This window comes from Mustela lutreola, chromosome 6, assembly GCF_030435805.1.
Source record: "Mustela lutreola isolate mMusLut2 chromosome 6, mMusLut2.pri, whole genome shotgun sequence".
Lineage (NCBI taxonomy): Eukaryota > Metazoa > Chordata > Mammalia > Carnivora > Mustelidae > Mustela > Mustela lutreola.
In genome coordinates this window covers 48,668,243-48,812,421 of record NC_081295.1, presented here as the reverse complement: position 1 = coordinate 48,812,421, position 144,179 = coordinate 48,668,243, and the positions used below count along the sequence as shown (strand labels likewise).

The following is a 144,179-nucleotide window of genomic DNA, read 5'->3' as shown; positions in this document are numbered from 1 at the left end:
TAGCCTGGGTGGCTTAGGGAGTTAAAGCCTCTGCCTTCAGCTCAGGTCATGATCCCAGGGTCCTGGGATTGAGCCCCGCATCAGGCTCTCTGCTCAGCGGGGAGCCTGCTTCCTTCTCTCTCTGCCTGTTTCTCTGCCTACTTGTGATCTCTGTCTGTCAAATGAATAAATAAAATATTAAAAAAAAATCTGTGTAGAACTTTTGATTACCCTAAAATTTTAACTACTAATAGCCTACTGTTGATGGGAGACTTACCAATAACATAAGCACTCAATTAACCTATATTTTGTATGTTATATGTATTATATGCTATATTCTTACAATAAAGTAAGCTAGAGAAAAGAAAATGTTGTTAAGGAAATCACAAGGAAAAGTACATTTATAGTACTGCATAAAGTCTGCATATAAGTTGATCTAAGCAGTCCAAACCTGTGTTGTTCAAGGGTCAACTGTAATACTAAAGGAAGTTCTTTATGCCAGAAAAAAAAAAAAGTTCCCAGATAGAAGTCAGATATCTATAATAAGGAATAACATATACAGGAAAAATAAATATATGGTAAGTAAAGATTACCTAAAATATTTCTTTAAAAGACAATTGATTATCTAAAGCAAATATAATTACAAAGAATCATAAGATTTATAATTTATTTAGATGTAAAATGTATGAGAATAATATCACAAAGGATGGAATAAGGCGAATGGAATCATACTGTTGTTACCGTAGGTTGTTACATTATTTATGAAGTGATATAATATTAATTCAAGGTGTTCTGTGATAAATTAAGGATGCATATTGTAATCACTGCAGAAACAACCTAAAGAATAATGTAAAGTCACATAGCTAAAAAAATTTAGAAAATACAAAGTGTAATACAAAACAAAAATATTGGAAACATTTCTCTCAAAGGATGTCAGGAAGGGATAAGGAAAAATATATGATAAGGCAAATGAGAAGCAAATAGAAAGATGATAGGTTTAAACCCAGTTATCTTAGTAATTACATTAAATATAAATGGACTAAATGATCCAGTTAAGTGGCAAAGAAAGTCAGATTATGGAGATAGTTTATAAAAACAAGTTCCAAATACATGTGATTTACTAGAGACATATCTTAAATATAAGGACACAGCTAAATTGAAAATAAAGGGATAGAAGAAAATATGATGTTAACATAAATCATAGAAAACTGTTGTGACTGTATTACTACCAAACTATATATATTTCAAAGTAAACAGATGAAGGCTAAGAGAGATCATAGATGAAACTGAATGTTTTATAGTCATGAAACCATCAATTCATCATGAAGACATCACAGTTGTATTTTGAATGTGCACTAATAGTGAACCTTCAAAATTTCACAAACGTCCTTACTGTTCCTTCTTTCATAGGCTCCTTCTAGTAGTTCTGTGATCTTAGAGTGCTGATTTAACCATCACTGTCACCTGGGCTCATGCCTCTGTGGTGTACAATACTATTATCCAGACAGGAAAAGGCTTATTTGATAGATACCTGTTTATCTTTTTGTTTATTCCCTCATGAAGGCATCTATTGCACTGATACAGAGTCTACCAGGAATTAGAAACCTGGTTTCAAGCTGTGGTACTGCTGGTAACATCAGACCAGTCACTCAAATCACTTTGAGCCTCAGTTTCCTCATGGGGAATGGGGATGGAAATACTTGCTTTGCCTAATGTGTAGACTTATTAGGAAGCTTAAATGAGAAAACACATGTAGTGCTGGATGCATAAGAGACACTGTTGTGAACACAATAGTGGGCTTGCTTTTTAGCACCTGCCTAATCCTGGCTGATGTGCAGCTGCTGGCCCCCAGGTGCCTTTTCCTTATTTAACAGTTTAGTCTATTTTTATTCTGAGTCTTTTACAGACAGAACTGAAGGAGACTGGTAAACCTCTATGAGGAAGCTCAGAAGGTTCTGCCCTTAATTTTGTACCTCTTTGATTTACCCAAGAGGGTAATTTGAAGATTCTAAACAGGATAATTAAACCAGGAGGCAAGTCCTATTCTGAGCTCTGGTTAAAGACTTTACAAAGAGACAATCAAAAATGTTTAATGTAAAGATTAAAAATTTTGACTAAATTAAAAAAAAATTTTAACCTGAAAGTGGTTTTCCATTTAGTTTTGTTTTTGGAGTGAAACTGATTTCTGTATGTAAAAGGAATAGAACTGTTTTTGTGTGGATTGTCTTTTATGGAAGTATATTTTTTAGTGATAAAATTTTTCTGGAATGAGATGAGGTTACCAGAATAGGTTTCCTTGGCATGTGAGAAAATTATAGGACTATGTGAAATTACAGTTTTAAGATTTGGGAAGTTTGAAATTAATTACTTTATCTGCATTATACATTAAGGGATTGCTAATTAAGGTAGACCTCTTGAAATAATTAACCAAATATAAATGTTATTTGAAAGTTATTTAGTTATCTAAAACTCACACAAACAATATCTCTAAATCATGTCAAATTTTAAAAATAAATCTCTTATAAGAGTAATAGTACTTGAAAAGATCTCTTAGTCTTCAAGAATAGCACGAGTTGTAATACAATTGTTACAATAAGCATGAGAAAATTGTGGGGCACCTATGTGGCTCATTTGGTTAAGCATCTGCCTTGGGCTCAGGTTGTATCCCAGGACCCTGGGATTGAGCCCCACATCCGGCTCTCTTCTCATCAAGGAGCTTACTTCTTCCTCACTCACCTGCTTGTGCTCTCCCTTGCTCTCTCTCTCTCTCTCTCTCAAATAAAAAAGTAAAATCTTTTAAAAAAGAAAACCATGAGAAAATTGTATCAATCTCCTAGATATTTATTGTATCCCAAACATTAATATTGTGTTTCATGATATTTTGTACATGAACACATATGCTACAAAGACAAGAGGTTTCTTCAGTATTTGAAGCAAAAAAAAATTGCTTCCCACATACCTATATGAATCGCTGTATGCTTTATGTTCTGTTAAAAACAAACATGACTATGAAGAGGACTTCATTGTTTAAATCTTGATTATGACTCTGCAGTAGCTCATTTGTTTGTATATTCTTTAATGCAGTGTAGGCCAATTTGACGCTTACAAGATAACAGAATAATTTCCTGTTATGAATGCATTTCTTAATAGTAACCTGAAAGAAATATAGGAAACTTTGTAAGAAGGTAATAAAGAAAAATGGTAAAGACATTGAAGAAAATGCTCTTGGCTCCAGGAGGCAGAGAGAGTGACAAGGTCAGCTTATAGTGATAAAGAAGGATCAGAGTTCTATAGGTATGATTTCAGGAAAGTACATCTAACTTGGACCCTTAGTTTCCTCATCTGTAAAGTGGGGATAATAATACCTGCCTGATAGTATTATTATGATGATGATACCAGATTATGTTTGTAAATAATTTAATGCAGTGCTAGGACAGGTACATAGCAAACATACACTAGATTCAATTACTAAAGTGAAAATTAGCTTTCTACTGAAATGGGGTTTAAGAAGTTCTGTCATTTCCATCTTGATTTACTTAATCTCTCTATCTAAATAATTCAGTCTAGATCAGCAGATTATCTTTGGGAAACCTTTATTGAGAAAGTCATTTCTCTGTCACATCATCCATTAACATAATGTTGCAGCTCTGGCTTATTCAGTGAAGCTTTGTTACATAAAAATGGAGCTATTGATATTATTGACTATTAATGAATGCTTATTCCATATTATAACTTACTGTTTCCACAAAATATAATCTATTTTAATAACTGAGATGAACCACGATTTTATAAAACAAGAAATGAGTTTCTATATTCAATTTCTTAAACTAACCGGGCACTCAGCATATAGCTTTAATTAAGTTATTTGCCTAGAGGCCAATCAATAATTAATTCCCCCATTCAAAGGCTATGACTTGGATGTTTCTCTTAAAGCATGCCAATTAAAAATAGAAAAGCCAAACTATAAAACAGGTATATGTTTATTGACAAGTTAGAAGGTGTTGCCAGCCTTTCTTAACAAGCTCTTTGAAAATATTGCTTTATTTGAAAAGAAACCTTAATTCCCCTTGATCATGGCACTTAAGTCTTAGCATTATATTCCTGCTCGGTAATACATACTCAACTCATGGTGATTAATTCCCTCATAGCTTGTGGTGATTAGGGAGAATCATAATAGACCATAAACTTGGTATGAGCTGACCAAGATAGAAAGAATAACTTTGAATTATTCTTATTAATTTAACCCATATGTTTTAGAAAACTAGTGATAAGCTGGTTGCCCTGAAGTATCTACTACTATAAGATGATAAGTTTTAACACACTTTACTAACAACTTTGAAATGGAGTTTTGAGAGAAAGGAAACTATGAATTTATCTAAAATATAAGGCTAACGATTATAATTCCACTTGCTCACTGTGTTCTAGCACCACGGGCTTCCTGGCTGATCTTACACAAGCCTGAAGCTTTGCATTTGCTGTGGCCTCTGCCTGGCATGCTCTTCCCTTGGATATTTGCTTCACTTCTTCACTTTGCTCAATGTCATTTTCTCAGAGTTGCTTAATCTGATCCCTCCCATGTAAAATTACACACTACAGTGTTCTTAATTTTCTTTTATCTGCTCTGTTTCTCTCTACCATGCTAAACTAGTCATCTTCCAATGTACTATATATCTTAACATTTGTTCATTGTAGACTCCATCAAATGTAGACTCCAGGAAGCCAGCGAGTTTTATTTGCTCTACTCGTGCTGTATTGCCAGTACCTAAAATATTGTCAAATAGCTAGTGAAAACTGGATAAATATTTGTTGAATGAATAGATGCATCAATAAATGTAGAAGTAAATATAGAGGATTCAACATACTAGGTTAAGCACCTAGAAACTCCTATCACTTTCTAGCTTGTGTTCTATATAATTTTTAAGTCCTCACATAACTCTGGTCTTTTGTTTATGAAATTTTCCCACTCTCTGAAGTCTACAACATGTAATTTAGCTTTTAATTGTAGTCTGCCTTATTCCTAAGTAATTTCATATATGTGTTTTTACCCTCTTTGAGGTCATAATATTTTTATTTATTTATTTATTTATTTATTTATTTTTTAAAGATTTTGTTTATTTATTTATTTGACAGACAGAGATCACAAGTAGGCAGAGAGGCGGGCAGAGAGAGAGGAGGAAGCAAGCTCTCTGCCAAGCAGAGAGCCCGATGTGGGGCTCGATCCCAGGACTCCGGGATCATGACCTGAGCCGAAGGCAGAGGCTTTAACCCACTGAGCCACCCAGGCGCCCCGAGGTCATAATATTTTTAGATGAGGATGTTGTACATTCCCTTTTGTGTTATGCTTTATAACCTCTGGTCTCTTTATCTAATAGAACTGCCATTTCCATGGTATCTCTTTCTACCTAATATTTCACACTCACTTATAATCTAACAAACAAAAAGTCAACAACTAAGTCATAAAAATGAAATAGACAATTCTTGATGCCCAAATTTTGAAAGTCTGATAAAATGAAAATGTATCATCATTTCTGGAAAGAGATCAAAGCACCTATTTTTTAATTTTATGAAACCAACCAGCAGAGGGAGCAAGAGAGATATTTAAGTGTGTTCTGTTTCTTCCTGCAGACCTTCTACTATGGTTGCTGTCTAGACCTTGGCTGTATTTTTAATATATATTCCCCCTAATCCCCAGGAAGAAATTCTGCTGGATAATTACCACATACCTGTGAAGTCAGTTCTAAGAGATTCTACTTGCACAATTTCTTTCTTCAATCTCGAGTCCCATGAAAACCTCAAAAGCTACCATGTAACAAACCAGGAATAAAATTTTAGGCCTTCAAAACTCTATCTAGGTAGAGCAGGAATTAGGGCAAAGACATTTTGAATGAATAAAATAATGAGATTTCTAGCTATTATGATAAATGGCATTAATGAATTTCTTCTGTGTTCTGGCTTATCTAAAATATTTTGAGAGCTTTTCACCATACTCTAATGGAGATTTTACTACATTCATAGTAAAATTGTATTTTTTATATGATTAGGAAATAACAAAGAGGAGGTTCCTTTAAAAAGAATTCTTTATATTCTTTTATATGTATATGTGTGTGAATAGTGCATATATACTATATATGATATATTTCTACATTCCCATAAAAATATCTCTTAAAACATTATAGATCAAAAGAGTTTCTCATTATCTTGGATATTTTGGTTTAGATAATTCTGTTAAGCATAATCATGAAGATGGCCAAAGACTTGTGTGTGGTTTACAGTGTCCACTGCAAAAGCTTTAAGAATGTCATACTTGCATTATTTGAATGAGTTCAATATGAGGACTCTTTGGATGTATAAGACCTTATTACCCAAACTGTGCCTTGGGTTTAATGAAGATATATATATCTTAATTAAATATATATATATTATATTTACATATGTATATAAATATTTTATATATATAAAATATATATTTTTAAAAATTTATTTTAGAGAGAGCACACACGAGCTGGGGGGAAGGGGTAGCGGAGAGGGAGAAGTAGAGAAACTGGGCAGGGGGCCTGAAGTGTGAAGTGTAGCTGGATCCACAACCCTGAGGTCATGACCTGAGCCAAAATCAAGAGCCGGACACTGAAGCAACTGAGCCACGCAGGTGCCCTTTTGATGAAGTTATGTTAAAGTACAGCCACAAGAAGGAAGAAGCAAAAAAGAAGAAAAACCTGTGATAATGCAAAGCTAATATGAATTTAATATGAATCATTTTATTCATCTCCTGAAGAATATCAAAAGGGAAAAGAAGTATTATAGGGCATTTCATTTCCTTTTAATTATTTTTATTAACATATAATGTATTATTTGCTCCAAGAGTACAGGTCTGTGAATCATCAGGCTTACACATGTCACAGCATTTTGTTTTTAAGGGAATGTCATTATAACTAATATCATTCATGTAGTTTCTTTTGTGTTGAGGTTGTATAAACTCTTACAGCAGCAAAATGTATCACAAACTTTGGGAATTTCCAGATATCATGGCATGGTGGACATCTTTATCACTCCTGTAATTCTTGACTTTAGGTAGGATTACATCTGACTGAGTTATTTGAGTTGATCTCCAAACACAAGTCATATGAAGCTTCCTCCCCTCCCCCCTTTTTAAAGTTTTTATTTATTCGAGAGAGAGAGAACATGAGAGGGTGAAGAGCAGAGTAGAAGCAGACTCCCCTCTGAGTAAGGAGCTCGATGCGGGACTCCATCCCAGGACTCCAGCATCATGACCTGAGCGGAAGACAGAGGCTTAACTGACTGGGCCACCCAGGTGCCCTCATGGGGATCTCTTTTACCGGGAATGCATCAATATGGGCTACATTTGCACCAAAACCATGAGGAAGGTGGTGCGGGTCATCACGGAGAAGTACTACATGTTGCCTGAGCAATGACTTCCACACCAACAACACTGTGTGTGGGGACATTGCCGTAATTCCCAGCAAGAAGCTCTGCAGCAAGATAGCAGGCTGGCTCACGCATCTGATGGGCGGGAATCAGGGAGGTCTGGTGAGAGGTATCTGCATCAAACTGCAGGAGGAGAGAGGAAGAAAAGATAATTATGTCCCTGAAGTCTCAGTCCTGGAGCCGGAGATCATCACGGTGGATCCTGATGCCAAAGAACCATGGAAGCCCTTCTTTGGCATTCTGCGAAAACTGTAGGTCTCTCAGCCTGCAACTGGGATGAATTTCAAAACACCACGTGGAGTTGTTTGAATCATTCGGCTGTACTGTAATATCTTCCATAAACCCTGGAAAAAAAATTCATATAGAGATACCTCTGACTAAGGGTAATGAGATCATTTTTAGGAGGAGTAGATTGGATATGTGTATGTGTGTATGTCTGTGTGTATCTGTTTGACTGCTCAACAACAGAAATAACCTTCACATTTGTCTCCTCAAGGGAGGGACAAACATTCTAACAATTGTGAAAGTCTTTTTTTCCCCTTGTTGTCTATTTCTGTCCTGTAGTGAATTAGTTTTTATTACCATGTGGTCATTCCTTGTGCTGGAGGCATAAACTGGGAGGGCCACTGGACCTCTGAGGGGGACACCTTGTCTGTCTCCTGGCTGGGTAGTTGGGTTGTGCAACTCATGGAAAGAACAGCATTACAGCTTGAGAAGAACACACCACTGAGTGTTTTGTAAGAACATCTAGGAGAGAAACAAACTTAGTGTTGGCATTCATTTCATTAAAGACACTAATTAAAGCAAAGGTTGAACACAAAGAAAAACAGCATCTTTTACTTTATTTTTTTAATTATTTATTTATTTATTTTTAAAAAGATTTTATTTATTTATTTTAAAGAGAGATCACCAGTAGGCAGAGAGGCAGGCAGAGAGAGGGGGAAGCAGGCTCCTTACTGAACAGAGATCCCAATGCAGGGCTCATCCCAGGACCCTGAGATCATGACCCGAGCTGAAGGCAGAGGTTTAACCCAGTGAGCCATCCAGGCACCCCTCATCTTTTACTCTAAAAGAATTTAAACCCCCAGATTTCTGTGTCTAATGCTTCTTGGTAATGCAGCTTAATGAAGCTCATTGTGTGATTTTTTTCTTTTTTTGGTCCAGTGGGTATGGATGACATTTGAGCTTGTTGAATTGACTCAAAGATTGGGAAAATGTGCAGGAGAGGAGGTGGTCTGGTATGGTTCATTACCATACCAGGGAACTGGCTTGGACTTGCAGTCCAGAGATATCAGTTCTCAACCCAGTTTTATCATTCAGTAATTGCTTGTCCTTGGCTAATTCAACAAATTTGTTTTTTTTTTTTTTTTTTTTTAATCTGGTAAATGTCTTACCTCTTCTTATAGGATAAGGCAATCACATGGAGGAGCCTAGCATGCTATAAACATATGAGCTACCTTTATAAAAATTATTTGTTGTTATGAAAAAATAGTCAAGTGGATGATTGTTATGGCTATGATCAAGGTGCATTTTTATTACACTCTAGAATATATAGCTTGGAAACGATAACACCCTACTAGGACTAAGCCAAAGTACTCTATCTTTGGGAGTAAGGTGAAAAAAATGCGGTATTCATTAGGACATTTGTGGTGATTAGGGAGATGACCTTAATAGGTTATCAAATTCACAGCCTCTCACAATGGACCAAACTTAAGCCAATTCAATTAAATGAGATTTTCCATTGTTTACAAAGACTGCTAGAGCCAGCCAGGGCTCTTCCAATAAAGGAGTTTCAATATTATGCAATTGTTTCTTATGTAATTCTTAATTCTCAGGCTTCACCAGCATGGGGATAAAAATAGAATGTTATGATGTTGCAAGTTGGTATTTCTCTAACCCAACTCCTATTTTACTGTGGGAGACCTCTAGACCACCCTTACATATCTACTAAATAGTTACAACATTCATTATATCAGTCAGCAAATTGATTCTTTTAAATACCAAGTGGTATTCTATGTTCTACTTTTTATTCTCTTTTACCCTGACTCTAGACAGTCTGTCTACTGCCTTCTGGTATGAAAAATAACAGCTTTGCTGCCGGTGCCACCCTATGGATATGATTCTAGAAGTAACAGTGTGTGGTGCCCAGGCTGCCAATGCCTATTGCTGAGTGAGTTGTTGAATCTGTCATGGGATCAGCCATCAAGATCTCCTATTGTTGGGGGTAAGACTCGCCCCAGTTCTGCAGCTGGCCTGTGTACTCAGTATCTGTCCTGGGTGTTCTTGCTTTTATACGCTTTTTAGAAGATACTTCCATGTTCTGGCACTTAGCCGTGGGTCTGTGCATTCTGAGACGCGGTGAATGAGTGACTGACATTGTGCTTTCCTCATAGTTATATCTTCCCTTCGATTCTGGCACAGCATCCTTGGAGCAAACATGTGTGCCTCATTCCTTTTTTCCTGTACATTTTATCCAGGAGGGCTTTGGTCTCCTATGTAATACTCCCTAGAAAGTTCACCTTAGGGTCTGGTGTGTAACTCATAAGCTCACTATTCTAGAATGCCTGAATAAAATCTCTTTATCATATGGACTTTCAGCCTTTTCCTTCAATTTAGTACTGAGAGAGGACTCTCTCTCTCTCTCTTTTAAGATTTTATTTATTTATTTGACAGAGATCACAAGTAGGCAGAGAGGCAGGCAGAGAGAGAGAGGGGGGAAGCAGGCTCCCTGCTGAGTGGAAAGCCCAATTCCGGGCTCGATTCCAGGACCGTGAGATCATGACCTGAGCTGAAGGCAGAGGCTTAACCCACTGAGCCACCCAGGCGCCCCAGGACTTTCATTTTTACAGCAGTACTTTATGCTCTTATGGATCATGCTCTCATACTCATACCCTCAACCATCCTTTCTGCAAAAAAAAATTAATCTCCATTTCTTTTAAAAGCAAGGGTGTAGTTTTGTCGACTCTTATTCATCTTTGTGGTTGTAGGCTTGAAGTCTTCAACTTATTCACAAAGTAGGACACCTTATTCTAAAATGTAACTTCTTTCTTCCACAAGGTTTCTTTGTTTCTCAAACCTCAGTGACTAGATGAAGCATTATTTATGGGGTCCTAACATAACCCCCGTTCTCAGTATGCCTAGTGTTATTGGAATCACACGAAGCGTACATGCCTTTTAAATGATGCATAAGAATGAAGTGTTATAGCAGGCTCCTGGTTTACCCTGGCTTGTAATTTCCCGAGAGATGCCAGAATTGGCCAAGGAACTTCTTTTTAAAAAGATGGAAAAAATTCCATGGAAGACAAACATAGATCACTTTAAAAATCATTTTTCTCCTATTCCTATTCGGCTCTTCAGTTCCTAAATATCAAAGTCCTCTTTCTAAAGGTACACATAGTGTATTTGTATTGGAATACGATGGCAGGGATTTGAGAATCTTCTAGATATTTGATAAATGTCAGTTTGAAACAAATGACTTTATTCCTAGCTTAATAAGATCCCAAGTAGACATCAACTTTGGATGTGTCTCTTAAAGATCATATGTTAATTCATTAGTGAATATCGGAAAGCAGATTGACATGTTTTATCAATGCATTTTTCTCTTATTTAACTTAATGAGTCTTATAGGGTATGTCTTTCACATGATATTATGAAATGTTTTGGGAAAGGGGGGTTCCACGGTTAGTGATTTTGGGAAAAGATTCATACCATATTAGAGCTCCTGTAGGAAAAAAAAAAATCTACTTAACTCATTTAACCCATCAAGTTCCAAACTATTTGACCACAATAACCACTTCTCTTCTCTCTTTTTAAAAATAGGGATATTTAACATCTTATAGAATACACTTGGGTAATTATTTCTCTGTTTTAACCTTTCCAACTAACTTTTTTGACTGCATAAGTCATTTATTTCAATTCTCCTTTCCTGAATACTTCCTAAATATTTCAGGTATTTTCTTGGTTTGACTGAGTCAGCTAGGAGTTTAGATATATCCTGTATACCTAGCCTCATTTGACTCACATTTTTACATGTATTTTTTTTTTCACATGCTCCTTTGGCCAAATAAGTGAAATAGGTTTTTGTCACAGGATAAGACAATTGCAGAAAGGATCTAAACTTGTGTTCCTTAGGGTGAACCCTCGGGAGTTTCTTAGAACTAGAGTGGTGCTGAGGCTGGCTGTCTTTTGCCTGGGAAAATACAAATGTGCAGGACCTTGAATGAATGGACAGGCAGCTCAGAGCAGCAATGAATTCAACAGCTGCAAGAGACTACAGACATCATCCAGTGTTAGGCCCTCATCTTGTGCCAGTAATCAGAGGCCCAGATTACCAAAACGACTGGCTTCAGGTTAGGTCCCAGCTGTAGCTGAGCTGGATTTAGGTTTGGCTCTCTGATTCTCAGTCTCTAATTTTTTTTGCTAACGTTGGAGCCTGTTAGACCTCTGGTAGAACAGTTGGATCCGGTCTCAAATTCACCTCTGCTATTTTCACTCCGTAACTATTGTTCTTGGTTTTCCAAAGCCCATCTGTAGAGATGACAATGTATACCATGTGATGAAAAGTTCTTTCAAATATTAAACTCCACCAAAATACTTTCAGACAAAAAAGTGTGTGTGTGTTGTGTGTGTGTGTGCAGGGTGGTGGTGGTGGTGGTGATGGTGGCGACAGCCCTGGGGTAGGCAGGGAAGGGGAATGCACATTCTGATTGACTTAACTAGGCTAGAAATATTCTTGTTCTGGTTTCCAGGGACAAAGTAAAATTAAGCAAAACTGTCATCCTATTCAAATAATAGTTGAATATTTGTTCTCTCTCAATTTCTGTTCTGGAGAGCTCTTCAATAGGCTGTGAAATGGGTTGGTGGTGAAAGATGAGCTGGTAGCAATTATTTCGCCATATCCTTACTGACTTGGATAACACTCACTTTTCTTTGCTATGTACAACCTAACTGAAAATGCAGATCCAATGACTAATGTCTTGGGTGTGTCAGAATGGCAGTCCTGCGGTGTTTGCAACTCAGCTGTCTGTTTAGCATTTCCCTCTGTTTTTAGATTAATGTTATTTTTCTTATAACCCATCAAACTAAGACTTTTCGCAGGGGAATACAGATTCTATTGCAATTACCTGGAGGAATCTCCACTCAAGTACTCGTTGGGAGTCCTTTGGGTTGGAGAGAGGTTATGACAGGGAACTAAGCACTGCAGAATTATGTCCAGCTGTGTACAAATATTTATGGGGATAGTCACAGTGACTGAAACAATTGATGCAAAGGGATACTTACCAAACAAATATGCCATTGTTTGGATACAGCAGAATATTCCATGACTCCCCCCTCCATTCCTCTCTATTATAGCTATATTTATTGAATCTCAAGGAATCAGGATGATTTCTGAAGTTAGAAAGTAGTTACCAAGAACTAGATATGCATAATTACCACTATTTTTAAGAACAAGGACCTTTTTTTTTTTTTTTTTTTTTTTTTTAAACAAGGTCTGCTATTAAAATAAAAAAGAGATAATGATTGATATTCTGGCCCATTTACCAAAACATGACATGATATTTGACAATTAAAAAATGAAAAAAAAAACCCAAAGTTGCAAGTTATATTTTAGAAATATCTGTGTAAAGAAATTATAATTTGGGGTGCCTGGGTGGCTCAGTGGGTTAAGCCTCTGCCTTCGGCTCAGGTCATGATCTCGGGATCCTAGGATGGAGCCCTGTGTAGGGCTCTCTGCTCGGCAGGGAGCCTACTTCCTCCTCTCTGCCTGCCCCTCTGCCTACTTGTGATCTCTGTCTGTCAACTAAATAAAATCTTTAAAAAAAATTATAATTTATTAATCACTGTAGCTTTGACATGAATGAGAAAAATAGTGATAAAGTATATGGAGGGAATAGTACTTATTTTATTTATAGCAGTAGTTTGGAGTTCATATAGCTTTATGTATCTCCAGTTCCCAGGGATTCAGAGTCCAGAGGCTAGGAAAACTGGATTTTAGAATACGGACAATCTTTCATGTAACCTTCATGTAATTTTGCTGGCTTTATCACCTCTCGCTCTTCCAGAAGTCTGTGGAATATCCTTTAGGGGAAAGCTGCTTTAGACTTTTCCTTTCTAAGTTCCCCCTTCCCTGCATTTTACTACCTCACCACTCCGCAGCTTCCCACCATGTGCCAGGAAACCATCGATTCGGTCCCCTCAATGTCTTAACAAATCTGTTTTTGAGACCAGATGAATTACAACACCTCCCTTGCTAGTTCTCTTTCCTCCATTTTGGATTTATTTAATCTGTTCTTAAAATTGCTACCAGAGTAATATGTCTATAATAATAAAATGAATTGAATGGTTACTATATGCCTGGCATTTAACATCCATCAGACCATTTAATTCTCATAGTAATGTCATTATGTCATTTTGTTAGATAAGGAAATTATGGCCAAGAGAAACCTAGTTCCCTAAGGGTCACACAACAAGAAGAGGCAGAGCCAGGAGTTGAATCCTCAAGGATCTGCAACTTATATTGCTTTTCTAACTATTACACTGCACTATTTCTTTAAGCCAATCAGATCGTGTTGTGAGTTGTGTTAGTTCTGATCTTGCTATCATTCATGAAATCATCAATTTGGGAAGGCAATAGTTTTCTTAGCATACTCTTGTTCTGCAGACTAGAATGGTAAGAAAAAACTATGTGATGGAATTTTTTTAATGGCTGTTTTAGGGTATTGACTGTTAATTAAGCCCATCCCTAAATGAAAGGTGTCTCAGTGGTGCTGAGAGACAATGAATGGATTCATTTGTAGGTTAGAGGTGTATGAGTGGTAGAGAGGTTTGGGTCTTTAATTAGCTGTGGTTGCTTAAGTCAGTTGATTAAAGCACCATATGAATGAAGTCACGCTTATGGATTGAGTTCCTGTGTGGGCTAGTTTATTTAGTCATCCTTGCACCATTAACCTCAGCCTACCTCCTTGCTAATGCGTACCATTAGCTGAAAAGGACAGTGTGAATGGAAAAGTGCAAATTTCTCCTCATACTTGGAAAAAGTTACCCAACATGCATGTTGTATTGACATTGGCAGAGAAGCAGGGCACATTATTAAATCTTCAATTGTTTTCAGTTCTCCTGAAAAATTCATTGTGACAAAAAGCCATAAATCATATATAAATTTGAATCTCCTTTATAAAAATAACTTTAACTGCATTTTAATAAGTTGAAGATTGAGCTATAACAATTTAGGCTAAAATAAAAAAGAAACTAATAGATATCGTCAGTTTTGCAAAGAAAAATACATGTATTTACCTAGATAGGAATGATTGGTAGCTACTTGAGCATTTTCACTTGAGCTGCTTCCGTGTCTTTCTTAAATTCTTTTCATTAGAGGTGAATGATGGTGGTCTATGTTACTAGGTTCACGTTCATTTACTTGAAATAAGGTTGTCATAATTGGAGAAAAATAAAGGAAACTCAGGTTAATATTTTTCAGACCCCATTTCTTCTTCTTCAGCCAAAGTAACAGCCCATATAAACAGACCACCCCACCTTTGAGGTGTGATAACTTAAATTCTATTTAAGTACTTCTTTCCATACTGTTACTTTTCTATTGTCATTCTGCTCAAATATCATGAAAGAATTATTCTCTTCTTTGTAATGTTCTCTGTAATAGGGGAATGAGCATACTTATTTAATACATTTTTATTGAATTTCTGTAAAATGAATGAATATTTATTGGATGCTAGTACATGGAGATATAATTGTAAGCAAAAAGAAGACATGGGGGGGCGCCTGGGTGGCTCAGTGGGTTAAGCCGCTGCCTTCTGCTCAGGTCACGATCTCAGGGTCCTGGGATCGAGTCCCGCATCGGGCTCTCTGCTCAGCAGGGAGCCTGCTTCCTCCTCTCTCTCTCTCTGCCTGTCTCTCTGCCTACTTGTGATCTCTCTCTGTCAAATAAATAAATAAAATCTTAAAAAAAAAAAAGAAGACATGGTCCTTCCCTCATAGAGGCTTGGAATATAATGGAAATGATAGATATTGACCAAATCGCAATTCATTCAATATTTATCGAGTATGTCTATGTGCCAGGCAAATTTGCCAGCACTGAGGATACAGAGATAAAAAGGACCTACAAACCCCCCTTGCCTCAGTGAGCTTATCTTTTTATAAAAGAATCTACAAACAAATAAAGTAGGTAAAAAAATAAAAGGTATTGTGTAATAATAAGTGCTACCAGGAAAGTCAAAGCAGGAGGGTGATATGGAGAGGGTAGTGTTGGTAAAGAAAGAACAGAAGGACATAAGGGCAAGAGTCATGTTCTAGGGAAAGAGAGAAGGACAAGGGTGAAGTTCTGGGGCAGGAGATTGCCTGGTATGTTCTTGGAACATCAAGAAGGCCAGAGAGGTTGAGGAAGAGCGAGCAAGGCAGCAACTAGCATCAGATGAAGGCATAGATATAAGAGGAGCCATGGCAGGTAGGGCCTCAGTAGAACACGTAGGGAGGGAGACAGGGAGCCACTATATGGTTTTCTGACCTGGTTTAGGTTTTAATAAGATCATTCTGGCTGCTGAGTTGAAGATAGATGGCTGAGGGGCAAGAGGAAGAGGGATTCTGATCCAGACAAGATGGATGGTGAATTGGACCCAGGAGGATAATGGTAGAGTGGTGAGAATTGGTTGGGTTCTCTCTATATTTTGTTATTCCCAATAACTAGTACAGTATCACTGATTATATTTTGGGGGCAAAAATGTTGAGTTCATATATCATGCCAAAATATTTTCTAGCATATTTTTTAATAATGTTTGAATGTTAGAAAAAATTATCAGTTATCAACAGATAATTCACATTATATTATCCTTTCACTGAAAACCACCCAAAGGTTTCTCATGAGAAATAAGAGTGGTTTGGGTGGTTTTCAGTGAAAGGATTTATACTAAATGCATTTATACTAAATGCAAACCTTACAATGACTTAGAAGGCCAACTTGACCCAATATGGTAGCTTCTAGCCACATGTTTAATGCTGGTCAATTTGATGAATCTATATCTATATCTATATCTATCTTTCTATATATATAAAATCTACAGGATTTAAATCTTAGTGAGGAAATAAGAATGTAAAAATGTTACTGATAATTTTCCAAGAGTGACTGTAGACTAAAAGGATAATGTCTTGGAATTGTAGTAGAAATATCATACTAATATTAATTTTACCGGCTTCTTGTTACTTTTTAAAAAATGTGATGACTAGGACATTCAAAATTATAACTGCAGATGAATTTTTTGGCTCACATTACATTTCTGTTGAACAGTAGTGTTTTACATTTTCTTTTTATGACTTTATATTAAACTATTTTCCTTATTTACTATGTTCCAGGTAACTGGGTTTCTTTGAGATCCTCGAATTTGCCAGGCTCATTCCTGCCTTGGGGTCTTTGTATATTTTGTTCCCCTTCCCTGAAATGTTATTCCCTTAAAATTTCCCTTGGTTTTCTTTATTATTCATATCTCAGCTCAAATGTCCCTTCTTAGACAAGCATGGAGCTGTTCATGATCCCAATATTGGTGCTGTCACCAATGGCTACTTACTGCAGCCACTTCTGGATCCTGTTCCCAAGGGAAACTCACATTATGGCATAGGACTTTCAGTTCGTTCAGCACCAGGTATCACAAATAATGCGGACTGTGTCATGACTGTGAGTCACTTGCAACAGAATGAAGTCCCAAGTTTGAGGGGCTGATTTGTTAACTGAGGAGCTGAGAAAAGGACTATCTTTAACCTTTGGTTTCTTTAGTCACTTTGGGATTCCCTCAGACACCAGCATACTGGGCAATCCAGAATGATAAATGTCTATAGTAGCATATTTTTCCTGGCATCAATATTTAAAGAATTTTAAAAAGTTTAAATTATTGTCTTTTCCTTATAGTTTATGCCATTTTTTGAAAATAAAATATTTTTGAATCTGTGAATCTATGAATTGAATTTAAATTTTTTGTGTCTAAGTAATATTTGCTGTGATATTTGCCTAGCTATTTTCTCAAAAGTAAATACTTTTAAAAATAAACATTTAAAACTTTATATGAAAAGATTGCTTTCAGTGTTTTGAGACAAAATTCTTTTTAGGTTATGCCATGATCACTTTCTCCCCCAAATTAGGTAGAGATTTAAGCTCACATCGATTTTTCTAAAATGAACCACTACCAATACATGGTTGTTTAATAATTATATAAGTGACTCAAACCAGCTTTTATTTAAAATAAGAGTAGGTGGCTTATTAAATTTTGGTGTGGCATCTGGATGTTTGAGTATAATAAAGGGTTGTCATAGCTCACAGTATATTATAATATATATTACATATGTAATAATATAATAATAATATCTGATTTTTAAAGAAAACATTTTTTACCATAGCTGACATACATTTCACTCCTTATACCATCAAAAATGGTAGTGAACAAAGAAAATATAATTGACTGTTCAGTCGTTTTATCAGAACATCTTATGTATTGGTTCATTGTAAGAATGTGATTGATATTTAATGTGAAAATATATTTTTAAATCCCAAGTTTTTTTTTTTTAATATTTTATTTATTTGAGAGAAAGAGAGAGTATGAGCTGGGTGAGGAGAAGAGGGAGAAGCAGACTCCCCACTGAGCAGGGAGCCTGATGCAGAGCTCGATTCCGAGACTTTAGGATCATGACTTGAGCTGAAGGCAGACACTTAATTGACTGAGCCACCCAGGCATCTCTAGTCCCAAGTTCTGTTTGTCTATTTGTATTGTAACTATAGTACCACATAGTCATCAAATGGATTTTTAAATGTTTTTATTTACTTTTCTACTATAAATAAAATATATATTTAGTGTAGAAGTTTAGAAAATATAGGAAAACAATGAGACAAATTAAAAAAATCAGTTACGATCCTGTCTTCCATAAATAACCACTGTTGACATTTTGATGAATTGCTTTTCAGTTATTTTTCCTGTGTCTACATCTCTGTATGTGTGTATGGGCATGCATGTATCTGTGTGTTTTGTTGTGTACATTACTTAACCTGCTTTTTCCCACAGGATAGGTGTAATGATATAGTTGGGAAGAAAGAAAGGGGCTTTGGACCAAGTATTCAAATGTTACTTTATAAATGCTGACCTTTTAAGTTTTAGAAGCAAATTTTCATTTGGCCTTGTCAGGTGTAAGGATATAAAAGTGAAATTCATCACAGAGCCTTCCTGGCAAGACCCATCCCTGCGTCATTCAGAGGCTGTGCTCCTCAGTTACAGATTTTCTGTTTCCTGGAAGTCCTCAGATCCTTCTCTGTGATACCGAAATTTCTACTTCTTGCAATACTACACCTCACATTGCCAACACAATCTGTTGTAACGAACTTGTATTTTTGTGTGTGTGTGTTCTGCAGGATTTTTAATCTCACTTTCTGTTCCCCCTCCCTTGAATTAAATATATTTGATTTTGGCTTCAAGTTAATTTTCCATCACTTTATCCCAATGATTTCTGAATATTCAGTGATGAAAGCACTGGATTGTTCATTTCATTCTTGATCACACCATAGAAAGATAAATCATTTAACTCTTCTCTGCTTCAGGTTTTTCATGATTAAAATGAGGATTTGTGTTGTATGTTCCATAAGGTTTTTTCCAGAGCTAACATGGAATGTCTGTGCATCTATATAAGCAGTATGAAATAGTGGAAAGAGCATGGGCTATGCATCAAAGAAAGCTCGGTGCAAATGTTGGAGCTCTGTGACTTTGGCTTTGCTTCTTACTGTTTCCAAACTTGTATTTTCTTTTTAATTTGTTTTTTCTTTTGCTCCTTTGATTGAATGCATTGAACTGCTCTGTCTTAGAGTTTGCTGATCCTTTCTTTCCTTCATCTAGTCTGCTGTTGAATCCTTCTATTGAATTTTTTTAAATGCAGTTATTGTATTCTTCAGCTCTGTGTATTCTTATTTGGTATTTTCTTATATTTTTTGTCTCTGTTGAAATTCCTTTTTTCAATTTTTTATTTAAAAAAATTTTTTTAAAAGATTTTATTTATTTATTTGAGAGAGTGAGATAGTGAGAGAGAGCGCAATCGGTGGTAAGAGGGAAAGGCAGGGAGAAGCAGACTCCCCACTGAGCAGGGAGCCCGATGCGGGACTCAATCCCAGGACCCTGGGATCATGACCTGAGCCAAAGCCAGAAATTTAACTAGCTGAGCCACCCAGGTGCTCTCTGTTGAAATTCTTGCTTTGATCATGCATTGTTCTCCTGATCTTTGTGTGCATCTTTATGGTCATTATTTTGAACACTTTTTAAGGTAAATTGCTTATCTTCATTTCATTAAGGTCTGTTTCTGGGTTTTATGTTGTTCTCTTCTTTGGAACTGTTCCTCTGTTTATTTTCTTTGACTCCCTGTGTTGGTTTCTGTGCATTAGATAAAACAGCCACCCTTTGAAACTTGATGGAGTGGTCTTGTGTAGGAGATGAAATTTATCATTTAGCTTGACCTGAGTTCTTGGTTGTTTCTTAAACCTTTGTGATTTCCAAGCTTCCTCTCTTGTTCTTAGTGGCTCTCAGTAGTTGAGAGTGCTCTAAGACCTGTCAGTATCCCAAAGGGGAGGATCTCAGTCATTACCTCTATGTAGGATGATTAGAAGCCAGACCTTTAGGCCACAGAGCTTTAAAAGTATCCAAATAGACCTCTTTTAGGAAAGACTGGGTGCTGGATGCTTCTGCCTGCTCCCTCTGTGCTGAGTCCTAGGGAATAGTCATGATAAGTCTTTTGAAGCCTATAAGAATTGTTTCATTTTTTGTGGGTCTTGTGGATACAAGCCCCATTGGCTTTCAGAGCTATGTATTTTGGGTACCTGTCCCTGAGGTGGAAGTCTCAAAAGTTGGGGTGCTAGATGTACCATTCACTCCTCAGGGAGAAGCTGGGCATTGTAAATTCCCCCCCCCCCCCCCAATTAGTTGTTGCTGTGCTGGGGGAGAGGTTTATGGCAAGAGTGAGCTTCAGTATTTCTCTACCCATTTTGATGTGGGTTTTTTCCTTGTTTACTCAGTATCTAAGAAGTCACTCAGCTTACTTCTGGATTTCTTTCAGAAGGAATTGTTCCATGTATAGGTGTAGAGTCATTGTTCCTGCTGGAGGAAATGAGTTTGGGAAGCCTAGGCCGCCATCGTGGACCAGAACTCCCCAAGGTTGTATTTTCTTATATGTAAAAAAGGGGTATAGAAATTATTGTGTTGGCTGTATATAAGAGAACTGTGACTATAGTGGCTTGAACAAGAAAGGCTTTTGCTTTTCTCATTTATTGATAAATCTGAAAATAGGTAGCTCAAAGCTATTGTGTCTGTTCATTCATCTTATCATTATCTTCTTCTGCTCATCTGCTCCCCTATTCTTAGTGTATGGTTTTCTCTATGAGTACACCAGCAAGTATAGTATCCCTATTCTAGACAAGAAGAAAGGAAGGGAGGAGTTCAAAGAGACATGACAGATGAAGTTTCATGAGGAAAACGATCTAATCAATTTCCACTTCCACATTATTTGTTAGAGCTGTGACACAAAGTTATGCCCAAATCTGGGGAATCTAGGATCCTGTATTTTTTCTGAATGTGTTGATATGCTGAATACAATTTAAATTTTGCCAATGAGGAAGAAGATGAGAATAAATAATTGGTAGACAACATCAGTGTTTGCAACAGGAAAAACTTCACTTTCTTTAGTTTTTGGGAGGCCATCCAAGATGATACATATGAACATATAGGATATATATGCTTAAGTAGTGACTACTTCCTATTACTCTTTTATTCTGAAGTGACTATTTGCAACAATCATGAGAAAGGAGCTTTTTAAATTTAATTATTGGTGCACTTTAAAATATATATGTCTAAAGAGTATAAGAAGTATCTGTTTCCCAGCTGTTTTGTGTAAGTTCTGTTTTACTTTCTTGTGTGGTTTAAATTTCTGATATCTCATTTTCATTGGACCTATTTGATATTAAAAAACAAAAAGAAGAAAGTAAATTTCAAAAATCTGTGTTTAACTCATACATATGAAAAATATAAATAAACAGTAAAACCAGATTAACTTGGGGAACTGTTTAATACTTTAGGAATCTTAATATGGGAGAAAACCCTGTCAGAAAAAGTGACCTCTTATGGAGTGTGGTTCAAAAGGAAATTAGCCAACAAATTTTCTTTTAAGAGACTCTTTGCCCCAAATGATTCCTCTTGCCACATGCCTGAAATGCCCATGGTCAGAATCATTATGAGACTATATTCCACAAGTGTCTTTCTAAAATGTGTAATCTGGAAGGAAATTTTGACTGAATCATTAGCAATCTATATACATTTTTAAAATCCTATCCGCCCTTATAGTGAACAGGCAGCTTTGAAAGTTGGTAGAGAAAGAGTCCATTTTGGGGATTGTGGAAAGGAAGATTTGAAGCATAGGTGGGAGTCTGCAGCACAAAGAGATTAAGAGGAATCAAAAGAGGGCAGGTTAGGGTTAGAAAGGTACAAGAAGATATAGGTCTGTCTCTTCTTTTGATGCATCAATGTGCAATACTAATGCTGAAGCACTTCACTGTCAGCATCTGGGGTTAACAGAGGAGAATGGACGCTTGACTTCCATCCAACTCCAGGACTCCCTGATCATTGACAGGAGCTCTGCAGACCTCCATGCGCTAGCCACAGTGGCATTTCAGATGTGACTAGTAATACCTCAGAACTCCTTAGAGCCTGAAACCATGCCCTCCCTCTGCCTTTGCCTTCTCATTAAACACTGCAGAGATGGGAAGGTCCCCTGGTTCCAGGAATGTCTTTTTGATAGTCAGAATGGTACCCTTTAGACTACCTGAATGTTCACATTTCAGCCATTTCTCCAGGTTGGTTGAAGTAGAAATGAGGAGCTTCTTTTAACGAGACTGTGAAAAGTTTCACTCACAGTCCACTGTGCTGCCTTAGCATTAATTTGCAGGGTCAGGAGAACAGGAGTGGTATTGTGTGGTCATGTAATTCATCAGCCTGAATTACACTTTTCTTCTATAAATCAGCTGGCTTGAAAGGTGTGGATTCGATATCTCATCTATTTGTTTTTCTCAGACTTTAAAAATTTGGGGGGCGCCTGGGTGGCTCAGTGGGTTAAAGCCTCTGCCTTCAGCTCAGGTCATGATCCCAGGGTCCTGGGATTGAGTCTCACATCAGGCTCCCTGCTCAGCAGGGAACCTGCTTCCTTTCCTCTCTCTCTGTCTGCCTCTCTGCCTACTTGTGATCTCTGTCAAATAAATAAATAAAATCTTTAAAAAAAATTCTCCCTCGTATTTATTTGGTAAACACCTATTTAGTAAATACTTCTGTGTTATTTATAAAATGCCTTTGTAGCCATTTTATATATTGTCAGATTTAGTCCTTATTATAACCTAGTGAGTTAAGTATTATTATAATCACCACTTGACAGGGGAGCAAACTGGCACAGAGAGGAGGAGTGATGGGCCCAGAGAGATCATATAGATGGGAGTGAGAGAGTGGACACTCAGATCAGTCAGTCTGGCTTTGGGGCCCAAGCTTTAACCTGCGGCTCTGGGCCTGGAGGGATATGCAGCCGGATAGATTCCAGGCTTTTCTTCTTAGTTGTCTTTTGTCTTAAAATTCTATGCATTCTGGAGTTTTGGCATAGAATATTTTGGTAGTACTTCATTCACAAGTCATCTTGTTTTTTAATGCAAATAAACCCATGACTGTGACATTGAATGGACTATGATTGAATTGATTGGGTGGGAGATTTTATTCATTTAAGTAGCAATATTTTCACTTCACTTTCCAAAGGTGAATAAAGACATGGAATTTCTGCATAAACCCTGAATTATATCATCTCCTCTTATAACTTCCATAAAATTAATCATCTCCAAAAGCATTAAACATTTGGATGCAGAAACCATCTAAGAAAACCAGCACTGGCAGGCAGTGAGCTACTGCATATCGTTAGTGTGTTAGTGGTTTTGTATCACAATGCAAGAGCCTTACTGTGCAAAATGTTTTTTAAACCTTCTTAATACCAGAGGAGGCCTCAGTTTTTATATTCAGTGAATTGACCATATCTGGGAACTTTCAAATATTATTCCCAGGGCAACTAGAGGGACTCATTCTAAGAATGAGTCAGGAATGAGATTTTAAACAAATGGAAACTCAAAAAAATGACATAAATATATAAATATGTGGCCTGCAGCCAAACAGAACCAGACTTTGACTTTTTGGAGAGGAGCCTCTATTTGTGTTTAGAGGGCTGCTGGTGTTGGAGCTGGCACTTACTAGCTCACAAGAGCACTGAATGTTTATATCCCTCCACCCCCCACCCTCTTTATTCAGTGACTCATGTTGTAGCTTGAAATTGGCCGTGGTGAGAGTATTTACACCATGGAAATTAGGAAACAGTGGAAATCAGGGCCTTTTCTTTTTCCCCAGAGACAGTTGCCAAACATTTACAAACATACCACTAGGTGCTTGGATACGTAACAAATGCATGGTATTTAAAAACGTTCCTCTAATAATTTTAAAAGAAACAAGTAGAGACATTAGGGATGAATATAACCCCTTTGGCTTAGCTTTACTCGTTTTTTTCTCATACTATTGTTTTGTGACCGAAAGCCTTTCCTAGGAGGAAGATAATTGGTCCCGAGAACAACGAAATTCACCAGTGGACCTTGACAGCAGACCTCACAAAACACAATCTCTGTCAGCCTTGGAAAGCTTTGTCAGGAACAGAGCCCTCTTTGGGTTTTCATTTCCATTTTTCTCCAGACATTTACAAAGAAAAATTACTTCCTACGGAGTATCCATTAGCCTCCAGCACTGATGCTAATGAGCAAACTGCCAGTGAGCTGGAGAGCAAATGGGGTTGCGTCACCAGACACACTTAGCCAGCACTTCCTGCTCGACCTCCTGCGTCACTGCAGAGACACTTGTTCCTTACCAGCGGGGGTGGGGGGAAGTCGCGGTCTCACAGCCGTGCGTTGCTGGGAGAGCTGCTGAGCAGAAGGAGCTCCCCGAAAGGGACACACTGATTTGTACTGAAATCATCCGTGCTCGTGCCTCCCCGGAGCTGGGTTTCACATCTAGGTTGAAATGTTCTTAAATGAAGAATATTAAGTGAAGAACACAGACCCTTTTAAAATGAGTTGTTTTACCAAGAACAGAAAGCTAAATAGGACTGAGAGCAAGCCTGTTCTTTCTGTACAAACAGGAAGACAGGGCGCAAAGACGCAGGTGACACTGAGAGCCGCACGCAAGGTCGCGGTCAATGCGGCCCTTTAAGAGCCTTGCTGAGTGGTGGGATTTTGTATGTTAGTGTACTTTTGTTTTGTGCCTTCCTCATCGCTCGTGCCGCAGATGGAAGAAAGGAAGAAGTTTGTGACTCTAGGGCTTTCGTAGGAGTGGTTTGCAGCATCGAACAGTCAACAAACAGCAGATGGAAGGAAAAGATTTCTGATTATCCTCTGGGCGGGCAGTGACACACTTTGTGTCCATGGGATGCTGATGGGAACAAATAGTCATTTCAAGTTGGTGTTACTGAGCAAACGATGTTGGTGCCTTGGTGAGGGGCGAAGCATTCACTAAGGGCCATTTTTATTTTTAAGAATGATTTTTGTCATCCAGGAGGAAGGGAGCATAAAGATGCAAAACTCTGTTTCACTGGGACCTCTTGCAATGCTTGAGTCTAATTTATTTGTTTATATTTTGTTGGTTCCGGAAATTACTTAAGCTACCCCGAAAGAATACGTCATACAAACAAGTGAGCAAACTGATCAAAAGAGAAAACAAAGGTGAAAAAGTAGCAGACAACTGGGTGAGGTTAGTTCATAGTTTGCTTGACTGAGGCGTCCTTTGCTAGAGGTGGGCCAGAGATTTGGATTTAAGTTTGTAGGAAATCAAGGTAGAGAAAACAATATGATGAATTATCGATCACATGTCTATATGGTGAAGCTGAACCAGGTGCTGAGGAAAAGCACTGCTGTTCTACACTGGATAGTAAGAAAAATCTGACTGGAAAGGTCGGCGAACATTTTCAAGTTGGAAGGGACACTGAGTAATAAGTACTCAGTTCTGATAGACATTACCTTGAATTAATTTATTTTTTAAAAGATTTATTTATTTGAGAGAGAGAGAGAGAGAGAGAGAGAGGACGAGTGGGATGGAGCAGAGGGATAGAATCTTCAAGCAGACTCCTTGCTGAGTGAAGAACCCAATGTGGGGCTATGACCCATGTGATCACGACCTGAGCCGAAACCAAGAGTCAGATGCTCAACTGAATGAGCCACCCAGGTGCCCACCTTTAATTAATTTCTTGAAGGACACCACACTTAAAAGGTAATAATTATCATTTTAGTACTAAAGTACCTAAAAATTCTACTTAACAATGCCTACCACAAAAAACAGCCCAAACAATCCCAACTACCCCCAACCCCCAAATGTGAGGAAATCTAAATGGAAACATTTTAAATGGTTAGCAAAATTAATAGAAAGGATACTTCTACTTTTATGCTTGTAAAATGAGCTATCAGTCTAAACTGAGTATGGTAAAAATGACTCAATGCTGCAAAGATGGGTAGGTCTTCCCAATGGGTCCTCCATTATTACAGGCCCTCCCCGGCATTTGTAACTGTGGACACTCAGAAGAATCGAAGCAAGGTGACCCTGAACTGTACATGTCCTCCCAGAACAATTTCCTTACCCAACTTCACATTGTAAACTGAAAGAGGCTGTCTGTTTGTGAGGCAGTCATCTTTATCTCCACCAGTCCTTTTTCTTTTTCTTTTTTGTGTAAGGACCACTACAGACTAAAGCTCATCTGGGACCCAGCTGTGCATAGAAATATGGATATTTAAACATTGGTTTATTATTTTCTTATTTTATAACACATTCAACTTTTATTTTACCCCTTTCACCGTAATTTAAAATGACCTGAAAGATGGATTTCACCATACCTTCAGGCCCAGAAAAATATGACCCAGTGGTTCTTTATGTTGACTGATGGTGTGGGCTAGGAGAGGAGAAGGGAGGTATTGATCATGAATGGGTAGGGGTTAAGAATACCTTGGCAAAGAGTGGGATATCTTTTCCTTTACACAGGAGAGGTGGAAAAACTTGTGTGGACTTCGAACAAATAGATGGTGCAACCAGAAGGAAAAAAAAAATCAAGAGATTTTTGGCTAGATGGTTTCAACATACTCATAAAATTGAGAGCCACTCTGTTGTTTTCAAACATTGTGAGGTCAAGAGTACCTGGGGAGCTTGTTGAAAGTGCTGATTTCTGAACCCTGGGAGTCAGAGATTCTGAATCAGAAAATTAAGGAGACGAGGATAGCGGAGGGTAGCAGGGAGAGGCCTGCAGAAATATAGTTTTGAGAGCTACCTCAGTTGATACAATGCAGGTGATCAAACACTCTCCTTTATTTTCTATCCATTTATCTTTTATTCCATGCCATTGTTCTCATCCTTACACCTGTGTGTGACCACAGCAGGTTTTGCTTTTGATTCAAAACTCCATACATTCAAAACCAGCCTATACCATCTGCTCTTTTAAGCCCAATCTGTCTTCCTCCATCGATCTACTCACATCTGTCTGTATCTCTTTTACTCCCCCAAAAGAATACCTATATAAGACATTTTACTATGGGTTTTTTCCTTTTTGCTAACAAATTTGAAGTTCTTTCTACAATAGCATATATAAGATTCTACTCTGTAGACATATTCTCAATATCATCCAGTAGAACCATGTTCATAGTATGGCTTCTTATCATAGGAAAAAAATAATCTCAGTTTATATCACTAAAGCAGTGGTTAAATATTTCATGCATCCAGTTATATAATCATATGTAGCTACTGAAAAGAATGGTCCTAATAGGTATATGGTCTCTTTCATCTCCTCTGTAAAATTTTCATTTAATCAATAACCATGTGATAAATGGAGTGTCGTTTTGGAGAAGATGCAAAGAAGAAAATTAAGGTTCAGTTGATGTATATATTATTGGTTTTCAGAAAATAGATGTACTGCTTTAATTAATAAAATGTCTTTCCCTGGAAATGTTGTATAAACATCAACAGATATTTTAAAAACATTGACTTGGGAGGTCAATTCATGAAGCTGTAAATTATAAGCAATTTACAGTAATATATAAATACAAAGCAACTAAAAGAAATTAGTTGATATGAGTGGTTGATAGAGGGATAAAGAAAGAAGGTAAAAATTAGGTCTTAGAGGTATTACAACTAAAGCACAGAAGATGTTGCCACAAATAATAGCCCTATATTTTAAGCTGAGCCTAAGTTTCACAGTATTTTTTAAGCTTTTAGGAAAATTTCTATATTTAAGATATTTCCAGACTCTAAAGGGAAAAATATATTTTGATTAATCAATGGTTTTTTAACTTTTATGTAAATTTATTTCTGTAAAATAACAACTTATTTCTGTAAAATAACATATTTAAGCATAGCTATTTTTTCCTTTTTTTCTGAAAATCTTTGTTAAGAAAAGATGTAAGAGATGTTTACTTCTGGATGGCACATATTAATTTATGACAGGCTGATGCCCCACCGCAGGTGAATGGAAAAGGCCAGAGAAATTATAACATCATTTTGTGAAGGCATCACAGAGCTGTGAAAACAAGGACTAGATGATCCAAAATGACTGAGGTGAAAGAACTTTCTGAGGTGAGCTGATGGTGTCCAGTGGTTCTCTCCTAGGACTTGCTGGGGGTAAAGAGAAACTGGCACAACTTTCAGTGCTTGTGCAGGGCTGGTGTGACAAACTGGAAACAAGAGAGGTCGAGGAAGCACAGAGGACTTTTCTCACTGGACATGGGCTAAGGGCTAGTACTGTGAGAAGCTAGGCTGAAACTATTACAAGGAAGAGTGAAATCTTTGCAGTCTCACAAAGCTTCTTGGGAAACAGGACTTACTGCAGGTGGCATTCAGAATTAGGACATTGTTAATCTGCTTTTCGAGACACTTACTAGATTTTGAAAGTAGGTGGGGGTTGGCAGGCAGAGTTAAGCTGTGAAATACTGAAGGGGTGATCTGGATCTTCCCAGAATCTCATGACTGAGGAGGACACGCATTCAAAATCCTGGAAGGGTCCCATCTTAGGAATTGAGAGGGCTAGATACAGACAGAGATTTACTACGACTAAAACTAAGCCCTGGCGTAGCTCAGTCTCTGATTTGGATTGAGCTCATCAGTTCTTTATCCTGTCTGCCTAAAGGAATAGGGGAATTCTGTTTGACGGTAGATAATATTATCTGGAACCCATAGAGTTCTTTGATTTACACTATATCCACTATGTAATAAATAATTACTAGAGCTGTGATAAAGCAAGAATATGTGACGGACAATAAAGAAACAGGCCACATGATAAAAAAAAAAAAGACTCATGAATTATCCAAATATTGAATTTAGAGGGGAATGAACTATTAGGAGTTGTACACTTGGAGTTGACTCAGGAATGTAGAGAGCTAGAGAGAGTTTAGCCTCTACCCTTATAATAATAAAAAAACCAACAAATCAGAAGTTTAAAACTTTTTGGAGCCCAGCAGGGAGCTTGAATAGACACTTAATAAAAGAAGATATCCAAATGACCAGAAAATATAATGAAGGGGATTGTATTTGTTATGCCCCTAAACACGCTGTGCAATAGCTCTGTTATATACTTAGTAACATAGCAATAAGTGTTTATTGATTTTATGTCTGATATCAGTTACCACTTTGCATATCTTACTTGGGCTCAGTCATGCATCTGAGGGTTTCTGGCTGTCAACTTAGGCTACCAGGGCACTAAACTCTATAGCTGAGTAGCCTGGACCTGTTTTTATAGCAGTGGCAGAGGCATGAATGCAAAATGGAAACACAAGAAACTTAGGAATTAGCTCTCTGTAACAACTTTATTCTATAGACTGTTGATTATTGGGTGCATAGTCAAGCTCAGATTTAAGGGATGGATGGGTAAATAGACTCTGGCCTCTCATGAAAACGGCAAAGTCAAGGTCCTTAGTGTAAGGACAATCATTGTGACCAAAGAGATCCAATTAATTCTTATTTAAAATATTCCGTGTTTAAAGAATCCAAAATATTTAGCATCTGTATTCTGAACAGTGCCTGACATTTAGGCATTCAACAAATCTTGTTTGGTGAGTCTCACTTAACAAATATTTATTGAATGAGCCTTGTTTGCCAAGCACTGTATTAGATTGCGGGGATAAAGAGTTAAGCTAACAAACTCCTTTTTGTAGCTTCAGATAAATGGTTGAGTATGATGGGTCTTTATAGAGAACCCTAGAAATTCTAAGAAAATTTTATTTGTGAATAATTTGTGTTGTGATAGAGCATCCAAAAGCATAATTGGCCTTTTCCCTAGATCACATAATGACTCTAGTATTACTGAAAATGTAGATCCTCCGCGAGAGTCTTCTGTCCTACTGTTTACTCATTTCCACAGAGTGGTTAGTTAGGTGGAACAAACTTTGTCATGCTAAAAGCATAGACATCAAATTACTTGAACTGAAATTGCTTTTCTTTTGAATATAAATATAACTTTTTAATTGAGTGTCTACAACTTAGAGGGATTATAAAATACTTTTTTCTCTAATCACTGGTTCCAACTATGTTCCAATAAATTATTTGCTTCTAATCCTTTAATAAAAAAGGGAAGATTTTCTAATTCTTTTAATGCGTACTATAATAAGTATAGTCACCATCTGTCACCCTACAAAATTATTACAATATTATTGACTATATTCCCTATGTTGTACTTTTCATCCCTGTGACTTACTTATTCTATAACTGCAACTTTGTACCTCTTAAACCTCTTCACCTGTCTCACCTAATTTTTTCACTTATATTTTCACCTATTAATTTTTAAAATTACTTTTGAATCTTAGGAATCTGCTCATTATGATGTAAACACCAATTTCAAATACCATCAAAGATTTTTCTCCTCTTTGCTATTGGCTACATGTATGCCTAGAGGCAATCTATTGGAACATTCCACAGAAACAAATTATTTTTTTACACTCCACTCCAAATTTAGTTCAGATACCCTGACCTATGATGCCACACATGCACCAGGAAGCTACTAAAGGTTACTCATGTGAAGGGTCTTTATAGAGAGAGCATGGAAGCTTCCTAGCACATCCAAATAGAATTTGGGAAGTCGAAGAGTAGGGAAAAGGGTTTGAGAGTAGGGGAAGGAGGCTGGTTTGGGTTTTTCTTGTGGTGAGGGAGTAGAGCTTGGATGAGGGTTCCCTTGAGGATAGGGGCTTAATTGGTTTGAACTTCTTCCTGGAACAAAAGAAGTAAGAACCCAGAGCTATCCTATCAGCTCACCAATGGTGGGGCAGAAGGGTGAAGGAGTGGTGGGGATTGAAACTGTCAGTCGTCAAATATCAGAAGTGGGATCAGACCCTTTATTACACAGTTTAAGTCAGGCCCTCTTCTCTCTTTTTGTTTCTGGTTCTCCCTTTGGGAAGAAGAACAAATAAAAAGATATTAAATAGAATAATAGAGTCTTTAAAATAATCTGAGTTCACTCTGATGACACTCTGATGACACAGACACAGTTATTTAGAAACTACAACACAACTCAGTAGCAAAAAACCAAACAATATGATTTGAAAAATGGGCAGAGAACATACAAAGACTTTTCTCCAAAAAAGACATATAGATGGCTAGCAGGTACATGAAAAGGTCCTCAACATCACTGATAATCAGGGAAATGCAAAAATCACCGTGAGACATCACCTCATACCTGTTAGACTGGCTAGTATTAAAAAGACAAGAAAAAAGTGATGTCACTGAAGATGTGGAGAAAAGAGAGCCATTATGCACTGTTGATGGGAATATAAATTGGTTCAGCCACTATGGAAAATAGTATGGAAGTTACAAAAAAAATTTAAAAATGGAATTACCATATGATCCAGGAATCCCCCTTGTGGGTATGCATATCATGGGAATTAAAACAGGTTATTAAAGAGATACCTGCACTCCCATGTTCATTTCAGCACTATTTTACAGTAGCCAAGATATGGAAACATACTCGATACATGAAAGAAGTGGTGGCAGCTGAGGAGAAAACTTCTTTCAGATGAGAAAACAGGAAGCCAAAATATTATCCCAGCTACGCCACTTCCTAGCTCAGCCACTCTTCATCTCTGGCTCTTTCCTTAGTCCATAAAATGATCAGCTTGTATCTTCCATTTTGGTAGAGAAATTTCCATGAAACTTTTTCCTATGGAGTTTCTCTTAACATTTGGTTGGGGTTATCACATCAATCATTCAAACCAAGTGACTTGCATTTCAGGCTGCTATGTATGTTTGTGTTGAGTATGTTGACTAGTGTATGAACAATCCAGTCAGACATACGGGTAGATGGCTTATCTGTGATAGCATGTACGAAATGTCTGAGATATAGGACATTATTGGTATATCCAGGTTTCTATGGGAGGAGTTATGCAAATTACCTGTAGTGCAATAGTCTTAAAGTTCTTCCATCATAGTCAACAAATTTACCTACCTACATCCAATTAATTGTCTCCTTAGGAAATGGGCCTTCTATTGATTCTCTCACTGAGCCTGGTAGCCACTGACCAACCTCTGAGAAGCCTCAACATTTTGAACGCAAAAGAAGCACAGGTAGCTAGATGTCAACATTATTGATAGACCAGAAGTACCTATGTCAAGATGCATTTCATCCTTGAAATTGGAATTGCAATTTTAATACTTATAGAAGCCAACATTTTCAAGCAAGCCATCTTTCTTTTAAATAAGACAGTAATAGTTTTCACACCAGAGGTTTATGCTAACAAATAGCGCTAGGATCTCACTTATCAATGTTTATGGGCTTGATGTGTGTTCAGTATTTTATGACTGCTTTGCTGGTTTGTCCTGACTTTACAGAATTCTTATACTGCACAATAGTGTTAAAATAAGCTAATGTTTATTGAATACTTACTACCATTACATGCCAGATACAGAGCTTGGTGCTTGAAGGGCGCTATCACACTTGGTTTTCTCAAGAGCTCATTAAGGGTCATGCTCTGCTCTCTCACATTAAAATGTGAAGAGGCCAAGACAGGGAGCAGAGGAGAAGGCGGTAACCCAAGGGTGCACAACTGGTTACTGATTTGAACTAAAGAGTTTCAAATCTGTCTGATCCCAGAACTCATTTTCTTAACTGAGGTACTTTACTGCTTTTCCCAACACTGCCTTATACTAATAACAGAGGTGATATTAAGTTGGGAGAAAAGAAAAATTTATATCATTCTGTAGATTTCATTCCTGCTTTCTACTGGGCTAGCCATGGCCATTGGCAGAAATTTTCAAATCTCTTTCCAGGTTTTACTTTTTCCTAACCATAAATACAGAGTAAAGAGAAATGAAAAATAATTCTTTAAAGCTGGCTAAACATTTCAAAATAGGAAAATGGGTTTACTATTGGTTTGGAGTTGTGGAAAAGAAAAAAGTTTAATGCAAGGCATTTTTTTTGTTTTAATATCATGAAGGAATGATGGGGCCGAATGTGCTATGATCTTTTATGAAGATGAAACTAGGCCAGACTGGGCACTGACTGGACTGTTTTCCCAGCATAGAGGATTCCCTTCATCCCACTGTGGGACACTTGGTAGCCAAAAGCTGAAAGTGAAAAGGCAGTGGGATTGCAATCATGAAAAACTACAATCAGACAAACTTTGTTTCTAAAATTTTATAGCAATAATACCTAAGTAGTAATAGACTGAGCTGCAGTGAAACTTGTCATGAAATTCATACTTTAAAGAGAACAAACACAAATTTCATCTTGTTCCTGTCCTATTCATTACCTTACCTTTTTTTTTGTATTTTTTTTGTTGTTGTTGTTTTTTGTTTTTGTTTTTTCCTTTTGGCGGGTAGTATTCTTGGTGAACACAGTTTCTGGGCCATTAGAATAGATTAAGGCTAGATTTTAGCTTCATTAAATTTAGACTCCTCTAATTTTTTTTTTTTTTAGTTTCAGGTTTTTAGTTAATTAGTTTCAGGTATAGAATTTAGTGATCATAGTTACATATACATATATGTACTGACATAGAACATCCAGTGCTCATCACAAGGACTTTCCTCAATACCCATCACCCATTTAACTCATCTTTCAACCCAAATCCTCTCCAGCACCCCTCAGTTTATTCTCTGTAGTTAAGAGTCTGCTTCTTGGTTTGCCTCTCTCATTTTTCCCACCATGTTCATTTGTTTTCTTTCTTAAATTCCACATATGAGTGAAATCATATGGTTTTTGTCTTCCTCTGACCTATTTCACTTAGCACAATACTCTCTAGCTCCATCTGTATCACTGTAAATGTTAAGATTTCATTTTATGGCTGAGTAATATTCCATTGTATATATACACCACATCTTATTTATTCATTTGTCAATTATAGACATTCGGGGCCTTTCTATACTTTTACCGATAATGCTGCTATAAGCATCAAGGTGCATGTATCCCTTGGGGTCAGTATTTTTGTATCGTTTGTGTAAATACTAATAGTGCAATAGCTGGATCATAAGGTAGTTCTATTTTTAATTTTTTGACGAACCTCCATACTGTCTTCCACAGTGACCGCACCAGTTTGCATTCCCACAAACAGTGCAAGAATGTTTCCCTTTCTCCACAGCCTCACCGACATCTTTTGTTTCCTGTGTTGCTGATTTTAGCCATTCTGACTGGCCTGAGTGATACCTCACTGTACTTTTCATTTGCATTTCCCTGATGATGAGTGATGTTGAACATCTTTTCATGTGTCTGTTAGCCATCCTGATGTCTTCTTTGAAAAATGTCTATTCACGTCTTCTGCCCATTTTCTAACTGGGTTCTTTGTTTTTTTGCATGTAAACATGACTGGAAAGAAAGGGCTATTTAGAAGTCTCCTTTTTTTCCCAAGTGGGAAGAGTAGTGTATTCTTCCCCTCTTACCCCTAACCGTGGCAAGTAGCAGATAGTACAGGAAGGATAGGCAAAACAGTTGCACTCAATATTAGATATGTGTGAATCTTGAATTCCATGATAAATTGAATTCGCTTTTGTCTGCTTTTGTACTTTTGTAAGTTAATTAAGCAACATTAGGAAAACTGAGCTGTAAGTCTGGCTCAGGGGAGTGTGCTGAGATATTCATGGAGAAACAGATTCTGAGTTATGTTTCAGTTTTCACTTTGTCTTGTAGAAATGTGAGAAGTTACTGATTTTCAGCCCTTGAAGGAACCTGAGCTGCCTCCATTGTCTGAGATATCGGAAGGACTGGATTTAAATATAATCTTAGAGAGAAGGGCCTAAGGCCCTAAGGATGAAAGAAATATTAGTGGAGTGCAGGCATGCATTAATTTTACTTTCCATTTTTTCATCCCATCAACCATTTAACAAGCATTCGGTAGTGCCTCCTATACACCAAGTTGTGTTTTCTCTGCTGAGGAAAAAGTCACAAACAAGAAAGTTTTGCCATCATGGAGCTTCTATTCTAGGAGACAGTAGTGAAATCTTTCACGGTATTTACTCTAGTACTTTCTGGAGGTTCAGCAGATCAGTGGAATTGAACTGGATTGGGCCTAGAGGTACCTACCTGCATGGTGTCTCTACTTTGCTTTTATCTTCTTAGGGGATTTCTCTGATTCCCTCACACACTACAATGTAGTAGAAATATTTTGAGGGAGGTGTACTTTGACAAGTATTCACCATTTGAATTTTATCACTGTGAAGCCTACCCATTTTGAAATATAAAACAACATGCAAAGTGAACATCAGTATAAAAGATTTAAAACCATGCCCCATGTTCTACAGCCTTGCTCTGCCAGGTGTGGTCCATGAACCAGTAGCATCAGCTCCACATGAGAACCTGTTAGAAATGTGTAGTTTCAGGTCTGATCCCAGACTTACTGAACTGGGCTCTGCATTTTATCAAGTTCCCCACAATAAGAACTATTCTTTGGAAGCATCTGGGTAGCTCAGTCTGTTAAGTCTGTTTCTCCCTCTCTCTCTGCTCCCCCCAACCCTGCTTGTGCTCTCTCTCTAATAAATGAATAAATAAATGTCTTTTAAAAAAGCTGTTCTGGGGGTGTCTGGGTGGCTCAGTGGGTTAAGCCTTTCCCTTCAGCTCAGGTCGTGATCTCAGGGTCCTAGGATCAAGCCCCTCTCTCTCTCTGCCTGCCTCTCTGCCTACTTGTGATCTCTCTCTCTCTCTCTCAAATAAATAAATAAGATCTTTAAAAAAAAGCTGCTCTTTTGTCCTGATAGTAGTTGTACATGGAAAGAATTATCACACATTCAGAAGCACCTTTTTGGTTCAGTTTAGGTTTAAGAATAAACCAACTTCTGAATTGGTTCTGAATTCAGAAAAGCAACTGGGTTTTTACATTTTTTCTCTGCCTGCTGCCAAAATTTTGACTAAATTTTTTTTTACTTTTCAACTTACTGTTTAATGTCATATAAACATGACCAGTACATAGCAAGGCAGTAATATTTCTTCAGATGAAAATGTCATGTTGTTCAAAGGCTTTTTGTTTTTGGTTTTCACTCTGTTTAGATAGTTAAGACATACTCTTAAACAAAATATATAAAACAAAAGTGTGTGTGTGTGTATGTGTGTGTGTGTGTTGGTTTAAGAGAGAAAGCACTCTCTCTCGATAAAGCAATAAAACCAAATGGTATTAGATCCATGTCTGATCCTAAAAAGGACATGATACCTTCTCTGGGGTCCAGGTGAGTATTTCCAGAGTTGGTTCTGGTTTAGGAACTATCCAATTCTTGTCTATGTGCTCTGGGGGTTTAGACAACCCTCAAGAAGGCATGAATTTAAGATTTTCAAGGCTTTATACCCCCGAAATATTGCTCTAGCTCTTTAGTGTCTGTGTGAGTTGAAGAAATGAAACTTCAGTAACAAGCCACATTTTGTTAAGCAAGATAGCATCAAATCCACTAGCTTCTATTTTATTCTTATATGACTTAATTGCTTTCCATCTGCAATGCTTTCTGCATATATCCCATAATTCTCATGCTTCAAAGTTCCATTGTCGTCTCACCCCTTTTAGAAATCATTTCAATTTGCTATCTCATTCTGATCTCTTACTTTTCTAAGTCCTTTTGCACATGGGGCGTGACTCACATGGACATTTTATTGTCTATCGTTTTTCCTCAATTGTTTTATATATCTACCTTCTCCTCCAAACTGTTAAAGTCATTAAGGTAGATTTAAGGTCTTAACAATATTGTATTCCTAGTGCTCCCTACAGGGTCAGAACACATTAACTGCTTAGAAACAAGTTGTTGATTAAATCAATTTACCCTATTGCTTACAGAATGAAACCCAGGAGAGTTAGATTTTTCTTGGGTACGTAGAAGGCATATTAAAACTCTGTAGGGCATTATGGAAAATAGAAGTAAAAGATGATGATGGAAAAGAGTTGAGAGTATTTGCCATCAAGCTTCATAGGCCACAGATTTGCCTAAAGCTAACTCTTAGTGCCAACTTCCCTTACCCAATTTGCCGAGGTGAAGGTTTGCGAAGGTTGGGTAAATGAAGTAAATGGAGATCAAACCAGCATCTGGAACCATTATCTTGGCTTACGTTTCTGGCAGGAGCATGCTCCCTGCTGTAGAGGTAATCACAGCACAATTATTAGAGACCACGGCAGAGCCCTAGTTTTTAGATTAAAGGCTTGATCTCCGTTTGGCCTGCATATCTCCAAAGGATCTCTAAATTAGTTCACTTCATCTGCTTTTGGATTATGAAGAAGTAAGTCGTTGACAACCAGAGATATCACCACTTTCTAGAACCTTGTTTAAATCCCTGGAATCCTGCTGTGTGGATTCACCACGTTCAGATGTGGTACTGGCATTGCACAATGTTGTTTCATCTGTAGGGGGTCTCTGGGCATAGTGTGACCTGGAACACCAAGGGAAATCTGCTGAAATCCTGGTTTGTGAACTCAAGGAGTTCTACTTTTTCATGTCTTTTCTCATGTACTTGTATACATATGTTGGGTTCTGGCCCATTAGTATTCACTGGCACTAGGAAGATTTTTTTTTTTTTTTTTTTTTTTTTTGGTTGTTGTTGTTGTTGCTAGTTATCATAAAGGAGGGATAATTTTTTCCACTTCCCTAATGTCTCAAACTCACCCAGAAAAGCATATAGGCTTTAATTACTTCATTTATTTCCTTTATTAGAGGCCAGAAAAATGGCAAATGTATGTTCTGAAGAATGGTATTTATAGTTCACTGCATATCATGCTTCATTTGCTATATCCATGCTGACGCACATGTGTTGACAGTTACTCTTGCCCTCTTGCTGTGTCATGTGTAAAAGGGCACAGATGTCTTCTAGCATTTTTAATTACATTCTAACAAAACATGGATTTTTCCATTATAGTTCACATACAAGATGTCACACTAAAATAACAGAAGTTGAGTGATTACTCTGTTTTAAAGATCTTTAATCAGTTTTGAAATCCATGGTGGCTTAAAATGCTCCACAAATAGACAAGTATCTTTCAGTTAGAGAGTATTTGCTCAGGCAAGAGACTCTTCCTTTATTGATTCTGTAACTGCCTGAAGCATTTTGATTGCCAGTACTATTAACTGCATCACTTTGCTTGTCATAATCTTGCATTGCCTTCTCTTCCAGACCTCTGTCTTTTCACTTTCCACTTTTGCATCTTAACATGAGTCATCTTGGTCAGTAGAAAAAAACATATTTACTCTTTCCTCAGGTTAAACTAATCATTTGAAATGAATGCCTCCCAATATAGAGGGTAGGCCAATATGCCATATTTTGTCTGTTAATGGCATTTATTTATTTTCAAACTCAGATATGAAGACTGGGCACTTTCTGAAAGTCTTCTGTGGGGTCAGGTATTATACTAGGGGCTTTACATACAGACCTGGCTTAAACTTCAATCCTAAGTAGGTGGTCTTATCGTCATTCTACAGATGAAAACAAAATAGGGTTTCAGAGAGAGAGAGAGAGAGAGAGAAAGAGAAGAGGGCCAATGCTTATGTCAATCACGTAATAAGAGCTGAAACTGGGCTTTAAACCTAAATATGTATAACACCTTCTTGCCTCCCTAGAGAGAAACCAAAAAGTAGAAGTCACCTTCCAATGTGACTATGACCCACTAATGTCTTTGGGAAATGTTTGGGCATCCTCGGTCCTTCTTCCATGGCCTTTGGACTCAGGATACCTGTGTGTGTGAAGGAGAGGCTGAAATAGCTCTGCCCTTTCTGAAGTAGAATTTTGACTTATGACCCAATTTAGAGAAGACCAACTGTTCACTTAGACTATCGTGGTACATGAATATCCACCATTCGACTGTCACCTGGCTTGAGCAAGTTTTTAATGGACCAAGGTGCTAGGAAAATAAGTTTTGTTGGAACTAGAACTCTAATAATAATCCGAGGATCTAATAATAATCTGAGGAGACCACAGCTAAAAGGGTCAATGTGAGGGGTGCCTGGGTGGCTTATTGGGTTAAAGTGCCTTCAGCTCAGGTCATGGTCCCAGGGTCCTGGGATGAGCCCCGTGTCGGGCTCTCTGATCAGCAGGGAGTCTGCTTCCTCCTCTCTCTCTGCCTGCCTCTCTGCCTACTTGTGATCTCTCTCTGTCAAATAAATAAATAAAATCTTTAAAAAAAAATAAAAGAGTCACTGTGCTCATGATGTCAGTAGACATCTGGAAGGAAAACGTAGGGTGTGGGAGTGGTGATGGTAGTGGTTAAGGCCCTGCTAGAAGTAAGGGGGCCACTAAAGAAGAACTTCATCTGCCATTTTGTGGAACTTATTTATTTTCACTTGCAGAGTATAAAACACTTAATATTTGAGGAAAAAAGTGTTAGCATGGTGGCCAAAGGCACTCAGAAGAGCAGAGACCTTTTAATCTGTAAGACTTATGTGTGAATTAGCCATTAATAACTGCCATTAATGATTTATAAGATCTCTAGAAAGATCTTCAATTCCTTTGAAATTGGGACACCCCATCTGTTAGGGTTGCAGATGTCTATTAATTTTATGAGCATCTGTATAATATGTGTTCAATAAATGTTTGTTCCATTTTCTTAACAGCATAGTAATATTATAAGTCCTTGCTTTGTTCTCTAGAGTAAAATTTTTTACATTGCTTTTGAGTCACCAAGTTTTTATAAAATGTCAATTTCCAAAATTATTTTCTTCCTTTTTTTTTTTTTAGGATTTTATTTATTTATTTGACAGAGAGATCACAAGTAGGCAGAAAGGCAGGCAGAGAGAGAGGGGGAAGCAGGCTTCCTGCTGAACAGAAAACCTGATGTGGTGCTAGATCCCAGGATCCTGAGATCATGACCTGAGCTGAAGGTGGAGACTTAACCCACTGAGTCACCCAGTCACCCCTCTTCCCTTGATTTTTTTTTTTATTTTTAAAAAATTTTTTAAATTAATTTATTTATTCCCTTGATTTTTATATGAAGTTTTCCTGATGTCTTGGTGAGCAAGTTCAAGGGTGATATCTAAGTTCTTTAAGAAAATTTAGCTGTTTTTCTGCTATATGCATTCTTCTCAGGAACTAGGAGTCTTCAGAACAAATTTAGCAGACTTTGCTATAGATACTACAGGCATAGGAAAACAGCTCTCTAATCCATTCAAAAAGTTTGAACAGAATTTTCAAAATCATTCAAAAGTTTGAATAGAATTTTTCAAAATCAAAAAGTTTGGACAGAATTTTTAAAATCAACATTAGTTATGGACATTAGCATATAGTAAAACATTATTACCATATTTAGGAGCTATTGAATTGGCATATTTTATTTTAGTTTTTTTTAAAGTAGGTATATCTTAAATAGAGATTCACCATTTGAAATTGAAACTGATTCTATGTCAATAAAAATCTCCCTGAGTGGGTCATCTTCTTCCATCAAGGAAAGCTACTATGACATAGTAAAAGCAGCAGAGGGCTTTGGAATTAAAAAAACAAAACAAAACAAAACAAAAAACCAAAAAACAAACCTGGGCTTGAATGGCTCGCTAGGAAATAGTTGAGTGCCTTTAGTTTAGATACCTACCATACCCTTCTATAAGCCTCAGTTCATCATCTATAAAATTGTGATGATTAAAATCTCAACTGTGAGGCTAAAACAAAAGAATAAAGTCTTAAATAAAAAGTTCAGTATTAACATTTGTTATCATTATAACCATTCCCAAAACTGAAGTGTCATGAATCTTGATGAATCAAGGAAATGGTGACATCAAGGTAGGCTGAAAGGGAAAAGTGAGACTTAATCCAAAATGGATTAAAAAAAAATAAAAGTCAATTCCATCATTGTAGGTTATCTAGCTTCATTCCTAGAAAGAAGTGTGAGAACTTGTGTGAGAACTAGTGTGAGAACTTGACTGGGTAATAAAGTTGATTAGCACTGATTGACACGGATGGTGACAAGAACCAAGAACAAAGAACCAAGAACAAGAACAAGAACAAGAACCAAGCCTTGGGGTTGGGCTGATGATGAGGGAGATAGATGAAGACCTCATCTCTCCCTTCTTACATGCTTTTAACAAAAGCATCATCTAGAACAGCTAAGAGCCTTTCAGGCTGCTTACGTGTTGACAAGTAGTGCAAACTAGCCCCTACTAATTACTAGGTCATGCTTGCAAGGTGAGTTCTTCCAAGTCCTTACCCTGGCTTATCTACTGATATTCAGAAACTGGTTAGTATGATTGAGTGTTTACTACCTCTTCCAAATGCAAAGTAGATCACAGTTTTTGCAGAGACTTGCTAAATAAAAGCACAGATAAAAGCACAGCTTGCAGATAAAAGCACAGCTCCAATAACGGATATCACTTTTACATACAACTCATAAAGATCATTGGAAGTCTTGGTTTCCTTTGCCTGTCCACAGAGAATGTGTCCTGGGAGGGTGAGTTTATAACTATAATGACACAAGAACGTGGTGGAAGGGCTGGCATTGAGAGGTTCAACAGACTTCATCTCATTGTCAGTGAAAATTGCTGTACAAGGACAGCTATGAGGAAGAAATTTGTCAAAGGTTTTGAAAGGGCAATCACAAATTGCCGATGAAAGTAGATGAAGCTATGAAAGAGATTTATGAAGACTGATTTAAAATTGAATAGTGTTATGAGACACTTTTGGAATTCCACAGTGTGGCTGGTGCCAGGAGAGAAGGGATGAGAAAGGGTAGAATACTGAATCCTGTTTGCCAGCAGACACATTAGGCCCTGCAGCTCAGATCTCAGCTGTAAAATTCGCTGCACTCTGTGTGTAGTGGTTGTGGGAAATGCCTGTGGTTTTCCCAGCCTGCCTCTCTCAGCAGGCTTTGAGTGCAAGTCATCTCAAAGGCTGTAAGAAACCAAAAGGAAGCAGTAAAAGCTAATAATTGAAACAAAAATAGAAATAGCAATGAACTGTTAATTGAAAAAAGTTTCTAGCATGTTGTGAATCATCTTACCATGATAATCCTTCAGGGAAATGGTATGATTTTTTTTTTTTTAATGTAAACATGATTTGTTTATCTCGTCCTCTGAGATAGAATACAAAGTTATCATTAAGTACAAATTTGGCAGGAATCCATCAATGAATATTTATCCTTTTATAAGTCATGAGAAATGCTTTAATGAGATTTAAGAATGAAGTTGCAGGAGGAATTGTAACTGGGATATCAGTCTCACAATGAGACATGACATTGTCCAACTTTTCAGGAATGTGGTATCTAAGCTACGACCTTTCTTTGATTTCCTTCCTTAATCCATCTATAAGAATTAGATTCTGAACATCTCATTTTATGCTTCACGAGGCATGTTGTGCAGAATGTTAAATGATCAAAACTAGAAACAGAACAACCTTTAAAACTCATGTTTTCATGGCAACATTTAAAATCTAGGGAAACCGAGTATAACAATGGAAAGGGATTTCATTGTTGCAGTTTCTTGTTGGTTATAAAAAACAAAAGCACTAAAAAAGCTACAGGAAGGGAAATAATGTTGATGACTTCCAGTCATTTTTCTGTTAGAAATTAGGAAACCAAACTGTACATGCCACAGGCTAATATTGTTGCCTCCCATCCACTGTAGCTCATGCCCATTGAGATTTGGTTCTGAGCCTTCCCTCTGTACTTTTTATTTATTTATTTGTTTGTTTGTTTGTTTGTTTATATCTCTCCGTACTTCTAAGCCTCCACAGATCTTTCCTCAGTTGTCCTCACTGCTGCCACATGTGCTATGCATCTTCATGGAATAGAATAGCTCTTGGTGCCACTGTTGCTCTTTTTACTGCAAAGGAGATCGCGTCTCTGCTCTCCTCACTGTTGAACCTACCACTTCATAGTACCTCAGAGTGGAGGTGATATCTGGGACAGACCATTAAAAACTCCTTTCTATTTTTATTCAACTTTTCTATCTTTTGTATTTCCAAGCACAATATGCTCATCTGGATTAATTAAGCCTCATAAATAATGTAATGAGGAAGCAAATTCTAACCTCATAATGACTATTTTTAAATTTGTAGCTAAATTTTCTAAATTAAATTCATGCCTCAAGTCGATTGTAGTCATTTTAATATAACTGGAGACAATGGTTACCAGAAATTCAGAATTTAAGGAATATTTAAAATTAATTTCTGGGGGACCTGGGTGGCTTAGTCAGTGGAGCTTGATCTCAGGGTCATGAGTTCAAGCCCCATGTTGGGCATGGAGCTTACTTAAAAAAAAAAATTTGGGAAAATAAAATAGAATTAATGTCTGACCTCAAAAAGCTCTCTTTTGTATTAAAATAAATTTTTAAAAACTATAACTTTTTACTCTTATATTTCTATGACAGCTAAAATTATATCTTCCCCCCAAATTGTCTAAATGATCTACTATTTTGGTGGCTCTTTGATGACAAATACAGTGCTTTAAAATAATGCATACACAAGGAAAAATTCAAAGTGCAAAATGATACTACACAACAAATAGTAAATCTTTATCTCAGACCACCAGTGCCATAGTCTTCCTCCCCAGATGAATCCAATATTACCAGTTTTTATGTATATATATGTAAATATATATATATATTTACATATCTGTGATAGACAGAATAATGCCCCTCCCAAAGATAATCACATCTAATCCCCAAACCCAATGAATATATTACCTTATGTGGGAAAAGAGACTTTGTGGATGTGATTAATTTAAGGATTATGAGGTGGAATATTATTCTGGATTATCCGGGTCTGCCCAGTATGATCACAAGGGTCCTTATTTTATAAGAGGGAGATAAGGAGCGTCAGAGTCAGAGAAACATTTGAAGAAGATATGCTGCTAGCTTTAAAGATGGTGGAAGGGGCCATGAGCCAAGGAATGCAAAGTGGCTTCTGGAAGCAAAAAGAGTAAGGAAATGAGTTCCCCCTTAGCATATACAAAGGGAATGTACCCCATCAAGCGTCTTTATTTTATTTTTATTTTAATTTGTTAAAAGATTTTATTAATTTATTTGACAGAGACACAGAGAGGGAACACAAGCAGGGGAAGTGGGAGAGGAAGAAGCAGGCTTCTTGCTGAGCAGGGAGTCCAGATGCAGGGCTCCATTCCAGGACCCTGGGATCATGATCTGAGGTGAAGGCAGATGCTTAACTGACCGAGCCACCCAGGCGCCCCCAACATTTTGATTTTAGACTAGCAAAACCCATTCTGGTTTTCTGAACTTCAGAGTAAATTTGTGTTGCTTTAAGTCATTACGTTTGGGGGAATTTATTATAGCAATATTAGAAAACTAGTAAATCTATTTATCTATTGATATAGATATATATTAGCATTTCTACTTTTTCCACAATAAGAACATATAATACTTATGTACCTTCCATTCATTTATAGTCATATGAACTCAATTGATACACTTTTTCTTTTAAGAGCTGTGTACTATTTTGATACTATAAGGTTGTAATACATTTTTAAAAACCAGTTCTCTGGGGTTGCCTTGTGTGGCTTAGTGGGTTAAGCCTCTGCCTTTGGCTCAGGTCATGATCTCAGGGTTCTGGGATTGAGCCCCGCATTGGGTTCCACCCAGCAGGGAGCCTGCTTCCCCCTCTCTCTCTGCCTGCCTCTCTGCCTACTTGTGGTCTCTATCTTTGTCAAATAAATGGACGAAACCTTAAAACAACAACAACAACAAAAAAACCAGTTCTCCGTTCTATTGTTGGCTACTTAGCTTGTTTACATTTTTTTCTTCAACAAATAGTGCTGCATATACTATCTGCATAATATGTTTAAAAATTACCATATGGCATTGTAAATTGAGACAGAGTAGTATAACATACCCACATGTACCTATTATCTCACTTCAACATTTATTAACCATTGCTAATCTTGTTTCCTCTGTAAGCCACTCTAACCTTAACCACTATCTCTGGAGTACTTTGAAGAAACTTTCAGGCAGCATATTATTTCATTGGTAAATATTTTAGAATATGTCTTTAGAGCATAAGGAATCTTGTTTATAAGATTTTGTATACTTTTGAGCATATCCGTAGGATGTATTTGAGGAATAAAAATGAACTCTGAAAAGAACCCTATTTTCAATTTCATAAATTATTTCCACATGGGATCTGCTAAATAATGCTCTACTGTCACCTCCTGCACTGTACCCTGACAGACTAAACTTGTTTTGATAGATTTATCACACAATTAACATTTGAGTACACAGAAAGTAAGTTTCAAAGTTTCAAAGTAATTTTATGATATATTCACCTTGGTATTTAAATCCATATAAATTTTAGGACAACATGAACTGTTTATTAAGTTCATTATTAATTTAAGTTTTGTGAGTGGCAGGCGAGGCAGGAGGTGGTCACTGCATATCTTCTAAATATTTTTTCTTATAAACAGAACTTGGTTTCTTCAAAGATGGTTTCCAGTACTAGCAGGCTCAAAATCATTTAAAATTCAAAAGTAGAAAAGCTTCAGTGTGTTTGATACTTGTCAGAATGTCTTTTCCCCAGATCAGTATTGTGATTTTTAAAGTCTTATTTACCTAAATAGCAAAGGTTGTTAAAGAGCATTCTTCTTAGGGTAAGTATTTTACTATCCATCTGCTGAAATGGGACTTGAAAGAGCAAGTCTGTAAATGATATTAGAGCCTCACTGTATACCTCCCTTTCTCCACATCATTCTTCTCTGTGTCCAGAATTCATGGATTTCAGAAATTGTCTTTATTTTGCATACTGTATAACCACATGTGATTGCTTTCAGATCTGAAACATTCTAGCATAGTTCACCGGTGGGTTCTCCAGAGTCTCATAACATTTTTAAAAATGAGAAAGAATTTAAGAATACATAATTTTATTAATAATGCCTTTAGCCAGAGGATTTCACTATATTTTTGGCTTGGATTCAAGCAGAGGTACTAAAACCATTCAGTGTTCTATAGGGACTGAGTTATTATTTTTGCTTTTGTATTGACCCCACCCACTCGTGAATTTCTGTGACATTTTCTGGAAATGTATCCATGCCACGCACCTAGAAAAATGCCTCTGGAATATGTACAGACATATGTTCACATTTTATTTCTCTCAAAATATGGATCACACTATATTTATTTAACTCATAAGTATACATACATAGATGCCTTTCTGGCATGGCATAAACATTGTTTTGAGTCATCTACATGAACCCAGCCAAAAGTTTGAAGTTTTACTTGTTCTTTAAATCATGCATATGCTCACTGGATATTTTTTCTTATTTCCACATATGTGTGCATTTGGGAAGAGTAGTGTGGTTAAAAATTGCTTTCTTCTCTGAGTGTGTGTAGACAAAGGCCACAATGACTTATATCAGAAACACTCCTAGTTATTGCTCTCTTTGGTTGCCAGAGTCTTCCGGCTTTCTCCATTATCCTGTTCCACAGGTGGGATCTTTTGTGAAATGCATCTGTGAAAGAGCTGATCAGTTTCCAGAAACTTACACCATCCACCAAGCTTTGTGGTTATGTAGTTTTAAAAAATTTAATTGTACTTATTTTAATTGCTTGGTTAACTCCATTTCTCAGGAAGGGTGAAGGTAAACTTTAGCCAGAGTGATTTCTGCCATGTGTTGAGTAGTGTTAGAGGGAAGTCCTACATGACATTGAGACTTCTAGGGCACTTAAAAACCCCCTTTTTTCAAGAATGAATATTTTTGTAAACCAAATACAACTTCTGTTAATCCTAAAATAAAATCGTTAGAAATCAGTATGCTTTAGATGTTAAGAGACAACAACATTTGAATGTGTCTCAGAATTAATTTAAGGTGATTAAATGAAGTTACAAGTGTCGTATCACATTTACATTTATTGAGAGTAAGTTATTTTCCTATGTAACACATAGGAAATTTGTATGATTAATTACTCAGAATCCCCATGCCCTTTAGAGATCTGTATACATAAGATTATAATGTCTTCACTTTGGGTCAAATTCTACATATAAATACATTTCTCAAAATGAATGATTTACTTATTGGTATATTGATTCAACTAATATGTATTGAGTGACTGCTAGAGACAGACAGCTTCCCTAGAAAATGTAGATATATTATTTCTAACCATTTGTCATTAAAGTTGAGGAATTAAAGCTAAGATAGTTAAAGTGCAAAGTCAGGGGCTCATAGCTAGGCAACAGTAAAGCTGTGTACAACCAGAGGTTTCCTGACTCTGTCCAGTGTTTTATTCACTATTCCATAGAAGCTTCTAATAATTCTGCAGAGTGAAATGAGTGCTATACTAGAATTACAGGTCAAGCACTTTAGAAATATGGGGAATTAATCATGTCTAGGGAGTGGGAAAGGCCAGATAGATATTAGGCTAAAAATGTTTGACCCAGTCACTCATATATTTTGCTAAAGAGTTTGCGTTTTGTTCATTAGGCCATGGGGAACCATTAACAGATTTTTAAAGAAGCATAAGCATGATTCAAGTGTGTGTTAAGAGAATAACTTTAGCAGCAATGAGAATTAAAGACTAGAGCAGTGTTTATTATCCCAGCTTTTTTGATTGCTTGTGAACCCACTATGTATTCATTGTTAATTAATTATGTGATTCAAGTATTCAAGTACTAAAATTATTTATCTTATAAAACTATACAAAATAGAAATGACATAAGATTCCATTCTTAATCCCTTTAAATTTTATTATTAACAGTAAAATAGTTTTGTTTCCTAATATAAAATCAAGATAGTGATAAAATGTTACTACTACATGTAACTTATGTATTTTTTATTGAGAACAATGCGATTGAATATATTTCTTAAAAACACCCCACCAACCCCAGAGTCTATACTTTGTGACAGAGCAATCTAAAGTGCTGGTTGAAGTTCAGTTTGTTTTGATGCTTTAATTCTATTGCTGCCATAGTGGATACAGTATTTATTCAATTTTCATGGTTTTACTCTACTCAACTTTCATAATATTTGTTCACTTTTAAAATCTGTCCTCCAATTATTGAGAGTTTTGTACTAAAATTTGGCTGGGAAATTTATGTTCTCCCTGATATCAGACAGATGTTACAGACTAATTGGAAGTTGTAGGATTTTCAGTTTTTAGTAAATCAACTCTATACCCACTGAAACTGTTTGTAAAAATCCTACATAAGTGCGAAATGTATTCCTGAGCTTTTAAATGTGTGGGTAAGAATTTTTATAGTCGCCAGTATTACCATTGGGAGAAAATTATATAACCACATTAGATTTGATTAGTTCATCATGTTTCTACCTCAGAATGTGGCTGCCTAAATACATCAGTGGAGCAATTTTCTTCTTCTCTGGGCTTGGGTTTGGATTTTTAGTGCTATTTTCAATTTACTGTTTTATTTCATTTTATTTCTTTTTGATGCAGAAATCTTTCTATCACTAATCAATCAAGTTTGATTAAAACTGAATGTCAGCAAAATCTAACTTTAACAGCTTTTTGAGGCAGTATGCTGAAAGGACCATCACTGCAGAATGCCCTCTTCCTTTGGGATAATTGCCATAGAGGAGGAAACAGCTGGCATACTGTAGCCGCACATGCCAGCATGGACTTACCTATTAGGAATTAGAGCTAATCTTTATTCACAACTTGTTCCCTCCACCCCCAAGGCCCTGTTCTGCATTAACCAACCTTCATAGCTTTCCTCTAGGAGAAAAGTACTAGTATTGTAAGCAGAAACAGTGAAAAAGAAAAGGAAAAATGAGAAATAGTTTTCCTTTTTACTTTAAGATTTTATCTATTTACTTGAGATTGAGAGAGAGAGAAGTGAACACAAGCAGGGAGGGGGAGCTGCAGAGGGGGCTGGACAAGCAGACTCCCCACTGAGCAGGGAGCCTGATGTGAAGCTCCTTCCCAGGACACTGAGATCATGACCTGAGTCAAAGGCAGAGGCTTAATTGATTCAATTGCCCAGGCGCCCCAAGAAATAGTTTTTTTGACATAAGAAAAGTCATTTTAGGTCACTGGCTGTCTTGTGATCTCTGTCTGACTGGCATTACATGCCCAAGGCACATTCTTGAATTACCTTTGCAGGCTTTAAATCCCTTTGAGCATTCAAATACCTGGCCAGTTGTGGCCAGAAAATTGGTGATCTGACCCTTGTGGTCCTCGTGACTTTGATGGAATAAGACCTAGATTGTGTCACCTTAAGATGACTTTTGCTCCAGTTCTATGCTGAATTGCCCATTGTACAAGCTCCTTCAAGAATATGTATGCACCCTTTGCTGAAAAGTTCCCCAGTGTTTTGTTCTGGGAGACACTGCTTTGGGAATTATCCCGTGTTCTCCTCAGATGTTGCAGGTAAAAACCTTCCTCGTCCTATTCTTTGGTTTAGTTGTATCTTTTGGCTTGACACCCACCAATAGGTGAACGCAGTTTCAGGTAATATATATTAGCTTCTTATTTTATATAAAGACGTGTGTTACTATTTTATGTTCATTAATTTTAAAACATAAGATTAAGTATTAAATAGAAGATCTAACGTTTCTTCCAATACTCAAGGAGATTGACCTCCCAGCTCCTGATGTGTGTGGGCCTCACTTTGGAGACCCCCTAGACTGGAGATGGGGGAGAAGGAGGTGGATCACAAGGTCATGGCAGTAGCCAAGGGAAAAGCTGTGCTCCTGAATGAGGATGAGAGAAGTGGAGTTATACACAAGTTGAAAGTATAGAATTTACCCCTCTTTGATGTAAGCATCAGCTAATACAGAAGATACTAAGAGTAGCTATAGCACAAAATGCCTATCTCCAATAGCTCCAGAATTGGTGAAATAACTTTCCAATTCACTCCAAGCTGTGTGTTATTCTTTCATTTTTTCCCAGATGAAGCCATTAGATTTTTCACTTCTCAGTTTTTTGTTCAGTTGGTAACTGAGTCAGCACCTCTCTTGGCCACTTCCAGCAGTAGCGGAGAATGGCTGAGAAAAGCCACCATTTTGATTTTGGTGAAATGATATATGTGATCTTTTGAGGCACAGCAGGATGATGAGGAATGTCAGCTGTTCTGATTGTTGTGTTTCATGTGGGAATCTAGTCACACACGTGGTCAACGGTACTTGGGCATATCTGGAACCTGCAGATTAGCTGCTTCTCACATAATATCAGACAAATAATTTTCAAGTGAAAAATTGAGCCACATATCTATTTATTTGAGTGGGTTAAACAGCTGGGTTACTCAGTTTAATTTAATAACCAATTTCTGACTTGCTTAGTTAAATCAAGAGCACAGCAATCTATTCTTTTTCAGTGTTTACTTTATTGGAACAGAACCAGCATATATATGAATATATGTGGATAAGAATAAATATATATGAATAGTCTTTCATATATCTATAAATACATAGAGGTAGATTTATTATTAGGAGTTGGCTCATGCATCTATGGAAGCTAGGAAATATCACAATCTGGGATCTGCAAGCTTCAGACCCAGGAAAGCTGATAGTCTAGTGGTATGATTCAGTCTTAAGGCCGAAAATCTGAAAACCAGGAAAGCCATTGGTGCTCATTCCAATCCAAGGGCCAGAAAAAATGAATGAAATGTCCCAGCTTAGTCAGTGAGGGAGAAAAAAAGAAAAAGATGAATTCTTTTTCCCCCAACCTCCGTTCTATGCAGGCTCTCCATGGATTAGATCATTCCCACTCACATTGGGGAGGGCAATCTACTTCAAAAGATACCACTGATTCAAGTGGTAACCTCATCAGCAAACACCATCATATCCAGAGACAATGTTTAAACTGGGCATCTCACAGATTCAAGTTCAAGCTAGTTAAAAAATTAATTATTACAGGTGTCCTCACAATTTCAGTCTCTGGGTTTATTAATATTTCTGCCTAATTCTAAATAGAAAATGTTTTCAATGCAAAATATCTGAAAAAATAGTGTTAAGAATGAAACAAATGAGAGACTATGGACTCTGAAAAACAATCTGAGGGTTTTGAAGGGACGGGGGGTGGGAGGTTGGGGTACCAGGTGGTGGGTATTATAGAGGGCACAGATTGCATGGAGCACTGGATATGGTGAAAAAATAATGAATACTGTTATGCTGAAAATAAATAAAAAACAAATTTAAAAAAAGAATGAAACAAATTATTGATAATTTCATCATCCAGGGAATACCACAATTAACATTTGTTATATGTCTTTTCAGTCATATATCTATCTAATTAAGAAATTGTTTTTGACATGTTTCTTTTGTAACCTGTTTTTCTCACTTTAACTTAGTTCTATGCCATTTTTCCATGTCAAAAATATACTTCTACATCAGAATTTTTACTCTATAGTATAGTAATAATATGGCTTATAATAAGAAATGTATATTTGTTTTTTGTCTTTGTTTCTGAGATCCTAAAATTCTTAGAATTTCCTAAGTAAGGAAAATCATAAAATTGTCTTCTGTTACATTAAGGAGATGACTTTTGGAGCACTCCAAATGGTGGGTACTGATTGACTGTGAGGCCAGTCATATGACTAGAGTCTTGTAACTTTCAGGCCCACCCCCTCCGACCTCTGGGAAGGAAAATGGGGCTGGAGGTTGAATCAGTTTCCAATGGCCAATGATTTAAACAGGCATGCCTGTGTAATGAAGCCTCAAGGAAAACCCAAAAGAACAAGGTTCAGAGAGCTTCCAGGTTGGTGAACATGTGGCAATTTGGGGAACTTGGTGCACCTGGAGAGAACGCGGAAGCTCTATGTCCTTTCCCCATACTTTGTCCCATGAGTCTCTTCCATCAATAGCTGTTCCTGAATTATATTCTTTTATACTAAACCAGTAACCTAGTAAGTAAAATGTTTCTCTGACTTCTGTGAGATGCTCTAGAAAATTAGTTGAACCTAAGGAGGGGTCTATTGGAATCTCTGATCTACAGCTAATCAGTCAGAAGCACAGATGATAACCTGGATTTGTGATTGATGTTTGAAGTATAGTTGGGGGCAGGCTCGTAGGACTGGACCCTTAACATGTGGAATCTGAAACTATCCTCAGGTAAATAGTAGCAGAATTGAGTTGAATTGTAGGACACCCAACTGGTGTCCCAGAGCATTGCCTGGGTGTTCAGATTCCCTTTTAAGTATGAATGGGCATTGATATATCATAACAACCCCGTAACAATGAAGTTTGCCTCTTCATTTTTTGTTTTGTTTTATAAATGAGTTTTCAAAGGTTTTTTATAAATACCTACCATGTATAAAATTGTCTTTGCCAAATTAAAAAATTTACATTATCCCTGTTTAAATGTGTAGGATTTTGATTATTGATTAGGCAAGTTTTTTTTTTTTTTCCTTACCTGATGGCCATTATTATTTCCTTTAAAATTACATTTGGTCATTTTTTTAAGGTGTTTCTATTTTTCTAAACAATTTGTATTTATCAGGAATAGCATCCTTCCCACTTTCAGATGTATATTTTATGGTATATTTTGTCCTTAGCTTATCATCTTCCCTTTAATATTTTTATTGTGTTTTTATGCATGAAATTTTAAATTTTTATAAAGCAAACCAACTGACCTTTTAATTTTTATTTTGTATTTAAAGTCTTTTCTCTTTCTAAATCATGTAACTATTTGCCTATATTTTCTTTCTACTTTGAAACATGGTTTTAATTTTGAAATTAGTTTTTAAATCATTAAATTTTTGGTAAGTGTGAAGACTATGTTTTTACTATATGATAACCAGTTATTCTAGCATCATTTGTTGAAGAGTCTTATTGATCCCTAAGAATATGTATCTTTTTGTAAAAAAATATTTCTATTTATTTGAGAGAGGGAGAAAAGAGAGAGAGAAAGTATGAGGAGTAGAGGAGGTGGGGAAAAGGGCAGAGGGGAGGGACAAGCAGACTCTCTGGTGAGCACAGAGCTCAGACACAGGCTCCAGGATATGTGTCTTTATATTTAATTCTATTTTCAGCATCTCTTTTATTTCATTGTATATTATTAACCATAATAATGATATTTTAATTTCATGCTATATTTTAAAATATGAAAGTGCTTATTAACACTCCCTGCTTATTTACACCCCAACATTTCTTGTCTATTTATTTTTTTAAGAAAATTTAGAATCAATACATATCAGAAAATTCTATTTTGACTTTTATTGGGATTATTATTGGATACCTATAAAAATCATTATGTAGAGTATCAATACTTTTTACTATATTGTTCTAATATAGTAACTAGTTCTGTAGTAAAAGTTCTAATATATTGTTTTAAATAATGAACATAATTTGGTTCAATACCTATTCAAATATTTTTTACATCCTTCAGTAAAATATAGACTTTTATTTTTTATAGAGTCCTTAAAATTCACATTTTTTGTTCCCAGGCATTTTATATTATTGTTTTATATTTTCTTTGTATTTAAATTAGTGTTTTGGTTTTTTTTTTTCCCTAAATAGTAATTGCTTACATATGGAAAAATTATTTATTTTTGTTTATATCCTGTACCCAGCCACTTAGTGAACTTTCTAAGTCTAGTAACTTTTATGTTGATTGTCAGGAATTTTTTTGATAAATTATTCTATCATGCTAATAATATGTTTCTTTTTTTCTTTGTTTCCTAATTTCTAATAGTTAATACTGATTGTATTTCATTGCAGAAATGTAAAGGTTAAATATTCTTGAATTATTTTAGCTGTAGAGACTATAGGATATGCCAAATTCACAATAGAAAATAAGATTAAACTTTAATGTCTAGAAAGAACTCTGTTTTTACATTGTGTATTACAAATTAATTTCACTTATAAATAAAACATCACCTTCTTAAGTGTTTCATTTGCACATAAAGCAAGGACTCAAATCAAATGTCATTATTTTTTAATGCTAGGGACAGTCTGGGCTTGTTTATTTTGAAGGTACATCCCTGAGTGCCCACTCCAAGTCCTCTTTACCGTTTCTCTCTATGTTGACTTTAAAGATTTTGTTTCAAATTTTGCCCTCTTATGACTCCTTTTTGTACTGAGTCCCATTAGGAGATATATTGTGAGAATCTTTTTATTTTTTTCCCTTAAATCACCAATTTAATGACATAGCTTTAACCCTACCCTAGCTATGTATATCAACCTGTGCTGTTAACCTCCTGGTACATATGATTTTAAAAGTACCTGTTTCATAGTCTGAAGATAGAAGCTAAAAATGTGAGCTAAAAATGTGGCATTAAACCTATTTCTGCAATATTATTCAGATTTCTCAACATTTTTTTGTAAAGTTAGAAACAAGTTTCAAATGAAAATACACATGCTTTAGAATGCTGTGGAGTTTAAATACATAACTAATGTGATTAAGTACAAACTTATTGGAGCAAATCAGAAATTGGCTAACGGAGCCTTGGGAGGGAGCATTGTTTATTCTGGCCATGATGTCTGCTTGTATATAACCCACAGGATTGGTGAGCCTCATGAGAACCCTGTCTATGACACATTTACCTTTGTTTCTCTGAATGATCTAGCCCAGGAATTTAAGCAGGGAAGATTCATTCTAGTGATGACCAGCAAGCATCATGGGAAGGTGATAAAGAGGCCCTTTGGAGAGATGTCAGTCTCAACGATGGCTTTAGAAAGAATTAGGAGGGGAGTATACATTACTTCCCCCTAGGTTTCCGAGGAGTGTTTTGAGGTTGCCTTGTGAACCATAAAAAGCCTTTACATACCTTTGGCCTTCTTTGACTCTGCTGTCCCTATGGACTGGGCTTCTTTGTTCTTTCTTCTCTTCACACTGAGGCTTATTTTGAGATGTCCGTGATGTCACCACTTTATTCATCATCTTGAGCAATTTGCACTTGCTTCCAAAATAGCAATTGTCATATTGTGGTGTAGCTATTTGTCACTGTGGCTGTTTCCTCATGGCCCCAGGTATTGCCAAAAATAATATTGGAGTTCCACTGGAGCTGCATTTAGGAATGAAGAGTTAGACTCAAGTAGGACTATGATGAAAAACCCTAATTTAGGAGGCAATGGCAGGCATGCATTAAAAAGACAGTTTGACAGGAGAAGAGAAGAGTCCCTTAGAAGGATATGTATTGGATGTTGAGGATAAGCCTGGGGGTGATATTATTTACCATGTTACTTTTTATCTCCCAGCATGATTTAAAGGGACAATAATGATACCTGAATTACCAGTTCAGCATAGGTATCTTAGTGAAAATAAGAAGAATAATTTACTCTGTGCTTTCTCAAATATACCTGATGATCATAATCCTCTAAAATGATTAAAGGTACAGATTATCAGGCTTCTTTTCTTGAAATTATAGTTAGAAAGCCAGTATTTGTTGCCCAGAAATTTGTATTTTAAATAAGCGTATTTCTGGGGAGTCTGGTGCATGCCAATGTTGGAGAACTGATGATATAGGCCAGAATACTAAGAAAATAAATGTTTCTTTTCTTCTTTCAGTATCTACTCTTTGTTTGTTTGTTTGTTTGTTTGATATCACTAGAACCCATGAATGAAGACACAGTCATAAAGATTATATATGTGACTAAATAAGGTCGATGTCATATGTGTGGGACTGTGGACATGGATGCCTCCCATCACAGAACATGCCTCTGAGCACCATGCTTGAGGTTAGAGGGAGCAGCAGGATAGGGGGATCCTGAGTCCCTGGATGATCTTGTGGAGCAAAGCCCTTTCATATGAGATAGAAATACATTTCTGACAAGGTATTTCAGCTCTCTGTTACATAGTATCAAACTTATATCTTAAATAATAGAACATATGATGAAATCGTTTAAAAAATGCAGCCTGGTAAAATAGAAATTAAAATGCAAAGAAAAAATAGTTAAAATTATTTAACTTTAATTGAAATTTGAAGTAGAAACCAGAACCGTACGTCATAAAGTTATTTACATTAACTGGTTATCCCTGAGACATGCATTTAGTTCCAAGTCTCTAGGAGGCAGAATTTAAGTGGTGTATGTGATTAGATATACTTTCTTCAATATCATAAAATTCTGCTTATTCCTTAACTCTAAAATAATTTTTCAAGTGTTGCTACATATGAGCAGCACTGAGATATGCAGTAGAAAGAGACCTCTGAGTGACTACTGTGCAATTGCCTTGAAGGTTTCACAGTGCAGTTTCTTGGTGTGCTATTTAATAACAATGATCAGGGTCATTACTATCCTGGAATCAATATGGCATAGTGTAATAACAAAGATTTCTGTTTACATATAAAATCTAGCATTATCACAGCACTGGTTCTTATGTATTTATCAGAATTTTCCCTTTCTTTTCAAGTGAAGCCTTTGGCAGAGTCTCAATTTATAAAATCAAATTCCCTTGAGTTATGTGGGACTAAGACACTCTGAAATCTGCCACCTCAGCCTGCCCTTGTTCTTAAAACCCAACTGTAGAATTCTAGAACACAATATGGAAGTTCTTGGTTTACAGGCATGTGCCTACATATGCTTCTGACCATATGCCATAGACATCATTTCCCTTCAGATGGACTTTGAGAAGATTTGGACAGCTGACCATTTGAGATTATATTCCTTGGCAAAATCCCATGCATTTATATAGATTATGAATAAGAGCAACAGCAAATTCCAGAAAAATTATGAAATGTCTAAACAGTCTCTGGTGTATTTTGCTGATTTTTATGGGACTATGAACTCTGGTCGCTTGGTGATTTAATTTAAAGTGATAATTCACTGGCCAGAGTAGATTGGTTTAATCCTATTCTTCAGAATTAATTTAAGAACTTGAATTTACTCATTAAAAATTTTTAAACACCTGCCAGGCTGGAAAAAACAGAGGCATATATGAAAAGAAGTGCTGGAACAGTGAAAAGGAAAATGGAAAATTAATTCAGAGGATTTGGAATTGTTCTAAAGTAAAACTCATTTTTTAGATGGAAACACTTAATGGAGCTAACAAGATTTTTAGGGAGTGATTTCTTGATTGATCCCAGATTTTGGAGATCTTCATTCCAAATCTCTGTCTGAGGTAGTTTTAAAACCATGGAAATAGAGTTGGTAGCTTAGTAACTAATACTGCTTTGGAGATTAACATTTTCAACCAGGGCACCTTTGTATTCACAAGGAATATAGAATCTACAAAAAAATGTAGCTTAAAATTCAAAGCAGACATTTGGCTTACTATATTGGGTTAATTAAGGATAACAGGGAATGAAGACATCAATAGAATTTTGTCACTTAAGAGCTTGTTTTGTTATGGTGAAGATAATATTGTTTCATATGACCATGATAAAGGCTGCATGAGCAGAATTTATTTGGAAGGTTCCTGAATAATTATTTTGCACACAATCCTCAAAATCTAATCGCTGAAATTTTGAGTCACAGAGAAGCAGAACTTGAAGACCTGTGGCTCACACTCTATTCCAGCATATAGACTTGTGTGTGTGTGTGTGTGTGTGTGTGTGTGTGCGTGTACACATGTGTGCATGTGTGTATGTGCATAAAGCAGGCACATGTTTTTAAAAATTTGACTTTGAATCCCTTTTTTGCACTACTTATGCTGTCTCTTTGGCTAATCACTGGGCTCTGCCATTTTCTACTCTCTTACCACTTCTGCCTGCACCACAGAAATGTTAATTGTCTGGGCTCTGATGCTATTTGTCTTTGCAAATTTATAACCCCTCAGGCTGATCACTACCTCTGGCATCTTAAGGGAAGTTGAGTTGCTTACACTGAGTCTTTTGACTCTTCCTGGACATGAGTAGTTCCTCTATGTGGTGGGTCTGAGGGCAATGGTATGCCATAGCAACTCCTGACAGCCTCTTCTGCACATTTCTTCCCAAGCTGTGATCAGGGACCCCAAGTTTGGTAGGTTGATATAAGTTCTAGCAATATTTACACCATGGAAATCTGCAACTGTTAAAGATGGTTGGGGATGAGGAGGTGAGCTGGTTGATAAATATTTACCAGGACACCACTGGTCTGAGGGTGTCCTAGTTTGGATGCTACCAAGTCAAATTTGCTTCTTTCAAATCAATATCCATTAGTATCATTTGCATATAGGTTCTCAAACTTTAACACTCATAACACTCCCTGAAGGACCTGTTAAAACAGATTGTTGGGGCTACATTTCCAGGTCTGGGGTTGGCCTTCTAAGTAATACTTATTCTATTGGTCCAGAGAACCACTCTGAGATCCACTACACTGGTGTTTCATAACCAAGGTTTGGGCAATACCTTGAATGACAGTGAATGGTATGTAGGTCTGTTCAGGCTTTTATAACAAATACCACAGACTGGGTGGCTCATAAGTAGCATACTACTAACATTTATGGAAGATTGAAGTCCAAGATCCATATGCAGTTTGGTTGGATAAGGACCCTTTTCTAGGTTGCAGATTTCTCCTTATATCCTTGTATGTATCCTTGCATGGTGCAAAGGGCTAGAGAACTCTGTGGGACCTCTTTTATAAAAGTAGTAACCCTATTCATAAGGGCTCAATCCTCATGACCTAAGCATTTCCCAAAGCCCCGGGCTTCCAACGTCATCCCATTGGATGTTAAGATTTCAGTATGTGCATTTTGGGAGGACACACCATACAGACCATTGCAAATGGGAATGGGATAGAATACATAGGAATATATTGGGACATAGGTCAAAAAGCAACACTTAGAGGAGAATAATCTAAAGAGAAAACTAAAAAGAACCTGGAGTATTGGACACTAAAGTCAGGATAGAGATCCAAAAATAAAAAAATCAGTGTAAGCCCAAACAGGCAGGTCCATGACCAAATAATGGTATCTCTGGAAGCTCACATAGAGCCAGATGGACTCAAGAAGGTCCAGGTGCAAGGGTCATGTCTCCAAACATAGAAGATCCAAGAGCTCAGAAGCAAGGAGCTGGAAAATTATTGGCAGACAACTGTAGGACAAGACATGCTCTCGTCTGCGTAGTAACTGGGACCCTGAAAATTAATGAGAGTGATCTGAGGGACATGGACCAGTGCTATAACATTCAGATGTGGTTGCATTTAAATTATGGCAGGGGCTTCTCTTAGGTTCCTTCTCTTACCACCCCCCTTCTTCCTTCCTTCAAGAACACTTAACACACTTCGGGCTACTTGGGCCTCCTGTGGATACTCTTGAGAATTAACTGGCCCTGATCCTCATGTGTATTCTTCCTCACTTATCCCAATAGTTGGCATTCATCCTCTTATTTATCCATTCATGGATATTACTGAGTGCCTCCTATGCAACTGCCCTTACTGAAGGCTAGTAACTCATAGTCCCAGAGTTCAGATGGGACTGAGTCTCTGGGGAAATTGTGTTACCTGCCCAGGTTATAGAGTGTGAAATTGACAAACTCTTCATCATGACAAGTCCTGATTTGTCAGGTATCCCCCAAGACCTTTCCCCAATAGTGCTGTCTTATGTCATTTTCTTCAAGTAAAGCTGTATCCCATTGAGCTAGTCACTTGTGCATGATTTCCTTTTCACACTGAGAAGGGAAAAATGAGCCAATTAATGAGTGTTGCAGTTAAAGTATAAACTGTCCTGTTTGAGATAGTTATGGTTTTGAACCCCAAGCCTGCCATTTATTATGGCAGGGGCATGGGAATGTGCCTCCTGATTTCCTTATCCATTGAAATAAGATGCAGACATCTCCTCACAGTGTTGTTTTAACTATAAAAAAGAAGTGATGCATATAAAATGGCTAGTACAGCATCTCGCACACAGTGGAGAACATTCAGGTAAATGTCACTGAGGGGTTTTACTTTTTCTCACTTCAGAAGTGTAGCAATGGGCAGCCCAGGCTTCTTCTGGTCTCATTCTTCACCAGGCACATGTATCACCTTTCATTCTTGGCAAGTTTTCTCATGGTTGCAAGGTGACTGTCACTGCTTGAAGATAGGTCCTACTGAAGGACACAAAGGAAGAAGGATGCTGGGTGAGAGAAATGTCCTCGTGGGTCTTGCTCTTTTAATCAGGGAGTAAAAACAGGTAGGCACTTAGAACCTCCCTGTGGAATCCCCTTTATGTCTCCTCTACTGGCAAGTGAATCTGGTAACTTGAATGGCTGGCATTTTCGGATCATCATGAAAGGATGAGGATGACCAGTAGAACAGGGGGAGGGAAATGGCTTGTGCTTGACAACCTTCAGTGTCTGGTACTTATGCTAATATAAAAACGGGTTTTATCTTTCAGACTTTTTGAAGGTTGTTTTTTTTTTAAAGTTTTTATTTATTTATTTACAGGAAGCATGAGTGGAGGGTAATGGGTAGAGGGAGAGGGAGACTGACGAGGGGCTTGATCCCCAGACCCTGAGATCATGACCTGAGCCCAAAACAGATGCTTAACCAACTGAGTCACCCAGGCAACCTGAAGGGTAATTTTTATTTAAGTTATTCAAAGTGCTACTTTTTCTCTTTCTCATGTGTTTCAATGCCCTTACACAAACATTGTCTAATCAGTGGAAAATTCAACTGAGTAGGTTTACTGTGCATGTGACACTATAGGAAATTGAGTAAAGGTACCTTGCTTTCTGATAGAGATACTGTTAAAATCAGGTATCCCTCTGAAAGTTTCATTGTGCTCCTTTGATACTATTTTAGAGTTTCCGTTTCATTAGTGCAAACATTATAATTCTAGAAGCACTCACTAAGCACTTATGTACCAAGCATGGTAGTGGGCAACTTGGTGGAGATCCAGAGGAAAAACAAAATTCATCATTATGCCCTCAAGAAGCTTCCCATCTGGTGGAAATAAAACAAAGAGGAGTAAAGTAGACAAAGTTGGAGTATCATGGACAAAGATGAGAAGTTTACAAAGGAAGGAAGACAATCAAGTTAACACTCAAGTCTTGGCACAGGCATCTTTTTTTTTTTTTTTAATTTTAGTTCTTTTCAGTGTTCCAGAATTCATTGTTTATGCACCACACCCAGTGTTCCACGTAATACATGCCTTCCTTGATACCCACCACTACACCTTCCCAACCGCCCACCTCCCTCCCCTCCAAAGCCTTAGTTTATTTCTCAGAGTCTTTCATGGGTTGTCTCCTCCTTCAGTTTCTCCCAACTCCCATTTCCTCTCATTTACCCAGCGTCCTCCGTGTTATTCCTTATGCTCCACAAGTAAGTGAAACCGTATGATAATTGACTTTCTCTGCTTGACTTACTTCATTCAGCATAATATCCTCCAGTCCCGTCCATGTTGATACAAAAGTTGGGTATTCATCCTTTCTCACGAAGGCATAATACTCTATTGTATATAGGGACCACATCTTCCTTATCCATTCGTCCATTGAAGGGCATCTTGGTTCTTCCATAGTTTGGTGACTGTGGCCATTGCTGCTATGAACACTGGGGTACATATGGCCCTTCTGTTTACTACGTCTGTATCTTTGGGGTAAATACCCAGTAGTGCAATTGCAGGGTCATAGGGAAGCTCTATTTTTAATTTCTTAAGGAATCTCCACACTGTTTTCCAAAGTGGCTGCACCAACTTGCATTCCCACCAACAGTGTAAGAGGGTTGCCCTTTCTCCATATCCTCTCCAACACTTGTTGCTTACTGTCTTGTTAATTTTGGACATCCTAACTGGTGTAAGGTGGTATCTCAGTGTGGTTTTGATTTGAACCTCCCTGGTGGCTGGTGTTGATGAACATTTTTTCATGTGTCTGTTAGCCACTTGTACGTCTTCTCTGGAGAAATGTCTGCTTATGTCTTCTGCTCATTTTTTGACGTGATTATCTGTTTTGTGTGTGTTGAGTTTGAGGAGTTCTTTATAGATCTTGGATATCAGCCCTTTGTAGTGTCATTTGCAAATATATTCTCCCATTCTGTGGGTTATCTCTTTGTTTTGTTGACTATTTCCTTTGTTGTGCAGAAGCTTTTGATCTTGATGGAGTCCTAAAAATTAATTTTTACTTTTGTTTTCTTTGCCTTTGGAGACATACCTTAAAAGAAGTTGCTGTGGCCAGTGTCGAAGAGGTTACTGCCTATGTTCTCCTCTAGGATTTTGATAGATTCCTTTGGCACAGATGTCTTTTTTATTCCTAGTATACCAGGGATAGTCAAAGGCAGATGATAGTGGCAATAGCTTGTATACTGTTTCCTTGATTTCATTCCTTGCCACTGACCCAGCTCCTGAACAAACTGGGGTAGATAAAAATGCAGTAGAGTGGTCATGCCGTTGAAACAATTTGTGGACTAAAAAAGAGTTATGTATACTTTCAAGATCTTTGCCCATTATGTTGTATATAACTTGAAGGTAGGAAAGGTGTTTAATTTGCCTTCTTGTTTTGTTCTGACACATGATAGGCGCTTTTATGTTTTATGAGCAGTGAAAGACTGGATTTGATGCATGGTTACTGAATCTGATCTTATTCTAAAATATTATTCATATTATAAATATTACTCATATTATAATGTTATTTTCAGGAGAACCTTGTAACACCTGGGATTGAAAAGAGAAAACGTGAGAAAAAGAAAGAAAGAAAGGATACGGAGGCTAGTAACTTAGTGGTTAAAAAAAAAAAAAATCCTTGGAACTGAAAGATGCAAAATCAGAGATATCATCTCTTGGTTTTTAAAATCTTCAATCCTCAACTCAGTCTACCAAGCTTTCTGCATATTAAATGGTGACTGCTCTGCACAGTGACTCCTTTCACAAACTGTATTGTTTAAAGCTCCGCCAGGTGTTCACTCACAGTTTGCAGCTGAGATGAAGCAAAGTGTAACAGTCAGAGCTTGGGGGCTGCCACGTGTTCCGTGAGCAAATAAAACACCACTAACATGCTTACAGTTTATTGGGGGGGTGGAGAGATGGTACAAAAATATTCTGTAACCCAACATTTGGTTGAATTTGCTTCAAAAAAATTAAAATGAAAGTCGAATATCATTTCATACAAAGTTTTCATGAAAAAGAAATGTCTTTTTTAAAGCTACTCGACATTTGTTTGCATTTATCCATAAAATTATGTACAACCTTTTCCCTATGCTATAATTAAGGGGTAGATCTAAGTCTCCTTTGTGTTTAGAAGCTTGCAGCAATTAGCAGTTATGCATAGCCTCATGTCTTCAGGCTATTTTTAATAAAGTGTGTCCGTGATTTTGAACTCTGGCACTTTTAGGATGAAAAGCATAGTTTCAAGGTCTATAGAAAATACTAGATTTTCACCATCATTTTCTTTTGGCAAGACTCTCAGTTTGGTCCTGTGGCATCACCAACACAGTGCCTGGTTCCCACAGTAGTCGAACACCAGTTTGTTTTCCTAAAATCTAGGTTATTTAGTCTTAAGTAAGACCATCTGTGGGACATCAGCTGTCTAGTTCACATGGGGCTACATCAAGTACAGTCCAGTTCCTAATTAATCTTTTCTCAATTGAAAAAGAAATTTCACAGGGAACGAACTCAGCCAGAACTCCCTTGGTACACATGTAAAGTCCCTGGCATGGAGTGGGTGCTCAGGAAATGGCCGATCTGCTAAGGAAATGAGGCCAAAGAGGGATTAGAATCCCAGTCCTTAGGATAAGTCCAGAATTAGTGTTCCTTTTGATGGAAAAAATTCATCTGAAAAATTTAATTGAGTACATTTTCTAGGCATTAACATGCTTTCATAAACAAATCCATCAGTAGGAACCTTCCAAATGAATCAAACCGTTCTCATAAATAATCCTTGAAATTCATATGGGCTTAATAAATAGTGGAAAAATTCACTTTAAGTTTTGCCAAATTCCAATTATTGGCCAAAAAAGTCACACAACTTTTGATCAACATGAAACAATCTAGATATATCCACATATAATAGGCTAAAAACATGATATAAATGTTTAATGACTATATTTAGAAATTATCATAATTATTTGTATGTGGTCTACTCATAGCTTTTGTTTTCATTTCATAGACACTTTTTTGAGAAATATGGTTCATGTATTTTGAATTTCTTTGTCTCTCATGTACAGTAGGCATAAAAATATTTGCTTGTGGTATGTCTCATTGCCTTGTACTTTTTAAAACTGCTTTCAGATGTCAATCTGTGTAATGTGATAACTTACCATAAGGATTTCATGAAATGTTTTTTGTTCTTTCAGAAGACCAATGTAGATTTGTAAAATAAATGTTTGTTGAAAATACTACCTTCGGTGCAGGGCTAAATGGCTGAGGCAAGGGAGGGAAGGAGAGAGAGAGAGAGAGAGAGAGAGAGAGACTGACTTAATATATTGCCTCTCCTGAATGTTGAAATCCAACAAAAGAATATATCCCAGACTTGAAAGTATTTTCAATGTCAATCTGGTCCAACTATTATCTACTGTAGAAATCTCACACCAATGTCTCTTGAAAGCAATTTTCCAGACTTTATATGGATATTCCCAGAGACAAAAAACAGAGTACTTTATCCTATTTCAGACAACTATAATTTTATAAAGTTCTTTCTTATAGTGTGAGTCAAAAACTGCCTCTCTGACTCTTCTTGACATTGGTCAGTCTTCTGTTCTCTAAATCATGTAGAATAAGGCTTTTGTTCTTATATAATAGTCCTTCAACTGACTTAATAAAGCTATTAAAATTTTAATGAATTTTCTTCTTTAAAATTAATTTTTTTCTTCCTCCCTCCCTCCCTTCTTTCCTGTCTTCCTTTCCTTTTTCCTTCCATTTCTACCCACTTTTCATGGTGGATATGGGGATGGACATGATCCTCCTCCCCCAAGGAATCATGCTGAGTGCTTTCATAGTTACTTAAATGGACTGCTGTGGAAGTGCCCAAATTGAGAAGTTAGGTCAGGCTTTGCAGAGGGGATGACACAAGTTAGAGAGTGAATGGTAGGAAGCACAGCTACATAAGAGGTGTATTGGGGGATTCGTGTTCTAAGCAGAGAAAACAACATATGCTCAACCTTAGAGGAACCTTTCTATTCCTCAGAAGATTTCATTTATGTTGTCCTACACATCCTGGTGATTTCTTTGTCCTTTTTCCAAGCTGGCTATACTTTCTGACTTTTGATGTATAGATTAAAAAATAAAAATAAAAAGGGCTCCAGTGAGTACAGAAATAGTTAACCTCATTTCTACACCTCTTTTCTACCCCTATTGAGTGTAATAAAAACATTGAACTAGGGTTGGATTTTAATGGGTGGGTTGTTAGAAAGTGAGTTAGGACATTGGACATTAGGGAGCAAGAAAATGCAGCAAAGGGCAAGCAGATGAAGAAGATACTGAAAAGAAAGGGAGGGAGATAATGGTCATTAAACGGATGAAAGATGTAGAAGGACATGAATAAGGGAACTCTTCTGTGGGTAAACGTAGATGGTGTAATAATCATGGCTTTGAGTTTTCAACTATATAGAAAGGTAGAAATTCTGTGGCATTGTTATGAGTTTTGTTACTTAAAAGTTATTCTGAACTACTGCATCTATGTAAATAAAAACCAAATGCATCTTCCCAATGATTTTCTCATATTAAGTCATTCACATTGGTACACTGCACATCTTCACGACCTTTTATCTTTTTCCTCAATCCTCTGTGATTGCCTTACTTAATCTATTTTTCTAGAATACATTCATGTATTCAGTGGAATCTCTGCTTAAAAAAAACCAGCAAAAATGACCAATCAACCCTTTTTTTGGACAATTTTTATTTTTATAAAACCCTGAATTGTTGTACTAGTGTGAGGCAAAATTCAGAGCAAAAATATATTTTCTGTTACACAAGAATTTTTCCTCCTCTCTTTTGGGATATATTTCTTAAAAGTGTTTCCTCTAGTGATAAAGCACATAAATAGGAACACATTGTGTCTTCTCAGTTATTGAGCATGACTCTAATGTGTCCCAATTTTGAGTGAGTGATGTAGTTCTTGGGAATATGGTCATCATCCCATATAATTCCAATCTCCGTAATGTCGATAGCCTCCTCTCCAGATACACATTCCCGCCTTTTCTTCAAGGTCCAGCCTTCTCAATCTGTAAAAAATTCCCTTTTGCTTGCAGCAGTTCCTTGTCTTAGTTCCCTGGTTCTGATGATATCGATCCAGGTTTTGTTGGTTTGTTTTTTACATTTGATTAGATTCTGTCACATTTAGGATTTCTGCTTGCATACCACTGTGTTTGTGTGACTTAGTAAAAGACACCTCTTCTCAGAATCCAAATTGCAAATAGGCCCCACTCATGAACAGGCAAATTAGACAAGGGGTTCTTTGTCCTGGGGAAAGATTTCAACCCCCACTGGTACTTTGGCCTAGTATCCACATTCATAACTGCACAACTATGTACAACAACCCTCCTAAAATCTAGCACTTATATAAGTAGTAATAAGTGCTTAGGCAATAGTTGCATTTATTTTGATCTTTGTTTGAATCAGCAAGACAATTCTTACTCATAAAGAGAAAAATGCCATTAAGATCTATCTTCCCACCCCCTCCCCCCACCGACAAAAGTACAAGAACCTCCTGCCAGGATAGTGTCTCTGTTTCTGGCCAAATGAAAGCAGGAAAATGCAGAGGAGAGGAGGCAACAACTGGGTAATTTAGTGAGTAGGGCTGTCACTGAACTTATGGTCACAGTGGAACTGAATGTTAGACTATGTTTTTGGCCCAAGAAGGTTATGGAGTAAGAATTTAATTTTTTTCAAAAGCTGTTCTCATGCTCGCACAAGCTTGTTTTTATACATCTCATTTAATTTCATATTTTTTTTGGCTGCGATGTCAAAGTTGTAACATTTCACATGATGGTGTGGTGCCAAGAGACGATTCTACACATTGGTCATGTGGTGTGTGCTGTTTCGAGCAGCTGTATGATCCTATCATAGACACTGGAGAAAGACTACATCCTTTGGCTGGATTTCCTAAGCTCCTGGAATTTAAAATTTCAGCCAGTAGCCAGGGGCAAGTCATCCATGCTTATTATGTTACTTTTTAATATCTAGAGTTTTGCAAACACTGCCTCATTTTTTAAGTTGGGTCAGTTCTCTAAATTATGTCTTCTGAAGTTTAGTATCCACAAAATGCATCGCAGGGAATCAGGAGCTGTTGCTTTACCATCTGTCATGTACTTATTTTTAGTTCCCTCCTTCATTAATCACCATGACTGTGAAGGCAAAGAGCCTGCAAGTGTTGCCTGACTGTGTTTATAGTACCCACGACTTTTGAATCAGCTTTTCCTTTCCTCATTTGAGACATCATACTGGATTGTGCCTGGAAATCTATTTCAGTGAAGGAGTTATTTAATGGATTGATGTTAGATGAACTAGTGTATCATGACTCTGGGGAATAAACTGATAAGTTTGAGTATAGCTCAAAAGGAATAAGAATAAGTTAATTTACTTGGATTCCCTTCTGTCATTTGCCATTTCTGGGAACATGGCAATTTCCCAGAAATAGTTCTCCTTTTGCTAAAAATCAAGTAGTAAAATAGTATTAGAAAATATATGATACATAGTGACTGTTTTGAATAGATAAAAATTACATGGGTATATCCTGAGGAGAAAACAAATCATCCCCAGAGTTCAAAAGAATAAACTATTTTATTAACCCTTTGTGAGACTAAAAAAACTTTTTGGATCTTTTTGTGATATCATGCCATATTTATGGACACTTTTATTGAATAAAGGAAGGGAATGAATTAGGAAGGGAGGTTGTCAGTTTGTATGATCAGATCCATGATGATCAAATCTTCACAATGTAATAAGTTATGGTCCCATCTAACTTCAATGCCTGCAATTATGCAACTATAGATAATAACCTTACTCATAAGATTTAGCACTTGTAAAATCAGTAATAAGCAACGAAGCAATAGTTGCATTTATTTCAACCTTTGACTTGGCAAGATTTCTTCTTTCAACATAAAGAGGAAAATGTCAATAACCACACTTCCCCCACCACCCCAAAGTATCAGGTCATCCCGAATTCCAATGTAATTACCTGGTACTCAAAGAATATACTTTATATAGTTTTAATCCTTTTGATGTTATTGAGATTTGTTTTAGACTATGAGTCCAGTTATAATATTCATTATAGGACCTGGTATATACATCTTTCTTAATCCTTATGACAATTTTTTTTGTTTTATGACATATTTTGCCACATATATGACACATTGTTTTATGAAAAAGATTTCATTTTGGTTTTTTGTTTTATGACATATATTCCACCCTGGAGAATGTTTTCTGTGCTCTTAAAAAACATTCATTCTGTTATTCTTGGGGGGAGTGTGATATAAGCATCAATTATGTCAAGATGTTTGGATAATATCATTCAAGTCTTTTATTCCTGCCAAATTCTTTGACTTCATGTTCCTGGAAACGCTGGTGTTGAAGTTTCAAATTATATCTAATATTTCTATTTCTCCTTTCAGTTCTCTCAGTCCTTGCCCAGTGTGCTTTGAAACTGTCTTATTAGTTGCATTCACATTCAGAATTTTTATATCTTCTTAATTAATTGATCTATAATAGTGGTGGGTACAAGCAGGAGGAGAGAAAGAGGAAGAATCTGAGAGATTCTAAGTTCATGACCTCAGCTCAAATCAAGAGTCAGAAGCTTAACCGACTGAGCCACCTGAGGCACCCCAAAATTTGGCTTTTAATTAGAATGTTTAGACAACTTATGTATCTGTTCTCTTTAATACTTTTTCTAAAATGAAAATTTAGTAAATTTATTTTTTTGGTTAACAGCTCTATAAATTTTAACACATTTACAGTATATATAGCCAACATCAAAATCAGGATACAGACAGTTCCTTCAAACTCCCTGAAGCCCCCAAGCAATTCCTTTTGCATTTATCGCAATTCCCTTTGCATTTAATGCTTTGATAAAAACAAAAATAAAAATAAAAAAATATTTGTCTAATGATATCATCTAACATTTATTTGATGCTTGGTATGTGCTAAGCAGAGTTTTTGCAAAATATTTTAAATGTATTTCCTGGTTTAATTTTACCACAATCTTATGAGATAGATAATATTATTTTCCCCATATTACCTATAAGAAAACAGAGTTATGGGGAAGTTAAGGAACTAGGCCAAGTTTAATATACACCAAGTGTCACTTGCCTAGTCTGTAGTTTTAACTGTGTTGGAAGTATTGTGATAAAATTCAGCGAGTGGGGAGAAGGGGGGTGTTTCAAAATGTGATAGAACACATTAGGAAATGGGAATTGTTCTGGAATTTGAATAATTCATTAGGAAAATAAACAAAACTCCTTTCCGATTTGGTATTTGTGTTTAGGAGCAACTGAAAGCAAGAACTGAAGCAGACAATCTTAAATGCTTCAGTACTCAAACAGTTCAACAGGGACTTTTTGTTTGAATATCTTATTTTTCTCTTGCACAGTTTTAACCTTGTAAGCTCATTTCAACAGATTAGCTCTTTGAAAGTTAATAATAGTATATAGTTATTAGTATCTTTAGTGAATGCCTTTGCTTATTTAACTGTAGTTTTCTCTGCATGATTACTCAGCCTACCAAACTATTTTGCTGTTCAGAATTTGTTTTTCAATTATAATTTACATGATTGTCTTTTGAATATGGACTATCTACTTATTGCCAAATAGTTTCGTTTTGTTTTTTACTACAGTGTCTAATGTCTTAACATGGGTATGCTTGAGAATATTTTGTCTGTTTTAAAACAGAGTTGGTTTTTTGTTTTTGTTTTTGTTTTTTTAGTTTTGCTACTCAGAACACTATACTAATAAGTGAGTCCATGATATTTTAAGGCCTTTATGTTTCTTCAGAGTTAATGTTACTGTAGTCTACTCAATGGTTATTGTCTAGAGAACCAAGTCTATCACTACTGCATACAGAAGAACATTAATGCTGAAAGAGGAGGAAAATAGGCCTAGGCAAGTGTGTGTGTGTGTGTGTGTGTGTGTGTGTGTGTGTGTGAAAGAGAGAGAGAGAGAAGACTATCTGTATCACCTACTAGTTTTAGCTGAAACCCATCCCACTCAACCCCAGAGGACTCTGCTTTCCACTTGCCTTCTTATTTCGGAAACTTATTTCTTTTCTCTCACATCTCACAGGAAAGTGTCAGGGGTGGTGTTTTTCTGCTTCCTTTCACTGCTGTAAATCATAACTTTGGCTCTTGTGCACCTGCTCTTTTGGGACTAGAATATTTTCTCTCCCTCCTTGGTGATGTCATCCCCTTTACTCCTGTCATTCACCTTCATTCAGTGCAGACTATTGATCCTGGACCTGCACCTCCCTGATAACCTCTATTCTTTTTGCTTCTTTAATATCCTTGGGGATAAAATTCTAACATTCCAAATTACTTATTACTTGACCTTTCATTTACAATTATAATTTTCTCCATATGATTTTTCATCCCTTCCCATGGTCACATGCTAGATTTTGTTTTCAAAGTGTCTTGTGCCTTTTTTCCCCTCAGTTTCTCCACTGTTACTTTATTTTGTGTTTTATAGGTATTTTGTGTTATGTATCTTTAATTTCTTTGTCACATCTTTTACTATAGTTTTTGTTATTCCCTTTGTATTTTTTCTGGAGATTCCAGTTAGCATTTTAATTTATAATAATCTAGTTTAGGATTGATATCAAATTAATTTCAATAGTATATAATACTTTTGTTTCTATATAATTTGTCCTTCAACTTTTATGTTGTTATTGCCACAGATTACATCTTTATACATTGTGTGATTTATATATTGTGTGATTGTATAATCAACTACAATGTAAAATTATTGCTTTATATAGTTCTCTTTTAAATCAGATAAAAACTGAGTTAAGATAAAAGATACATTTAAACTGTATTTTATCTTTACCTATGTAGTTACATTTTCTAGCATTCTTTATTTCTTCATGTGGAATTGAGTTACTGTTTTGTTGTCCTTTCATTTCAGCCTGATAATGCTAGTGATGACTTCTCTCAGTTTTTGTTTACCTGGGAATGTCTTCACTACTCTTTCATTATTGAAGGATAGTTTTGCTGGATATAGAATCCATATTTGACCTTTTTATTCTTTTATCCTTTTAGTATGTAACCCCGTTGTTTTTTGGCCTCAATGGTTCCTGATGAGAAATCAGATGTTACTCTTATTGGGCATCCCTTGTGTGTGACAAATAATTTTCTTGCTGTTTTCAATATTGTCTTCATCTTGGTTTTTTGACAGTTTAATTTTAATGTGCTTTGTGTGGATCTCTTGAGTTTTTCTACTTGGAATTTTTTGAACTTGGATATGTAGAAAAATGTTTTTCATCAAGTTTTGGAAGTTTTTAGTCATTATTTCTTCCAAAGTATTTCTTCTGCCTCTTTCTCTTTCTCCTCTCCTTCTAGGATACCCATGATATATTTATTGTTGCCCTGGATGGTATCCCACAAGTCTTTTAGGTTTTGTTTATTTTATTTTTATTTTTTACTTTCTTTTCCTCATACTGGATCATCTCAAATGTCAACCAATTTATTTTAAGTTTATTAATGCTTTCTTCTGTTGGCTCAAATTTGCTATTGAGTTCCTCTAGTGAATTTTTAAGTTTCATTGTTATATTTTCAATCCCTTAAATTTTATTTAATTATTTTTATAATTTCTCTATTTAAACTGATGTTCTCTATTTGGTAAGACATTATTCTCATACTTTCTTTAGTTCTTTAGACATGGTGTTCTGCAGCATATTGAACATAATTAGAATAGCTGGTTGAAAGTCTTTGTGTAGTATCTGGGTTTCCCAGGCACTTTCTATTGATGGTTTTGTGTATGTGTGTGTGTGTGAGTGTGAGTGTGTGTGTGTGTGTGTGCCATACTTTCTTATTTTTTTGCATACTTTTCAATTTTTTGTTGAAAATAAGACATTTTGAATATTATAATGTGGCAACTGTGGAAATCAGATTCTTAATTCTCCCCAGATTTATTGTTGTTGCTGCTTATTGTAGTTGTTGTTTGGTGACTTTTGTAAACTAATTTTATAAATTCTATGTTCTTTGTTGCATGTGACCCTGAAAGTCTCTTCTAAAGTCTGTGTTCTGTTAGTTAGTTATTTTACAGAGCTTTCCTTAAATTGCTATAGCCAAAAGCAAATAGACAAGCAAAAAAACCTCCCTGTCTTTGCAATTTAACTGTGTTGGGAAATTCTTTCTCACCTTCCATGCTTAACCAGACTGTTTGAACTCTGTCTTTGCCTTTATTTCCTACTTCTACAGAGCCTCAAGGTCAGCAGGAAGTGAGAGCTTAAGACCTTATGAGAGTTTTTCTGAGCATACCCATAGGTCTGAGCATGTGTGTGGACTTCTGTATTCCCAAGAGTATGTTGGAGCTTTTCAGTGCCCCTGTGTACATTTTATTCCCCAGTTTTTCCCTTCAAGCTCCTTGGTTAGTCCATTATGGTCCTTGACAATCCCAGCTGTCACCTACTGCTTTGAGCAGCAGTGTCCAGTATATGGGTCTGCAAATTTTTTTGTTTTGTTTTGTTTTTAAATGTCCCCGGTAGCAATCTTAACACTGGTTCAGTTTCAAATTAGGCAAAGTAAAGACATATTTTTTTTTGAGATAGTTCTCCAGGGAGCCACCAGAAAAGCTTAAGCAAATAATTATAATTCTTTGTAAATGAGACCCATTCTATTCCCTCTGGTATTGGGAATGCAGGCTGTTATTTGCATAGCTATCACATAACAGAGGAGAGGGAGATGAGAATGGAGCAAGCTAAATGCCACAAATTTCACTATTTTTATTGAAAATGATCTGTTTTCTTTGGATAAATGCTATTCATGTTGCTACAGGTCTCAGTGTTCTAAATAAGTTGAGTCTGACAGTGTTTGCCCCACGCCCCTTTTTTAATGGAGTAGTAGAATTTGGAACTTCTTATTCTGCCTGTTTTCACTGTTATCATTCCACATTCTAGATTTAATGTTATCACTAACTGCCCATCTCTGAAAATTATGCTGTTGGGAAGGAAGCAAGTGAAATTACTGGAAACTCAACATACCAATGAACAACTTAAGGAACTCACAAATTTGCCAACTTGTTTAAAATATTTTTCAAAGAATCATTTTATGAAAGACGATAAGTTACCTCAGGAATATATTTGATGTACTCTTTCTTATCATTTTAAATACTGTTAAATGTTGTTTTGTCTTTTCATTAACATATAGTTTATTAATGTATTCATAGATGTTTATTTTTTAATATTTTCAATGACAGTATAACCAAAATTAATCCAATCAGGAAATTTTTAGTTTACATTAATTTCTTTTTAATCTCTTTTAAAGTCATTTTAGTTTCACTTATTTCAAAATTTGGAGGATTCACAGAATGGCTCCAGGTTGACCAATTTGCCAAATTTATAAATTTATAATCACCAAAATTTTCTTTAACTGTTTCAAAACTTTTACACATACTTAACTCAGATAGAGTGGTTTTGACAGCTTTTTAATGTATTAGCAAAACTTTAATCAGTAAGTTTTCATTATGTATTCAAACATCTTTTAAGTATTGTTTAATTTGGTCATATCTGTGTCCTAGCTCTCTCTGCTTCTGCACCTACAGGAATATGCAGCATAGACAGGGATTCTTTGAAGCAGTAAGTGTTTTAAGAAAGATAAGATAAAAGGGTTAGAAGTCATAGGGGCAAGTTGAATAGAGCAAACAGAGAAGACACTTCAAGGAGACACACGTTAATGGAGGCTTAGAAGATATGAGGAAGAGGTGGTCATGCAAAACGTTTGCAGAACAACCTTCTAGTGAGAAGGAAGAGCATATTGTGTTTTCAAAGACCTAAAGCAGTAAAGATACTGGTGTTTTTTTGTAAACTGAGACCAGTGATTGCTACAGAATGCTTTGCATATTCAAATACTAGATATGTCTATTTATGTGCAACTATGCATGCAATTACAGTTGATTCTTGTTGTTTAAGGATCCTGTATTTGTTAATTTTTCTATTCACTGAAATTTATTTTTTAGGACAAGTAATACTCATGGCACTTTCATGATCATTCACAGACATGCACAAAATAGTGAAAAATTGAATTGCCAAGTGTAAATTTCCAGCTGAAGTCAAACAAAATGACACCCGTTCTTTTTATTTCATCTCTCCTATGGTAACAAGTGTCCTTTTTGTGATCTATTTAGTGTTACATTTGAGGTTTTTTTTTCTCTCTCACATTTTTATGCCTTTTGTTGAAAGACTTTGCTGTTTAAAATGATTCCCCAAGTGTAGATTTGAAGCACAGTCTAGTGTTCCTAAAAAGGCTGCTATATATCTTATGAAGAAAATGTGTGTGTTAGATAACTTTCATTCTGGCATGAGTTATAGTGCTATTGACCATGAATTCAATTTTAAAAAATCAATACATTGTAAATGTGGTGTCTTTAAACAGAAACACACATAAAACAAGTTACACACTGATCAATTGATCAAAATGTGACCAGAGACTTATAGGAACCTAATCCTATATTTCCCCTCTGAGCTATGGTTTAGTTTTTGCTAATTTGGTGTTCCTGGCAACTTTATAGAGTATGGCTATAGTAGAAGAGAAGATTCAATTGTACTATATCATATATTGATTCTTATTATAACTACCCGGAAGGATAGGAGGTTTATTTGTCTATGTGTTCCCAATCTCTTAACATTGTACCTGCTCCAGAGGTAGTGTTTGATAAGTATTTTTTTTTAGTGACCACAGAATGGACCATCACTGCACATCATATTCAATTATTTGTACTATATTTTCTTTGTACACTGCTAATCCAAATCAGTTGTTATCCTAGAACAATACTTCAGCAACCCTACAACATGGAAACTGATTTAGCTTTGTTGCCTCATTGAAATATGAAAGAATTGATAGATTTTTAAAATCAAGGCTATAACTAAAGTTTTAATATGTGCTGCATAATCCAACATGCTTTTGATTATTATAAAATTACCTTCTCTAAATAAAAACAAAGGTTTGAAACTTTACCCTGGATACATGTTTTTATGAGCAGAATGGAAAGAGCACTTCTGAAATTGGTAGCATGAAGGAATAAATCATAATCCTGATGTCTTTATCCAATATATTCTCTCAATGTTCATCAGTCAATCAAAAATTATGTACACCTCAGAGTGTTTTGCTAAATTGTTAGCAGGAAAGATTTATATGCGTTTTAAACTGATGATAAGTTGAAGCTAATTAAATTGAGGATTCAACTGAGGTGACCCATTAGTGATTTTGTTTTTGTGGCTTTTATTTTGCATTTGTGAAAATGTGCCATTGATCATATATCATGAACTGAGTAATCATTAATTAAGTATATATCTTTTACATTCTTATTTTTATCTCCATCTCAGAGAGTTTTATGTGGAACTTCCTTTTTCACACCTGGAGTCACAAAGATAGATGAACTTTTTGGGCTCAGAATAGTGAGGGGGGCAACAAATTCCTTCAATTACTTTATCACAAGGGAATTTTAAGGCAATTTCTCTTTGTTTAGGGGATCTCTAATATTCTTTTCAAGAAAGTGACTTTGCCAGTTGAATACAAATTTATGAGGAAAATGTAAGGTCTTATTTTAACATTATCTTGTCACAAGTGATTCACCAATTTGGTCATATTTGAAGTGAAACAATTTGTAAACCTGGTCTCTAAAGTCTGAAGAAAATTTTTTTTTTTTTTTTTTGCTTAACAATTTTTCTTTTTTATTTATTTATTTATTATTATTTTTTAAATATAATTTTTTATTTTTTATAAACATATATTTTTATCCCCAGGGGTACAGGTCTGTGAATCACCAGGTTTACACACTTCACAGCACTCACCAAAACACATACCCTCCCCAATGTCCATAATACCACCCCCTTCTCCCAAACCCCCTCCCCCCAACAACCCTCAGTTTTTTTTGTGAGATTAAGAGTCACTTATGGTTTGTCTCCCTCCCAATCCCATCTTCTTTCATTTATTCTTCTCGTACCCACTTAAGCCCCCATGTTGCATCACCACTTCCTCATATCAGGGAGATCATATGATAGTTGTCTTTCTCCGCTTGACTTATTTCGCTAAGCATGATACGCTCTAGTTCCATCCATGTTGTCGCAAATGGCAAGATTTCATTTCTTTTGATGGCTGCATAGTATTCCATTGTGTATATATACCACATCTTCTTGATCCATTCATCTGTTGATGGACATCTAGGTTCTTTCCATAGTTTGGCTATTGTGGACATTGCTGCTATAAACATTCGAGTACACGTGCCCCTTTGGATCACTACGTTTGTATCTTTAGGGTAAATGCCCAGTAGTGCAATTGCTGGGTCATAGGGCAGTTCTATTTTCAACATTTTGAGGAACCTCCATACTGTTTTCCAGAGAGGTTGCACCAGCTTGCATTCCCACCAACAGTGTAGGAGGGTTCCCCTTTCTCCGCATCCTTGCCAGCATCTGTCATTTCCTGACTTGTTGATTTTAGCCATTCTGACTGGTGTGAGGTGATATCTCATTGTGGTTTTGATTTGTATTTCCCTGATGCCGAGTGATATGGAGCACTTTTTCATGTGTGTGTTGGCCATCTGGATGTCTTCTTTGCAGAAATGTCTGTTCATGTCCTCTGCCCATTTCTTGATTGGATTATTTGTTCTTTGGGTGTTGAGTTTGCTAAGTTCTTTATAGATTCTGGACACTAGTCCTTTATCTGATATGTCGTTTGCAAATATCTTCTCCCATTCTGTCAGTTGTCTTTTGATTTTGTTAACTGTTTCCTTTGCTGTGCAAAAGCTTTTGATCTTGATGAAATCCCAATAGTTCATTTTTGCCCTTGCTTCCCTTGCCTTTGGCGTTGTTCCTAGGAAGATGTTGCTGCGGCTGAGGTCGAAGAGGTTGCTGCCTGTGTTCTCCTCAAGGATTTTGATGGATTCCTTTCGCACATTGAGGTCCTTCATCCATTTTGAGTCTATTTTTGTGTGTGGTGTAAGGAAATGGTCCAATTTCATTTTTCTGCATGTGGCTGTCCAATTTTCCCAGCACCATTTATTGAAGAGGCTGTCTTTTTTCCATTGGACAGAAGAAAATTTAGTATAAGAAAATCTTTGAGTTCTTTAGAAAAGAGTAAATTTTTTTCCTACAAAATATCTGAGGGGCCAATATATATTAATTAGCCTTTCCCTGAGTTTCATGCAAATATTGACAAAACAGTATTCACATTGAGAGTAACTATGATATAAATATTAAGGTTGAACCATGTGAATTGCTAATATCTGAACATTTTTGATATACAAAATGGAAACTTCATATGATTCAACTTAATATGTTATACTTTCTAAACAATCAGATATTATTTTCATCTATTTTGGGTATTGACAACAAATGTTTGAAAATATTGGTGAGCTATCTAGAAGAGACTACCTGTTAATGTGTGGCTATTTAAAATATTGATTATTACTGAAATAACCACAATTTCTAACAAAGAGCTTAAGGTACTGCCTTCCTAAGTATTTTGAGTGTTTACTATATTGCCAGACATCATATTAAGTAATTTATAAGCATGATATCATTGAATTCTCACAGTAATTTGTGAAACTGGTATTATTATTTTTCAGGTAAGAAAACTAAGGCTTATTTAATCCAAGTAATAGGGCAAACAAGTAGGCTTTTACTCCTTTTGCTTCTGATCTCATCTTGGGAAATCTTCCCTAAACTCCCTCATTAGAGAAAAGGCCTCTCTGGACATCCTGTGCTCTTGTGGCATCAAGCATCTCTACTTGCTTGAGCATCTATTTGATTACTAGTTGATCCAGGAGCATAACTGCAACTTTAACATGATACTGGGAATGTAATAAAAAAAAAAAAAAAACTCTTCCAAAAAACTCTTCATGGGGCGCCTGGGTACCTCAGTGGGTTAAGCCTTTGCCTTCGGCTGGGATCATGATCCTGGGGTCCTGGGATTGAGCCCCGCATTGGGCTCTCTGCCCGACAGGGAGCCTGCTTCCTCTTCTCTCTCTCTCTCTGCCTGCCTCTCTGCCTACTTGTGATCTCTGTCTGTCAAATAAATAAATAAAAATCTTTAAAAAAACCTGCAACCCTTTGTGAAATGAGTGGGAAACTGAGGAAGCCACTGTTTGATATCACAAAGTCTGTTTTGGTACTGGTGCTCTTTACTACAATGCTATATCATGCTTATATTTGAGAATGACAACAAATCACATAGTTAAGTCTTGTTTATATGCATATGAATTATAGGCTTTATTTAATTTGAATAATTGCTTCTGGACTATCTTATGCACATTAAGAGAAAGCAGACTAAAATTCACTTTCTCAGGTTATAGTCAAATGGAAAATACACTACTCAGTATTCCAAAGTTCTAAGAACCTAAACTAGTCATCTTTAAGATAATCTGTTACTTTAATTATCCCTATCATATTTCTACCTGAGAAAATTAATTGTGCTTTCACTATGCATGTTGTAAAAAACACATTATAGAGATACCTGGCTAAAAGTGTAGTAGGAGACTAAATTCATAATGGAAACTCCTGTATAGAAGGTACAGAAATTATTTCACAGTTTTTTCTTTCTAAATAAATTCCTTTGTAAGTATGAACTTCGCAATCAGGCAGATTTCAAATTTAGCTACTTTAGGAATTATTGACTCTATTCCACTTTGTTAAAATATGAGTTTATTATATACTTTTAAGGGTGTTTCCAATAACTTGATTTCATTGACTCATATTTTCATGTATTTACAAATCAAAATAGTTATAATCAACATAATTACCATATGTCTTATATAAAATGTATTTATAAGTGTTATGAGATGACTGTGTTTTATGTTTTTATATTCTACTTCATACTGGAAAATTTCATGTTCAAAGTATGTTCTTTCATGCACAGTAGAAAGCAAAACTACTTTTGTTCACCGATAAAACTTCCTCTGGAAAAGCAGTAAAGAAACATATTTTCAGAAACTTTCAAGGCATATATTTATGGTTTGTATTCAACAAATGGAAAATTGTTTATAAATGATAATATTACTTAATACCTTGCAGATGGAATCTTCCAACTTATAGAAGTAAACCATTTGATTTAATACCCATACTTTTTTAGTTGACAAAAAGCAAGACAAGTTATGATAAAAATATATAATCTTACATCTTTATTGTAATTACCTTACCATTACAAGTCTCTGTCTTCCAGTGTTTCCTGTTTTATTACTATAATAATTAGCTCCTAAGCAGAATTCAAGTCTCTAAAAACTTCATTTTCTAAAATTCCACTGAGAAGCAAAACATTAACAAACAAGACTTCTGGTAACCATATTAGAGACTCTAAATTCCATACACTCCAATTCCATGTACTTTGTACAGGGGATATTTCAGGCCTGCACGCAGACCTGATGTACATTTTAGCCTCAAGATCAACAACTCAGTTATTTACTTTCCAAGACAACAACAAATTAGAAATAATCTTGAAAGTGGAAACAAGAATCAGGCACACTGAAACCCATGATGGTGGATCTGAGAAATAGTATAGGGGAATGCAAATCAAAGCACAAACGGGGGGTAATCCTCTCACAAACCAGACCAAACAATAGCCACAACAGCAAAAGAAACAATACTGATGAAAAGAACCACAGAGATGTAATTTAGGATCATTTAGTTCAGTGGAAATCTTCTCTCCTTTAATCAATTTCTGCAAGTATCACACTATAATAACTAATGTTTATAATTATGATACAAGATGTTAAGCATGATTTAAATCAAGTTAAATGAATTCATGTATTCCAACTGTTTTGCCAATTTATTATTAGAATAATACACCAGGAACTCTGGAATTCTTAAGTAGCCAAAACGTATTTCATAAGAACTTCCTATAATCATGAAATCACCTTATAGTGCTCATTAATGTGATACATGAAGGGGGCCAAAAGGGCAAAGGAATCCTCATGTATTGAGTGTTTACTCTGGGCCGATACTCTGCTAGACTTACATATATTACTGTAATCAATAAAAATATTTTCTTCCCAATTTGTCCAGGAAATTTGCAAAAGAAAATTAGAAGGTAAACCGGAGACATGTATCATGAAATATACTCTCAAAGGGTCTTGAAGAGTGATGCATTCCTGCACCTCTGTCCTGGGAGATGTAGTGAGCTGATTAGGTAAAACTCACCAGAATGTTGCATCTGAGCACCATGGCAAGCTTGTGTTGGGTCCAGCCTTGGATAATATTCCAGGAAAGGCTCAATCTCTGAAGGAAGGATGCGGTCTTCAATGAAGCAGAAGTGTGCATTATACAGTTTGTTAACTAGACTGTCACTAAGTGTCCAACTAACTTACAGTCTCAAGTAAAGGGGATCTTCCAGTGTAGTTCTGTTGAATGTTAAATGTAATGATAAGAAGTGTAAGGTCTTCCCCCATAACTATAACAGCTATATCTATATATATGTATATGTATGTGTGTGTGTATATCTATCTATATCTTTATATCTATATCTATATATCTGTATATATACTGCTTCTTATTGTGTCTATGATGGAGATGAAAAGGGAATAGAAATCATAACTACTTATGTTTGGCCCTTTCTGTGTATCAAGCACCGTGCTAAGGACTTCAAATTTATGACTTGATTTACCCATAAAGTAAGGGGTAAAATTTTAATCTCCATTTTACAAATAAAGAACCAACAGAATAGAGAGGTTACACAGCTTTTCCAAAGTCATGGAGTCAGATGGAGTAGAGTGGATAGTCTGACACTAGAGCCTATGCTCTTTGTTGTTTTGTTTTTGAGATTTTATTTATTTGTTAGAGTGAAAGGGATAGATAGCACCAGCAGGGGGAGCAGCAGGTAGAGGGCGAAGTGGCTCCATGCCAAGTAAGGAGCTGGATGCAGGACTCCATCCTAGGACTCTGGGATCATGACCTGAGCCCAAGGCAGCTGCTTAACTGACTGAGTCACCCAGATGTCCCATCTAGAGCCCAAGCTCTTAAGCACCTCCTAACTTTATTTGGCCAGTGGCATTTTGTTCACATAAAAATCACTAACATTTCTAAGAGTAAGTGTGTGTGGAAAGACATTAGAGAACTGTTGGGCTAGACTGTGGCTTGTGAACAAGTCCAGAAGGAAACTTCCCTGCTCACCTTTCTGTTTCAAGCACTTCAGTGGTAGTTACCACAAAATAGTTAATTAAAATCTAGCCAGAATCTGGTCACTAGACATACATCTTTTCAACATGCAATATAATGACATTTATTGCAAATACAAGATGATGTTAGCTCTTGACATTGAACTCAATGTGCTGTTGAAGAAGAAAAGGTACAAAAATCTTTTTAAATGAAGAAAAAATTAAAACACTTCAAAATGGTACTAAAGCTAATAAAAACATGTCCAAGATTTCCAGTGGTCACACCTAAGGCACGATTATTTTTAGTATTTTGAAACGGGATTTGTAAAAGCCAAGGATAACAAGATTAATAAAATATATTGGCAGTATTCCAGTAGTTACTACCATGTCACTGTTAGGCTAGGCTGGGCATATAAAGCAGGGATAAAGTTTCCCTGAAACTCCAGCGGCTTCAGATCATAAAGATTTTTTCTTGCTCTCATTCTCGACCATTGTTGGCAGTCAATGCTTTGTGTCACATAGCCCCATAGGAATCGAATCTGATAGAGGTTCCACCATGCTCTAGTTGCCTCATCTGGAACATATAACCTCCCAGTCACAACCAGAGAAGGAGATAGGCTGGATACTCACACATGGTCTTCTCACTGTCTCAGCTTGGAAGTGATGTGCATCAGTGTCACTGTCATTTTATTGGCTAGAAACAATAACATGCTTCTATATAATTACAGGAAGACTGGGAAGTGTGAGAATAATTGTTGGGCATTTTTGGTTAGTTAGTGTAACACCTTCTGCTATAGGCGTGTGCCCATGTATTGATAAAATTTTCAATTTTATAGTGAGTCATATGCCTGGTTATAATTTAGAACCATATCCAAATGTTGTTACAGAATATGAAGTAATAGTTTTCTGGAGCCAAATACAACCAGAGAGTAGATAAGGAATATGCGCCTAACCCAAGTTAACATAGTGGGTCCTCCAGAATTTGAGCAGAAATAGTCATCCATTTATCAACAAATGGAATTTTGAAAATACTCCGTAGTAAGACATTGTTCTGTTATTCCTGGGTCCACGTTATCTAATTATGCAAAAATATCTGATGGAGACACCAAGTGTTTTGTTGCTGTCTCACAGATATGAAGCAGTTATTTCAAGTAATTTTAAATTGGATGTTAGTTAATTTTTTCTAAATTGTTATGTAATTTTTTGGCCTGAGAACCAAAATCCACTAGGTGGATCACAGATGTCAAAATTTTGAGAAACGGTTCTAGAAACATTGTGGATAAACTCCAAAGGGTCCTTAAAATACTTTAATTAATTATATGTGAGATTTTCACATGAGTGGGCATGCTTTCTGGGAAGGGTCATTAATTTCTGAGAGAATTAAAGAATATCACTGACTTTAATCAATATTTATGTATTAAATGAATAAATAAATGAATACACATAGGTATTATTTAATTAAGGATTGCATAAAATGTGAGTTACATAAGATTAAACAATATTTTGGAGCTATTCAACTTGCAAAGGACCACTTAGAGTGTCTTAGTACAGCAGTGCACTTGTACAAGAGGGTTTTCTCAGTGAGTTTTATCCTCTGAAACGAAGAAGAAAAGCAGGATCCCACTGGATTTGAGTACTATGTGAAGAAATGAAGCAGGAGGAATTGACAAGGACCAAAATGGTTAAGATATTTAAAAGTTTAAAAACACTGTAATGTCTCCAAGTGTGTTATTTGTACCCAGTATATAAGAAGAAAGTCCTAAAAAAACATTTGAAGCCCTGAGCACCAAATCAATGAGAAAGTAAGAAGCCTGCTCTTCTTACTTACATTTAGCATGGAGCAGGTCAGGAAAGGATTTCTTTGGCAGTATTTTAAAGAAATGATCACCAGGTTTACACACTTCACAGACCTGGGGATAAAAATATATGTATATAAAAAATATATGTTTATAAAAAATAAAAAATTAAAAAAAAAATAAAATAAAATAAAGAAATGATCAGAAGGCACTTAATGATGAATAGTTTCAAAGACTTCAGGAAATCATGGATAAAGGCATTAGCTGGAGCTAGGGTGTAGAACACAGCTTTCCCATGGAATCAAGCACCTGGGCTTAAAATTTGCAACTTGAGCTCGAGGTCTAGTCATTTGTCACAAGCTGAAGGAAAAGGGCTGGGCATTCAGGCGACCTTTTATTACCCCCACATGAATGTGGGTCTAAGATTCAGGTTATATATTAGTAGGAACAATGGTAATTTCAGAAGAACAGCCAACACATCAGACCATGTTTACACTAAAAGAACCTTATTTATTCTACTTGTATTATGTGGGCATATTGTCCAGGTGGGTGTTGGATATAGTTTAGGTTGATTAGTTCATGAGTATCGAAACACTTTGAAAATGAACTTTCAAGTGTTTGCAGTGTTAGTCAACTATCTTTCTCAGTGTATCCTTTTCTGTTATTTCCCTCAGTAGAGGTTACTTAAGAACAATCTTGATAAATGCTCAACTTGATAAATATTTATTCAGTATTCAGTGGAAGTGTTTCAAGTGCTATGGTAAAGGCATATAGGGGTTTTGGAGAACATGGGGAAGGACACAAATTCAGAAAAAAAAAAGAACAAAAGATTTTATAAAGGAAAGCTATCTGGAGTGTTTTGATACACAAGAGGTGGAAGGTAATGATAAATAATGAAAGCAAGGGCATTACAAATGGAATAGCAAAGTGTGAGAGAACAGCATGTGTTCAAGGAGTGGTAGAAATTTCAGTAGGTATGGGTTCAGTGCATATTGGGTGGAGACACTGGAATGAAAACTGAGTTGCATCTACCAATTTCATCTGGCAGAGCCAGATCATGAAGTCAGTGTGCCCTGAACGGCATGAGATAATCATATTGAAGCCCTTGAGCTACTCTGCTGGGCTGGATGGAAAGGGTAGAAGGGATGGGAGAAGAAAGCGGGGAAGGGGAAGGCTAAGGAGACTTTCCAACAGTCCAAGGTTGAAGCTGATAACAGCCTGAGCAGTGAGGTTGGAGAAGAAAGGGGGGATTTAGAGATACTAAGTGGGGAAAGAGGCAGGACTTCGTGATCTGTGTGAAGTGGACACTGAGAGAGAGGCAAGAAAATAGAATGGCTTCCAGACTTCTGTCTTAGGTGACTGGGTTTCATTAACTGAGAAAGAGAATATAATCTGGCAAATAACATGTTTTAGAAGCATCTGACAAATTCTTTTTCATTATGAATACAATATAGCACATGCCAGACTATAAATTCTACCCAACATATTCTGTAACATGGAAATACTCTTGGGCTTTTTCTGGGTAAAAACATAAAATCTATAACTAAACATCCATGAACAAATTGTTTCAATATGGGAATTTTGACAAACCCACCTTCTCAAAAGGCTCTGGTATAACAAAGTGCTGCTGTGTATTTCGTAAAAGGAGTGAAGACCTCTGTTTCATTAAGAAACTTACAGGAAACCATTTTGAATTAAAAAATGTCCCTTCATCTCTTGCCCGTTGAAGGGTAGTTTGAAGGGTAGAGTGCAAAGTGTTTTTTTTTTTTTTTTGGCCTTTCTATTTTTTTATTTTTTATTTTTTTATTATGTTTTGCTAGTCACTGTATAGTATATCATTAGTTTTTGATGTAGTGTTCAGTGATTCATTAGTTATGTAAAACACCTTGTGCTCATCACAACACGTGTTCACCTTAATACCTATCGCCCTCTTGCCCCTTCTCTCTGAAACCCAAAATTTGTTTCCCAGGGTTTCACTCATATGTGAAACATACACAATAGCATGGAGGACCATAGGGGAAGAGAGGGAAATCTGAAGGGGAAGAAATCAGAGAGGGAGATAAGCCATGAGATACTATGGTCCCTGAGAAACAAAGTGTTTTTCTGCCTCTCTTATTGCTTAGAATTTTTCTAGCTATTCTCTGTGCCTATGGATCAATAGAAATCATCACTGGTGAATATATTTAGTCCTGTTAAGGTCACACATTTTTCAAGACAATTTCAGTTTGACCTTCTTATTAATTCATTTGTTTTTTTTCATCATTAAAGGTGGGTTAACTAAGTTTGCTGTTTCGGCCCTCGAGAGATTTTGGGTGGTCTTTAGATAAAGTGATATTACGATAACGTTATCTCCATTTTAAATTGTTAGCAAGAAAGTGATGCAAGCCTGGCAGTGTTGTGGGGTGACCATAATGATCTGGCAGACAGATGCATCCTTTGCTGAGGATCTTGCTATGAGTTGATATATCTCTCGGGTCTTCCTCCTTGCTATACTTGGCGTTTTCTAAGACTCTTCCTGATGCCTGCTTCTGATCCTGCCATAATTTCAAGAATTTGGCACTTGAAGTTAAAAAGAGGTAGTGTTGTGAGGTAGGATCACAAAATTAGGCAATCAGGCAATTAACACTAAACACCCAATTTTGTTTTCCAACTCTGATCATGAGCCACTGGAATAGAAATAAAAATAGGATTTAGGGGAGAAAATCTACAGATGTTTGTCTTGATTCTAGCTACCCCTTCTTACAGAGCCTCTGCTTTTGTTTTGTGTTTTTGCAGATATAAACAAGCTTTCAAATTAGTAACTTATTCATTATTTGAAATTAGAAGTAGTCTAACATGGCATATATAGGCTTTATTTTTTCAAATGATTCACAAGTCAGATGAGGAACTATGGTGATACATGACAGATGCCAGGATTTCTTTTCCATTGATATAATTTCATCTGTAGAATTTTCTTATTAAACTAAACAATGGAATTATACGGCCATGGTTCATGTCTTTCATTTTAATTTGCTAAGTGTGTAGGAATGCAGTTCAATTACATAGTAAATTTTTTATTGTCCCTTAATCTTCTTTACTTAAGTTTGATTATGACTAATCTGTGCAATGGTAAATTGTTCAAATGTAATGTATTTTGGAATTTTTTAGAAAAGTTCCAGAAGATCAATGTAAAGTAATGAAAAGATTAAATCTGATCATATCACAAAGTGCCTTAAAAAAATATATTCATTAGCATTTTTACACTCTATATCTTAATCTTTATTCTGCGTATTGTAAACTTCACTGGCTTTTGTTTTTGTTTTGTTGTTAACTTACACTGAAATTCCTTTTTTGGAACTAAAAGAGAAGCTATTTCCATGGTGTCTATTGAGGACTCCATGATCAAGGCGTACCAATTAGTGTATGCTGATGGAGATGTGTCCCCCCCTGGTCATAGTTAGCTTAAAAGGCTTTTGAACTAGGAGTCAGGAGACAAGTTCTACTCTTAGAAATATACTTTGATTCTATGTCACTGAGAAAATCACTTCAGCTCTCATAGATTAGCTGATAGTTAGATCCTATCACCAATATCCATGACTGGTTCTAGTGACTGTGTACATTTTCTTACTGTGCAGGGAGGTCGTTGACTCTCTCCCTCTTCAGGCTGCTCATGATGCTTTCACACCTGATGAGTCTCCCTGCTAAAGAGGGAAGCACAGCCTAGTTGGTAGTCATGGGTCCTTGATGGTCATTATTCCCCCTGGAATGGTTTTGGCAAGCCATAATGATGTCTTTTTTCCCTCTTTCCCTCTCTTTTTTCTTTGTTTCTATAGCTTCAGAACCTACTGGTCTTTTTTGGCCAGCCTCCCATACCAGAATGCACCATGACTTTCCATCTTCTAGCAAAATCTAATAAATGTCTTGCTTCTAGCCCTTTGGCAGTACTTCTATATGCATCCTTTATTAATAAATCAATGATGGCTACTGGCTTGGTGCTCTACTGGTTCTGGGCAATGTATTTACATCTTGAGTTTTAGGAAATAATAAAATCAAGAGAATGTCAGGCAAAGTTCAAACATTTGTCCCTGACAGGTGGGTATTAGTGAGTATACAAACCCCAGCAAAAAATAATATTCACTAAGGATAATTTAGATGAAGAAACACTGTAGGAGCCTTAGGGAGTCTTCCCATTTACCTGACTTTATTCTTAAGCTCCATGCCTGATTGAATCTATAAAGACCATTAGGCTGTAACTGTATGTTTTGTCATTAGAGTACCTATGAGAGTAGAAGGTAGTCAATTCAAATTGCTTTCTTTGGTTCACACACAATTTGACGTTTTAAAATAGCACTTTAAAACATTGTGATTTCAAGAACCCCTCTGAGTATGCTCTAGGGTTTTACTCACTGATAAGCTTTAAAAATTGATTTTAAATTTTTCTGTTTTTGTATTAGTGTGTTAATTCCAACTTCCAGAACTCAAACTCCCGGAGGCTCCCTTAGAAACAGGACTCCTCTTAGGCCCTACATAGTCATGAATGTGTCCCTGTTGGAGAAGTAAAGTCCTATAGGCCATAAACCTTGCAGGCATGCCTGGAATTTGTGGCTGGATAGGATTGGACTAACCTATGGCTACAGGCATGAACAAACTAAAAATAAGATTTGAGTTCCTTATAAGAGACAGAGGTAGGAGGGATGCCTGGGTGGCTCAGTCAGTTAAGCATCTGCATTGGGCTCAGGTCATGATTGAGGGTCCTGGGATTGAATCCTGCATCAGGCTCCCTGCTCTGTGGAGAGCCTGCTTCTCCCTCTGCCTGCTTCTTCCCCTGCTTGTGCTCTCTCTGTCTCTCTCTGACAAGTAAATAAATAAAATGAAATCTTAAAAAAAGAGAGAGAGGTAGAAGTTTAGCATTAGAAAATCTGTTCAAAGCACTAATTCTGGAGCAAGAATTGGATCCACAGTGGAGGTTGACCATGAATGTAAATGAGAAAAAATGAAGAAGATGAAATGTCAGCCATGGAATACAAAAAGAGAACTTCTGAGGAGAATTTGTAGTGGAATCCTTAGCAAGGAGATGGCTGGTAAAGGCACTGAGCATAGTCATAGACTTTCATGTTTAACAGATACTTATCTTTACTTTGATTTTTCCCATTAAATACAACTCATGTATTACTAAAGAAATAGACAATACAGAAAAATGGAAGGAAATTTAAAAATGTGACATGAGAGTGAAGGAAATGGGTGTGAGCCTCAATATGGAAATGTTTGCAGAGACATGCAAGTTAAGATGTCTGAGCCCAGCCACTGTGCTTCTGGTACAGTTGGAAGTTTCTCTAAAAGGAAGTCAGGAAAGGAAAGGAAAAGTATAGGGTTGGAGAAACTGTGGATATGAGAATGAACAACCACTCTGTGTGCCTTGTGTGTGTTATTTTAAAATGTACTGTTTGGGAATTGAGAACAAGTAGAACTGTCCATTATAGCAGGAGGACTCATTGTCTACAACACTGAGGTTTTCAAAATTTTGAAAGAAACACTGGGTTAATATGACAGACTATCTTTCCATAAAGAATACAATATGTGCTCTTGCAGTTGTTTTTGGACTGAGGTCCACAGAAGCTAGAAGATTTCCTTCAGGTTACCATGTGCTTTTGAGAGAGAGGTGTAGACCAGATGCTACTTCTGTCAGTTTTGGGTACAGTTTATACTGGGCTTTTTTTTTTTTTTAAATTTCCTACACAGAGCTTTGCTTCTTCTCTAAAACTCCACCCTGGTCTTCCTCCAGCCACAAGACTCTGTTGACCCATTCATTTTTTATTCCCACGAAGTTCCAAATTACTCTTCTTCCATGAGCATTGCTGTAGTTTCCAGTGTCCTCAACCTCACCTTTCACACAGACAATTATAGATATTCAGAAATAAATGTTATTTGTGAATGTGAAATATTTAAAACAAAAATGTAGCAAGGAGAACAAGAAGACCAGACAATTATGGCTAGGAGTGTTGAAGTGCCATGACGTTGTCTCTCTCTCCCACTTTCCCACTCTCTCTCTCATATATATATATATATATATATATATATATATATATATATTTCTGTGGGTCTGGTCACCACCTCTAAGGATGAGTGGGGCATCTCAGGTATACCATTGTTGTGTCCAATGCACTGAAGACCTCCCTTAAGCCACACCTTTTGTCCTCTGGTTATCCACACATTTAACATCACTGCTAAGTTCTAGAATGCAATGACACACACATCAGACACATAGTCACTCCCTGTTCTCATAGGATCCTGTGGGAGTGGGTAATAAGATTTCATGAAATCACCACACAAATATAAAATTCAAGCCAGTCATCCATGCTGAATGATACGAGGAAAAAGTACAGTGAGCTATGATGCTTGTGTTGTGTTGATGTTGCAAAAGCAATTCCTCCACACATGACACCTAAGGCAAGAAGTGAATCTGCCCCACTTAACTTGGCTGGATTTGATATTCTGAATAATCAAAAATAAAAACAAAAACCTACAGTAAATAAATAAGTGAAGATTAATTCACTTGTGATCCTTATATCTCTAGTCTGCTACCTAACAACTTTATAACTTTCTTTCAGTTTCTATAAAAATCACTCTTTGCAAAAATAGGTGGAATTTTTATTACTAATCATCTGGTATTTACATGGGTTACACATATTCTCAGTTTACTTGCCTTGGGGAAATCTCACACATTACCTGAAAAATATCTTCTGGCATATAAATGAAGACCTTTTACGTTCAAAACCAAGAGACTGAATGTTCAGTCATAACCTCATAATCATGATAGGTACACAGTGTATTTGGTACATAGTAAAAGGAGTCATTGAACATTTCACTTTTGATAAATGTGTTTCTCAGTTCCTATGGTCTGGTCACGCTTGTGGTAGGACAACCCTGCAATGCAAGCCAAACCATGCCCTCAAATTACATACCAAAATTCTCTAAAATTCAACTGTAGCTATTTATATGTTGCCTGATCACTATTACTATACTCCATTAACTAAAAAGATAGCAAAATATCTTTTTAGTTAATGGAGTTTTTTATAGGGTTGAGTTTGTCTGCAAAAGTTATTTTACATGTATATATTATATAGTATTTAATATATCACTACATATTATATGAAAAAAATTTATATGAAAAACAAATATTTAAGAAAGCACATTTTGGATTATTAATTCTTATTACTTTATTTATTGGCTGATATCTAGTATATAACTACTAGCTTTTATAGCTATGTAATAGCTAAGTTTTACAGACAGGAAAAAAAAAAAACAAGAAGCAGCAATTTAAAAGATAAAGAACACACTCAAGTTTGTTTTTAGAGCTAGGCAAAATATGGTATTTTCCTGGAGGCAACTTTTCTTTGTACCTTGTCAATGAACTCCATCTGTATTTCTTTATGAGAGCATATATTTTTGCTCCTTTGTTATTAGAAAATAATACCCCATGTTTGGAATCTACTACCAATTTTAGTTTTATTGCCACTTTTGGTTTTCACCTTGGCTATTTCTCTAACTATGCTCTTAGAAGAATCCTATTCTCTCTGAATTTCAAACTTTTCATCTAAAAATGAGAATGATAATGCCTTCATAAAATACTTCAAATGGTTACTCTAAAGAGCAAATAAAATGACATTTGTAAAAAAAACTTTGTGATCTATGAAATTCAATGCAAATATATTATTTAAATAATCTCCTTTCTTCTATTTCCAGTGAAAAAGCTGTCCTATGGTAGAAAACTACTTACAATAAGATGTTGTTCCTAGGATCAGTTATTCTCATCTTTAGGCTGAGTTTAGATGGTATGAACCAGGGGTGGAAAGAGATTGAGGAAATGTTCTCAACATGAACTTTGCTAGAAAAAGTTGTTCTAATAAATCTCCAAATATCTATTAAGATACTCTTTCATGTCACGAATAAAAATTTTCCTTCTTTGCAAAATTGGTTCTAATTTTGATCTCTGGACACAACTCTCCATACTTTCTTGTTATTTCCTAAATGACAGCATTTTATTCTGATACATATTGTCTTGCTAGATTTCCTTCTCATTCTATACATCCTAAGAACTCTTTGTATCTTATTTTAGTCAGTTAGTAAAAATGATTGGTAATCTTGATTCTAGGTCATTTTTAAAATTGATAAGCATATGAACTATATATATATATATATATATATATATATATATATATATATTTAAAGATTTTATTTATTTATTTTACAGAGAGAGAGAGATCACAAGTAGGTAAAGAGGCAGGCAGAGAGAGAAGGGGAAGCAGGTTCCCCGCTGAGCAGAGAGTCCGATGCGGGGCTCGATCCGAGGACCCTGAGATCATGACCTGAGCCAAAGGCAGCGGCTTAACCCCCTGAGCCACCCAGGTGCCCCATGAACTATATTTGTATTGCATTTTCTTTTTGTTTGACAAAATTATTTTATTGCATTTTCTTTTCGTTTGACAAAATTATTTGACAGAGAGAGAGAAAGAGAGAGAAAGCAGTAGCTGCAGAGGGAGTGGGAGAAGCAGCCTTTCTCACTGACCAGGGAGCCCAAGGTGGAACTTGATCCCAGGACCCCAGGGCCATGACCAGAGCCGAAGGCAGAGCTTAACTGAGTAGGCCACCCAGGTGCCTTTATTGCATTTTCATAAGATATTACTACATGCTAATATATGCTAGGCTTTGTGCTAGGCCTTGGGGAGAATGCAAAGATAAGTCAAAATCATGGCACTTGACCATTTAGATTTCTTACAATCTCCTGGCAAGGGAGAAATTTCAGGGAAAATAGTGATTTTATATGAAACAAGGCCAAAGTTATCCAACTGGCATATAAGCCAACAAAAGCCAAGGGTTTAAAGAAAGCCCTCTAAATGTAAATGATAGCAGGAAGCTGTACTAAAAATTTTGCTACTACTTTCTTTTACCTGTTTTTGACTAAATTTCTGTTTTATTCTAAGGAAGGTATTTGTATTCTTTAAAAATTAAAATGTTGATATTTTCCGAATATAAAAGTTGGCAAGGTGCTGAGCTGCCTAAGAAGTCTCATGGAGGCTGTTTTGTAAGCTTAAAGATAAGTCCTGGGTGTTACATGAAACTGACAAATTGTTGAACATTACATCTGAAACTAAAGATGTACTATAAGTTGACCAATTGAACTTAAATTAAAAAAATGAAAAAAAAAGAATAAACAAAGTGAGAAAATGAGACAAATCAAAGAGGATTGGGGATTTCTATGAAGAAGAGGAAAGGTACTGTAAGAACACAGGGACAATATAGAAGGTAAAGAGAAGGTGGAATAAATACAAGATTCTTGGTTCTGTGCTGAACTCACATTCATACTCAACCATTGTGCTAAAACTTTATGTATACTTCATTAATTCTCATGAAAGTTGTGATAAAAGAAATCTTATAATTATTTATGGATAAGGAACAAGGCACAGGGAAGTTAAATATCTTGCCTCAAATGCCACAGCGGTTGAGTGATGGGGATGAGATTCTGACTCAGCATCTAACTCCCAGGAGTTAACCTTTTCCCTAGAGCTGCTCTGCTGGTGTTTACCTTTCCTGACATTTTTGAAGAGATTGCCTTAGGACAAAGCTGACAGAGAGGGTAAGGGAGGGAATGAAAAAGTGAGAAAAACAAACCAGAAGTGAGAGATGGGAACAGAGGGCCCTGATCATACTAGGTTAAGTTGTGTCTGAAGACCGAACTGTTTTGGAGTTTTGATTTCCTCTGTGGTTGTTCTTAGAATGACCTTAGAGGCTGTAACTGAAGGTTAAGGCATGTGACATTCTGTGAATCTAATCATGAGCAGTTTTTAAATTTTAAAGAGTCATATATCTAGCTAATAAGAAAAATACAAGTTAATGCAAAAGTTCTTCAGACTAAAAGAGTATTGAAGCCTCAGACAATAACATTACTGTCTTTGTAGAGGTCCATCTAGGTTCACAATTTCAGAAGGCCTAGCTCACATTATGGTTATTATGCCTCCTAGAATTGTGCACGTGGAACATGGCATCTGGTCTTAGAGCTACAATAAATGACACACAAATATCTCTAGAAAGCTCAAGAAAACAAAATCAACAAGAATTAAGGAATTTAGGAATTTAGGAATTAAGGAATTTAGTTGAATGGGTGTGCATATGTACACACATATATATAGCTATACAAATATGTAGTATATACCCTCGTATATATTATACTGTAATGTATCACATACACAGTTTTGTTCAGTCAGGGATATAATAGTTTCTCTGAAAAACTTAAATTTCCTGAGATAATGTAGAAGAATTAGGAAATGATAGGATTTAACCCACAATGTAGACTCTGTGGACTTCCAAGCAAGTCCCATGACACACTAATAATAAAAATAAGTTTAGCTTAGTTTTTTTTAGAGTCATGACAAAAATAACCCTGGATACCTACAATTCAAGATTTTACACCCATTCAAAACCATAGTCTTCAAGTCAAACGGTCTTCAAATCATTTCTGCCTCATCAGATAAGGTGGTTGCCTCCTGAGGGTGTTTTTAACTCTAGAATTATTAAAATCTAGCTTTAAGAATTGAGTATAGAGTGATGAAGCAAAACAAACCTACAGTATTACATTTTTTTTGTAGTGAAATATAACTTGTGCAAGTTTCAGCCTTTTAAGCTTTTTAAAAACTTATAGAAGATTTTATCCTATTAGAGAAACAAATTGAATAATTTGCTTAAACTTGCAATTTTTGGTTGAAATCTTATAAGATATATCATGCTCAAATTATATTAGAACATGTAGTAAATCTCAAGGTTTATAAGTATAGCCTTATAAGCATTACAGAAGTACACAGGAAGACTTCTTTAATCATCTGTGTGTATTTCAAGGGGAAATCAAATATATTCCATTTGTAACTACAGCTTGAAGAATAAATGAAACAAGATGGGATTGGGAGGAAGACAAACCATAAGTGACTCTCAATCTCACAAAACAAACTGAGGGTTGCTGGGGGGAGGGGGGTTGGGAGAAGAGGGTTAAGGTTATGGACATTGGGGAGGGTATGTGCTACGGTGAGTGCTGTGAAGTGTGTAAACCTGGCGATTCACAGACCTGTACCCCTGGGGATAAAAATATATTATATGGTTGTAAAAAATAAAAAAAATAATAAAAAATATTTAAGGGAATGTACATAATTATATTATAAAACCTCTATTACAAATTAACACTAAAATAGGCTCAATTGGTGAATAGAATAATAAAATGTATATACTGAACTAAAAAAATTAAGGAATAAATCTTTTGAATTGGTAACTTTAAAAATGGAATATTAATATACCACAGTTCCCAGTAAATAATTGTTTTGGCTCAAAATTTCACCCCCTAGGGCATCCAAAAACCTCCACTTGACAATATAGTTATGCTTAAAGTCAAAACTAGGCTTGGACTTTTTAGTTACACAGTCCGATATTTTTTCTTTTTCTTTTTCTTTTTTTTAAAGGGTAAGTTAGTATGAGTTGGTTATCTAAGACTAAGAACTGAAAGTATTTTGACCAATATGCTCAGATTTGAGGGGATTTTGGAGTGTGGAGGGAACAGAAATCCTTTGGATGTTTTAAATTATTTGGAAAATTAGGATTTTAGAGAAGTTTCATGTTTATTTGGATAAAATTCCACACTGAGACCAAGCAATATTAGGAGTATGCTTTTTGAGAGTTGCAGAGGAAATTTGGAAAATCCTAAAGCATCTGAAGTAATTCAGCCATGATTCCATCACTCAGAAGTAACCAGCCTTAATATTTTGATACCATTTCTTGTAGCCTTTCCCTCTTTGTATGTGTGGATATTTGTGATTGTGTAAATTATATAACAACAGGGGTGTCTGGCTGGCTCAGTTGGTTGGGCACCTGACTCTTGGTTTTGACTCAGGTCATGATCTAGGGTTTGTGGGATGGAGCGTTGATATGTTCTGCAGTCAGTATGGAGCCTGCTTGTCCCTCTCCCTCCTTCTGCTCCTCCCTCCATTCACATACATACACTTTCAAACAAATAAATAAAATCTTTAAAAATATAATATCAATACATCTTTTCTCTTTATGTATGTATGATATATATATATATATATTACATTATATAGATACATGCAGTTTTGTATTATTCTCTTTCAATGAACTCAATGTTATAAAATATTTTCAAATCTGTATATCAAAACGTTTTTTTGGTGGGGGTCAGCCTTCCCTGGTTTTAATAATAAAATAATAAATAATATTTTAATAATAATAAATTTTATATTATAATAGATTTTAATAATAATAAAAATATTTTAATACCATTTTAATATTAAAATAATAATAAAATTGAATTTCTACCTATTCCTATTATGCAGATAAAGTGGTCAAGATTCTCTCTAGGCTTTAGAGCCTAGATTCAAACATTTGTCTATAAATAAATCCAGGCAGGTGTGAAAATGATCCCCTTGACTAGTGAAACAGTCCATGTGTTGGAGTTGATAAAGGAGACAATGGTAAGGCACTTTGAATCCTTGACTCAGTTACTACCACCACCAACCCCCTTTATGCCACCCACAACTAAGATGCTCAGTTTAAGTAGATTTTCAGATAAACAAAAGATTTTTTTTCAGTATAAGTCTCCCAAACAATATTTGACCCATAGTCAAAAATTAGATATTATTTTTGTGAAATTCAAATCTAACTGGGTGCCCTTTTTTTTTTTTTTTCTATTTTTATTTGCTCAATCCAGCAACCCTATCCACAACTCCACTAAGTGCATCAGGCCGAAGTAGAGATGGGTCTCAGAGTACTGTTAACGTGTTCCTCTCTAGTCGATTTCCAAAACTTCCTTGCAGGTTGTCAGTAATAGTTTAAAAGCCTGTGGTTAAGGTGACAGGCAATGAGCTCCTGACCTAAAGTGGTTGTAGGAGGACTGCAAAAGAAGAAACAGGAAGGAAATATTCTGGATGTAGAATTGAGAGCACAGGTTCAAAGGTGACTCCAGATGGCTATGCCATTAAGAGTGACAGGAAAATTAGGAGTCAAGATCAGTTTAAAATGCCATCAGAATATCAGGTTGGACATGATTAGCAGATAACTTATGCAACACTGATTCCATTTCCAAGCTTTTGCCTTATAACAAATTATTGAGGATTTGATTGGAACCACTTCAAAAAAGAATTTCTTTCTTTCGTTCTTTCTTTTTTTTTTTTTTTTAACACTTGGAAGAACAAAAGACACAAAAGCTGGGTTGATGTATTCTTTCCTGCTTATCCTCCACTCCTCACTGTCCCCTACATCAACTGAAATAAACAGGGGTTTTATTTATGTATTTATAGTTATTTTTAATGTATTTTAAGATTTTATTTTTTGTCAGAGAGAGAGAGCACACAAGGGGGGGAGCAGCAGGCAGAGGGAGATGCAGGCTCCCTGCTGAGCAAGAAGCCCAATGCGGGACTTGGTCCCAGGACCCTGGGATCATGGCCAGAGCCAAAGGCAGACGTTCAACTGATTGAATCACCCAGGTGCTCCTAAACAGGAGTTTGAAGGATTTATGTATTTATTTGAGAAGGGAGAAGAGCCAAGGGAGATGGAGAGAGAAGATCTCAAGCAGACTCTGTGCCAAGCGGACATGGGGCTCAATTCCACCATCTGGAAGTCATGACCTGAGCCAAAACCAAGAGTCAGACTCTCAAGTGACTACACCACCCAGGTGCCCTTCTAAACAGGGGTTTTAAGTAGGAGTGTTTCTAAAATGTATCTGAGTTCCGATAACCAAGATTATTAATTTCAAAGAACATTAAAAATAGTCCTTGGAGCTCAGTAAGGAATGTACTCACTATTAAGACAAAATGAGGTATTACAAGATTAGGCCCCAGCTAATGTGTGTGGCTATAATCAGTTTCACTTAACAGATTTATGTAACCAGAAAGCAACTACTGTGACTCATGGAAAGAACACTGTTCCATACAGCTATCTATTTTTCACCCACTTTCCCTCCCCAACAAAACCTGGCAATTAAATAAAATGTTAATGACTAATACAGGCATTATACGTATAGTTAAGGACAAGGGAGAAGGAATAATTTCACTTATATATATAATCTTTCTAGAGGACATTTTGGCAAAATTAATTAAGCATATTAAAAGTACTTATGCCTATAACCTAGAAATTCCCATATAAAAAATTAAACTAAGAACAAAATCAGAACATGTACAAAGATGTTTATATAAAAGTATTTACAGAATTGGTATTTAGGATAAATACTAGAAATATTTTCAGTGTTCATTAACATCAGATTAAGAACATTATATTTTTTCAAATAATACAATTTTATCTAGCCATTAACATACAGAGTAGTAAATGAGTCAGGAAAATATTCACAATGAATTACTATACTAAATTAAAAAATTATAATATATTATGCTCACTGTATTTTACAATTTTCTTAAAAATAATACATGCATATTTTCCTTCCTTTAATGATGCTTCCAAGGCTGAGTAATGGGAGGGATTATTTAAGGAAGGAGAATTTTGAAAAGAGGGGCCAAGATAGTGCCCTGAGAATTGAGATAAGCACCACAGTGGGCAAGAAATTAATGAAAGAGACTGAGAAAGTGTGGTCAGAACAGGTTAGAGGAAAATGGCAAGGCACTAAATGGAAGGTGTTTCATGAAGAGGCTGGTAACAAATACTTTTAAGTTCTTCATAATTTTGGAAAGACTACAAAAGGGGTAATGAAATACCTCATATAAGATCAGGTGAAATGATGAATAAGTAAGATAATTAACAATGTTTTGGGAAAGGACATTTTAAGTAGAGCAGTAGAGAGATACACTGGATAATAAACAAGATAGTAGAAAAGATTGAGTATCTCTAAAATCAAAGAACTAAGTGATATTTAAATCTTTCTACTACACTGTTATTTTATAATGGGGAAAACTTCAGAATTTAGGATATTAAGAGATATTTCTTAAAATATAAAAAGTTAAAATTAAAAAGTAAATTTATATATTCATAGAAAAACTGGAGGATATGAAATATTATCTATGTGGCAAGATTACAAGTGATTCTTCTTTTCTTCCACCTGCTTATATTTTCCAATTTACTACAAATACCGTGTATTACCTTTAAAATTTAAAAAATGTCCTATTTAACAAAAAAACTATTTAAATAAAATTAGAGACTAGTACTGCATGCCTTTAAATCTCAAGCATGGTGGTGGAGAGAAAATCCTATTAAAACCATTTGCTTATTGACTTATAAAAAACCTGAAGTAGACTAGCAGGAAAGAATTCAGTTCTTCAAATCCAGGAGACCACCTAAAATTCTTGAATTTGGAGAGGTGGCCTAAGTTTGAGTTTATATAATTTTACCAAAAGATGGCCTCCAGCTTGAAGAACAATATTTTAAAAGTTTCTCTAAACCGCTAAGAAGATTTTTTTTTTTTTTTGGACATAAAAATTGCTCTTTAAATAACATTTGATGACTTATATGTAAAGGAACTAGAAACATACTTCTGCCTTTAAGGTGGAATGCTTTGCAAAATAGCTTTTAGGTTATACCTGACCATTTGAAAAAGAACTTTAAAAAGTGAAGCTAATCTAAGATGAAAGTCACTATAACTTGTAACTTGATGCAAGCTATCTAAAGCAAAATTAACCATTTTTTACAAGATTGACATAAACCAAGTAGATTCTGCATGAATCTACTCTGTCCCAAATCAAATGAAAATGCTTTTAAACCAAACTATAATGATGCTTAAAATAGAAAGTTTCTTGAGGTTATGGGGAACCACAACCTTCTAGCCACCCAAAGAGCATTCTACAAGTAGGAATAAGAATCTATTTTGGGTGAGATATTTTGAGTTCAATTCTCAGCAATAATGCTGAAGTTATTCCTTTGGGCACTTTTGGGGTGGTGCTGGGAAGAACTAATACTGTGTGTGGTCTGCTTTCCTATAGTAATGGCAAATGAATAAAAGGATCTCAGAAGGCAGGAGGATAATTAACTCAAATCCCATTTGCGGCAGTGTTCTCTGAGCAATGAAATCTTCAGTGGATGCCACAACAGAATTACTTGGACTTATTTTGTTAGTTTTAGTGGGTATCAATGTGATATCATGCCTCTGAAGTTTTTAGGAAGTACTAGTTATTCATTTTACACAACTGATCATCATTTGGTTTGGAGACGTTCTCAAGATGGCGGCATTGGGAAATCCTAAACATACATCCTTCCACAGACACACCAAATTTATGGATAATACAGATCACTTATCTCTGAAAAAAATTTGAAAACTAGATGCACTACTTCTCCACAACTAAGGAAAAAAAATGACTGCATTAAGATGAGATAGAGGAGATAGAGATACAGTTTCACCAAAAATCCCACCCCCAGAATAGTGACAATAAGGAGGGATCTCATTAGTTTGGTGCTTTTTCCTGAAGAGAAAGGGGTTGGTGCTCCTCATTAGGCACCCAATTCCTAGAATCTGCACATGAGAGATGAGCCTCCAAAATGGCTGGTTTAGAAAACAAACAGGCTGATGTCTAATAGACCCCAATTACTATGAGAAACTGAGATTCACATTTTGAAGAGCTATGTGCAGTCTCACATGCTCAATATTCAATGAGAAAATAGCAATTTGAAAATCACCTAGACTATACCTGAAGGAGATTCATTTGCCTTTTTTTTTTTTTTTTTTAACATTTGCTAATTGAAAAGCATCTGCTGAAGGGGCAGGAGGTACCTGACATTCTCTTTGGGGAGGGAGACACTGGAAAATGTGACTTTGGCACTTTAGCTACCCTGTTATCATGAGCAGATGAGCTCAGACATAGTACCCTCCCATCACCTTACTAAAACAGATGGAGGTGAGTGGTCACTGACTTACTGGAGCTGGAGTGTCTGGAAAGTTGCAGTACTCCACTGCTTCCTGGTTGTGGTGTTGCATTCTCCTGCTCTCTAGTAAAATTGGCAATTGTGGGCAGTTGTGATACTCCTCCACTCATTGAATGGGGATGGAGAGTGTGAGTAGTTGAGGAGTTTTCCTACTTCCAGCTTGAAGCCAGTGTGTGTACAAAGGCAAAGCACTCTTCTGCTACGTTTCTGAAGCCAGTGAGTGTGCTGTGCCCCCTATACTCTCCAGATGTCTAGCTACAGCCAACAGGTGGAGAGATTCCTCATAGGTATGCTCCCTTATTGCCTGGCCTGAGTGGGCATGGAAGCTGCCATGCCTGAGCTCCATGGGGATGTGACAATTGGAAAGAGATCTTGGCTGACCACCACCATGATAGTACTGCACAGATGGGAGTTTGAAATACAACCCCAGTATTCCTGTGAAAAATACCTGATTATGGCCTGGAACTATAGCTTTAAGGACAGAATCCAGGTTTCCCATACATGTAAAGGCTAAGGAGGCACTCTCAGAGAACATAAGTAGGGGGATGCCATCATTCTTGCACATACTTTACCCTTGTCACAGCTCAACCTAACATCCCAGAAAGGATCTTATAGACTTGCATGGAGATTCAGTTTTTGCATCTGTCACCTAGAGGACAGTTCCACATCCAATCTGGAGGCCAGGAGGAATTATGACACATTAGATCAGATGGATTTAATAGATATATACAGAATATCCAATCAAAAGGCAGAATACACATTCTTCTCAAGTGCAATGAACATTCTTCAGGATAGATTACACATTATGCCACACAAAAAAATACCTAAGTTCAAAAACACTGAAAGAAAAATCAAGCATCCTTTTTGACCACAATTTTATGAAAGTAGAATCAGTTCCAAGAGGAAAACTGAAAAACTATGAATAGCTAAAGATTAAACAGTGAGTTATCAAACAACTCCTGGGCCATATAATGAATAAAGGAGAAATTAAAAAAAAAATACCTAGAGGGGTGCTTAGATGGTTCAGTCAGTTAAGCATCTAACTCTTGATTTCAGCTCAGGTCATGATCTCAGGCTCATTAGATTGAGCTCTGATTTGGGTTTCATGTTCAGTGGAGAGTCTGCTTAAGATTTTCTCCCTTTCCCTTTGCCCTTTCCCTTGCTCATGTGCACTCTTTCTCTTTCAAACGTAAATACATCTTTAAAAAATACCTAGAGACAAATGAAAAAAGAAACAAAACATACAAAAATCTCTTGAGATACATTAAAAGTGGTCTATGCAGGCCTACCTCAAGAAACGGAAACTCTCAAATAGACAATTTGACTTTACACCTAAAGGAACAAGAAAAAGAAGAATAAGTTAAGCCAAACTTAGTAGAAGATAGGAAATAATAAAGACAAGAGTGAGCATAAATGGAATGGAGACTAAAGAGACAATAGAAATGATCAGTGGAACTAAGGGCTGGTTCATTGAAAAGATTAAAAAAAATTAGCTGGTAGACTCATTAAGAAAAAAAGAGAGAAGGCTGAAATATAAAATTAGAAATGACAGAGCAGTTACAACTGACATCACAGAAACACAAAGGATCATAAAATAATACTACAAAAAATTATACACCAAAAAAATTAAAAAACTTAAAATGAATGTATAAATTCCTATAAACTTATAATCTTCCAAGACTGAATTATGATGAAACAGAAAATCTGATTAGATACAGTACTAGAAAAAAGATTGAAACAGTAATCAAAAACTTCTCAACAAACAAAAGTCCAGGACCAGACAACTTTACTGGTAAATTTATCAAATATTCAAAGATGATTTGATCCTTAGCTTTACCAGACTCTTCCAAAAAATTTAAGAGGAGGGAATGTTTCTAACTTCATTTGAGAAGTCCAGAATTACCCTGATACCAAGACCAGGTTAGGACACATAGAAAAAAGAAAATTATAGGTCAATATGCCTGATGAACTTTGGTGAAAAAATTTTCAACAAAATATTAGCAAACAAAATTCAACAACATTAAAAGGATTTTACACCATGATCAAGTGGTATTTATTCCTAGGATGCAAGATGGTTTAACCTCTGCAACATCACACTAACAAGATGAAAGAAAAAAATTATGTGATCATCTCAATAGACTCATAAAAAGCATTTGACAAAATTCAACATCCATTTATGATAAATGCTCTTACCAAAGTGGATATAGAGGGAACATACCTCAATATAATGAAGGTCACATATGACCAATGCACAGCTGATACTCAATGGTGAAAAACTTAAAAGATTTTCCTCAAAGATGAAGATGAAGACAAGGATGCCCACTTTTATTCAACATGATCTTAGAAGTCCTAGTCATAGCAATTAGGCAGGAAGAAGAAATACAAACTGGAAAGAAAAAAGAACAACTTTCACTGTTTGCAGATGACATAATACTATGCATGGAAAGTCTAAAGATGCCACTAAAAAGCTGCAGAACTAATGAACAAATTCAGTAAAGTTGCAGGATATAAACTTAATATTATACAAAAATCTGTTGCACTTCTACTCACTAATAACAAACTGTCTGAAAGACTAAACAGGAAAACAGTCCTATTTACAATCACATCAGGAAGAATAAAATTCTTAGAGATAAATTTAACCAAAGAGGTGAAAGACCTGTACACTGAAAACTAAAAGACATTAATGAAAGAAGCTGAAGAAGACACAAATAAATGGAAAGGTATTCTATGTTCATGGATTAGAAGAATTATTATTGTGAAAATGTCCATAATACCTACAGATTCAGTGCAATTGCCAACAAATTTCAGTGGTGTTCATCATAGAACTAGAACAAATTATTCTAGAATTTAGATAGAACCACAAAAAACCTCTAATAGGCAAAAAAAATCTTGAGATAGAAGAACAAAGTCAGAGTTATCATGCTTCCTGATTTCAAACTACACAACAAAGAAACAATAATCAAAGCAGTATGGTACTGTCATAAAAAGAGACACATAGATCAATGGAACAGAATAGAGACCTCAGAAATAGACCCATTCATGTGGCCAATTAACAACACAGGAGAAGAGAAAGACTGTCTCTTCCATAAATAGTGTTGGGAAAACTGGACAACTATATGCAAAGGAATGAAACTGGGTAACCATCTGAAGAAAACCAGGAAACTAATGCAATAGGATACATAAACCTGTATGTTTATTGCAGCATTATTTACAAAAGCTAAGACAGGGAAACAACCCAAGTGTCTATGGGTAGGTGAATGAATAAAGAAGGTATCGGTGTGTGTGTTTGCGTGTGTGCATGCATGCATAATAGAATACTACTCAGAATTTAAAGAAGAATGAAATTTTGCCATTTGTGACAACATGAGGGGACCTTGAGGGTATTATATTAAGTGAAATAAGTCAGACAGAGAAAGCAAAATACTGCATATTTTAATTTACACGTGGAATCTAGAAAACAAAATAAAACAAACAAAACAACAACAACAAAAGAGGAAAACCCAGACTCAGATACAGAGAACAGATTGGTGGTTGCCAGAGCGTGGGGATTAGGAGGTTGTGAAATGGGTGAAATGGATAAGTATACATTTCTAGTTTTAAAATAAATGAGTCACGGAGAATACAGTTAACAATATTGTATTAAATTTCTATGGTGACAGTAACTAGACTTATTGTGATTATCATCTTGCAACATATACAAATGTTGAGTCACACTGTGTTGTACACCTGAAACTAATGGAATATATGCCAATTATATCTCAAAAAATTAAAAAAAATTAAAAACAAACTAACAAAAAATGCAAATGCTTTCCCAAGTAGGTTATTCTTTAACTTACTGCATTAATCACTATTTATCATTGCCTAGTGTTATGGTTGCATATGATACTGCTGATTAGGTGTTTCTGAGCTAGTCTTGCTGTTAACAGCAGGGCTTATGATTGAGCTGTTCCTAGAGGAGATAACTTGACACATGGCTTCAACTTCCTTTCTCTAGCAGCTTATGAAGCCAGCCAGTTGGAAGATTCCAGGTCTAGAGTGGAAATATAAGACTGCTATTCTTGTGCTGAGCTTGGGTTCTGTTCTTATAGCAGAAATGAGCTTCTCACAACAGGGAATATATTATCTTAGAAGAGAGAAAGAAGGCAGGGGTTGTAGAGGTGGAAGGTTTCATGGAGGAAAATGTAAACTATGAAATATAGAAAAATAATACAAAGATGATACTATCCATTGCATATGGGCAGCTATTGTATAAGAATGGGGAGAACTCACTTATTGACTTGCACATGTAGTGTAGTGTCTCTTCAAAATCTGACATTGTGGGCCCCTGTGTGGCTCAGTCGGTTAAGCATCTGCCTTCAGCTCAGGTCATGATCCCAGAGTCCCGGGATTGAGCCCTATATCCAGCTCCCAGCTCAGTGGAGAACTTACTTTTCCCTCTTCCTCTCTGCTTGCTTGTGTTTCCTCTCGCTCACTCTCCTCTCAAATAACTAAATAAAATCTTAAAAAAAACCAAAACCCTGACATTGTTGCAATAGTTGATTCTCTCAAGCTTCAATAATTTTTTTCCAAGATAAAAATAATAAAAAATACATTATTCCATTTCTGTGTTTCTTTGTAGGGATGAACAAATGACTGAACTGGAAAGAGTAAAAAATCTGGAGTTCTAATCTAGTTGTAGTGTCTGTTAGTTATATGATAGTAAGCAATTAGTTTACCCTCATCGAGCTTTAGTTTTTCTTATCTGTATAATAAAACATTTGGAGTAGATTATCTGTATTGACTCTTGACGTTAACAATCTATTGTTTACAATTTTGGCTTCCCATCTGGAACACAGTGGTACTGTTCCCAACCCCATTACCCTAAAAGATTGACTGGAAATATTTGATCTTCTTTTAGTTAATTTCCCTTCTTGCAACTCAGGACCCTTCTCAGAGTTTTTGACAGAAGTCTCTTATTTCAAGTATATCTGGTATATATGAGTATAAACTGAGAATAAAAATGATTTTCATATAATTAAAGAACGTTTGGGTGAGAGTTTATGACAGAAAAGTCATAGCTTAAATATTTTTATTAAATAATTGAGTCATTCAGGACAAGGCATTTTACCTCTTAGGAAGCAAATTTCATTTATTGAAAGAACATAACACATTCCCTACTTCCTCAAAGAACTTTGTAAATATTGAATGGGAGAGTGTTTAAGATACAAAAGTATTTTGAAAACATTAATTTTTATATATAAGGTGATATTCTGTAATATGTTTATTAAAGTAACAAAATATTTTGATTAATTGTTGAAAACCTAGGGTTAAAACTATTATATCCTGAAATCAATAAGGTCAGAATTTACTGAAGAAAGAAAGTTAGATACTTTGGCATGGTTTGTCTTTAAGTTTAACAAATATTTATTGAGTACCTGTTATATAACAGGCAGTATTCCCAATGTTTTGAATATGAGTGAAAAAACCAAAATGATCACTGCTCATGGAACTTACATCCTGTTAGTTTTTAATAGCTGCTTAAGGAACACAAGTTATTTAAAAGTTTGAAATAATTGTTTTCAGAAGCAATAATTGATGAAGTGTAATTCTTAGCTACTTCTCCATTTTATTATGTCTGAAAAAAATACTATGCCTTTCCCCAACCATCTGTTAACTTGTTAAATCACACATGTTCTCAAATAGCCTATGAATGGGTTGTATTAAATAACATGAAAGATAGTGGTGTTCTCCTCTGGCTGGATTTTAGTGGGTCTCAGTGTCACAGGAAGATTATCTTTGGACAGTTGGAGGGTAGACCTACAAATATTTCTTTTACACCATGACATGTCACAATAAAATAAAAATAAAGCAAATAAAGATATAGGTAAAAAGAAACTTTTTGTGGAATTACTAATTTGGTAATAGTTCCATCTTATTTAGGTAAATCATTTAAACACAGTGTTCAATTTGTCAATCCTTTAGATGGCATCAGACTATTAAGCATATTTTGTGTTATGCTTATTTGATTTAATTAGTTATGATAATTATGTCATATTAGTAGAGATCAATGGCATATAATTACCTCGGTTTCACAACATTTTAAAAAATACTTTATTAAATGATTTTTTTAGCAGATAGAGAAGTGATAACTCATTTTACTGAAAGTTATGGATAGATGTTTTTTTCCTCCTAAAATTCTGACACACGTTCTCATTTATCAATCTTTTTGCCAAGAGCTAAGCAGCTGTACATATTTGGAAAATAAAAAGTAGAGCAACTTCCTTTTAAAAATTTTTTGGAAGTTGAAATGTCCTTAGCAAGCTCTGTGGTTCATATTGAAAATAAAATTTGATGGCTCTTTTTAAACTCTCTTTTGCTTTGTTGGTGCTTTGGCAATGAGTTGTGTTTATGTATTCCATTCTTGTTTTCTCTAGGGATTATATAAAAACTAGGCATCAATATTATTCTTGGTACTAATTACCTCAGAAGTTAATTCACTGATGGGTATTTGTTCATGGATTGATGTTCCAGAGTTAGCCCTGACATTCAAGATCTAGTACTTCATGAAATATTGTGGAAATATTTGTAAAATCTTAGGCATATTTTTTCTGCCTCAAAAAGATTCCATCATACAGTGACAAAAAGGATGGCCAAGGAGGGATACCATTTTTCTAGCCTAAAGTCAAATAGAGATGAATCTGGCTTAATACATTGATAATAATGCCTCTTAAAATTTCAGTCCCAATTTTTAATGTAGCTTTTATAAGAAAAAAAATGTGGAGTGATAATGGTAGATTATGCCTTTGCTTTTTTGATCAGTTATGAGGGGCGGTGAATGTCCATTCATTATTTTCCCTTTTGTACTAAATTTTGATATAGTTGATAAAGATCCTATAACTTATGATTTTTGTTATTACTGATTTCTCCTTTCATGGCAATCATGGGAAGTCAGTCATGCTTAGCCAAATTCTCTCTCCCCCTCTCTCTCTCTCTCTTTTTTTTTTAACCTGGATCATATAATTGGAATATACTACAAGTCTCACTCTAACATGAAGGCTCCATGATATATTTGAACATATGGATTCTGTGAACCTAGGAAGATCATTAAGGAGCTGTTTTTTAAGATTTCTGTGATATTTTTTCTTCTCTTAAAAATTTTTATGCATTAAGGAACTACCATTTAGAAATTATCTCTGATTATCAGCTCATTTTGTGTTTGTAGTCTAATCATAATTATGACCTCCGGAGAGTATATAACTGATCAGAAAAATATCCAACTGATCAATCATCAACTTATTTTTTTTTTATATTGAATACCTAAATATGTGATTTGACAGATTACTCTACCACTTTGGCCCTTTTGGTGTTATATTAACAAACTTAAACTGCAAGTCCTCTATTGGTATTTATCCTATGGGCCTATGTTTCCAGTTATTCATGATTTCTGTTAACTCTGTCTAAAGGACACACTTAGTTGCAGCTGATGGTAATTTCATATAAGATGATAAAGGCCAGATCAAAATATTCACACACACAAATATTCTGTAATATTTGTGTTATATCTGTGAACCCTGGGCGCAACCTGACCTTGAGTTTACCATTCCAGGCCAGTCAGCTGTTGAATCCCCAGGCAGATAACGGTTAATGTCAGTAAGCTGTAGATAGCCAGGCTGGGCCCGTGTCAGTAGAACAGCTTTTCTTGGAAAGGACTTTTATTTTTGTTCTTCTCTGGTAAATCTTATAGGCTCTCTGCAGCTTTTTAACTGTCATACCCCGAATTGGAAGTCTTCTATAAGAAAAAGACCTAGGGGGCAATTGAGTGATCACAGGTCTGGGTTGTACCAATGGCAGATTCAGAAGTGGCAAGGTTGATCTTTCGAAGAGAAAATCACGAGGTAGAAAAGACTCAGGCAAAGAACAAAGGGAAGTGATGCAGAAAAAATCAAGAAGCAGGAAGTGTGGAGGGAAGGGCAGGCTTTGAGGTTAGCAGACCAGAGAGAGCAGGCACTAGAATTCTTCTACAGATAGGTCTTAGAAGAAGCAGTTTTCACTTGAAATGGAATCAGATGCTTGTCCTGAAATTGCATTTCAAAGCAAGTGCATTCAGTTAGAGCAGTGGTTTTATTTATTTTTTTTTTTTTTAAAAAGATTTATTTATTTTGGAGACAGAGAGAGGACATGCACAAGCGCAAGTGGTAGGGATAGTGGGAGAGGGAGAGAGAGAATCTCCAGCAGACTCCCAGGTGAAGAGCAGTGGTTTTAAACTGGAGCGTGCAGCAAAATCACTTGGAGGGACTCTTAAAACACAGATTGCTTACTGCCACCCCCAATCCCACCATTTCTAATTCAGTAGGTTCCAATGGAGGGCTGAGAATTTGCATTTCTAGCAAGGTCTTTGGTAAGAGTTCTCCTGCTGGTCTGAGAACCGCTAATACAGAGAGCATGTTATATGAGGGACTTGGAAAGTTCTGTGGAGATTTTGAGGATACTAAATCCTGCCTGGCAAATGGCCAAATTTCTCCATGCTTTACTTCCCTCATTGACAAAGAGGAAATAATATCTACTTTGACTTTCTGAAGCAAAGATTAGAAATGACATCAGAATGGCTAGAATAACAAAGACAAGAAACAACAAGTGTGGCAGAATGTGAAGTAAAAGAAATGCTTGTGTACTGTTAGTGGGAATGCAAGCTGGTACAGTCACTGTAGAAAACAGTATAGAGTTTCTACCAAAAATTAAAAACAGAATTGTTATATTGTTCAGTTATTCCACTACTGGATATTTACCCAAAGGAAATGAAAACACTAATTTGAAAAGATACAGGCACCCCTATGTTTATTGCAGCATTATTTACATAGCCAGATATGGACACAAACCAAGTGTCCATTGATACATGAATAGATAAGATGTGGGATCTCCTTCTCTCTCTCTCTCTCTCTATCTCTCTCTCTCTCTCACACACACAATGGAATATCATTCAGTTATAAAAAGAGGGAAATCTTGTCACTTGCAGCAATGTGGATAGATCTAGAGGGTATAATGCTAAGTGAAATAAGTCAGACAGAGACAACTGCCATGTGATTTCACTTATATGTGGAATTTAAGAAACAAAACAAAGAAATAAAGAAAAAAGGAGATAAACAAAAAACCAGACTCTCAAATGTAGAGAATGAACTGATGGTTGTCAGAAGGGAGGTAGGTGGAGGGATGAGTGAAATAGATAAAGGGGATTAAGAACATATTTATCAGGACGAGCACTAAGTAATGTATAGCATTATTAAATCGTTATATTAAACACCTGAAATAACTATAACACTGTATATTATACTTCAATTAAAAAAAGAAAAAAAATTAAAAATGAGATATGCCAAGTACCTAACATGGTACCAGGTTCATATTAGCAATTCAAAATATGGTAGCTACAATGAGAATTCTAAATATGGTAGGTAAAATTAAAAAACAAAAATGAAGGGACCTAATTGCAACATTGAAATTTTCAGCACCTCTGGAATTTCTGAGGCTTCATAAAACTATATCCTGATAGTCTTTTTTGACTTCATTTACTTCTAAGAAGTTTCTGAGAACAAATTTATTTTATTAAAATACATCTTGTATAGACTATTTCTTATGATACGTAAATCTTGCCACCCCATATCCAGTTATTTGAAAGCAGAATCTAAAGGGAAGAAAATGAATAGCTATTTTTCCTTTGAAAATAGTATGGGGTGGGGGGCAGAATTTTTTTCAGGTAAAGCCAAGTTTAAGTAGGAAAAGACTAGATTTTTAATCACAGTTGTTTTCTTTGTTTTACTGTGAACTCATCTTTTATTAAGTCTATCACTTATGGTCCTAATATTGTGATTGCTACATAACACTGTATTCCAAAATATAAGCACGAAAGGATGATTGCTTTTAATCCAAACACATGTTTTACTTTTTAAAAAAAAATAAACTATTTACAAAGAATGATTTCTTCTGCCTCCACACCCCTCCAAGTCTCAAACTTTGTTTTCAGATTTTGAGCTTGTTATCAACAACTCGGTTCAAAGAGATTCTTTTCATTGTTCAGAATGACAACTGAAACAATTTGGAGGTTTTTGTGATTAAAGTACATGCATCCTTCAGCAACAGTGCTTACCAAATTAGTCTATTTTACTTTAGAAAGTGATTTCAAAGCCAGGGTTTTTGACTAACATTTTCTGAAATCACAGACCATGGTTGTATGAAGTTCCAGATGTTTTCTGGTTTTGTTATAATTGGGAAGAAGAATAAACAAGAACACCTGAAAGACACTGGGCTTTGAATGAGAAGCTATGACTGTCTGCACAAAACTAGAACTTTAAGTTCTAACATGTTCAGATTTGTTCTTTAGATATTGAGATATAAGTCTTAGTCTATCATGGATGTCTTAAGGTACCAAAGCAGCAAGACAAATAAGTTAATGTGGGTACTCTGCCCATTCATTCAACACTTATTATTAAACACTTTCAAGGGTATGGACACTGTTCTAAGATTGGATTTATACGTTTTGTGGGTATAAACATATTAATCAAAATTTTCATTATGTTCATTCATTTATTTCACACTTATGGACAATTTATCTTATACCAAGCACTCTTCTAGTTTCTGGATTAAAAAGATAAATAAAACATGACACTTGCTTTCCAGGAGTTTATGGTGTAATAAGGAGAGACACCTGAGCAATTAGTTAATTAAACAAATATTTAAGGAGCATTCATTATGGGTCAGACAGTGATCTGGGACTGAAGGATATCCTATAGCAGCACCCAGTCAAGCAAGAGTCTTCCCTCACGAAGCCCTCATGTTCTAGGGAAGAGGACAGAGAATGAGCAAGTAAACAAATCAACACATAGTATGTCCTATATATGGCAGAATGAGATAATGTGATCTAGAGTAATCGAGGAGGGACTACTCTATGTAAGGATCGCGGACAATTCTATAGGTTATATGAAGCAGAGACCTGAGGAAGGACAATGATAATGCCACATGGGAGCTAGGAGAAGTTATAGAGGAAGAATAAGGGCAATTTGGAGTGTCTGAGGAGTATAAGGATTCCAGCATTGTTGGAGAATGATGAGGTATTGGGGTTTGGGGGTAGTGATCTGAGATGAGGCTGGACAGGCAGGACAAGCCAGATCCTACAGAGCCTTGCAGGTCACAGAAGGACTTTTAGGTTGGATTTCTAAAACAACAGGAACATATTAAAGGACTTAAAGTGGGTTATTGATCTAATCTGATAGCATTTTTAAAAAGATCACTACCTCAAGTATGGCTTGGACAGGAAGAAGGGAAATAAGGAGAGTGTTGTAACCGACAGCTCCAGAAATGATGTTGGCATGGATTGAGATGAGTGGTTGTGAAAAAGATGAAAAGAAGTGGGTAATTTAAAGTAACTTTTAGAAGTAGAACTAATGCTGTCTGCTGTTGGATGGAATGCAAATTGGTATATCCACTCAAGTGTTTATCTGTGTTATGCCAAACGGCCCAAATGATAGAACGGCAAATCCTTCTCAGAGTGTGTGGAGCACCAGAAAAGTCTTGAAACAAGATAGTAACACTTGAGCTGAGTCTTTAGGATGAGTTTGTGACCATAGGCAGTGAGGGGATGTGCAGAGAAGGGTAATTGGCATGAGTGAAGGGTGAAAAAGGACGGGAGGGCAGTGAGTGCGAGTGGACATGGAAGGGCAGAGTCAGCTGCTGCAGTTCACACTGAAGAGGTTAAGTGTCATCTGGAAAGGATACAGGGACACTCACTACCTGGAAGAAGATGACATAATGGTAACAAGGGAAAAGAGTAGTAAATTTTCCTATCAGTAGGGAATCTTTTGAACTTAGTATTAAGCTCAGTTGTTGATGAGTTTTGAATACTATTAGTTTAAATATTGTATTCTTAGATTTTTATAGTATGTAAATTTTAAGTTCCCTTAGTTGCTAACGTTCTCCTAGCATACTGCCCTTTACCAATGAGTAATATTTACTCTGGCAAGAAAATCAACTTCGTTATTTGTGGCAAGTAAATATAGTACAAGGACAGCATAGGTCCTTTATATAAATTAAAATACCTTTCTTTTACAACTTACTCTCGAATTTCATTATACCAAGCCAGATGATAATTGCACATTAACATTGATGAGCTCAGAATGTATTTTGTATTTTCTTCCCTTGCTCTGTAGGTGTAGTTCGGATCATAGAAATGACCACAGTAGTTTGAAATCTTCCAATTTTATAGCTAACTAATTTCTGATATCCTTAAGACTTTTTTTTTTTTTTTTGATAAGAGGTGTTTTTCCCATTTCTAAAATATAAAGGTAAACTTATGTTCTAAGAAAGTTTCTCAATGGACAATTTTGAAAGGAATTGTATATAAAAATGGGATTATATCATAAATTGCTGTGAGACTATAATGAGGTAAAAGTGTTTTATACCACAAAAGCTACAATCATATTCATTTCAGCATACCAGCATGTCAAGCACTTTCAAGGTAATGAATGCATTCCAGAAGATTGTATTTTTCCACACTTTAAATAGCATGAAGATCGTTGAAACAATTTGCTGTGGCATCAAAGGCATTGTGATGGGCGTTTCCCTCACAATTCTGAGGCAGAATTTAGCTTTGGCAAAGAGTGGGTATTTTAATGAATACTAGCTTACATTTTTCTTGGCATTAGGTTTATATAGGGCCATATTTCTCCCCCTCTGGAAAAAGATACAAAAATGCAAAAAATGACTATAATGGTTAACCAAAATGAATGTCCATGGCTGTTAGGTATTTTAAAGAACATCAGGTAGCATTTTGTGAAAGATTTAGTGACTGGTTACTACCATGTGGGTGTTGTTTAAGTGAGAGAAACAATTTTGAAAATGCTGGTAATGTTTTTGAAGAACTTTACTACATATAATATGGAAAATTTCTGAAGAGTATTATATCTACAAAAGTTATGGAAGTAGTGAGAAATTTTGACTTGCTGGTATTCTGATCTGCTACATTTGGGCACAAAGAGCTACCGTTCTTTCAAGTGGTAAATACCTGAGTTTCCCCAAATGATAACCTAGGCAGCCTTGTTGACTCCATAATCCCACCTGGGACTACCTTTATATGATATTTAGGCCTTTTAAGGAAACAGGCTTAATGTCAACCCAAGTAAAGATTTTATTATAAATTTGGGACTTTAGGTTGTCTCTAATTCTAGTCTTATGAAAAAATGGAAGAATATATTCTTATTTTTTCAGAGAAGCAAACACATGCCGTATGGGTATGAGGGACAAAATTCTTTCCAAGATGATGCACTTATTGTACAAAAATCATTTTAGGGAATTCTTATGGCCTTTTTGTGAAGTATCCTACGTCATAGTCTTTATATATTCAGTCCTATTGTATCCTGACATTTGATATTACTTTTCAAATTAGTTGAAGCTGTAATTTATTTATTTACTTACTTACTTTTGAGAGAAAGAGAGAATGCATGATTGGGGCAAGGGGGTAGGGAGAGACAGAGGGAGAGGGGGAGAAGGAGAATCAAGCCAGATTCACACCCAGCATGGAATTCTATTGATCATGGAAGCTCAGTCTTACAACCCTGAGATCATGATGTGAACTGAAATCAAGAGTCAGAGCCTTAACCGAGTGAGCCACCCTGGCACCCCAGTTTAATCTGTGATTTTAATTATAGTCTTAATTGTTTATAACAATTTTACTTGAGAAATTTTGTGAACCCAATGGTATTTTAGTTTATATAGAGACCATGTGAAGGTTAGAAGTATAATTTGAAGCATAAGCATTCACATTTTGTCAGTTTGTAATGAGGTACATGGTGTAGCATTATTATGATGTAACACCTTCCTCAGGTAGGATAAACAAACAAGCAAATCAAATAAATAAGTGCTCTTGCAGCATCTTCCATGTGTTGAGACTGTACTCAGTGCTACTGGAGAAGGAATTAGCACCAAGCTGCCTTTCCCTCTGTCAAGGAGCTTCTAAGATACTAGGTCATATTTTCTTATATTAACTGAATATAATATGGTGGGTATGGTAAGTGGCATCAGGATAATAAAATGTCAAGGGGTTTTAGAAGTGAAAGGCATCCCAGTGGTTGAAGGGGAGTGATGTGGGATACCATTTTAAATGGGACTTGAAGGATTGAAAAGATTTCAACTGTATCAGGAAGAATACATTTCAGATGGATAAGCAAAGGTGGAAATGTCCAGGGCATAGTATAAAAGAATAAGTGGGTGGGTTTTGCTGAAACAGGTTCTGTAGAGGGTAGGATGAGGCTGGAGCGGAGGGTTGGGTTTCCTGTGGAAGGCTTTGACTAGGACACAAATGGATCCTTAATTCCCTAATCAGTAGGGACACGAATGGTTTTTCAGTTGGTAGTGACATGATCAGTTTTTTAGACGGATTAAAATCTCCAGTAGTATTCAGGAAAAACAATTTTGTCAAGGAAAACACTGGAAGCATTAAGACTGCATAGGAGTTTTTTGCAATAATCTTGGTGAGTAGCAAGGATCAGATGGCATCAGGAAGATGGGAAACTGGATATTGATCCAAGCAGTCCTAAGAATTTGGCTATGGGAAGTTCGGATTCACAAATGCTGTGACCTCTTTTCCTTTTATGTTCAGAATTTGATTTTACTTTAATAAACCCACTTCTATAAAAATTTCATGTCCAAGTAGAAATAAATTCCTTGTAAAACAAACTAAACCCTCCAGTTTGTGCACAAAACTTAAAAAGGAAAATAGTGAAAAGATGTTATAACTTATCAATTTAATCTGTTCTTTGGTGGGTACTGAGCAAAAAATGATAAAAGTAGCAGTAATGTGGATAATTAATCAAATCAATGCATTTTTGTACTATTATGCCTATTGGTTTAAATGTAAATGATTAAAACAAATTTGGCTTAAAAAAAAGATTATATTTATTTGACACACACAGAGAGAGAGGGAGATTGCAAGCAGGGAAGAAGGGTAAAGAGAGAAGCAGCTTCTTTGCTGAGCAGGAAGCCTTTCTTGGAACTTGATCCCAGGACCCAGGGATCATGACCTGAGCCAAAGGCAGACACTTAACTGACTGAGCCACCCAGGCACCCAACAAATTTGTCTGTTTTTATAATAATTCTTCAACAATTACAATTTTTCTCCTCACTGGGAAAATTTCGACTCATATGCTCTCAATAAAGATTTCAAGTATAGATAAGGATGAGTAGCATATTTCAATATGTACTGAACACTTGAAAAATTATTTAAAAAAGTAAATAAAATAAAACCTTATCTTTGTATTATAGGAGTTTTCCCAACAAAGAAAAAAAAAACAAACATTGACAAGGAAGTTCAGTTTTCTTTAACTTTTATAAATCAATAAGATGTAAATGTCATCCATATTAAATCCAAAGTACACATTGTATTTCCTTATAATTTTTTCTGTGAACTCTGTTTATGTCTTTTGGCTCACAAGTTATATATACATATTTGTATTTGTATTTAGTATTTGCTGTCTAAAATGTAAAGCCTTGTTTGTTAGCATAACAACATCATTTCTCAAATTATACCTTGACATTTACTCTGAAGCACTTGCCCCTTGGTCAATCTATTTCATAATAAAAACTTAGCCAAAAATTTATTTTCGCTTTTGTTTCCTTTGCCTTTGGAGACATATCATGAAAGAAGTTGTTGTGGCTGATATCGAAGAGATTACTGCCTATGTTCTCCTCTAGGGTTCTGATGGATTCCTGTCTCACGTTGAGGTCTTTTATCCATTTTGAGTTTATCTTTGTGTATGGTGTAAGAGAATGGTTGAGTTCCATTCTTCTACATATAGCTGTCCAGTTTTCCCAGCACCATTTATTGAAGAGACTGTCTTTTTTCCACTGTATATTTTTTCCTGTTTTGTCGAAGATTAATTGACCATAGAGTTGTGGGTCCATATCTGGGCTCTCTACTCTGTTGCACTGGTCTATGTGTCTGTTTTTATGCCAGTACCATGCTGTCTTGGTGATCACAGCTTTGTAGTAAAGCTTGAAATCAGGTAACGTGATGCCCCCAGTGTTATTTTTGTTTTTTAACATTTCCTTAGCGATTCAGGGTCTCTTCGGATTCCATACAAATTTTTGGATTATTTGCTCCAGCTCTTTGAAGAATACCGGTGGAATTTTGATTGGAATAGCATTAAAAGTATAGATTGCTTTAGGCAGTATAGACATTTTAACAATGTTTATTCTTCTAATCCAAGAGCATGGAATGGTCTTCCATCTTTTTGTGTCTTCTTCAATTTCTTTCATGAGTGTTCTGTAGTTACTTGAGTAGAGATCCTTTACCTCTTTGATTAGGTTTATTCCCAGGTATCTTATGGTTCTTGGTGCTATAGTAAATGGAATCGATTCTCTAATTTCCCTTTCTGTATTTTCATTGTTATTGTATAAGAAAGCCACTGATTTCTGCACATTGACTTTGAACTTTTGGGACCTCACCAAAATCAAAAGCTTCTGCACAGCAAAGGAAACAGTCAAAAAAAAAAAAAAAACAAACAAACAAAAAAACAAAACAAAAAAAAAAACAAAGAGGCAACCCACAGAATGGGAGAAGATATTTGCAAATGACAGTACAGACAAAAGGTTGATATCCAGGATCTATAATGAACTCCTCAAACTCAACACACACAAAAGAGGCAATCATATCAAAAAATGGGCAGAAGATATGAACAGACACTTCTCCAATGAAGACATACGAATGGCTAACTGACACATGAAAAAATGTTCATCATCACTAGCCATCAGGGAGATTCAAATTAAAACCACATTGAGATTTCACCTTACACAGTTAGGAGGGCCAAAATTAACAAGACAGGAAACAACATGTGTTGGAGGGGATGTGGAGAAAGGGGTACCCTCTTACACTGTTGGTGGGAATGCAAGTTGGTGCAGCCTCTTTGGAGAACAGTGTGGAAATTCCTAAAGAAATTAAAAATAGAACTTCCCTATGACCCTGCAATTGCACTCCTGGGTATTTACCCCAAAGATACAGATGTAGTGAAAAGAAGGGCCATCTGTACCCCAATGTTTATAGCTGCAATGGCCATGGTCGCCAAACTTTGGAAAGAACCCAGATGGCCTTCAACGGGTGAATGGATAAGGAAGATGTGGTCCATATACACTGTGGAGTATTATGCCTCCATCAGAAAGGATGAATGCCCAACTTTTGTAGCAACATGGACAGGACTGGAAGAGATTATGCTGAGTGAAATAAGTCAAGCAGAGAGAGTCAATTATCATATGGCTTCACTTACTTATGGAGCATAACAAATAGCATGGAGGGCATGGGGAGTTAGAGAGGAAAAGGGAGTTGGGGTGAATTGGAAGGGGAAGTGAATCATGAGAGACTGTAGACTCTGAAAAACAATCTGAGGGGTTTGAAGTGGCAGGGGGGTGGGAGGTTGGGCTACCAGGTGGTGGGTATTATAGAGGGCACAGATTGCATGGGCACTGGGTGTGGTGAAAAAATAATGAATACTATCATGCTGAAAATAAATAAATTAATTAACAAAAAGGCCTTAGCCAAGGTAGCACAAATTGTAAAGTTTTCAAAAAGTGCATTGCAATAAAAGGTACAAATTTGTTTTTTTAAAATTTTTTAATTTTTTCAGCGTAACAGTATTCATTATTTTTGCACCACACCCGGTGCTCCATGTAATCCGTGCCCTCTCCAATACCCACCACCTGGATCCCCCAACCTCCCACCGCTGCCCCTTCAAAACTCTCAGATTGTTTTTCAGAGTCCATAGTCTCTCATGGTTCACCACCCCCTTCCAATTTCCCTCAAATCCCTTCTCCTCTCCATCTCCCCTTGTCCTCCATGCTATTTGTTATGCCTAGAATTCTCAAATTTCAGGTAGATTATAAACTGTGTACATCAGAATAATATATATTTCTTTAATTTGATGAAAGCATAGTAAACACTTGAATGAATATGTAGAACGCACCTATAAAGGTACATGGTTCAACAGGGAAGTCCACTTCTTTCTCTCCCTCTGAGCCCTATCCCCATGTGTGTGCACATACTCTCTCTCTCTCTCATTCTCAAATAAAAAAGAACATATTAGCTATGTGGCATATTTTCCTTTGCACCAGTTTGCTCTCACTTTAATTTTGTAAATTGCTTCAGTGCAGGGGCATATTAACAAGATGTTTGTCCACGGGACCTGTGTTGTAGCCTTCCTGCCCTTCCCCTGTGTGAATTAGGGGCAGAGTTTCCCTTCAGCACTAGGATGAGTTTCATAGTATACACAATACCTCTGAAACTAAGGCTTCTTGTACCACCTGAGTTTCAGTTGCCTTTCTACATCTACAGGATCTACTTCTGCCTTTCTTAGCTCATTTCCCTGAGCTTGCTACCTTATGTACTCAGTGACAGTTGAAAGGTCATCCATGTTTATCTGGACTCTAATTCTTCTGTTCTTGACCAGCTCTGTCTGTTTGCTCACATGTCCTAGATGTAGTTGAGGAACGCTGTAGACTGAAGTGCCATTTCCAGATGGTCTGTTTTCACTAAATCAGTCAAAATAATAAGAAATTTCCTAGTCTCCAAGATACTATTGATTATAAAATATATCTTCAGTGGGAGGTGGGGGATAGGGAGAGGGTGGTTGTGTTATGGACATCAGAAAGAGTATGTGCTATGGTGAGTGCTGTGAAATGTATAAGCCTGATGAGTCACAGACCTGTATCCCTGGGGCTAATAATACAGTATATGTTAATAAAAAATATATATATATCTTCAATGTAGGAACTTTATGTTAAATATAATCAACAATGTTATTATAACTATACATTTATTTATTTATTATCTCTTATTATTTATTTGTTCTCAGAAGGCCTCTTTTCTAGTGCCGTAGTTGATGCCTTCTTTCATAATCCATGCCAGATACATGATTCCTGAGAATTAACAAATTATTTGGGAGATATAAAAGTATACTCTTAGCTTAATGTAAGTAGAATTGACTTGTGGCAGACTAGTACTTTGAGACATTTTAGAATATGTAAGGTGCTTTTGCAACAATCATTCCCTCAATTCAGAGTAGAGATGTGAATTTTTTCTTTGATGGGAGAGTCATCTGGAATCTAAATCTGCCAGACTGTTGAAATCTGAGATTAAATATGGTTATGGAAGCTTTCAAAGTAATATTAAAATGAGGCAATCTGGGGCATCTGGGTAGCTCAGTTGGTTAAGCGCCTGCCTTTGGCTCAGGTCATGATCTCAGGGTCCTGGGATCGAGCCCCGCATTGGGCTTCCTGCTCAGCAAGGAGTCTGCTTCTCCCTCTGCCTCTGTGATCCTTCTCTCTCTGTGATAGCTTATGTTATGTATCAAATAAATAAATAAAATATTAAAAAAAATATGAGGCAGTCTGATAGGTTAGCTTGATCCCCTCTCTAGTGTGGTCAAACACTCCAATTTACTGGGGACTAAGCTTTCAGTGCTGAAATTGACAAAGTCCCAAACAAGTGGGAGAGTTGGTTATGCAACCTATCCCTATACTGCTTTTTGTCTTTAGACGGAGGCTAAGGGGTCAGGGAAGGGTGAAAAAGCTGAGGTAATGACAATGAGGGTTTCTGCTACCAAAGTAATTTAGAGAAGAACAAGTAGAAATATAATTGGGTTCCACCCCCCCCCCGTTTTTTTTTTTTTCAGGGGAATTGGAGAGTATAGATGTAAATCACACTCTATTTTGCCAAAATTTCTAATATATGAAAGTCCAGCAGTTGAGCATCACTCCATGAGGTCTTGGGAAGATATCAAGAGTGACCCATTGAAAGGGGAGTGGAAGAGAAAGAAAACAAGCATCCTGCCTTGCATATAGATTAGAAATGTTGGAATGTTTTGTTCCTATAGGCTGATGTGGTAGAACACCAAGTATCTTAGGGTTATATTAGTCAGGGTTCTCCAGAGACACAGAACCAATAGGAGATTACATGCTTGGAGAGATTTACTTTAAGGAATTAGCTCATGTGGCTGTGGGGGCTGATAAGTCTAAAATCTATAATGCAGTTCAGTAGGCTCAAAATTCAGGTAAGGATTGATATTGTAGGCTTAGCCCAAAACCAGCAGCCTCAGAACCCAGGCAAAGTATCCACGTTGTAGTCTGAAGGCAGAATTGCTGCTGCTTCTGGAAACCTTGATCTTTGCTTTTAGGGCCTTCTTGGGATTGGGTAAGACCCACCCACATTATCAAAGATAACCTGCTTTACTGAAAGTCTGATTTAAATGTTAACCCATCTAAAAAATACTTTCACAGCAACATCTCGACTGGCATTTGACTAAACAACTCTGCACTTTAGCCTAGTCTAGTTGAGATGTAAAATTAATCATCACAGGGAGAAATTCATTGACTCAGTGAAGAGAAAATTCACCCTTTGTGAGGGCTGAGCTATGCACTCTCAGCTAGTTCTCCCTAATGGAGAGTACACTTGGGCTTCAGGAAATTACTCATTCCAAAAAGCAATTCAGAGGCCTAATGGACACCCACACAGTCCCCAGTGTGCCCCTGATTGAGCCAGCATTAGCTATTACTCCCACTGAGAAAACAGATGACAGAAGTTTCAGGAGCTAGACTTGTAGTAGATCTGAGCAAGGAGAACCACAATAACCTGTGATCTCCTTACAATGAACACATGCTCAATTTTTGAAGAGGTTCTTCCTTATCCCTCCCTCTCCTTGAGAATGAGCAGCAGGGCCAGGAATGGAGGAGGGAGAGAAAGATTACAAGGCGGTTGAGATAATAACCCTCAGCCAGCTTTTCAAACCATTGGCTGGAAGTGAATTTACTTGAAAGAATCTAGGTATTATTGATTATTTAATATAACATTTTTGCTACCAACAAAAATGGGGTCCCGAGAGTTAATTTCAGATACAGAGAATCTTAAAAGCAACAAATCTCTATATTTCTGAGTTTATCTGATTTTCGATCATTATAACTGAAATAATCACACTTGGTACACTGAACACTTATTGCTGGACGTTAAACAGTTTATCTTGAAATTCATCCAGAAGTCTTCTTACCAACCTCTTCTGACTTTGGAAAGTATTCTGCCAACTGCTTTTCAAACCTGGATGCATATCAGAATCACCAGGGGATATTTTTTTAAAAACTTCAAATGCTCACCCACCTCCCAGCCTCTTCCACAAATCTGATTTAATTGATCAAAGGCAGAATCTGGAGCATTGGTACTTAAAAAAATAAGGCCAAGTGATTCTAGTAGGTGGAAAAGCTTAAGACCACTGATACAAATATGATGATTTCTACAGCTTTTCATTGCATTGGCTAGTAAGTGGCAGGCATCTTGTTATTTCAGTTAAAGGCTGAATATCTACTACAGTTATACTACAGTTAGGGGATCTGAATTTATACTACAGTTAGGGGATCTGAATTTAAATTAAAATTCAACTATGTAAGGCACAATTAATATAAGTAACTCAAGTGTGATATAAGTTGAACATATAACTTTAAAAAATATATTTGTGTCTTCTTTGGAGAAGTGTCTGTTCACATCTTCTGCCCATTTTTTGACATATTATCTGTTTTTTGAGTGTTCAGTTCAATCTTTATAGATCTTGGATATCAGCCCTTTCTCTGTAGTGTCATTTGCAAATATCTTCTACCATTCCATGGGTTGCCTCTTTGTTTTGTTGACCATTACCTTTGCTGTGCAGAAGCTTTTGAGCTTGATGAAGTCCCAAAAGTTCATTTTTGCTTTTGTTCACTTGCCTTTGGAGACATGTCTTGAGAGAAGTTGCTGTGGCTGATGTCGAAGAGGTTATTGCCTATGTTCTCCCCTAGGATTTTGATAGATTCCTGCTTCATGATTTTCCCAACACCATTTATTGAAGAGACTGTCTTTTTTCCACTGGATTTTTTTTCCTGCTTTGTCCAAGATTATTTGACCATAGAGTTGCGATTCCATATCTGGACTCTCTACCCTTGCTTGTCCTAACATTGGCTTATTGCTGCCATGGGAAAATATTTTATCCTTTGGAGGGATAAAATATATCAGAAACTCTTTTAGAGGCCTTCACTGAACTGAATTCCACTGGTCCATGTGTCTGTTTTTGTGCCAGCACCATGCTGTCCTGGTGGTCACAGCTTTGTAGTAAAGCTTGAAATCAGGCAGTGTGATGCCCCAGCTTTGTTTTTCTTTTTCAACATTTCCTTAGCAATTCAGGGTCTTTTCTGGCTCCATAGAAATTTTAGGATTGTTTGTTCCAGCACTTTGAAAAATGTTAGTGGAATTTTGATGGAGATGGCATTGAAAATATAGAATGCTCCGGGGAGTACAGACATTTTAACAATGTTTATTCTTCTGATCCATGAGCATGGAATAGTTTCCCATCTTTTTGTGTCTTCTCTCCACCTCCATTTCTCCCAATTCACTTTTCCTTTCCTTCTCCTAATGCTCTCAATGGTATTCCTTATGCTCCACAAGTAAGTGAAACCATATGATAATTTATTTTCTCTGCTTGACTTATTTCACTCAGCATAATCTTCTCTAAGCCCATTCATGTTGATGCAATAGCTGGTATTCATCCTTTCTGATAGAGGCGTAATATTCCATTATATATATGGACCATATCTTCTTTATCTATTTGTCTGTTGAAGGGCATCTTGCCTCTTCCATAGTTTGGTGATTGTGGCCATTGCTGCTATGAACATTGGGGTACATATGGCCCTTAAAATATTTATTTATTTATTTGAGAGAGAGTGAGCATAAGAAGGGGGGAGAGTCAGAGGGGAAGCAGACTCCTTGCCAAACAGGGAGACCGATGCAGAGTTCTATCCCGGAACTCTGGGATCATGACCCGAGCTGAAGGCAGATGCTTAACTGACTGAGCTACCCAGGTGCTTCTGAAAAGATAACCTTTAATGTTCTTGTTTTAAAATCATATCTCAAACGTTCTTATTGACACATTTGTAGAATGCTTTATCTTCAGACTTATAAATATGTAATATTTATAATGTATAGGTATTGTCTCTGAAATATAAGCAAAAGAAGAAAAATTCCATAATGTGTTAAGAAACTTCAAAATCCAGTTGCAAACTCAGAACTGACTCCTAACTTCTTGTTTCCTTCCTTTTTTTCTCCTTCCTTTTCTTTTCAATATGATATTATAAATGACCCATTATATGAACTGCTACTCATACAAATACTTCAGGCTATAGAATTCTTCAGTTCAGAAATAAGTCATGAATTGGGGCATATCTTAACTTAAATCTATTTTGAATGTTTTCTATTACAATACTCATATTAAATGCAGAAATAAAAGTCAGTCCTAGAGTGTATTTTCTAGGTATGGTTGGGCCAAGCATCCTGATACAGGAAAAGTGAAAAATACATTATCTTCGAGACAGGAGCCAATTCTTGATCTGAGTCACTTTTGATGTGGTTGACAGTATATAAAGTGTTCATAGTTTTATTTTTAAGTATTTACCTCTGACCTCTGAGGATTTGATGGGATCAGAAGCAGAAATACAGATGTCTCAGATGAAAGTCATTTCGAAAGATATTCTGCCTAGCTCTTCAAATTCAAGATGTTTGGACTTTATATAAGCTAAAGAGAAGCATTTTAATGGAATCAATTCAACCCTAAATGTCATGGCATAGATGTCTCATCCAACTGAAAAAAGAGTATATCTATTTTTTTTAATTTGAAGTGCAAAATACAAAGAGAAAATCCAGAAATCATGAGGCTACAGCTTGGTGAATTATCAGAAAATGAAAATGTATGTATTATTAGCACAGAAATTAAGAAATAAAACATATCTGTACCCCATTATATCCCTCCTAGTCCTAATTCCCCAAGGAGAACCACTGTTAAAACGTCTAGCCCCATAGACTAGTTTTACTTGTTTTTCTGAATGCTTATTAAAGGAATTGTATATAACGTATTCTTTTGTGCTTGGCTTTAAAAATTAGTGTCAATGTTTTCATATCGATTCTTTGCTTTTAAATATATACTATGTAAGGTAGTATAGTGAACAAAAGTGTTTAAATTGGACAAGCTGGAACACAGATCTGGAGTTCTCTCATTTGCTAACTAACAGATATTTAACCTGTTCAAGCCTCAGTTTCTTCACCTGTACAATGGAAGTGGTAATGCTACCCTAAATGACGGCTGAGAGGATTAAATGAGATGCTATGTGTAAAGTACCCGGAAAATCATAGAAGCTTAATAATTGCTAGTCACCTCACCCCACATTCCTTCACCATCCCACCTTTTCTCTTGAAATGTACTGGTGGGGATATTCCAGTTGCAAGCTAAAAAGATTTTGTCATGGAGGATCCAAAGAACACAAAATTTTTTGCTAGAGTTTTTAAGGAACAACAGTTTTTTTTTTTCCTTCCTTTAAATTCTGGCAAATTAAATACATTGCAGTTCTATGATGTAACGCTGGAAAGACTTCATGTTTTAGCAAATGCCAAAGAAAACGTCAGGTGACCTTATGAGCCATGCTAATTGTAGGAAGTTATAAAGTAAGGAGACTGAATGTAAAGCTCCACTTCCCAGAGGTGATTTCGTTCCTCTTTCCTTCTCAACGGGCTAATGAGGGATTCTCAAACATTATTTTAGTTTTAAATTTAGTGAAATAAGTGTTTCTCTCTGAGACATCAGTGTTTTCAAAATAGTGTATAATTATATGTAATGTGAACAGCTATATTTATTATTGTATTCACACTAAAAATTAGTGCTTGAAAATGATCAAATGAGATAAACTTATCTAATTCAAAATATCAATGAATTTATATTTTGAAAAATATTTCTTTTTTAAAAAACTTTAGAGAAAATGTTTTTTAAAAAAACAGTGAGTTTAGTTATAGCTTAATTGTAAGTAATTTTCAAAAAAAGTCTAAAAGTTGCTTCCTTTTAGAAATGAAAATGATAAATATAATGTAATTTAATTGCTAGTAATATTATTTAATTATCCCCTTACAAGGAGGGCATCTTAGTATTTTTGCTGTTTTAATTTGAGTATACTTAGAGGTACTTTTGTTTTCTCACAAAGTAGGAAGTATATCAGTTGGTGTTCTTCCTTACTTCTTATTGTTATTGCAAGCCTCAAAAGATAATGTATGTTAAAGCTCTTTCCTATACAACATAAGATGAAAATATTTAGAAATATTTATATTTTTCTTTATATGTGGGCATAATTTCCTAGTATTTTAGATATGTTTATATATATATTTATATAATAGATATATATTAGTATATTAGATATATTTAGAATATCTGCCCATGCCAATCAATATCCCCAAGTTTTATCCTTTATTCATAAAATGTTAGTATGGTGTAAGTCTTTTCAATGACTTGTCCTATCTGTCCAGTCTAACTCTCCATATCTCTAATCTTTAAACCACTGGCTTAGAAAATCAAAGTTAAACAAAAGAAAAGGGACCCTGTAGAAGCCTGATGGCTCAGAATCTGAGCAGGAGACTGTGGCTGTTTCCCTTCTCTATCCCCGAAAAAACCAGTCATTTCATTGAAAAACAGGTCTCAGAAGAACATATGTTATTCCTCTCACACATAGATGGCGCTACTGACTCACCATCACAGAGACCTTCACTCGGTTTCACACTTGGCTTTGGATGAACGTCAATCCATCTATGTCTGGTCCCCAGATAGTTTCTATTTCTGGAGAGTTAACTGGGGCTGGGAGGTGGTGGTGGTGCTGAGGTCCTTAACAAGGAGCTGTTATTATTGTGTGTAACCAACCGTGTTAATATTTAGAAACAGCAATGTATTAGTTAACTGAACTTTTCATGTTTTGAACACAAAGAACCCTGATTTGGACGCTTTTGCTTTAGTGAATTGTTTGTGAGATGCTGAGTACTTTACTGCATCTTCTTTGCATCTGTTTTGCAATGGGAGGGAAGGAACCCACATGTATCCATCATTTAGTACATACCAGTCACTGGGACTATCTATAAATATTTATTTAATCCCCTTATCCCTATTGGGAATGGTTTATTATCTCTATTATCCTGAACTCAGACATAAAGATGAAGGTCAGGGATACTGTATGGCCTAGATCTCCTAACAAATGAGTAACCATGATATTGTGGTTCAAGCCCAATTATATGACTTAAGATCTGACTTCAAATGTTCTTTCTATTTAAACCTATTCTGGGAATAATAATACTAATCTTATAAAATAAGCTTAATACAGACCTTGTCCTAACATTGGATTATTGCTGCTATGGGGAAAGGTAAATAATAGCCCTTTGGAAGAATAAAATATATTAGAAGCTCTTTTAAAGGCCTTCACTGAACTGAGTCACCAGATTAGCCAATGTTTTATTTTCTTCTTTATAAAATATACTTACTGACTTGCATGAGTGAAGATTTAGAAATATATAAAATATAACCCCCATTGCTTTATATCTAGTGCAAACTTACCACCTAGAAATGTGATTTTTAAAATTTATGAATAGACATTCACAACTTTATAAAGGATTCTGAGAAGTTGGACATTTCTAAGTTCATGAGAATCACACACACACACATATATATATAGACACATATATAAAGATATATGTAATACACATATATAACTTTCATTTTGGGTTGAGAGAAGGAGCGTATTAAAGTTAGCTACTGTTAATTATTCATTAAGATATTTTATTTAAAATTTTTGATGACTGCTTCTTAAGATTATCAGGACCACTGTCTTTAGAGACAAAAGGGAAAAAAGATTAGCTGCCCATTATTTTGAAATTTGCCTAACTAGGTTCTCTCTCATATACCCTCTAACATGATTATATCAGATATACTTATTTCTCATTTCTAAGACCAGTTTAGTGGGATTTCATGAAACATAATGCTTTTTCTTCTATTTTTTTTGAATAAGAAAGGTGCATTTGATTGTATTCTGTAATTGATTATCTGTTCCTAAGTCTCTATCATTTTGGTTAGATTATAAGGTCACCTCTTTGCATTTAAACTACTTGTTATAACCATTTAATAAAGAAATCCCAGGACAGAATCTATAGTGATCCTTAGGGCAAGTTGTCCAACAGAATCACCAACATGGCCAGTGATTCTAAGCACACAGACATGAAGAATTCAGGGCTAAGGAAAATTTAAAAGGGAGATATCCTTTTAAAGAGGTAAACAACAGACAGGGAATGATCACCATGAGTCATAAGTTCAAAGTGACTCAAAGAGTTTTGATGTTCATTTAAGCAGGTATAAGGTAGAAGGCTGTGGACCAAGACATTGCGATCTTGACAACTAGAAACGTAAAGATAGATAAAACATAAGGTATCAGATAGAGAGATAGGGTGATGCAGGAATGGAATGCCCAACTGATTGGGGTAACAGGATCTTAGGAAACTTGATAATTGGGTAGAATATTGGAAAATAAACTCAGAGCTTAGATAACATAGTAGGGCTTTTGTTTGTTTGCTTGTTTGTTTGTTTAACCTGGAAAAGAAAATTTCCACATACAATCTATTTTATATTATCCTTCTCTGCTGGAGATGCCCTTCTACTGATATACTGGCTCTTACTAATTTTACTTTTACAAGCACTTTTCATCTATATTTATTTTTCTCCTTCCTCTATGTTAGCACTTTCTCCCTCTTTCTTGGAATATTCTTAACAGCATTCTGAGATTCAAATTTATCCAAGATCTTTCTGTATAACCAAAAAAGCTCAAAATTTTCTTCATCACAATCTGTTTCCAGATTATACCACATTTCAATGTTTGCCTCAGTAGGATAAACAAGCAGCAGAAACAACAAAAAGCCAACTTCTCAAGAGTCCTTTATATTTCTAGTCATCAGTTCTCAACTTGTCATTCACTCCCCAGTGGTCTGGTTTCCACCTCCATTCCTCTCTAAAATTGTTATTTCATGGATACCAATGATTCCCATGTTATCAAATCCAAAGGATACTTCTCTGTCTTCATTTTCCTGTACTCAGCAGTGTTCAACATGGATGACCATGCACTCTGTACCGAAACTAATTTTCCATTGGCTTCCAGCCTACCCTTGACTATCCAGGCAGGGAATAATTTGACTTTGGAATAGTGGAAGAGATTTCTGGATATTCTTTTAAGACCATTCTGGAACTTCTGGGAATTGACTCGTTTCTATGGGACCTGTGACCCTTGCCTTTGAGCAATTTTATAACTGGGAATTACAGATAGCTGAAAGCAATGGAAATAATTCTTTTCTATAGACATGAAAACCCTAACCCTAACCCTAACCCAGCGTATCAGTAGAAGGGCATCTCTGGCAGAGAAGGATAATATAAAATAGATTTTATGTGGAAATTTTCTTTCCCAGGTTAAACAAACAAACAAGTTTGTGTTTCTTGCTGCTTCTATTCTTGCTCTTCTATATTCTACTTACTACTACCCAAGCAAGCAGACTGATTATTTTATTTTATAGTATGTATGTATGTATGTATGTATGCATGTATCTTTCTATCTGAGAGAGAGAGAGACAGAATGCAAGTGGGGAGGGGCAGAGAGAGAGAGAGAGAGAGAGAGAGTCCGACATGGGACTCCATCTCATGACCCTGAGATCATGATCCGAATCTTCAAAACCCGGAGTCAGATGCTTGACTGACTAAGCCACCCGGGCACCCTAGACTGGTCTTTTTAAACACAGATCAGATTACTTCACTTTAATACCTTTGATACCTCCCAGTTTCATTTGGAATAAAATTCAAATTCCTTATATGAGGAATCCTACCTTGATCTCTCTGCTATAGAAGATAAAATTAGCTTATAATGTAATTTTTAGTCTTTATTATACTCCTATGATGGGTATCATACCTGGTCCACAGTAGGTGCTCAGTAAATATTTTTTAATAAATTAATGAATTAAGTAATATACTTTTTGCATAAGGGGCTTACATAGTCCTTTGTCTATTTCCCCAAATCATTTCTCTTCTTAATCTCTACCTTGTTTACTATGTTACAGCTATAGTAATATATAGCTATTATTTTTCTTGAATAGTCACAAATGTTCCTGTTTTTAGAACTTTACTCTTACTGTTTCCTGTATCTAGAGTGTATTCTCTCTGGCTTTTCATAATTTGGCTCTTCCCCCTTTGAATCTGAAAAGAGCATCTTCAGATTTCAAATCACTTTCCTCAAAGAGACTTCTCTTTACCCTACCTAAAGTAGCCTCAGCTCTTCTTTTCCATAGTAGTCTCAGTCTTTTCCCTTCACATTTACCACAAACCACAATATCTTTGAATTTTTAAATTTGATTTTATTTGGTTATGCCCGACTCTGCCTTCTGTCCCTCCCCTTCCCTCTGTTGAAAGCAGAAATCTTACCTGCCCTTTTCCTCCTCCTAGTCCCAGAATCCAGGTTACACTGTGGATCATAAGGCACACCTAAAATTCTTTTTAAAAATGAATACATGGGGGCACCTGGGTGGCTCAGTTGTTAGGTGTCTGCCTTCAGCTCAAGTCATGATCCCGGGGTCCTGGGATTGAGCCCCACATTGGGCTCCCTGCTCTGCGAGAAGCCTGGTTCTCCCTCTCCAATTTCCCCTGCTTGTGTTCCCTCTCTCTCTGTCTCTCTGTCAAATAAATGAATAAAATCTTAAAAAAAAAAAAGAATACATGAAGGGTTAAGCTTATACTTTTAGTGTAATAATTTGTCAATATCTACCTTGATCTCTGTGTTACAGATGATGAAAAGTGTCTTATAATTTTTAGTCATTATTATATCCCAATGCCTGGTCCCAAAGTGCTCAATAAATATTTTTAAAATAAGTGAATGAATGAATAAAGTGGTATAATCTCAAAGCCAGAACAGATTCTTTGCTGCTACTTTACTACCATAGGCCAGTGTATAGTTCTAGTCTTTGAGGCCAACTGATTGCCCATTCTGGGCAGGACTGAATTCAGAGATGAGGGATAGATTAGATGTGGGCCCTTGGTTAGAGGAGTAGGCAGAAAACAGGCAGACCATTGTACTACTTTTAGCCCATAGGTAATTTTTCTTTTTTAAATCACTAGTGTTTGACTCAAACAGAATCTCAAATTCTATTCACCTATGAAGTTAGAGTTCTTTTATATTCTTCTCAATTAATAAATAAATTCATCCATTTAATAATGGTATACATTCTATTTTATACATACTTTCTCTCCAACCAGAAATTTTCCCGAATAGAGGAATAATTTTGTTGGTTATCAGATAACCACATTCGTGAATTTTATTTGAGTTTATTTTAGTAGTTATAAGAGTTGAATTACACTGTCTAAATCATGATAACTTTTTCTTAACTCCAAACACTAAAAAATATCCAGTTAAAAATTCATTACAATCTTACATTTCTGGGAAACCTTAAGAGAAACTATCTTAAATGTAGCAGAGATTTCAGATATATTTTAAATATTTTTTGGAAGTTATGTATAAAAATATGAATTATTGGTAGGAAAACCAGACAATGCTCATTTTTTATTGTATTTATGTTTCTTAAAAATCACAAAAACTGAAATACCCGAAACAAACTCTAAATGGAGTAGAACTGAGAAGATGTAGCAGAGAATGTCTTTTGTTTAGAACAAAATCTTGAATGGGGAGCTTTTTTAAGGCAAGTTGAAAATTAATTATTATTTTTTTTTGAAAATTAATTATTTTTAATAGAACATATAGGGCATAGACTTATACAAATCTATCATATATATGATGTCTTATCTTGACTCTGATTGTTATATTTTAGAACCAGTCTGGCTGGGTAGGAAAATTTGAATTTGGATAATTTTAAAATATAAGTACTGATATTTTAAAAAAGAGCTTATTTTACTTTAGAGCAAAAGAAAATTCAGCATTGTTGGTGATGGTTCATTAATGCAAGAGTAGAAGAATTAATATAAATTCAGAGAAGACATAATTTCTTAAACCTATCCATAATTTAGTAATAATCCCTTAGTAGAAATTAACCTACCTATAAATATATAAAGTAAAAGGATATAAATTAAGAATTTAATAAACTCAATGACTACCAGGTCCAACTAAGATAGCTTTTAGGGATATCCCATTTGGGATAATGTAATGGATCTTAGACTAAGAGTGAGAATTCTGTATTCTAATTTTAGGACTCACCTTAATTTATTTTATTTTAGGACAGGTAAATTTATTCACACGAACTAGTAGTCTTTACCTACAAAATAAGAGGATAAGATGTCTTAACTTTGTATGTTTATACTTAAAACTCAGTCCATTATTGGACAATAGGATATGAGTCATGAACAAACCTTAATGTCTCCACTACTGTACTTGAAGCTTATATTCATAGAGAGAAAAAAATCAAAGAAGCGAGTTGAAGGGTCTTTTTATACATCGTTATTTCTTGAGAATTCTCTAAATGATTACTTTTGGTCTTTTTCCCCACTTTTGATTTCCTCATCCAAGTGGGTCTGATGGCTACGATCAGTTCTTTAATTCCATATTAAGGATAATAATGTCAAAGGAAAGAATTGTCTTGATTCTAGAAATTTCTTCCACTTACTGTCCTTCTTGAAATTTTTTATTTAATATATTACTTCATCCACTCTGCTACTTACCTAGATTTCTTTATGAAATTTTAAAATTAATTGTGTTTTTTCTTATATATAAACTCTTTAAAGATGATTGGACATATGTGACTATGAATATAGAAAATATAACTAAATACAGCATATAGTTATTGGACATTAGAAAAAATTATAACCTCATGGTAATATCATTCTTTTTTTGGACAAAAAAATTATTATAGCTGATTCAATAATCTTGTGAAGCATGTAAGAAATGTCTTCTATTGCCTGCATACATATGAAAATAAAATAACAAAATGTAAATAAATTATCTAAGATACTTAAGTGAGTCAATGGAAAACAAGGAAATAAAATTCATAGGTGGAGTTAATATAAAAATACTAAGACAGTGTATTATATTAGAGCTAAGTTAGCTTTAAATCATTGGAAGCTTGAACTCATTATGCATTGCACAGTATATAAAGTGATTTATATAGATAGATCAAGCAAATATATGTCTTATTATTTTAAATGAATCCAAACCATTACAGTTGGTTAATAATGAATGTTGGAAAAGAGAAGGATAAATATTACAGTTCAGAGCAGACACATCTTACTGCTAAGTTTTTTTGGGAAGGAGAATGAATTTGAAACATCATGATCCTGTGTGCCTATATCAAATTTATAATTTTAACAAAGGCATGTAATTTTTCTGAATTTCTTTCAAAGAAACCATGCTCACTACCCTGGGATTTTTTTTTTCCAATCTCATGTTCTATGAATGATGAATTTTATGGATTATAATGGGTTTCTTCAAAATTTATATTTAAAAAAATCCTAATCCCCCGTGTAACGCTTTATTTATTAGATGGTGAGGACTTCCGGAGGTAATGAGGTCATGTTGATGGAACTCTCATGAAGGGAATTAGTACTTTTTTTTTTCTAAGATTTTATTTATTTGACAGACAGAGAGATCACAAGTACACAGAGGGGCAGACAGAGAGGCAGGCAGAGAGAGAGGGGGAAGCAGGCTCCCCGCTGAGCAGAGAGCCTGACGCGGGGCTCAATCCCAGGACCCTGAGATCATGACCTGAGCTGAAGGCAGAGGCTTTAACCCACTGAGCCACCCAGGCGCCCCGGAAATTAGTACTCTTATAAGAAGGGACAGGAGAGAGGGTTCTCTTTCCTCCTCTCTCTCACTCCTTTTGCCATGTGAGAAGCCAGTCATCTGCAAACTAGGAAAAGTATTCTTACCAAACACTTGATCTACCACCTTGATCTTGGACTTTTCAGTTTTCAGAGCTGTGACAAACAAATGTTTGTTGGGATGCCTGGGTGGCACAGTTAAGCATCCCACTCTTGGTTTCAGCTTAGGTCATGATCTCAGGGTAGTGAGACTGAGTCCTGCTTGGGGCTTTGCTCTCAGCAGGGAATCTACTTGAGATTCTATTCCTCTCTTTTGCCCTCTCCCTTCTGCTCTTCCCCTCTACTCTGTGTGCATGTGCCCTCCCTCTCTCAAATAAATAAATAAAATCTTTAAAAAATGTAAATGTTTATTGTTTAAGACCCCCAGTCTTTGGTATTCTTGTATAGCAACCTGAACTGACTAGGACAACAACTTATTAAAGTTATTTCATAATGACTTTTATCACATCACAATAAACGGATTTACTTACCTTCTACATTGTGTTGGTTAGGTTAAGTAGACCAGGATGCAGTAGAGACCTCAGACCAACAGGAGCCAATGTACCCACAGTATAAGGAAATCTCAATAACTGAGTAACCACCAAACTGCAAAAAATGATTTTTCTGTGATAATAGTCTAGTTGAACTGTCTAAGCTTGACTTTATTTGTAATAGAATCACTTGAAAGGTAATTGTCGTTCCAGGTATTTGATAGATAGTTTAGGCATTTAGCCATTTTGGATTTTTGTATTAAAATTTTATAGTTTTTATGAGTTATGTAACTATCTTAATTTATTTTCCAATTGGATTGTTAAGGTGAATAATTTCATTTTGAATTTAACATGCCCAGAAAGCATATTTTTGGTGTGAAATGTCAAAGTATGTTTTTCTTCCCTATAAGAAAATAGCTTGCAGATTTGGTTGACATTTGATATGAAGTGATTTCTATAGTTTGAGGCGCAAGTGAACTTCAATTCTAACCTTGTAACGATTATACATGTTTATGGAAAATGAGTTGAAATGTAGAACTGCAATCATTGTCTGCATTTTTCAGGTTTTGCCAGGCCTAAATGCCTTTTTATTTAGAGAATTTTCCATGCCTTTGGGTTGCTAAAAATCAAAATAATGTAAATTGGTACATTTTTATTTGGTTGAATCTCTAGCCAAATAGGCAGTGACCATGAGCTTTATTCATAATATCATATTTTGCATGGGCTTTGCCTATGGCTCTTGGAATGCATTGGTGGCTTATCAGGAAAAAGGGAATAATCCATTCTAGAGGAATGGCCTGGCTTAGGGCTGACGCATAAGGAGGGAGGTTATATAAAGAGACACATAAGGAGTGAAGTTATAGTATATAAGAGCATAATACAATCTCAGGCTATTTGTGGTGGTGCTTGTAGTTAAAAGGCAAGTCAATAGATGGATATTTGTTCATATTTAAAACACTGTCTTGTTTTCAAAAAGATCAACTTCAATCTTTTTAAAAATTACATTTTAGGGGGTGCCTGAGTGGCCCAGTCAGTTAAGCATCCGCCTTAGGCTTAGGTCATGATCCTGGAGTCCTGGGATCCAGCCCCACATCGGCTCCCTGCTCAGCAGGGAGTCTGCTTTTCCCTCTGCCTCTGCCTGCTGCTCCCCATGTTTGTGCTCTCTCTCTCACTCTCGTTCCATATCAAATAAATAAAATTTTAAAAAATTATATTTCAGAACAAACTTCTTTTTAAGACAGTTTTAGATTTACAGAAAAATTGATAGGATAGTACAGAGTTCTCACCTTACATGTAGTTTCTCCTATTATTAGTACCTTACAAGTGTGGTATGCTTGTCACAATTAACAAACCAATACTGATACGTTATTATTAATTAAAGTCTATAGTTTAATCAGATTTCCACAGATTTTAACTAAGGTCCTTTTTCTGTCCCATGATCTCATCCATCACACCACATTGTATTTAGTCATCATGTCTTCTTAGGTTCCTCTTGGCTATGACAGTTTCTCAGATTTTCCTTGACTTTATGACTTAGAGTTTTGAGGAGTACTGGTTGGGTACTTCGTAGAATGCCCTTTCATTGGGATTTTCTGATGTTTCCCTCTTTTTTTAATTAAAGAAGTTTGAATTGTGGTAAAGAACAATTAAACATAACAATATGACAATAACAATAACATAACAATAACAACATAAAAATATGTTGACCTTTTTTTTTCCCCAATGTGAACATATCCCTTACATCCTATAGTTACTTTGTTTTTTCTTTTTTTTTGGTGAGACCATTTAAGATATAGTCTCATAGCAAATTTTAAGTATACAATGCAGTATTATGAGCTATAATCACCATGATGTGATTATATCATCAGAACTTATTTATTTCATAACTGACAGTTTGTACCTATTTGACCGACATTCCTACTTTTCCCATCTTCTAATACTTGGAAACCACTGTTCTACTCTGGTTCTATGAGTTTAACTTTTTTTAGATTCTATATATAAGTGAGATCATGTATTTGTCTTTCTGTGTCTACCTTGTCATAAATACCCTCTAGTTTCATCTATGTTGTCACAAGGGGCAAGATTTCTTTCTTTTTTAGAGCTGATTAATATTCTATTCTATATACATATTTTATACATATCCATATTTACATATGGATATATATTCCACTGTGCATATATCACATTATCTTTTTTTAAAAAGATTTATTTATTTATTTGAGAGAGAGGGAGAGTGTGAGAAGGGGGAGGGGCAGAGTGAAAGGGAGAGACAGAATCTCCAGCAGACTCCAAGCTGAGCACAGAGCCCAATGTGGGGCTCGATTTCAAGACCCTGGGATCATGACCTGAGCCAAAACTAGGAGTCAGAGGATGAACTGACTGAGCCACCCAGGTGCCCCTATATCTCATTTTCTTTAACTAGTCACCCATCAACAGACACTTAGGTTATTTCCATATCTTGGCTATTATGAATAATGTTACATTGAACATGGGAGTGCAAATATCTTGTTGAGATAGTGATTTCTTTCTTTATTTTCTTTTTTGAGGGAAATATCAAAAGTGGAGTTGCTGGATTGTATGGTAGTTCTATTTTTATGTTTTGGAAGAGGCACCACCTCCATACTGTTTCCCATAGTGGCTTCATCAGTTTATGTTTTACCATCAGTACACAAGAGTTCCTTTTTCCCCATACTTTTACCAAACTTGTTGTCTCTTGTCTTTTTTATACCAATCATGCTAACAGGTGAAAAACGATATCTCACTGTGGTTTCAGTTTGCATTTCTCTCTTTGGTAGAGATATTGAGCATCTTTTCATATACCTGTTAGCCTTTTCTATGTCTTCTTTCAAAAAAAAAATGTCTGTTTAGGTTTTTTTCCCATTTTATAATTGGGTTATGTGAGCACTTTGTATATTTTGGGTATTAACCACTTATCAGATAGATTTTATTTTTTCCATTTTGTAAGTTGCCTTTTGATTTCATTGATTGTTTTCTCTGCCGTACAAAGCTTTTTAGTTTTATGTACTCCTACTTGTTTACTTCTGCTTTTGTTACCTGTGCTTTTGGTGTCAGATTTAAAAAAAAAAATCATTGCTAAGACCAATATTAAAGAGATTTTTCCCTATATTTTCTTCTGAGAGTTTTATGATTTCACGTCTTACATTTAACTGTTTAATCTATTTTGGGCCACCTGAGTGACTCAGTCAGTTGAGCTACTGCCTTCAGCTCAGATCATGATCCCAGGCTCCTGGGATCGGGTATCGGTTTCCCTGCTCTGTAGGGAGCCTGGTTCTCCCTCTCTCTCTGCCTGCTCATGCTTGTGCTCATGCTTGCTCTGTCAAATAAATAAATAAATAAATAAATAAATAAATAATCTTTTTACAAAAGTCTTTAATCTATTTTGAGTAAATTTTTGTGTATGGCATAAGTGTCCAGTGTCATTCTTTTGCATAGTGTTTTTCCAAGACCACTTATTGAAGGAACAATCCTTTTCTTACTGTGTACTCTTGGTATTCTAGTCAAAGGATAAAAATATTAAAAATTAACCATTTATGTGTGAGATTATTTCTGGGCTCTCTCTTGAGTTCCGTTGGTCTAAATATCTGTTTTTATGTCAGTGCAATACTGTTTTGATTACTATGGCTTTGTAATATAGTTTGAAATCAGGAACAGTGATACCTCCAGCTTTGTTCTTTATCAAGATTGTTTTGGCTATTTAGAACCTCTGTGATTCCATACAGATTTTAGGATTTTTTTTTAATTCTGTGAAAAATGCCATTAGTATTTTGATAGTTTGCATTAAATCTGAGATTGCTTTGGGTAGTATGAATATTTCACAGTGTTAATTTCTCAAATTCATGAACATAGGATATCTTCCCATTTATTTGTGTCTTCCTTGATGTCTTTCATCAATGTTTTGTTACTTTTTAGTATCAGATCTTTTACCTCCTTGGTTAAATTTATTCATATGTATTTTATTTTTCTGGTAACATTATAAATGGGAGTTTTTCCCAATTTCACTTTTTGGATAATATGTTATTAATATATAGAAATGGAACTACTTTTATATCTTGATTTTGTATCCTGAAACTTTACTGAATTTTTTTTATTAGTTCTAAGAGCATTTTGGTGGAGTTTTTAGTGTTTTATATACATAGGAGTATGCCATCTGCAACACAGAAACACTGTTCTTCCTTTCCTGCTTGGATATCTCTTATTTCTGTTTCTTGCCTGATTGATCTCGTCAGGACTTCTATTACTCTGTTGAATAGAAGTGGTTAGACTGAGCACCCTTGTTTTGTTCCTGATCTTGAAGGAAAATTTTCAGCTATTTCCTGTTTAATATGATATTAGCTATGGTCTTGTCATATATGGCATTCATTATGTTGAGGTACATTCATTCTATACTTAATTTGTTGAGAATTTTTTTCATGAAAGGGATATTCAATTTTGCCAAGTGCTTTTCCTGCTTTTATTGATATGATATTATGGTTGTTAATCTCTCATTCTGGTGTATGTGGTATATCACATGGATTGATTTGCATATTTTGAACCATTCTTGCACCGAGGGATAAATCTAACTTGATCATGGTCTATGTTCTTTTAATGTGCTCTTACATTTTGTTTGCTCAAATTTTTTTTTAAAGATTTTATTTATTTATTTGACAGGCAGAGATTACAAGTAGACAGAGAGGCAGGCAGAGAGAGAGGGGAGGAAGCAGGCCCCCCGCTGAGCAGAAAGCACGATGCGGGGCTCGATCCCAGGACCCTGAGATCATGACCTGAGCGGAAGGCAGAGGCTTTAACCCACTGAGCCACCCAGGCGCCCCCGTTTGCTCATATTTTATTTTGAGGATTTGTGTATGTGTGTTCAGCAAATATATTGGTCTATAGTTTTTTGGTAGTGTCCTTGTCAAGCTTTGGTATGAGGGTAATCCTGGCCTTATAAATGGATTTGGTAGTGTTTCCTCCTCTTCAGTTTTATGGAAGAGTTTGAGAAGAATTAACATTAATTATTCTTCCAATATTTGATAGAATTTACCCATGAAGCCATCTTGTCCTGGGCTTTCCTTTGTTGGGAGTTTGGGTTTTTGGTTTTCCGTTACTGCTTAAATCTCCTCACTTGCTTTTGGTCTATTCATTTTTCTATTTCTTTGTTATTTAGTCTTGGTAGGTTGAATGTTTCTAGAAACTCATCCATGTCTTCTAGGTTATCCAAGTTGTCAGCATTTAGTTGTTGATAGTGGTCTCTTATTAGCCTTTGTATTTCTGTGGTGTCAGTTATAAATTTCCTCATTCATATATAACTTTATTTATTTGAGTCTTTTTGTTTCTTGGTTAGTCTATTTTAAGCTTTGCCAAATTTGTTTATCTTTAAAAAAATAACTCACTTTTGTTGATCTTTTTTGTTGTTTGTCTAGCTTCTATTTTATTCATTTTTACTCAAGTCCTTATCATCTCATTCTACTTACTTTGGGCTTAGTTCTTCTTTTGCCAATTCTATGAAGTATAGTTAGTTTATGTAAAACTTTTTTTTTCTTAAGGTAGGTACTTACCACTACAAAAATTCTTAATAGAACTGTTTTTCCTGTGTTCCATAAGTTTTGGTATGTTGCTTTTTCATATTTGCCTATTTCAAGGTATTTTTTAAATTTTATTTTTGGTTCTTTCTTTGATACATTGGTTATTCAGTATGTGTTAGTATCTTCATATTTGTGAATTTTCCAATTTTACTTCTGTTACTGATCTCTAGTTTCATACCATTGTGGTCATAAAAATGTACTCAATACGATTTCAGTCTTCTTAAATTGTTAGGACTAGTGTTGTGACCAATGATTTATATGCTCTATCCTGGCTAATTTCCATGTGCACCTAAGAAAAATATATATTATGCTGCTATTTGATGGAATTTTCTATATATGTCTATTGGGTTCATTTAGTGTTATGAAAGTCTGCTTTTACTGTATTGATTTTCTCTCTGAATAAACAGTCCATTGTTGAAAGTAGGGTTTTAAAATCCCCTATTATGGCACTGCATTTTTTTCTCCCCTCAGTTCTGTGAATATTTGCTTTAAATATGTAGGTCCTCTAATGTTAGGTGCATATATATATATAACAGTTATTTTCTCTTGATGAATTAATCTTTTTGCTTTTATATAATGACCTTTGTCTTTTGTGGCCAATTTTAACTAAAAATCTATTTTGTCTGTCATAAGTATAAACACCTCTGCTCTCTTTTGTTTACTATTTGCATGGAATATCTTGTTCTATCTTTTTACTTTCAGCCTATTTGTGTCTTTAAATATAAAGTGTGCCCCTTGTAGACACATATAGTTAGATCTTGTTTCTTTACCCAGTTATTATGCCATGTCTTCTGATTGGGGAATTTAGTCCATTTTCATTTAAAGTGATTATTCATAGTGAAGGACTTACTATTACCATTTTTCTTGTTTTCGGTCTGTTTTGTAGTTCTTTCCCACTTTTCTTTTGTTTTCTTTCTTTGTGATTTGTTGATTTTTTCACCATATATATATATATAGTGATATATATATATATATATATATATATATATATATATATATATATATATAGTGGTATGCTTTGATTTCTTACTCTCTTTTTGTATCCTTTAGGGTTTTTTCTTCTTTGTGAATGAATTTTGTATAAAGCATCTTATAATAGTCTGCTTTAAGCTGAGTTAAAAGAAATTTATGTACTATTGTTATAGAACTTAGAATATTCTGAGTTGACTATATACATACTTTTAACAATGAGTTTTATATTTTCATGTCACTGAGTGCCTTTCTATTTCAACATAAAGAACTATCTCTAAAATTTTTGTAAGCCATGTTTAGTGGTGATAACTCCCTCTGCTTTTGTTTATATGGAAATATCTTTTTTTCTCCTTTGTGTCTAGAGTATGATGATCTTGTTTTGCTTTTTTGCTTGTTTGAGCACTTTGAATATATTCCACTCCCTCCTGGCTTGCAAAGTTTCTTCTGAGAAGTATACTGATAGCCTTATATGATGAGTGTCTTCTCTTGCTACTTTTATAATTCTCATTTTGTCTTTGACTTTTGAGAATTTATTTATAAATTCAGGGTCATGTTCTTTGGATTGATCTTGCTTGGGGTTCTCTGAACTTCGTGTGCCTTGGTGTTCCATATCCATCCCATGACTTACGAAGTTTACAGCCATTTTTATAAAAGTAAGCTTTCTGTTTCTTTCTCTGTCCCTTCTTCCCAGACTCCTAAACTGCTTGATGGTATCCTATAGGTCCCATATGCTTTCTTCACTCTTTTTTATTTTCCTTAATAATTTTTTGCTCTTCTAAATGACTAATTTCAAATGATTTGTCTTCAAGTTAGCTGATGATTTCTTCTATGTGATTGAAACTGCTATTGAGTACTCTACTGAATTTTTCAGTGCAGTTTTTATATTTTTCACCTCCAAGATTCCTGTTTTTTTTTTTTAATGGTTTCTATTTCTTTATTAAGCTTCTTATTTGTTATGTATATTTTCTTGCTTTCATTTTGTTGTCTATTTGTGTTCTTTGCCATCTCACTGATCTTTAAGATGATTATTTTGAATTCTTTGTCAGGCCATATGTAGATCTCCATTTCTTTGAGGTTGGTTACTGGTGCTTTATTGGTTCCTTTGGTGGTGTCATGTTTATGTGACTCTTTGTGATCTGTGTAGCTTTATATTGGTATCTGCATTTGAAGGAACAAACACCTCTTCTAGTCCTTGCAGATTTGGTTTCAACAGGTAAACCTTTGTTTAGATCTCTAGGCTAATATCCAGGATTATAATTAAGTGGGGTTGGAGCTGGGTTATATGACTGCTGCTGGGGCCAGAGCCAATAAGTCTACTACCTAGGCACAGACTACCTTCTCCCTTGTCTTAGATTCTACCATTGTTTCAAATCTCCTACCTGGTTCCCAAAGCTCCCTCAAAAATGGTTTTGCCCATGGATAGCTATCAAATTATTGCTGCTGAGGGGGCATATGAGCAACAGGTCTCCTATTCCAACGTCTTGCTGATGTCACCTCCCATTCTAACCATTTTGAATGTATAGTTCAGTACTATTATCTGAATTCACATTATTTTATAACAGATATCTAGAGCTTTTTGATCATGCAAAAATGAAACTATACCTGTTGAACAACAACTCATTTCCACCCCCCATCCCAAGGTTCTTTAGTTGTTGAGTTTGGCTGGGAGACTTAAAATATAATTCTGATTTCATATGAGATAGGAAAGAATATTTATTGAAAACTACTATATTCCAGACACTTTTGTCAGCTACTTTTAAATATGTTTTCTTATTTAGTTCTTAAAAAGTAGAATGAAGCTGTACTTACTATCCTCATTTTTCAGATTTGGTAACTTTGGCTTTGTTGAGTAACCTGCAAAAGTGTACATAACAATTAACGAGGCAGATATTGATCCCAAACTGGACTTGTAGAAATGCAAATGAGTAGAGTGATTACAATCTTTGAGGAAATGAAGAGAGAATCTGATAATTTAATTCTTATTTTATTACTTCAGTGAAATATATAGAAGTTGTACTTTAAGCATTCAGCATTTTGGAGCTGGAAAGCCCTCTGCTTCAGGGTCTGCTGCTCTCTGGACCATTTCACATTCCATTCTCATGACTGACTGATGTGCATGACTATGACAAACGCTTGGCAGCCTCACTGGGCGGGGCCTGTGAGTGTGAGGGCTCAGACTGTCATTAAACTAGGGCCTGGTGCCAAGGACTGAGTGCATGCTGAAGACACTGCTCCAAGCTCCACCACCCTATTGGCCAAAGCACAAGTGCAGACTGTGCTTGTAAAATTATTGTAAATTATTTTTTTAATGGAACATTTTAAATCAGACAAAGAAAATGCTTTCCCTCTGGAATGGAATCCCACCCTATTGCAATCTGAGTTCGACTTGATAAATAATGGGACAGGCTACTGAGGGAGATTACAAATTGTATCTCTCAAAGGGATTTAAAAAGAGAATAACCATCTGTCCATGATGAGTCCAAGGTAAAGTTGTGTCTGTGAATCTTAAAAACCCATGGTATTGTAAAATGAGTATTTTACTAATAAGAAAAAAAAAAACCCTCAAATTTAGTACTGATCTTTCCAGTAACTCTTCTTGTGACCTTAAGCAAGTAGCTTGAATTCTGTCACCATATGGTGACATCTCCAGAGAGCAGGTCCTCTGATTTATATGCTTTTGACACTTGAATATCAAGACACAACTCTAACTAAATTACAATGAGAGGTTGAACTAAAATATGTTCTATGAAAACCAGCGCCATGGGAGGTAAGTAAGTAAGTAAGTATAGAGATGTTTTGTGGTAATATGGGGGAAAGTGAGTAGAATAAAATTAAGCTTTTTTTTTTTTTTAATGCTAAGATTTCTCAGAGCCTTTCATGTGCTAAAGGGTAATGTGATTTTCCAAGAATTAACTGGCATTAAGTGTTTCTCAAACATACTTGACACAAAACCCGTTTTGTTCAACATATCATAGATTTCATGTTCTGTGACTAATTTTTTGATAATCACAGATTTGCAACTCAATACTGTAACTTCCAGCTTTGAAAATTCAGTATGTCCATATTTTCTAAATATCCCTGCTTATTTTAGTACCCATCAGAAGTATAAAAGTTTATTCATCAGTAATTTATTCAATAAGGATTTATTAGCACCCATTACATGTTAGGGTAGGGCCAAGTGTTGAAAATATGTCACTAAATAAACAATAATAAAATTTCTGCTCTCATGAAGCCTATATTTCAGTGAGTGAGACAGATAATAAATAAGTAATAATATATAAATGTGCTATGGAGAAAAATAGGGAGAATTCTGGGTTAACCTTAGTAACTTACAATAAGTTAACTTAATAATAAAATTAAGTAGATGTGAAACTGCGGAATTTCTGAAGGTAAGTCAGAAAAGGCCATGCTGCTTTATTTGATTCTCTTGGAATGGCCATTTTTCAAATGCTTTTTCATAGGTGGTTGTTTCTGGGAACACATGGCCTGGAAATCCCAAGCCATGGGAGAAATCCTATTCAGGTGCTGGTCAACATTCCCAATAGCCCCTATTCTTGGAATCATTTTGACCCAAGTGTCCAACATCTCAGTGAAGATGCCTCCATGTAACTTCAGTCATCAGGTATGGGAGTTACTCCCAGACACTTGAGCTTTCCCAGCTGCTTTTGTAGAAAAACAAGATATCTCCCTGTGACCTCTCAATTCCTGACCTATAGAAGCCTTGACATAACATATTTGTTGTTTTATGCCATGAAGAATGGTTTGTGATTTAGCGCAGTATACTTTGTAACAAGGGTCATACCTCTTTTCTTTCACATTCTCTCACATCTGAGAGAATGGCTGTGACTTGCTTCAACAGGCTCTTTTTTGTCACTTCTTGTTTCAGAATCTAGGTAGCAATTATGAGTTGGATAACATCTGAGAAAAGCCTGGGTATCCTATGCCTTGGTGAGGGTAACTCAAAAACTGTGCCTTGATTTTATGTCAACTATCAATGGCTCGGAAAACCTCAAGTTTGATTAATTCAGTACCATGAATCTGTCTTTAAGGGCCTCATCATAATGAACATCATAAAAGACTGATACATTAAGCAGGTTTCCTACTTAGTAACTCATAGTGATGTATAACATACTATGAACTAAGGTACTCATGATGCTGCTCTATCATCTCTGTTCAGAAATCTCTTTATTGAGGAAGTCAGATTGTTTAGACACCATGAAATTGAAAGAAGAATCATTTGATTGATTTAAATTGCTAATAAAATTTAGCTGTGATAAAATAATAATCCATTCTCATAAGAGGCATGAACCTCTCACAGTACAAGAAATTGAACTTAATTGACAGCTTCCCTACTCTACACAGTACTAAGTAACCACTGTAAATTTTGTTTCATGATATATGTTTTCTGTTCTATGCTGATCCCCAAATTTTGAGATATGCAGGAATTCTTTATAATATCTTGATACCATTAATTGTATTATCATAACATCTTTCTTTAAACCTAAAAGCCATTTAATCTATATAAGATGATTTTAAATATATCTCATTTCCTAGTTCATATAATTGATTCAACTTTCAAATTCTCAATACTCTAAAAGCCAATTAATTTTGCCTTTTTTATTGAGAAGGATGGAATATCTCTAATTACATGGGATTTTAAGATGGCACATTTTTGAAGTGCCCCATGAAACCAACAAGTAAGATAAAGTTTTTCAAAGAAATCTATGAAGTAACATATTTATTTTTATATTTATTTTCTTTGAAATAGGCATAAAAGCAGAGGCAATTCACAGAACATAAATGTGATCTATGATAACATTAGTCTTTATGACTGATTTTTTTATTTGAATAAACATTTTGCAAATTCTTAATGGCTTTGATGACAGGGATAGCAACCACACTTCTCTTCC

General features: G+C 35.8%; 1 pseudogene; it reads left to right on the top strand.

The window, feature by feature from the left end:
* Positions 1-7,328: 7,328 nt before the first annotated feature.
* LOC131833129 (small ribosomal subunit protein eS17-like) lies at positions 7,329-7,731 on the top strand (annotated as a pseudogene).
* The last annotated feature ends 136,448 nt before the right edge of the window (positions 7,732-144,179 follow it).